Here is a 144,179-nt window from a genome sequence, read left to right on the forward strand (position 1 = left end):
GAGATTAGACAATACAAAAAGCAAAATTCTTTCCTGAATAAATGAGTATCTGTGGCACTAAGTTTATCTACTAATGGACTAAAAAATGAACTGCCAAACATGCATTTAAATTATATTAAATACACTTTCTGTTTCCAACTTAGGTTGATCAGCAGCTTTTGTTCTGTTAGAATCCTTCAAAGAGAGAAGCTCAAACAGGAAAAAGAAGGCATATATAAAACAGTAAACACTGACCTCCTGAGGTTCCTACAACATAAAAATATTCAAGTAGAAAATCTACATCACTTAGCAGCGGCTATGTCTGTAGTTGAGCACACCAACAGCACTTTAGTGTGTAAGGAGCAGATGAAGTAAGCCGTGCTTTAAGCATGCCAAGAGGCAGAAACACTGGAATGTAACAAAGACAAACTCACAATTTCAGAGACACTCAGTCAACATTCAAAACTACTAAGACTATACCACAAGAATGAAGTTGCTTATACATATATATATATATATCCCATGATGTATTAGAATAAATGCTAAATCAGAGCTTACCTCAAAAGAACTTAAATGGCTTCTGCAAATTCTTATGCTATACTAAGTATCTGAAATATAAATTAGGAACACAATACCTCATGGGGAGGAGGGGGGAATAAAAAAAAAAAAACCCCAACCCAATCTCAGGTTGCCAGTTATATTTAGTTAATTTATTCTCTATTTTAAAATTAAATTTCCTTTTAATTAAAAAACAGGTTAAGTGGTTATCAAATGAGCATATTCTTATGTGATTCTTATGTGACATATCTGCCTAACTGAAATCAATTTTTAATCAACCAGGTGACAATATTGCTTTTTCAGTCAACATATAATTACAGGTCCAAATAATTTTATTGAAGGTTGTTTTTGTGTTTGTTTAAAAGCGTTTAGAGAAGAATTTTGCCATTTTCTTTCAATTTAAAATATTACCTATTCTAGAATATTAAAATATCTCCCATATTAAATTGTGAAAAGCATTTAAAAAACAAACTAGAGAATATCACTAGAATTTAAGGATAAAACAGCTACCCCAATTAGGTTTTAAAGACTAACTAGGTAGGAAGCAAATTTTGAGCTCCCAGTGAAGTAATGGTAGTAGAAAGAGAAAAATGCTACATCCCCTTTGGATCCAACTTATAATTAAAAAAAAAAAAAAATTATTTTTGGGTAAGAAAATAGCATTTAATTTTAGGCTCTACAGACTGAAATTTGCAAAGCCAAAGTACAGGAAAGAAGATGAAAGAACATGTTAAAAAAAAAATACACACACACACACACACAACAAAAACCTTTCTGCATGCTACCATGCATTTGAAATTTTTTAAAACGGTATTTATAAATTCACACACATACAGCTCAAACTTCAGTGCAATGGCTGTATCATTCAACACCTTTAGAAGAATAGAACCATGCAAAGAGGAGCAACTGCTTATAAAAATGGTTATTCAGTATTTATTCTGCAATGCAAAGGTGACAAACTAAAATATAAAAAGGTTGTTATGGCTTAACATTTTTGTTGCAGATTAAATATGCAGCATTGAAAAATGGAAAGGTGTGGCTTCATCTCTGACCAGCAGAGTTAAAAAGAAAAATCTCTCCATTTTCCTTCATCATCATGGGATACACTGTTCAGGCAATCCAAATTAATAAAGACTTGAAACTTTTATGGAGACAAGATCAAGTGTACCAGTTAGGATTTCACATTCACAGTATATAAGAAAATACACATGGAAGGAAAAGTAAAGGGTTAACTTAACAAGGATTTATTCACAGGAATACATGTAAGTAGAGAAAAATAACAGAAAAGCTAAACAAATGAAATGAAGAGGATCCAAATCAACTTTCACTCTGTAGCTTTTTACTTGCACCCTGTGTGCATATATCTAGGGCACAGAGGGCCACCAACATGCGCCAATACAGTGTAGGAACCCTGCATTACATCCATTAACTTAAACATATCCTTAAGATCATGCTTTGAACAACAACAACAAAAAAAAGCTTAGAAGGCATTATGCTGAGTGGGAATAAACATTGAAATATAGCAATCATGTCTTCAACTTCTACAATTGTCTTTATGTGCCAACTAACATTTATGTAGCCTCTTACAGATCTTTTACCATGTAATTGACGTTTTGAAATTTGATGAAATCACTAGTAGTATATAACCATGCAGAAAGCACATCACACTGACAGCACAGAGGCAAAGATTTTGCACAGGTATATCAGCTTTCCACATTGTGCAGGTTACACACAATACAATATCAATCTTATTCCTAACAGATCCTAAAAAGGTATTTTCAAGGCCTAGCTGTAAACTACAGTACTTTATATATCTATATTCTTAATAAAAATAAAATCCACAAATCTTAAAAAGGAATTTTAAATGCAGGGCTATATTGAATTGGTAAACTGCAACACAAACTGGCGCAACAGAGGTAAATGAATACCAATCTCACTCTACGTGATGCAAGCATGCTACTTACTTTCCCACTAATTTACTTTCAATCACTATGAGCCAGAATGCATGCCTGAACCTTAAACTGCACTTTAAAATTAACGTCTTGGCCTAGAAATTAAATCTAATGAAGTACAACCATCAAATTATATCCACTACATTAATGTTTTAATGCAAAATCAAGAGTTCTATCTTTTGTTTGATATGTCCAACCCCATTTATTCCTCCCTCCCTGCCCACCCCACAAAGTTAAAAGGAGTGACTCATTTGGCATTTCACAGGGTGCTTCATTGTTTAAATTAGATTTTTTATTTCCAACTTTTTTTTGGGGTACCTTAAATTGTAACTTCCAAGAACCTGCTTCTAGTATGGGTCGGCAAGCTGATTTTAATTCTATTAGCTTCATTTGTGTAGTTCTTTATCAGCATGCAAAAACAAGGCCCCATCGCATGGGAAAATTTATAAAAACCTTTAAATAATAATAAAAAAAGCTTCTTTACTGTTTGTAACCCCCATTCTTAGGTTTCCTTTATTGTGCGCTGTATAAATTTTCCTCTTTTATCCCTATGCATCATTTATATGGTTCTTGTTTTGGTACAATTCCCCATAATATTCCAGAATGTACTGTTTTGTGAGTAGACTGAATAGGTTTTGTTTTTTTTTGCTTCTTCACATCCAGTGCGGAGTTGTAATTGAAGACAGATTTCCACCCACAAAGGCTCCAGATGTTAAAACGTTTCCCAACATCGACAATACAGTGACGGCAACACCTCCCTCCCGCCCCTCCCAGTAGGGTTGGGATTGTACTGTATTCCCTACTGGTTTACCCTTCCCCCCTGTAAAGGGTAACATTTTCCCTGGGTGCAGAGGCTCCCTCATAGTCTCCAAGACTGAAGGACCTGTAAGAAAACAGTTTTATAGTTTAACAATTGTTTCTCTTTTGAAGTCAGTGGACCACAAAATTAATCAAGTAATGATGCGATCTCTACCTAAAGAAAATGAGAAATTGGACAAATTGCCTAATGATAACCATGTTGCTTCCTTCTCCTATAGTCTCAACTGTCACCTGCATCAGATACAAAAAAGGGACACCAAGCTGGGGACAACCATAGAGAGGTGCGTAGCATTTTATAAATACAAAACATCCCTTATTGCCAGTATTCCCAATATAAAGCAAACAAAAATGCAATCTATATTAAAAAAAAAAACAAAAAAAAAACAAAACCCAAAAGCTCAAAGAGCATTACTTATTTTTGGTTGTCTGATGTTTTCGCATAGGAGGTATTAAAGGTGTCCACTACACTCAGCAAATATAAAAAAGTAAATTTTAACACTTTTTAAAAATATATTTTCATAGATTTTAGAGAGGGAGAGACAGAAACATCAATGATGAGAGAGAATCATTAATTGGATGCCTCCCTCACACTTTCACTAGGGATCAAGCCTGCCACTTGGGCATGTGCCCCAACTGGGAATTGAACCTGGACCTCCTGGTTCATAGGTCCACGCCCAACCACTAAGCCACGCCGGTAAGGCAACCTTGACTTCTTGATGCTACTAATTAATAATTCTTCTGACCCTACTTCACTCTGTCATTTTCTATACTCTCAGAACCCTTGATTTTCCTGGTAAGGACTTTTTCAGTGGTAACATTTTTAACGATGAAAGAGACACCAAGAAATATAGATAGATTACTGGGAAATTGTAACTAGTATCTGACAGTGGAACTTTCACAACAAAACTCTACGAACCACTCATGCCAAACCTTGGACATTTATGAAAGTTCATGTGAATTCACAAAGGTGACTAGCCCATCTGTGGAGAAGTACAAGCAACCCCTTTATTCTACCTCTGAAAAAACGGTAGAATAAAAAAAAAAAAAAAAAAAAGGCAGGAAAATATACTGATTGACTTTTATCTCTAATTAGAAAACTAAGAATTACTACATACTTTGTCTTAGAACATGGTCACCACAGTTAATTCATAATTGGTGATATGATAGAGACAACAGAAGGTAATAAATTTGGAAGTGCTTAAGACTTAGCTCACAGTTGAATCTTTTGGCCCTTGATGCTGAAAGTCATTCTCATCTATTGCATTCTCATGATTTAACATTAAGTGAATCCACAAGCACTTTTCCAAAATGCTAAGGCCATAAAACAACTATTAGGCCTCAAGACCCCCAGGGACAACACACACAAAGGACTCTGAGACATTCTAGAGGCTGCGAGTCTAGTCTATTTCTACTGTCTTCTAGGTTAATTAGACAAACTGGATGTTGGAATCTTTCCAGGTTTAAAACCTAGCTCAGAGTAAACAAGCAAGCAAGCAAATAAAACTCCAACATAAAAGGTAATTCAATTTGCTACACAACTGGCCTTCAGTAAAACATGTCTCAGTTTTTATCTAAAACCTAAAGTATAAACCCTGGTTCACTGTACCTGTACTGGCCCATGTTCCTAACGTTTGTTGAACCAACTTAGTGTGTTAGGTAACATACCCAATTTTGGCATCAGATATTATAACCGCATTTAATCCTCAAAAGAACTCAATGAAGGCACTGAGGCCAAGACACCAGAACTGTTAGTTCGACTTTTAAGTATGGAAAATCTCAAGGAACAAGGGTCCAAGTGGACTTACTCTCTACCACCCCAAATCAAAACAATCTTCCATTGCCCATTTAAAAACAGTGCTAGGCCCATTGGTAGGTGTTCAATAAAAATGTACATTGAGCCCGGCTGGTGTGGCTCAACAGTTAAGTGTTGACCCAGGAACCAAGAGGTCACCAGCTCGATTCCTGGTCAGGGCATATGCCTGGTTTGTGGGCTTGATCCCTACCTAGTAGGAGGGTGTGCAGGAGGCAGTTGATCGATGGTATTTCTCTCTCATCAATGTTTCTATCTCTATATCCCTCCCCTTTCTCTCAAAAAAATCAATAAAAACATATTTTAAAAAATGTATGTTGAAGATTGAATACTAAATATTCTTAGATACTGAGACAAAACCCACTTCCAGTCTACTTGGGTTTTCCCTAAAGTTCACTACATAATAAGTCTTTGATATATCAGAAATTCATGCTTTAAAAGTAAACCACTTGTATTCTGGTGATCTCTTACAGGGCAAAAAAGGCAACAGTTAAAGCAATGTTAAGTATTCTAACTAGCATGCCAGCTTGGATTTCTTTCTATCTAGGATTCAAAGTGGAACCATGCATTTTATCTTGCTTGATGGTTCTCTAAAATATTCTACTTAAGTAATTTAAAGTTTAAGTTTAATATAGCATGAGACTATTTTATCCAACTCTGTAGAAAACAAATAGCTCTATTCTATTCAGTAGTTTTAGATAATAGTCCTAAGTTTCTTCATCCTGAAAAATTCTAAGCTACTTACAACTTACCCCTAATTATGGGACTGCAGCTCAAGTGCATGAGGTTAAACACCATAAAAAGCTGCAAGACGCTCTTTTAAGGGAGGCGGAAACTGGTCAGAGAAACGCCTCCAATTTTCATCTCCAACTTGATTTTTAAATCCATGAAGGATCTGCAAAGAGTGAAAAAAAATCATTAATTTATCAATAACAAAAGATAAAACTCAGATCTGCATAGCTTCAGAAATAAAAAACTAGTGATTTTATTATTTTAAAATTTTATCCATTTTAAAGTAATAATTCTCAAACTTTGTTGGATTCTACAACATTCTATGTCTTGCCTAAAAGCACCTCACTGAACATGCTAAACATTTTTTGAAAAGTTTAGAATTTAACAAGTGTCACAGTAATAGATACTAAGCAATCTCTGATATAATACTTATGAAAAACATAAAGCATAGAATTCACTCAAAGGAATAAAATTTCTACGCTATACTAAGTTTTGTCAAGTTGGAAATATACAAAGCTTTGCGTTCCTGGCTTTAAGTATATATAGTTCACTAATTTTATTATTAGGTGATTCAAACATGGAACAGCATTTTACTTCTTTTTTTTTATTTGTTATGGTTGAGTGCTGACTAGAGTTAATCAAACGGGAGGCACTACTAAAACAAAGAACTATATGGGTTTAATCCCCATGGAGACCACTTAGATTTACTTCATTCAAGTTTGTATTATACTCTAAATCTCAGCCAGCCATCCTTGAAAATATATGTTAATTTGCATAGGTGTGATAATTGGACCACAGGTATCAGTGGTACTGCTTGAAAACAACTTTTTTATTGAGAACAAAGGTTTAGGTTGTATAGTCTACCAATATTGATTTGAGGAGTCTAGTTTCATATGAAATATAAAAATAATTAAAAAAACAATAATTTCCAACTTGGACTGTAACAATTCCAAGATACGTATCATAAAGTCTTTTTAGTTACCTTACAGAACATGTCTCTCAGATCATCTTTTGGGTTAATCCATGATGCAACGGCATCACAAAAAAATATAAAATCCTGTAACAAGCAAGAAATACATTTTAGATTGATATTATATTTGTCAAACACACGAAAAAAGATATATAAACTACAGAATATGATTGATATAATTCTAGCCAAAATTAAAAAAAAATCAACTACAATCATAAAAATTGTAAGTGAATTGCTTAATGGTTGTCCTTATTACTCTACCATGAACGAGTCTTTCCTCATTCAGTTTATATTGCAATTTAATGCCCTTTTATGTTTTATTTTACATCACAAAACACATCTAATAAATGTTTAATATCAGCAATGAACTGAAAGTACCAAATGAACATCAATTAAAAAAGCTTCATTAAAGAATTATATAAATGAAGTAATAATACAATTCTAAGTAGCCTAAAAATAATTTAAAGTTAGTTAAAAGCATACAACAAATAAGCTTAATCTGAAGCACAGAAATGAATAGATCTAAATTTTAAGACTAATCTTCATATAGAAACTGAAATGACCCAAAGTTAGAAAAAAACTAATTATGTAACTACAAATAACACCTCACCCAACCCATCCCAACCCCCCCCCCCAAAAAAAACACCCCAATGCTTAGACAATTTAAAAGATAATCAGATTATTCTGACTATAAGAACAAGGTGACAACAAGCAAAGCCTTTAAATATTTAACTAAAGTTTTTTAAAATATAGATTATCAAACTGAAAACACTCAAGATACAACATTCAAGATGTAGCTGGTGTCCTGACATGTTCACTACTTTAAATTATCAAAGTGTGATGTTGGAAACTTAAATATATATACACACATCTAGAATTTGTGATTAAAAATTTAAACATAAGAAAACTTAAGATTTTCTTTTAACTATATACAAATACGTATGTAAAAAGTAGAAATTTCTACCAATTCTTAAGTTGGTAGTGATTCATGACCATATACATATGTGTTACTTAAAAAAAAAAAAAGTAGCTAAAATTCCAGTGGGAAAATGTTCCTTTTAAGCATAGTAGACGTCATATGATACCTCTAAAGCACATTTAAGGTGACACAAAGTTCGTAAATAATGAACAAAAAAACCCCCAACTTACTGCCAGGAGGTTATTTTGCAAGTAGGGACCATCTCTAAAGACAGTAAGTTATTGTTTTACAAATGTGAAATTAGTCAAGATTTTTTCCAGTTCTAGTTTGTAAGTTTTCAATGCCTGTCACCCACATTAATCTGGATTTTATAAGCTGGTAATGTAATGCATGTTTATAAACCCGAATTAAACAGCGGAGTACTTAATACAGGACAGAAAATATTAAAAAATGTTTAAAATATCCATCTCTTGGAAGAGAATGGTCATTTTCTTGAAAACCCTGCTTATACTTTTACCCTTTATAATTTATCTGTTGAGGAACCTGGGACCTTTAACTGGGAGTGCCACGGCTTGCATTTTATTGATTTCCTATACATGGTGTCAATCAACACGTCTGTATTTTGTGTGTCTTGCAAATTTGCAGTTGGATTCAGAGATCTGGTCAGATTCATGCTTGATACTATTGCCAAATAATTTTTTTTAAAAATACTAAAACTGTCTAAACATAATAAGAATTAAGACAGGAAACAAAATAAGGATAAATAAACCATAAGCTCTCAAAATTAAAGTAGTTTCAATGGCTGATTCACTATTCTATTTTACTCACTACTGAGTTTGTCAGTTTGATTCTAAGTAACAGAAAGAGTATTCCACTATTGGGTCACTCTCTTAAGTATAAATATCCTCAAACTCAACAAATTGATATTCAGGGATGGGAGACATATACAAAGTAAATAAATGAGGTCTAAATGTGAATGAACAAAGCTTTGGCTTTATTCAGTACAAGAACGAAATTGCATTCGCCCAATCTGCTACTACTATATTTCATGACAAAATATTTAGAACATTGAAAGTTAAGAACAAATTCTTAGGAATGTCTTACTTGAATTACTCCACTGGGATTCACACTGATCATAGTACAAATTCCACGAAATGCTGAATCCTTTTCCTCATTGTCCCTTATGTTTCTCAGAGAGGTGCACCTATTAAATTATAGAATTGAGTTTAGCATTTAAGTAAGAAGCAGGTTCAATTACAATACTAATGAACAGTATTTAATGGAATAAGCAACACCATATAATGTTTAAATTAAAAGCGTTTTCATAAAGCTTGAAGTTTCTCACACTTCCTGTATGTGGGCCCATCTAATTTCAAATAATAAAAGCCATAAAATTCAAATTTTCATATTAATAGATTACATCTATAAAATGGACAATTGATTTTAATCTCTCATTTAAATTATTAATGAGCTTGAGCCAAGAGTAAATTACCAATTTAAAAAAGACTGCGTTATGACTTGTATTCCATTAAACACTAAAATGACTGAATCGAAAGATTATCAATTGAAAGAAGCAGAACATAGGATATACTGCCACAATATAAACTATTATTTTAGAACTTATGGTGTTTAACTTTTACATTAATAAGCAAATAAGATTTTATACATAAATTTAAACATGTATTTCTTAATGCAATCCAAGTTTTCAAATTAATTATAAAAAAAAACATAATGCAAAAACCTAAATTTATAGAATTTGCATGCATCTTTATTTTACTGGTGGATATTTAAATGCTTTTTATGTGTAATCAAGCTTAACACAGCAAGCATGTGACAATCTTATCCCATGCATCAATTAGTCGTTAGCCACAACATAAAATAAATATACATGACGATGCTGCTGAAAACCTCACAAACCTGATAGGACAAGATTAGTCACATGGTTGGCAATGATTAAGGATTGTGATTTTTGTAACCAACTGAAAATATATCTAAAAGTGAGATAGAAAGAGAAAGAAAGAGTGAAGAAAAATGAATTAAAAAAAAAGATTGAATAATACACACCAGGGTCTTATAAACTGCTGTAGCATGGGGGCCACCTCTTGAGGACAAACGTAACCAAGACGACCAATTGTTATTGCTAAGGTAACGCAATCACGGTTATACACCACCAAACGCCAACCAAGACATGAGCAAATGAGGGGGAAGGAGAAAAAATAAAGAAAAAACAACAAATAACTCAGAAACAGAAACCAACAGAATTTGTGTATGATAATAAACATAAGATTTCACCAGTGCTGTTTACTACCACCCCCTAAAATAAGGGGCAGCAACATATATGGCATACTCTTGAAAAAGGAAAAACAAAAGGAAAAAACTTTAAAGATTGAGAGAACACCAAAAACCATGATGAATTGCTTTTCTCGCTCAATGAAGTGTCAATATATCATACTTTCTGTTAATAAAAAGATGAGCGATTATTTGATTTAGAAATTCTTCAGTTAAAGCCAGTTGAAATTTCAGAATTTAATAATGAAATCTATGTTTTTTTCCCAATAATTAGTAAATGAGAATGATTACATTTCTGAATTGTCTACTCAAACACACTTCTCAGTTAAAACAGTTAAAATTTCCTTCTCACTTCTCCACATCTCTTTTTATAAGTGATTTCCATTTTTGAAAATTATCTAGAAATTTAATCCAAATTTTGGTTAAATTTTTTGTTTGTTAACATTTCCAAAACAAACCAGTGGACCATTTGTTGCCTGCTATCAAAATCAACTGTCAAATTTTAGATATTATGGTACACACTGAATGGATTGAAAAATTGCTGTGCTATGTCAAATCCCATTCTGAAAACTCTCTAATGGTGATTAACAACTCAGGCAATAGTCCACTAATTTCATACCATATTGACATAAAGGAAATTCAGACAGTCCACTGTAATGACATGTGATATGTGGACCAACGGAACAAATATTCTGTCTTTGCTATAAAAGGCATAGCACAAAGTAGATAAACACTGTACTGATTACATGCTAATATTCTATGCAAAATGGGAATTAATCAAACATATATTCACCATCAAAATTCAGGAAGTTCTTATATTTAAAAGGGCTAAAACAAGTGCAACTCAGAACTGTATTCTGCAATTCAAAGATACATACATATAAATACATTTATACACAACGTGAAAAAAAAACCACACAAACAGAAAACAAACCATGAAGTGCTTTAATGGTGTTCTCTCAAAAACTTACAGGTTAACCTTTCATAAAAAAAGGGTGAGGGGTAAAGAAAAATGTTTAAGGATTACTTGAAGCAAACTACACAGATAATACTAAAATCCAGCAGATTCATATGAAGCAAGAGAAAGAAAACCTATGTTCAAAAGACACAAACTATGCAACATTCTCATTAAACAGGCAAGTATGAACAATCCAATGAAACATGCGATAAAGCAGATGATGGTCCATTGAGAAAGTTCAGTGTAGGATATACTAATTTGGAAAAAAAGCAAGTAACTGCATACACTAAGGCAGTGGTCGGCAAACTCATTAGTCAACAGAGCCAAATATCAACAGTACGACGATTGAAATTTCTTTTGAGAGCCAAATTTTTTAAACTCAAACTTCTTCTAACACCACTTCTTCAAAATAGACTCGCCTAGGCCGTGGTATTTTGTGGAAGAGCCACACTCAAGGGGCCAAAGAGCCGCATGTGGAAGAGCCACACTCAAGGGGCCAAAGAGCCGCATGTGGCTTGCGAGCCGCAGTTTGCCGAACACGGCACCAAGGAATTGGCTTTACAAAGTATTAAGATAATGGTAATTAAGTTGCTAAAATCTATAGACTTTAGACATTGACAATTGATTTTACTTAATAATTACTTCTTTTTTGGGGTAAGGAAATAAAACATTTTCTGCAGCCACTTGTATTAAGAGTAATCCAGTGAATGCCAAGTGTGTTTCTTAATCACATCAATTTGCAAAGTATTACCGACTACCTTGATTTACTTAGGGTAGAATCATACTTAGAATATAATCTTACAGATAAAGCCAATTTGTTAAAGGAATTCACCAGCTGATATCCCACAAAGAAACTTTAACATACATTACACTCAACATTTACGCATTCACATTTAAAAATAAAGTTTCTTTAGGTTTAATAATAATTTTATAATGGCAAGTGTTCTAAATCTGAATGTCATGTATAGGTACTGCATTCTAAAGAGACAAAAACCAGACAGGATTTCATAACCATCCTACACAAAGACTTTTACTTTTTAGCAAGAAAATCTGATCTGCTTTATGATATAAACAGTACCCATACAGACAAACAGCCATATAACTGTTTCATAATTAAAAGATTTCCTTCCATACCAATAAACATATCAATTTTAATTACATTAGGCCAAAATAAACTTTCTATAATCAAAAAACATAAAATTAAAATGGCCTTGAAAACAATTATTATTTAAAAAGCCTTATTTCAATCTTTGTCCAGTATTTTGTTAAGACCTTCACTGACTATGAATATATTACTAGAATTATCTTAGTATATAAAGAAAGAGATGTGCCTGATTGAAAGCAAAATTTATATCTTGTATCATTAGCAAAAATCGAAGAAGGTGGAAGGAAATCACCCTGAAATGTGTTCTATAGTATGGTATGGAAGGTACTCTTTAATGTAAACATGCTCTCTAAATGCAAAAGAGAAACAAGCCTCCTGAATGAAAATCCCACAAAGTACTGCCTAAGTTTTCAATTTGAAGGAAAAGTATATACAAAATAGAAAATACATACGTATACACCATTATAAACTAATTAGCCACTACAATGCAATCTAGCTTTGGCCATATTTTTACAGATTAAAAAAAAAAATCATTACTTCCAGCTCCCAGTTGCTCTCTGAATTAATATAAAAGTAAAATTTCTATTGTTCCATCATTATTTTAGCTGGGGTCCATTTTGGGAAGTATTAAGACATTAGAATAGGGGGAAAGGTGATTTTTTTTTAAGTTTCTGAAGATTGGTTATGGAATGCAGCTAAAAACAGTACATTCCATTACTGAGAATCCAAAACAGCTGTTAATAAGCTGGGTTTCTAAAGCTAACTTTGGTTTCTCTATGCATCTTAAATTTAAAGTTAAAAGGCAAGTAATTTTCTCTTCACCAAAACAGTTCAGTCATATGGTACCTGTATTCTCTAACAACGTCTTTGGTGTGTTGGGTCTGTTAATGATTTCTACAAGCTGGTGCAACACCATAGGAATATAAGGCTGCATCTCTATACCTAGATCATCCCCAAAAGAGAAAAACAAAAGAAAAATTTCAATGTTAAAATACCAACTTTGCTCCCTTTTTTAACTGTGACATAAGCTATTATTAATATGTAAAACTAATTTAAATTTAAAAACAAAACATGAAAAAGGCAATTACAAAAATATTAAGACATCTAAAAATTTTCACTTTTAAAGAAGAAGAAAAAAATCTTACCCATTTGAATGGAGATTTCTCCAATTGCCCATGTGGCATTATTGCAGACTGAAATGAACTCTGGATTTAGGTTGGTTCCCAATATTGGCATGAAATCAGCTAGAAAAAAAATATTTTAAAATGTATACTTAACAGCATTGTATTATGCTTTAAAGAAAACCTACTAGGTAGAAACTGAAATGCAGGCAAGAAATAGCAGTATTTTAAAGGTGTTGGTAAATATTTATCTTAAGAAACTGAAAGAAGCAATATCAGAACTTTCATATGAAATAGATCAGGAAACATAAGATTTGGAATATCTCAGGTTTCACTAAAAAGAGTTGGCATAGTACTCTTGTCATCAGACTGAGAAAACTCAAAGGGAAGGGAAGCATGATACATTAGAACTTTTTTCAAAGCTAGTTTATCTCATGCACAATTTAAAAAAAAAATCAGTGATTTTGGTTTTTAAAATAACTTTTACCCTAGTGCTCATACTGTGGTCTCTCAATATCATTTTGCACTTAAAAGGAATGAAGGTCTTAGAGAAATGTTTCACTGCAGGTTAAGGGCAGGAAATGTACCAAACAAACCTGTACTAGTTTATTATACCACAAAGGACATAGGAGCCAACTTAAGCTACCAATGCTTACAGGTAGGACAATTTGGGTACACTCAAAAAACAAACACAAACAAAACTGAAACATAACATAGATACCTGTGGAGGATGCTGGGAATCAGTTCATTATTTTGAAAACTAGCAAATAAAGAGAATCAAGCAATGATCCTGCCTCTCCTATAGAATGTGTACTTCAGGGAAATAATTTATTGATGTAGAAAATGTCTTTGCATATGTATTCTCACTACTAAATGAAGAATTAGAATATAATTTTTAAAAATCAGTGGATTTATAACCAGGGTTTCTCAATTTTAACAACACTGATAATTTGGGCCAGATATTCTGTTGTGTGTGGGTCTGTCGCGTGCCTTGTAGGACTTTGGGCAACATCCTTTGCCCTCTATGCACTATACACCAGCAACACCCCCCCAGGGTTAAACAAAATGTTCTGCGGGAGCCCTAGCCTGTGGACTGAAGGGTCCCAGATTAGATTCTGGTCAAGGGCACATGCCAGAGTTGCAGGCTCAATCCCTAGTAGGGGGCATGCAGGAGGCAGCCAATCAAAGATTCTCTCTCATCATTGATGTTTCTCTCCCTTTCCCTCCTTCTCTGAAATCAGTAAAAAAATATTTGTACCAGAAAAAAAAAAAAGTTCTGCAGGAGGGGGGCAGCACACAGAATTGCCCTGGTTGGGTATCAGTAATCTAGAAAATAATCATCATTATTGGTAACATAAAAAAAGAGAGAACTAGACACTGTGTACCCCCTAAAGAAGGGACACACGATCTGTAAAAGTCTTACAAAGAAACGAAATCCTTTCATACAAGTTTAATATCATAAAAACTAAGTTAGATGGTAAATATTTGTAAGAACAAGCTTCACACAAAACAAGAATTCAATACACTTTCATTTAGTTAGGCTTGAACGTCATGATTTTAAAAAATATATCATAATTAATGTTATTACTCAAAAGTCCAGAATACAGTTATTTTTCACAAAAGTACAACTGGGAATTGGGTGAAGAAACTTCCAGTCTATAAGAAATAAGTTCTGGGGATGTAATGTATGACATGATAACTATAGTGAATAATTCTGTAGTGTATATTTTAAAGTTGCTAAGAGAGCAGATTTTAAAAGTTCTTATCACAAGGAAAAACAATCTTTTTAACTATGCAAGGTGACAGATTTTAACTAAACTTGTTGTGGTAATCATTTTGTAATATATACATAAAGTGTACAACATATCAAATCATGTTGTAATACCCTAAACTTATAGAATGTTATGTATCAACTATATCTCAAAAAAACTGGAAAAGAAAAAAACCCAAAGCACAACTGTATGACATGAAAAAACCTTTTAGGTCAATGTTTTAAACCAAGGTTTATTAAATCATGCATAAACAACTATCATCCAAAAGGATGGGATATAGAAATGATGAAAAAAAAAATAAGTAACCAAAATCCCATTTAACTCATGGATTTGACAGCAATTCAGGTTACATTATTCAATAAACCCCTTGTTATCTTCACAGAAGACTAAGACAAATGCTATGGTATTAAAACAGAAGCAAATAATTATTTACTTTTTAAGTAAATTGCTTGAAAGTATTCTATGATATCTGAAGACGTATGCTGCTTTATCATGAGAAAACCTAATAACAGGCTGCTGATGTAATGGTGAGTTCAAGGGGAACAAAGAACAGGAGTTCCTGCCCTAACCGGTTTGGCTCAGTGGATAGAGCGTCGGCCTGGGGACTCAAGGGTCCCAGGTTCGATTCCGGCCAAGGGCATGTACCTTGGTTGCGGGCACATCCCCAGTAGGAGGTGTGCAGGAGGCAGCTGATCGATGTTTCTAACTCTCTTTCCCTCTTCCTTCCTCTCTGTAAAAAGTCAATAAAATATATTAAAAAAAAAAAAAAAAGGAGTTCCTGTCTTTCCTACTTCAATCAGAGAAGCTTTAGCCAGTCAAACGTACATTTATAAATGTTGGGATTCCATGAAATTACATTTTAATAATAAAAAACATAGCTGATGTTAAAATCACATCATAGCAGTAAAAAATAATCCTACCTATACAAGGCTTAACATGCTGAAAGCAAGCTTTTGTCAGATCACCTAACAGGGCGAAGGAACTCTGTCGAACTTCTGGCATTTTATCCTGTAAGAAATAAGCAGAAATTAACCCAAATGTGATACAGAGAACCAGGTTTCAACTCATTTTAATTTAACAGGTCTCACCTGCATGCACTGATACATTAGTGTTAGAATGTTACTTCGGGCCACTAGCTGTTCGATGTTGCCTCCAAGTCCTTCAGCCAGGCCACTGAGTAAATCAAGAGCCACTATCATAAAATCTTTATCTGGAGCCTCATATTGATCTGGTTGAGCATTGTTCAACTGAAATCAGACACAATGACACAATTTTTTGAAAACTTAGAATCAATTATTGAAAAATTTCATTTGTATACATTATACCTATCTTTAGAAAAATGTTTATGATACCAAGAAAAAGATACAATTTTTTTAAAAAAAATACCATGGCTTGTGCAAGAGTCTTCTGTACTAGGTTTACACAACGCTGATACACAGGTTCACAGTATGGAAGGAAGCCAGACTGCAGGGCTGTGGCAACTGAAGATAGGCACTAGAAAGAATAAAGTATGAGTGTAAAATTTATGGGTATAGTTAACATTATGATAAATGCTTGAAAATACACCAATTCAGATCCAGGTTATTTCTGAGCTTGCTCTACTAGTCTTTTCAAACCTCTCACCTGGATGCCACTCATTTTTGTTAAGTTTGCCAGCCGGAGGTTTCCTCAGGAAAAAAAAAAATGAAAGGAAGTTCCTAGCCCTGGCCTTTGTGGCTCAGTTGGTTGGGTGTTGTCCTGTGCACCTTTGATTCTGGTCAGGGCACATGTGGGCATGCAGGTGGCAGATGATCAATGTTACACTCTCACATAAATGTTTCTCTCTCCCCCTCGCTCTCTCTCAAAATCAATTATAAAACAAAGTTTCTATAATGAATGTCATCTGTCAAGAACAGATTAAGTTTATGTATTCCTATTTTTTTTCTCAAATGTTAGAGATATATTTACTTATCCTCCCATTCTTGTCAATCATGTAGGTGGACTTTACTGGGCACATTCTGAGCCCCTGCTTGAAAATAAATATATATATTTATTTAGCCATAATAACTCTTCTTGTGTTGCTGGACCCAGAATTAGTTATTGCTCTTGGTCCCAGAAGTTTATACTTCTTGGCGAGGGACAATCCATGGAAGAAGTGTGACCCGTGAAATGATAGGGGGAACAAGAATGACAATGACGGAATTGGCTCTACCAATATCAAGTCATTTAGGTTTAAGTTACCACATTTGATAGTGTGCCGAGTTATTTAAATATATAAAATTTCTTTTTGATCAAAAAGTATTTAGTATACATAGAATAAAACTTCAAACTAGACAGAAAGGGTAGAAAGTAAAGTCTCTCTTTATTAGCATCAAGTCCCAATGCTATGTCATATATACATGTGAGTATATGCATCTAATATAATAGATATGTATAAAAAAATTAAACTGTAGTTGACCTTTGAACTATGCAGGGTTTAGGGGCGCCAACCTCAACTTTTGACTCCCTTCAAACTTAAGTTGTCCCTTGGTATCCTCAGGATATTGGTTCCAGGATACCCCCTTGGACACCAAAATCCCATATAAAACAAGGTAGATCAATGCATCTAGTCAGCCCTCCACATCCAGGGACTTCCAAAAGGGGATAAAAAACAGTATAGGCTTTTATGGGGAAAAATATGCATATAACCAGACCTATGCAGTTCAAACTGGCATTACTCAAGTATCATCTGTGTATTAATTATGGTATAGCTATATATCTATATTAAGAAATGATTAGATAGAAGTATATGATATGGGAAGATCTCCATTAAAATTTATTATTAATTAAGAGCAGGTTAGAGCCCTGGTTGGCATGGCTCAGTGATTAGAGCATCACTTGGAAACTAACGGGTTGCGGGCTTGATTCCCATTCAAGGGCACGTACCTGGGTTTCAGGTTTGACCCTAGCCCCAGTTGGGGCACATGCAGGAGGCAACCAATCAATGTCACACTGCTATTTCTCTCTCCCTCTCCTTCCCTTCTACTCTCTGAAAATCAATGGAAAAAATATCATCGGGTGAGAATTAACAACAACAAAAGAAGAGCAGGTTAGAAAACACATAATTTAACAGTATTTCTTAGTATAGATGCACCATAATTAAAGTAATGAAAAATTACATATTTATCCAGCATTTTAACAGAAATAGTTCAGGTTGTAAAATTTTTAAACACCATTACCACATATACCTATTTAGATTTGGACATTTTTTTTTTGATAAAACACAGATTAACTAAATGTTACCAGTTTAGCATACCTCAAGTAAAGGGAAGAGATCTTTATCTTCATCCTTTAACATGTTCCATTTCTGGATCAGTGGAGGCATTAGCATCTGAATATATTCCTATTTACAATAATGAAAAACACATAAAGCTCCACTGTCATAAATTAACAAGTCCATTTTGAGTCTATGAAAATTAAAATGCATTTAGAGTAATTGTGTAAAATAATTACAGAATGTAAGACTCTTTGCACCTTTAAAATGTTTATTTCTTGCCTATCTTTTTAATTTATATGACTTTGTTCTAGTTTTAAGTCATCTTTTATCCTTTTTGAAACAAAATATATACAAATATACCATACATAAAAATTAGTTGATCACAATCAGGAATGATTCATGTAAGTTTTACTCTTCAGTGACTGAATTTTTTAATTCTGGCGCTTGTGACATGTAATATGGCTCTAGTTGTACAGTATGTTAGAAATGACAGGTTTACCTCTTGGGGCATTTGCAGAAAAAGATTCGTAAGCATTTAAGTGTCTTTACTTAAACTGAAGAATTCATAAAACCAAGTAAATAAATGTAGTAATAATATAAACAAGGGGCCCTGATTCTAAAGGTTCTGATCTAAGACATTCAGAAAAACACCCCTTCAAACAGAACAAAACCAACCAATATCAAAGTAAACCCACAAACCAAGTGTCTTGCATCAAGTTTTAAGTATAACTTATAAACACAGATAATTTCTTAAGAATTGGCATACAGCAATCATAAACAAAATCTATTCCTCAGCAGGGAATTTTGAGCTATATTAAAATTCTAATACCACAAATCCAATCCCATACTCTTCTACTCTGAACACTAGTAGAGCCAGTTTGGCTCCTTAGCCATATTTCTTCTGTATCAATCACTATTTAGCATTTATAACCTATCACCCCAATCTCTAATTGTTTTATCTAGTGTATTCCCCATACTTGTAAGTTCTGACGAGAAAACAAAAATGTCTAGACGTGATACTATAAAGCTACAGTGTTTATGAAGTGGTAGATACAATAATACTTTAAATTTTACAGGGTATAAAACCTTTATCCCTTTTCCTTTATAGTCAGTCTACAAAGTATTTTGCATTCATGTGAGATGCTGCTGTAATTTCCAAACCAAGCACATATTTATTTTCATAATAGTTAATTACAGACACTTACTGGTTTGTTTAAATGATGTCCTACTGAATCTGCTAATGTTCCTATGGCATCATAAAGAATGAGCAAGTTCTTATGCTGGTATTTGCTAAATGCGAAGACCAAGGTATCAAGTATATAAGCAAGGTAAGGAACAAGTTCTGTGCAAGCCTCCTCTTCTAGGGTAGCAAAGGCACTGTAATTAAAGAGAAAGAGAATATTAGTGTTGGGAAAAGGAATAGTTTAACAGCTACTCAAGTAGGTACACTAAGTGACAGATGACAGGTTGCTGTGGGACTTTCTGTGGAGTTATGGTAGTTGACCTATAGACTAATGTGAATCTGCTCTAACTTTGCTATTGCTTCAAGAGTACATTTACCAGCACCACTCCAGATACCCACGGGAATTAGGCTGTAAGGTAATTCTACTGTTGTCATAGCCAGTGAGGGGGAAAAAAAGTTTAAGAAACAGCAAAGGCTGATGTCTAGTCAGTCACATTTGTATTTACAAAATCATAAGGTGTAAGCTACAGATAATAATAAAAACTGCATTAATGGTTTAATACCAACATTTCATACAAGGTTGAAAATTAGTTTCTCATTGACATACCCACCCCTTTCCCACACAATGGACATTTTGTTATGAATCTGACCTACCTGCAGGCAGCTTCTTGTACTCTCTTGTTGCTATCCAGGATACGCTTTAGCAATTCTGTCATTAATGGCTTCAGGTACGTGTCTGGGGGCTGGCTGACTACCCAATGTGCATAGCGGCTCAGAGTCCAGCACGTTATGGAACGTACAAGAGCCTTTTTATCAGAGAGGCACTGAATAAGGTGAGGAATGAGCTCAGGCAAGTATGGAATCATGCCTTGCATACAACCTAGAAAAAAAAACCACCAAAACTTTCAGAAAATGCTAAAATATGGTTAAAAAGCCCTTTCAGTAAATATTAAACTGACACACGCATCCATGAAAAATATTCACATCACCTCCACTGTAACAAATATACTGTAATAATCTGTTCTAAAATTATTAAATACTGAAATGAGACCTAACTGCTCTTAAGTATCTTCCAACAGAGTAACGAAAGCTCATTTTACTTCTGCTACACCAATTATGACTTTTAGAACTGCCTTTAAAATGCTTCAAGTTCTTCTAAATAGATGTTTACAGCTAAGGACAGAATAATAACCCTTTACAGAGAATGATGACACTCTTGACTTAAAATATTTTTTACACTTATTTATGGAACAAAGTTGTTTTTCTAACAACGGGAAGGCTTCTGACATCAGAGTCCTTGTCCTCTCATTCTATTTCCTTTATGATAACAAAAGCATTTGCAAAATATTTGGCTGGGGTTAGAAGCAAGCTGATGGCTGTTTAGTTAATAACTGTTAACCAGTCCAAAGTAAACACTTTCTAAGATGGCTTTTGGATTCAAATATCCTATTCAAGGTTAATGTGGATTATAGTATTCTCTACCCTACATCAGGAAAACAAGAGCAAAGCATATAAATTTGAGTCAATAAATAGTCTTTGCTTATAGGGTAACAATTTCTTAAAAGGAGTCGAGGGCATTGGCGTTTGATATTTCAAATGTGACTTAAGACTTACCTTCAGCAATTGCTCCTAAAACCAAGATGCCTGATTCTTTAACAACCCATTCATGATGAAAAAGTAATTCTTTCAAAAGGGGCAAAATATGTGGCAAAAGCTCATCACGATACACATTTGCAAGAACATCTAGGGCAGCAGCAGAACATTTCCCTGAGGAAATATTTAATTCAAAAATGTTACATTAAGCTCTATTATTAAACATATAGTCATACATATGTAAAATGAGTATTTGTTGCTATACACTTTATTCATACCTTTACAGAGTTTCAAAGAATTCAGTTAAATTGGAGGCAGTATGTCACATGAAAAACTTCTTTAACAAGAATATGTTTTTATGACCAAGAATCAGCAAACTAACTATAAATTGGAACAAAAGTTGCCCACATGATACATAAAATATGCTAGAAAAGATTCTTTATAGGCTAAGAAAAAAATATTGACCATCAGACTATATAACAACGCAGATTTCATTTAACACAATAATTTAGAAAAGAACTAAAGTATAATTAAGCATCCAAATTTTCCCCAATGTGAACTAGGCAAAATAAATGGTTAATTACAAAGTATTAGACAATGGTAATATCCATTTTTTTAAAAAAGCTTGTTATATTGACAAGAAGCAATAACTTACTCATCAATAAGGGTCTTAAGTTATACTGTATGGTAGAGCCATACAAATAATTGTGCTGCCATGAAACAGATGAAATCTAAAGGTATAGAATGTTGTATGATGCTAGAGGCCCGGTACATGACATTTGTGCATTCAGAAGGTCCCTCAGTCTGGCCTGTGCCCTTTTGCAGTCCAGGAGCCCTCGGGGAATGGCCGTCAGTTGGATACCCTTGTACCCTTGTGCTGCCGCGGAGGTGGGAGAGGCTCCCACCACCGCTAGTGTGCTCACCAGCCGTGAGACTGGCTTCTGGCTGAGCAACGCTCCCCCGGTGGGAGCGCACTGACCACCAGGGGGTGGCTCCTGCGTAGAGCGCCTGCCCCTGGTGTTCAATGCGCGCCATAGAGATCAGTCATTCTGCCATTGGGTAGATTTGCATATTAGCCTTTTATTATATAGGATGGTAACAGTGGCCTGGTGCACGGATTCATGCACGTTGAAAGGAAATTAATTAGAAGATGGCCAGCAGGGTGGGACTGGGCGAGATGAGCCGAACATGCCCTGGAGCCAACCTCCTGTGGTCCCTCTTGGGCCGGCTGCAACTGAGTTGGCACCGCAGCTCAAAAGGCGTCTGCGGCCCTAACCAGTTTGGCTCAGTGGATAGAGTGTCGGCCTGCAGACTGAAAGGTCCCAGGTTCGATTCCGGTCAAGGGCATGTACCTTGGTTGCAGGCACATCCCCAGTAGGGGGTGTACAGGAGGCAGCTGATCGATGTTTCTCTCACATCGATGTTTCTAACTCTCTATCCCTCTCCCTTCACCTCTGTAAAAAATCAATAAAATATATTTAAAAAAAGGCGTCTGTGGAGTGAGTGGGGTCCCTCCAGCAGGTGGGGTCCCTCAGCCTGGCCTGTGGGGATCGGGCTGAAACCGGCTCACTGACATCTCCCGAGGGGTCCCGGAGTGTGAGAGGACACTCTGCAAAGTTGCTGTCATACAGGGTGTGGAACCCAAACGTTAAGTGTGCAGTAAACCAGATCCGGGGCCAACAGTGCTCTATTAACAACATAACCCATGGCTGAAGGTGGAATTGCGCAGCCCTGTGAGGAATTGGGCTCCCTCCTCTCTGGTTTCATGGTGTTTCAACCAAAAACTGCCGCTGCCAAGTCACTGCAGCTTGGCAGCTGTTGCGTTGAGCGTCTGCACCCTGGTGGTCAGTGTGTGTCATAGCGACCAGTCGGACAGTAGGAGGGACACTTAGCATATTAGGCTTTTATATATATAGATATGGAAAAGAACCAGCAGAGTACACATAATCTGATTTCACTTTTGTAAAGTTAGCCTTCTTTCCAAAAAGAGATATACTTCTGGAAGGATATGGAGATGGGTGAGATGTAAAGAGGAAGTGTCCCCCCACCATCAAGTGTACATTATTACTTTTGAAGAGTTATCTATATTATAATGTTAATCCACCCCGCCTCAACATAAAAGCATAAAAGCAAGGATACAGTGGGAGGTAACTTGTGAAAGTGAGATTTGGCTTCTAATACTAGATGTGTCATCAGTACTATGTTGCCCACGGGCAAATTTGTTGGTGCTGCAAGGGTTCAGGAAGCCCCAGTTCGGGATGCCATTAATGCTGGGGTTCTTGTTCCAGCATTAAGAAGGGTTCAGCAATCTGGATAAAGGCTGTGTGTAACTGAAGTAAGAGTCCAGAGACGAAAGATAATTTTGAAAGGCATTGGAGGCCAGAGGAGCCTAGCTGAAGGAGCTAAGTTCTCCTTGTCTCAGGACCCCTTGCTTTTTATTAACACAAATTGTCCTAAGGCAAGGTGGAGATACACTTCAAAGGGTAGGGTTTCTGTCTACAGAGTCCATTGTAAGAATGGGGAATAGCCTATGGCTGTTCAGGTGTTTGGCCAACAGGAGGCAATAACATGTAGATTAAGATGCCCTGAGCTGTCTGGCAGAAAACAATCATCCTATTCAGGTTTGGGGGAAATGCCTTTAGCCTTTCCAACAGGTGACTACATATGTTACTCAGCCCTTGTTGAGTCCCCAAGTTCCATCAACCTTTTGATGAAACTCTTGCAATTATGACATGCTGGAACTGGCTTCCGTCACAAGTTTCTCTTTTTGTAGTTTCCTTACCTACGGAAGGCTGCGAGAAAGATTAAATGTGATATGCATGCTAAGTCCTCGGCCTAGTGCTAGGTACGTTAGGCATTCTAACTGAGAGTTATAGGAAACTAAATGGGCAACAGAGGAATTAGCATTATTTAACCAAATAAATTACATAGTCCAGGCTGATGATTCATGTCCTTAACCACTTCATAGTTACTAGAAATCTAAACACTCTGAATTATAGGCGTGGTTCTCAACTGGGGCAGTTTTATTTCCCAGAGGAAATATGGCAATGCCTGGAGACATTTGTTGGTTATCACAATTGTGTGTGAGTGTGTGTGTGTATGTGTGTTTGTGTGTGTGTGTGTGCGCGCGCACATGCATGTGCTGCTGGCATCTACTGAGTAGAGGTCAGGGATGCTGGTAAACATCCTATTATGTGCAGAAACCCCCACAACAAAGTCACATGACCCAGAATGTCATTAGTGCTGAGGTTGAGTAATCCTGAACTAAAGCAGTGGAGTTTTAAAAACAAGTAAGCAAGCAAGCAAAACACAGGTATCTAGGTTCCTCCCAACAGTTTTTAATTTGAGTGTGGTCTAAAATGCCCACAAATGATGTGGATTTGCAGCTAAGGATGAAAAGGAACAGAAATTTAAAAAGGATATTTTGTAGGTTTCACTATGACAAAACAATTTATATTTTAGAATTATCAATGATAATCAGCCAATTCTCATGCAAATTAGTACAAAAATAAGTTTATGTAAGGAAAACAAAGTTTATGGCCAAAGTTTATGGTTCCTATTTTTTTTTTTTTTTTTTTTTTAAAATATATTTTATTGATTTGTTACAGAGAGGAAGGAAGAGGGATAGAGAGTTAGAAACATCGATGGGAGAGAAACATCGATCAGCTGCCTCCTGCACACCTCCCACTGGGGATGTGCCCGCAACCAAGGTACATGCCCTGACCGGAATCGAACCCGGGACCCTTCAGTCCGCAGGCCGACGCTCCATCCACTGAGCCAAACCGGTTTCGGCTATGGTTCCTATTTTTTAAAAAAATATATTTAAAGTAAGGGAGAGGAAGAGAGAGATAGAAACATCAATGACTGGGGATCGAACCCGCAACCCAGGCATGTGCCCTGACCGGAAATTGAACCGTGAACTCCTGGCTCATAGGTCGAAGTTCAACCACTGAGCCACACTGGCTGGGCCTTACTGAAAACATACACTTTACAGAAGCGTTCACAGCATCACTACAACAGCCAAAAGGGGGAAACAACCAAATGTCCATCAACTGAGAAATGGATAAATAAGATGTAGTAAATCCATATAATGAGTTATTTTTCTGCATGCTACAACATGGATGAATCATACAACACCACATATCGTGTGGCTCCATTTACAGAAAAGGTCCAGAACAGGCAAATTCATATACACAGAATATAGACTAGTAGTTGCTTAGGGCTGAGGGACTCGGAGAAGATGGAAATGACTGCTAATGAGAATGGGGTTTCTTTCTGGAGTGATGAAAATGTCCCAAAATTTACTGTGGTGATGGTTGCACAAGTCTGAATACATTAAAACTGCATTGCAAGGAAACCAAGATGGCGGCATAAGGTATACACCTGTACGTGCTGCCTTTCACAACCACACCAAAACTAAACCAAAAGACAAAACGTCTATCACCCAGAACCACGGGAAAGCTGGCTGAGTGGAAGTTCTACAACTAGAAAGAAAGAGAAAAGAGCACTGAGACATGCACAAGTGCAGAAAAGCTGAGGTACGGAGGTGTGCAAATCAGGCTGGTGGCTGGCGACTGGGTGCACTGTTTTTTTCAACCCGAAGGGAGACACAAGCTCCCGATTACTCTGAACTCCAGTTTCTGGCGAGACTCTGGGGACCCAGACCCCTACGGGGAGAAGCTAGACTGTCTGCCTTCGGGTCGGAAAGTGAGGGTGGCTTTCTTGCAGAGGTGCGCGCAGGAATAATTGTTTACTGCACTGGGGTGTGGGACGCGGAAACTCGGAGACGCAGAGAAGACTGGCTGGTAGCCATCGCTGTTTGACACGCTCTAGCCTAGTGATTCCCTGAGACCCCACCCTGCACAATTTACAAACCCACCCAAGCTCTGCGCAGCGGCTTTTGCATATAAATGGCCTGCCCAATCGCAGCTTAACTTAACAAAATGCAGCTCTGGTCAGACAGTTCCAAAACCTCCAAAACCCCAAGCAAAGAGGAGAAATCTGTAGTTCTCGCTGTAGCTCCTGCTGGGTGGCTTCAGACAGTAGCTGACCTGCACCCCATTGGAGATCCAGAAGCCAGTGTACCTAGTGATCAGTGTGAGACGACACAAGATTTCAACTCCTCACATCCATAAGTGACACATTCAAGAGGCAGACTCGGTGAGCACCAAAGTGCCACTGAAAAAAGTCCTGCTCCATAAGGGTGTCTCCAGCGCAGCAGTTCTTCCATTATAGACACAGCGGGTCCTCACAGCCAATTGGCCTGGAGGTCAATTCCTCCCAGTGTACTGACAGCAATCAAGGCTTAACTACACCAAGACTTTGCACTCAGCCCACAAAGGGGTGCACCAAGAGTGTCCACCTCAGGTGACAGGGGAGGCTGAACCACTGGGCCCTATAGGTCACCTACCACAGAAAACCACCCCATCAACACAGGGAAGCAACCAAAATGCGGAGGCAAAGAAACATGTCACGAATGAAAGAAATGGAGGAAAGCAAACTACTGGACATAGAGTTCAAAACCGCATTTATAAGGTTACTAAAGAATCTTCTAAAAACCTCTGAGAAACTTAGTGAGACCTTAAGGATCTTAATGAGAATGCCAAAAAAATGGAAAAAGACCAGTCAGAAATTAAGCACACACTGTCTGAAATAAAGAATGTCGAAATTCAACAGTAGACCAAAGGACCCCAAGAATCAAACCAAAGATTTGAGATATGAGGAAACAAAGAACACCCAACCAGAAAAACAAAAAGAAAAAAAGAATCCAAAAATATGAAGATAGTGTAAGGAGCCTCTGGGACAACTTTAAGCGTACCAACATCCGAATTATTGGGGTGCCAGAAGAAGAGAGAGAGCAAAATATTGAAAACCTATTAGAAGAAATAATGACAGAAAACTTTCCCTACCTGGTGAAAGAAACAGACTTACAAGTCCAGGAAGCGCAGAGAACCCCAAACAAGAGGAATCCAAAGAGGACCACACCAAGACACATCATAATTAAAATGCCAAGGGCAAAAGACAAAGAGAGAATATTAAAAGCAGCAAGGGAAAAACAGTTACCTACAAGGGAGCACCCATATGATTGTCAGCTGATTTCTCAACCGAAACTACGCAGGCCAGACGGGAGTGGCAAGAAATATTCAAAGTGATGAATAGCAAGAACCTACAACCAAGATTACTCTACCCAGCAAAGTTATCATTCAGATTTGAAGGTCAGATAAAGAGCTTCACAGACAAGAAAAAGCTAAAGGAGTTCATCACCATCAAACCAGGATTACATGAAATGCTGAAGGGTATTCTTTAAGAAAAGGAAGAAGAAAAAGGTAAAGATAAAAATTATGAACAACAAAATGACAACAAATACATGCCTATCAACAAGTGAATCTAAAAATAAAAAATCTGATTAACAGAATGGACTGATGAATATAATAGAATCAGGGACACAGAAAGGGAGTGGACTGACAATTCTCGGGGGGAAAGGGGTGTAGAGGGTACGGGAAGAGACTGGACAAAAACCTTACACCTATGGATGAAGACAGTGGCAGGGGGTAAGGGGTAGGGTGGGGAATCAGGTGGAGGGGAGCTATGGGGGAAAAAAGAGGAACATCTGTAATAATCTGAACAATATAGATTGAAAAAAAAATAAAAAAACTGAATTGCACTGTTTAATGGGTGAATTGTATGGTATGTAAATTATTCCTCAATAAAGTTGTTAACAAAGCAGGCAACTGTGCTTTTCCCTCTCCAACTTACTTAGATTCCAGTCAGAAATTGTGTCGTCGTCATCAATTTCATCGTCATCATCGTCTTCCTCTTCAATGCCATCTTCATCATGCTGCTGGGCCACTGTCCTTGATCGATGAAAACGTGGCCTTATATCCTGTTCACTGTCAGGAATTGTTTCATCTTCTTCAACATCACCCTGTGAGTTTTTTTTAAAGGGAAAATTCTGGTGATAATCATTATCCTATATAATAAAGAGATATTATGCAAATTGACCATCACACCCTCACAAGATGGCTGCCTATGACCAGGGCAGCAGGGGTGAGGGACAACCAAATAACCGAACAAGCAGGCTGCGTGGGGTGACCAGGCCAGCAGGGGGGGGGCAGTGAGGGGTGATCAGGCAGGCCGGGGCGGGGGGGGGGGGGGGGAAGGGGCAGGTAAGGGCCACCAGGCAGGTGAGCGATTAGGAGCCAGTGGTCCAGGATTGTGAGAGGGATGTCCGACTGCTGGGGCTCGGGCTTAAACTGGCAGTCGGACATCCCCTGATGGGTCCCGGATTGGAGAGGGTGCAGGCTGGGTTGAAGGGACCCCTCCCCTCCGTGCACAAATTTCACGCACGGGGCCTCTAGTAGATTAATAATATGCACATGAGTGAAAGAACCAGAATACCAAGAGATGGGTCATGCATAGGATTCTGAAGTGCACCCCTTCCTTGTGAAGGGAGGAATAGACTATTACATAACACTTGTTAGGTATCAGGTACTTTCAATCACATTATATTGCCTCCCATCAGGCTGGTATACTCTAGAGTACCTGAATCCCATACAGATAATATTTAAGGCATTTTTATGTTTCTATCTTTGAACTCTGTAGCATAATATATATATAACAGAAGCCTATTTACATAGAGTTTATTCTAAATAAATATTCTATTAGTTCAATTCAAAGATTTACTAAGTCAATAAAAATAATATTCCCCATTCACCAAAAAACAGTTTTCTTACCTTAAGTAGGATAATATCTATATCTGAGTACTTCATGCCATTCACTAACACAGGAATCAACCTATAAGAAAACAAATTCATGAAACAAAGAACTAAAGATGAATAAAACTATGAAGAAGTCTTAATAAACGTTTGTATGCCAATAATACCAATGATAAGCCCTGGCCAGGAAGCTCAGTTGGTTAGCTCATCGTCCTGATATGCCAAGGTTGCAAGTTCAATCCCTGGTTAGGGCACATAAAAGAAGCAACCAAAGAATGCTTAAGTGGAACAATAAATCCATGCTTTTGTCTTAGAGCATATTTTGTGCTGTCTGCCCTTCTCAAATGAGTATTCCTAATAGTTGTAGTCCTTTTACAATTCATGTACAGGATCTGCTAGATAGAATCTTAGAGGAGGTTAAGATTAATAGTGCTTAGAAATAAATATAAAAACAACTAGAAGCCCGGTGCACGAAATTCGTGCATGGGGGTGTGTCCCTCAGCCCAGCCTGCACCCTCTTCAATCTGGGACCCCTCAAGGGATGTCCGCTGCCCGTTTAGGCCCGTTCCCAAAACGGGCAGTCAGACATCCCTCTCACAATCCAGGACTGCTGGCTCCCAACTGCTCGCCTGCCTGCCTTCCTGATTGCCCCTAACCGCTTCTGCCTGCCAGCCTGATCACCCCCTAACCACTCCCCTGACAGCCTGATTGATGCCTAACTGCTCCCCTGCAGGCCTGGTCACCCCTAACTGCCCTCCCCTGCAGGCCTGGTCACCCCTAAGTGCCCTCCCCTGAAGGTCTGGTCCCCCCCCCAACTGCTCTCCCCTGCAGGCCTCGGTCCCCCCCAACTGCCCTTCCCTGCAGACCCAGTCACCCCCAACTTCCCTCCTCTGCCGGCCGGTCACCCCTAACTGCTCTCCCCAGCAGGCTTGATCGCCCCCAACTGCCTTCCCTTGCAGGCCTGACTCCTCCCAACTGCCCTCCCCTGCTGGCCATCTTGTGACCACATGGGGTTAGGATCTTTGATCACATGGGGGCAGCCATCTTGTGTGTTGGAGTGATGGTCAATGTGCACATTATTCTTTAATAGATAGGATAGAGGCCTGGTGCATGGGTGGGGGCCAGCTGGTTTGCCCGAAGGGTGTCCTGGATCAGGGTGGGGGTTCCCTTGGGGTGTGGGGCCTGTGGTGGTTTTTATGCTGGCCACGCCTCCCCGGCGACCCAAGCAGATGCCCTGGTATCTGGGATTTATTTATCTTCTACAATTGAAACTTTGTAGCCTGGAGTGGAGCCAAGCCTTCTGCTCCCTCCGTGGTGGCAGCCATTTCTGTTGGGATTTATGTATCTTCTATAATTGAAACTTTGTAGCCTCAAGTGGAGGCCAAAGCAGGCCAGGGTTGCAGAAGCTTGGCTTTCTCCATCGCCGCGGGCAACCCTAGCCTCCTGCTCTCTCCAGCTCCGTGGCTGCCGCCATTTCTGTTGGGCTTTTCTTATCTTTTAAATATATTTATTGATTTTAGAGAGGAAAGGAGAGGGAGAGAGATAGAAACATCAATGATGAGAGAGAATCACTGATCGGCCGCCCCCTGCACATCCCCTACCGGGGATTGAGCCTGCATCCCAGGCACGCGCCCTTGGCTGGAATCAAACCCGGGACCCTTCAGTCCGCAGGCTGATGCTCTATCCACTGAGCCAAACCAGGTAGGGCTTATCTTCTATAATTGAAACTTTGTAGCATTTAGTGAGGCCTGGGCCGGCAAGGGCAGGCAGAAAGCTTAGCTTCCTCCATTGCCAGGGAAACCCAAGCCTCCCTCCTGCTCTCTGTGGCTGCTGCCACCTTGGTTGGGTTTATTTGCATATTCCCTCCTGATTGGCTGGTGGGCATAGCGGAGGTACGGTCAATTTGCATATTACCATTTTATTAGATAGGATAGTAATTTCTTCCCTAAGAATTTATCCCAAATATACCAACTAACATTCCCTTTATTTTTTTTTGTAGATTTTTTTAATTAAGGCATTATATGTGTACATATCTTACCATTGCCCCCCCACCCCACTCCCATATATGCCCTCACCCCCCAATGTTTTTATTAGATAGGATAGCAATTTCTTCCCTAAGAATTTATCCCAAATATACCAACAAACATCCCTTTAAGAAAAAAAAAAAATTCACTTGAGGATGTTTCCATTAATTTTTTTAGAGATGGGGCGGGGTGGGGGGGGGGGGGGCGAGGAGAAAAATTGATCCGTTACCTCCTATACACACCGAGTGGGGAATGATCGAACCTGAAACCATTTCGTATACACAATGCTCCAACCAACTGAGCCACCCGGTGGGGCTCACAATGCATTATTTCAACTAAAAATAAAAGCAGCCGTACATATTTATGCTGACTTTAGTTGTAATGTAAATATCTGTGTTTTCCGATGGTCTTAGGCGACCCTGCTAGCGGTTGAGAACCGCTGCTGTAGAGCCTAAGACCATCGGAAAACACAGATAATTTACATTACGATTCATAACAGTAGCAAAATTACAGTTATGAAGTAGCAATGAAAATAATTTTATGGCCCTAACCGGTTTGGCTCAGTGGATAGAGCGTCGGCCTGCGGACTGAAGGGTCCAGGGTTCAATTCTGGTCAAGGGCATGTACCTTGGTTGCGGGCACATCCCTAGTGAGAGGTGTGCAGGAGGCAGCTAATCGATGTTTCTCTCCCATCGATGTTTCTAACTCTCTATCCTTCTCCCTTCCTCTCTGTAAAAAAATCAATAAAATATATTTAAAAAAAAAAAGAAAAAAGAAAAAAAGAAAGTAATTTTATGGTTGGGGGTCACCAGAACATGAGGAACTGTATTAAAAGGGTCGTGGCATTAGGAAGGTTGAGAACCACTGCTCTAGTGGGGTGTAAATCTGTGTAACTTCACTAGAGAACAATTTAGAATATTTATGAAGAATCCCGAAATGTTCAGTCCTTTGATCTTGGCAAAAATCATTTCTAGGAATTTTATGTGAAAGAAATAACCACTTATGAACAAAGAAAGATGCTTACTACAGGATTATTTGGTTAAAAAAAAGAAAGGAGCAAACAAATAGTCAACAACTGAAGAAAAGTCAATCATATATATGTGGTATGCACACTATGATGGAATAGTTCTCAAAGTTTAAAGACTAATGACCTGGAGGAAAAGTACACAATATTCAAGAAATGAAATGAGCAAACCACAAAACTGTAAAATCAGAATTTTAAGCACTAACTACAGCAAGATGCTACATTAAGTGTTTTACATATTATCAAATGTAATTTGTCTTGAACTAGCCTGAATATATGATATTTGGTATATGGTAACAACACATCAAAAATACTAACAGTGATTACTCAGGGTGATGAAAATCTAAAACATTTTAAGTTTTCTGCATTTTAATTTTCTTCCATGAGACTGTATTGCTTACTTTTCAAAAGATAGCAAGCAATACTTTTAAATATCTGATTTTAATGCAGATTAAGTCATTGTATGGTACATCTATAACCAATACATGTTTTGTTAACTATATCTCAATAAAACTGGAAAAAACAAACTCAACCCTGATCAAACAGCATTCATTGGGTTAAAACAGTCTTAACAATAGGTTAACCAAAAATTTCATAACATCACAACTAGTGGGAAATCATTTTCTTTGGTAAAAACCCCACCAGAGTCTATGGTCAAATTACAAGGATTAAAAAAAAAAAGAAGAAAAAAAAAAGACAACTGTGCCATGAATTACCCAAAATTAAGTATGACTTAGAATAAACCATGCTCACGTGATTTTAAAGAAATGTAGTGGCTTTCTGAAAAATCTCTTTACTAATACCAACAATAAAATTAAGTTTGACTTCTTTAGAACTTAACTCCCCAATGATAGAAGAATTCAACCAAAAATACAAAAGTGAGGAATCACTGTTAAATTTAAGAATAAGGTAAAATTCATAAGAAGGAACACTTACTTAGGAAGGTGTCTTACAAGTACATCTTTGCATATTGGTTGCTCAGCCAAAGTTAGCCAAAACTCACAGGCTTCTAAAGCCACATTTTCATCTTGATCTTGGGTCCTCTGTAGCATGTACTGTAAACAAAGGAGCCTTAATATTAATTAGTTAAAACCATACAATTAAAATAAACCTCTATTACAGCAAGTTAATAGTCCTTTGCTATGGCCCGTTTCAATATAGGGTTTACATTTTTTAAAAAAGCTTCCTAGTTAATTTTAAAATGCAATCAAACTTAAGAACTGCTGCTTTTGCATGTTTCCTAATGAAAAGTGTTCAATGCATGTATTATTAGCTGCTTCTGTATGGATGTATTTTGTTTTATGAAACCACTGAGATTTTTAAATATGTATTAATAATCAAACATTAAGTCTTTGTAGAAACAGCAAAATAAAAACCTCCATTAAACCTTTCTTCAAATGAAGAATCTTTTTATAACATATCTATTCAATTTGTTTCTTGTAAGTATATACTTCATGTATTTAAAGATATATATATGTATATGTAATACAATTACAAAAGTAATTTTAAATTTGGAAAGTGACATTTCTTAGTGCAACTATAATTTGTAGTTTCCAACAAAATAGGTTTATCATGTGCTTTGAATATACCAGGCCAAATTCACTCTTACTTGGAAGAACACTGCTCCCAAATCTATCCAAAGGCATACTGTCTAAATCTCTTTAAAAAATCCTTATATGCAAAAACAAAATAAACGTAAGAGTCACACATTATTTCCCAAATGTACCTGGGACTTGGAATTGGGGTTATGTGATGAATTCTTCATATACATCCTCTGCCTGATTGAAACATCTCACATGGCAAAATATGGCAATACAACAGTTGTGGCAGGCCAACCCCTGTTACATTCCATATCATATCCTACTACTATGCAGAGTATTGCTGAAGAAACAACTGCAGCGTTATAAATTAGACTCTCAGCCCTGATATGGTCCTAGCAAATGATAAAATGTCTTTCTTAACTTTCTGGTTAACTCCCAACTCTCTCCTTAAACTTTCAACTAACTCCAGCTGATTCTTCTACTTTATGGAGGAATAGGCTCCTCAGAAAAACTGTCATTTATTCCCATATTATACTGCTACATCTGCTTATCTCTATAATTATCTTTCCTAATGTTTTAGAAAAGGAGTTGCTGCACATCATGGGTGCTAGCCTTCTAAAAAGTCTTAGACCCCATCCTTTAAAAAAGAGATCTTCTCTCTCTGTACCATATGGAACTCTGAAAGTGAAAAGGGAGGAACTAGATGCACAATATTTAATTCATTTGCAAATTATTTTGTTTTAGAAATAATTGCATCTTATTATTTATTCCTTCCTTTAAATATGGCTCAACTGTGATCAATAAATTTCCTAGTAAAATTATTTAAATCACATTTTAAAATCTAAATAGTTTAGATTTTAGTTTATAACAGTGATGTATTTTCTACTCAGAAATCTCTTTGTTAACATAAATCACAAGTTGAACAGATCAACTTTACCAGTAATGGGTAGAAAACTCTTAATGACACAAGAATTCACCACTTAATCTACCACATTTTATTGAGCATTTAGCCTAACTCATACCTAGTAAACACAAATAATCTAAACATTTCCTAGTTATACTGGTTAAAAGCTATCTACTACTATAAATAATTTTTTCTCTTTGAAACATCTTAATAAAAGAAATCAGTAAAATAATAGCAATCAATCTTAAAACATCTTAAATCTCATGAAAGAAAAATCACCATAAAGATAATTTATAATTTTAAGAAAATCATTTACTAATTTTGTAGTCTTCCTCCAAAATGTATTAAATAATATTAGAAAACAGTGGTTTCACATTATATATTTTGTGCCTAAGATTTTTCTTGAGGGAAAGATGATGAAAGAACATTTAAACTGCCTGTGTTACCTACCTCAACTATATTATGCATGTGAGGAAGCAGGCGATCCATTCGAACTTCAAGTAACATCACAAGTGCCCGGCACACATTTTTCCGTACCTCTGGTTCTTCATCCCCAGCCAATGCAAAGAGGTTCTATTACACAAGAAATATTTTTTTCTAATTAAGTATTCCAATACATTAGAAAGGTTTATAAATAACTAGTGACCCGGTGCACAAAATTCGTGCACATTGAAAGGGGATTAATTAGAGAAAATAATTTAATATTGCTATTTGCCTTTTCTCTATAATAGAAGTGTCAGAGATGAAAGAAAATTAGTAAAATGTATATGAAAACCTTCCTCCTGTCAGAGTCTGGGGCTCGCCACGGGACCCAGAGTCAAGCCCCCACCCACCCACATGCACCTCAATATCGTGTGAGACCCAGACCCAGCCGGCACCCCCACCCCTTGGGCTAGATCCAGACCTGGCCAGTCCCTCCCTTGTCAAACCCTGTCAGGCAGGGGGTGTAGCCTCAGGTCCCCTGGCCCGGCACCAGGATGGGGTGTGTGGCCTGAGGTCCCCCAGACCGGGGCCAGGGGAGTGCCTTTAGGTGCTCTGTCAAGCCCCACCAGGTGGGGGACACGGTCTGAGATCCCGTCAAGCCCCGCTGGGTGGGGGGAGGGCGCAGCCTCAGGTCCCCCGTCAAGCCCCGCTGGGTGGGGGTACGGCCTGAGTTCCCCCGACCCAGCACTGGGGATGCACCTTGAGGTCCCCTGTCAAGCCCAGCCAGGCAGGGGGGAGCAGCCTCAGGTCCCTTGGCCCAGTGCTGGGGCAGGGGGCACAGCCTAGGGTCCCCTGGCCTGGCGCTGGGGCAGGGGGAGCAACCTGAGGTCCCCTAGCCCAGCACCAGGACGGGAAGCGCACCTTGAGGTTCCCTGTCAAGCCCCGCCGGGTGGGAGAGGGCGTAGCCTCAGGTCCCTGCTGATTGCTTGTTAAGGCTCCTTATGGGAACTTGGCCTCAGCTGTAGGTGTAGCCATCTTTGTGATGCAGTGATGGTCAATTAGCACATTCCCTCTTTATTAGATAGGATAACCAGTAATCTGCAAGTTGGTAACATTTAAAAACCCTAAGAAAATATAGTACTAATAATGACTGAATTAATTGGCCTACAATATCCTCCTATATAATAAAAGCATAATATGCAAATCGACCTGACGGTGGAACGACCAGTCGCTATGATGCGCACTGACCACCAGGGGGGCAGACACTCAACCCAGGAGCTGCCCCTAGCCTGCTGCTGGCCAACCTCTCAGACCCTCCCCTCAGTCGGCAGGCTCCGATTGCCCAATGGAGAATGGGGAACTGGGGGTGGGTGGCGGCAAATGCGGGTGGCACCAGGCCAAGGCAGGTGCGACTGGGGCCCCGATTGCCCCGCTGGTCGCCCCACACACAGAGCCAATCTTCCCTGGCAGCTGGGGAAGATCATCCTGGATCGCAGGCCAGGCCTAAGGACCCTACCTGTGCACGAAATTCGTGTTAGATTATAAAATAAGACAAATGGGCCTCTAGTTAGATTATAAAATAAGACAAATGTAAAACGACAATTGCAAAAAATCATAATTTTGGTAAATGATCTAAAAACCATTCTTTCTGAGAGAGTATGATTGGTTGTGTTTTGAGGTTAAGTTTTAATTTGTGAGAATAAAACGATGTCATTAGGACACAGGGGCACTCATCCAGTTGATCCAGAAATAAGCATTAAAATAGAATTTGATTTACCCTTGAAAATTACTGTCTGTCAAGAGATTTAGTCCTACCAACTCTGATTCTTAAGGTGTTTAACAGGTACAGGTTTTATAAAAGCATCAGTAATTGGGAAATTTTATACACACACACTCACACCAAGTTTCTAAAAATTAATCCTAAACTGCCATTGTTCACCAGGTCAACTACCGAAAAAATAATAAAAGCAATCAATCTCACACTGTTCTTAACAAGTTTCTCTACAAGGTTAAAAAAAAAGAGTCTCAATGAAGACGGTTTAGTCATCGCAACTACAGGATGTTTATGTAACTTTACAGATAAAGATACAAAAGTTTAGATGTTAAGTCACTTGCTAGCCAGTGAGGGGATATGAATTTGTTTTTTATGAAATAATAAGTCCACATTCATTATACTACACCAACAACCTCCACTAGAACAAGTTGTCTCTTAAGAGGGTGCAAACAGGGATGTGAGAAGAAAAAATAATAAACTTTTCCTATCTCACTTCTGAGATTCTACTTTATGTACAAACACACACATATTTAAAAACACTAAAAAGATCATGAAAATAAATAAGTAAAATCCAATGTGCCCGCCCCACTGTCTTTTCCCAGGAAATCACAAAAACATCTCCAAATAGATGAACCTAAAACCTCATTTCAAGAAAGGGGCAAGACAATGGAGAAGTTCAAATATCAAATATGGTAGTATGTGAAGTACTGTTTCTAGCATTTAAAAAACTTTGATTTCCCCAAGACCCTGATGCTTCCAAAACTCTGTAGCTCCATTTTTAATAGTATATATTTTGTAAGGTCAGAGAAGAATACTGTTTTTCCAATAGGTGCTCCTTCATCCTATCCTATATAATGAGAGGAATATGCTAATTATCCGTTACGCCATGAAGCATAACGATGGACCACGTAATAACTGGATCATGGATCTGCAGGAGGGTGGGGCAGCGAACTACAAGCAGGCAGCAGAGAGCTAAAGGACGAGGCAGAGCAGCAAGCTATGGGGGGGTCTGTGGGGAGAGCTACAGGAGGGCGGCAGTGACCTACTGGTGCATGGATTCGAGCGCAGGGCTACTAGTATGTTAGATTACATCCTTCATTAAATTTGATGTTGTTTTACTTAATATGAATACACAGCTTTGGCAAGGCAGGTTATAGGCACATATTACTAACCAATAACTTTCCATCAATAATGTCAAACTTAGCAGACATGACATCAGCCCCTGATGAAAACACTGATAATGGAAGAAAACAACGCATTTATTCATTTAGTAAATAGTTACTGAGGGACTACTATGTGTCAGGCACCTCCTCTGGAGGGTTACTGCTCATGTAGGATGGAAAACCAGTTGACTCTTCTACAGCTATCAAGTAGCAGAGAAGTGTTAATATGGCATAAACACGAATAGAAAATATTTAAAATGTTGGGAAATGTTCTTGAATTTTTATTTTTAGATAGAATTTATTTATTTTATTTATTTTTTAATTTTATTTTTATTTTTTTAAATAAATCTTTATTGTTCAGATTATTACAGGTATTCCTTTTTTCCCCCATAGCTCCCCTCCACCTGATTCCCCACCCCACGCCCTTAACCCCCGCCACTGTCTTCATACATAGGTGTAAGATTTTTGTCCAATCTCTTCCCGCACCCCTCACACCCCCTTCCCCCACCCCTCACACCCCCTTCCCCCTGAGAATTGTCAGTCCACTCCCTTTCTATGTCCCTGATTCTATTATATTCACCAGTCCATTCTGTTCTTCAGATTTTTTATTCACTTGATTTTTAGATTCACTTGTTGGTAGGTATGTATTTGATGTCATTTTCTTGTTCATAATTTTTATCTTTACCTTTTTCTTCTTCTTCCTCTTCTTAAAGAACACCCTTCAGCATTTCATGTAATCCTGGTTTGGTGGTGATGAACTCCTTTAGCTTTTTCTTGTCCGTGAAGCTCTTTATCTGACCTTCAACTCTGAATGATAGCTTTGCTGGGTAGAGTAATCTTGGTTGTAGGTTCTTGCTATTCATCACTTTGAATATTTCTTGCCACTCCCTTCTGGCCTGCATAGTTTCTGCTGAGAAATCAGCTGACAGTCGTATGGGTACTCCCTTGTAGGTAACTAACCGTTTTTCTCTTGCTGCTTTCAAGATTCTCTCTTTGTCTTTTGCCCTTGGCATTTTAATTATGATGTGTCTTGGTGTGGTCCTCTTTGGATTCCTCTTGTTTGGGGTTCTGTGCGCTTCCTGGACTTGTAAGTCTATTTCTTTCACCAGGTGGGGGAAGTTTTCGGTCATTATTTCTTCTAATAGGTTTTCAATATTTTGCTCTCTCTCTTCTTCTGGCACCCCAATAATTCGGATGTTGGTACGCTTAAAGTTGTCCCAGAGGCTCCTGACACTATCTTCATATTTTTGGATTCGTTTTTCTTTTTGTTTTTCTGGTTGGGTGTTCTTTGTTTCCTCATATCTCAAATCTTTGGTTTGATTCTTGGGGTCCTTTGGTCTACTGTTGAATTTCGACATTCTTTATTTCAGACAGTGTATGCTTAATTTCTGACTGGTCTTTTTCCATTTTTTTGGCATTCTCATTAAGATCCTTAAGGTCTCACTAAGTTTCTCAGAGGTTTTTAGAAGATTCTTGAGTAACCTTATAAATGTGGTTCTGAACTCTATGTTGTCCAGTAGTTTGCTTTCCTCCATTTCTTTCATTCGTGACATGTTTCTTTGTCTCCGCATTTTGCTGCTTCCCTGTGTTGATGGAGTGGCTTTGTGTGGTAGGTGACCTATTGGGGCCGGTAGCTCAGCCTTTTCAATCACCTGAGGTGGACGCTCTTGGTACACCCCTTTGTGGGCTGAGTGCAAAGTCTTGGTGTAGTTAAGCCTTGATTGCTGTCAGTACACTGGGAGGAATTGACCTCCAGGCCAATTGGCTGTGAGGACCTGCTGTGTCTATGATGGAAGAACTGCTGCGCTGGAGACACGCTTATGGTGCAGGACTTGTTTCAGTTGGGCTTTGGTGCTCACTGAGTCTGCCTCTTGAATGTGTCACTTATGGATGTGAGGAGTTGAAATCTGGTGTCTCACACTGACCACTAGGTTTTAGATAGAATTTAATTCCTTTTATTCTAAATTCTATTTCTGTATAAGATGCTGGTATGTCTATCACAGTTCCCTTAAGCTGTTCAAGAGTACTAAGAGGAAATATCATTGTAATTACAATTTCTAAAAGTAGTAACAATAGTAGTTAACAAGTAGAGTGCTTACTCTGTGGCAGGCACTGTTCCTATTTACAGCATATATATATAATAATCGAACAAGGTATGTCTATTATTAGCCTCATTTTACAGATGATGAAATGGAAAATACCAATTCATTAAGGTGTCCAAGGTTAACCACTACTAAACTGTAGACCTGGGAGTTGAACCCAGGTAGTCTTACTCCAGACTTCTAATATTATCCAATAACCTCTAAATCAAACTAGACTGAAAATACCTTGAGGCATAAAATTTATTTCTATATCCCTAGCACTAAGCACAGTGCCTGAATCATAGTAAGTACTAAGCAAATGAGAAAAGCAAAACAAGATTTTCCCTCTCCAATAATTTTCCAACAAAAATGTGGCCTCTGAAAGATTTAAAAAAAAAAAAAAAAAGCTCAGAAAAAATAAACTAATTTATTTGTTGAAAATAAAAGTTAAGTTTGTAGGGAACTTAAACAATCCTTTCACAATGGAAACCAATAGAAAACAGAAGTACAGCAGGTCCTCAAATAACATTTCATTATAACATTGATGAGACATGGTAGGAATTTAACTCTTGTTTATATCAATCAGTCCTATAGTGAAATTGGTTTCATAACACTTGATTGGCTTAAAGCCACAGAACATACTGATGACGTAAAGTGAAGACTTCGTGTACTGTTCTTTTAGCTTGTGCCTTCAGATTCTTTATCAAGTTAAGTTTATTCAACCTCACCATATTGCAAATGACTTGGGAAATTTAATTTCCATATGCAACTGAACAGTATGTTGAAGCAGAAATTTTTATGCTGAAGATATTAAGCATACCATAATCAGTATTTACATCATGATACAAGTGGAAAAATCAGTAACAGAGGAAAAGTTTATAGTTATAAAAAATATATGCAATGAAGATTATCTAACCTTCTCAAAACCAAAGGGGAGGATAAATCTTACCTCAATAAAAGAATCAATGTGCAACATCAGAGCTTGAGTTCTACTGATGATAAACTGATTGACACAAGCAACAGCGTGAGATCTAGAAACAAAATTTAAGATTTAGCATATGCTCATTGCATCAGTTTTCTATTTGCAAAAATCTTAAACATTCCTCTATAAAAATATTACAATGTATGTACAGCAATACACATACACACACTCTAAAAATGAGTAAAATTTGTTATTGACACAGAAAGAATATATGTATTAAGTGAAAAATGCAGGTTGCAGAGCAATATATTATTACTCCTATAAAAGTGAAAAGTGTCTGAAAGAACATGTGCACATTTTTAATAGTAGATAACTAAAAAATGGAAGTCTAGATGGGTGCATAATGGGAATTTTATTTACCTACAGACTTAAAAATAAGCATTCCTTTGAAATAAAAAACTTGGAAGAGTACAGTCTATTTGTTGTGACATAACCAATTCAATGCCACAGCAATTCTTAATGGCACTATCTAAAATCATTCTTAGCTCACAGGTCATGGTCATGGTTGGATTTGGCCCCCAACTCAGTTTGTGAACTGGCCTAGATATTACTCCATAATGTGGCTACTCCCTACCCCTAACTTCATTTCTTATTATGCTACAATTTTTTTTCTCCTGTCACTCTAAAAGGCCTCTTCCCAACTCCAGAGCCTTTGTACTTGCTGTTCCCCCATCTCTCCCTTGATTTTGCAAAAATTTACTACTTTACTTGGTGCAAGGTCTGTACAAATGTTACCTTTTCAGAAAACCTTCTATACAAAATACTTCCGAATCACTGTCTAACCCCTTTTTCTCACTTTCCATAGTATTTATCATGAAATTGTATTATCAATTATTACCGTCCTGTAGGCCTCTTCTAATAACCCAACAGAAAAAAGACAGAAGAGAAAATCACCACATACAGCCAACAAACATAAGAGGTTCAACATGATTAGTGACAGAAAAGCTATTTTGAAATGTCACTTTATATCTATTTGATTGGCAAAAATTAAAATGTGTGACAATACCAAAAGCTGAATATGTATACCCAGGAAATCCCTATGTCTCAGAAATTCCTTCTCAAGATTTTATGTCTTCTCTAAGAGAAACTCTTGCCAATAGACAAAAGGAGACAAGCATATAAATGTTTCAGTAGCACTACCCACAAAAGCATTGTCATGCAAAGGAGTAACATACAGTAGTCGAAACAAATGACCTATAGTGACACAATATGGATGAATCTTAGCAACATATTAAATTTAAGGCACCAAAGATTAAATTCATATAATACCTTTTATAAAATTGAAAACCAAGATCAATAAAACTATTTTCTAAAATTCTAAGAATAGGATCAAGTTGGGATTAGATATAGGTTGTTTTCAAGGTCTTTGCTTTTATTATAGTTGAGTTTGAGTGATTATTAAAAATAACTAATAAATAACTAAAGATCGAATGCAAATGGGAAATGATGAGAATGTGTCATAAGCTATGAAACGTAACCCAATTTGTGCACCTCTAATATGACTAAAAAAATAAAATGGCTCTGATTTTTAAATTGCTTAGTCATGTGATGGATAAAACTGTATTTGTTTGCCTCATTCCATATTCTCAAAGTCTAATAGTTACTGCAAGAGGGAAATACACGCACAGTAAATACCAGTTAAACTGTATCAATAAAGTATTAAATAATTTTGTGGAATGAAACTACATAAAGATGAAAGATATGTTCAGTGCACAGAAAAAACACACAACAGATATCATTTACTCAAATATACATTAAAATCAAATATTTTAACAGTATATTCAACAGTATCTCAAATGGGCAGTAATGAACATTGACTGAATGAAAACATTTCTGTATTGCTAAACTCTACCTTGTTAAGTTTTAAACACATGTATTATAATTACAAAATACATTTTTATATCCAGTAATGGTGTAGCTATTATCAGGAATATGTTTTTTTGGTTTTTCTGTTTTAATTGCTGAGAACTGGTCACAAAAAAGTAAATTTCTTAGAAGTAGGTGAAATCACACTTTCACACCTCAGTGGAAATGTTAAATGGGGGATACTTCCTAGGGAATATGAATTTCTCTATCTAATTTCCTATGCCAGGAAGAGTAAAATTTTATTTTGAAAATACTTATTTGCATGACATTACCCACAAATAAGCATCTATTAAGTTTCCACTATGAGTTTAACACTAAGTACTGCTTAAGAGGACAAGTAAAATTAAACCGAGGTAAAAACGTAAGAACTAAATAAAGAATTTAAGCAAGAAAAAGATTCCTAATTTACCCTCCGGTCACACTGTTGAAACCACAATCCTTTGAAACACAGCTTGGAATCTTGATGTAAGCCCCAATGGGCATCTGAACCAATAGTTAAAAACCTATACACTAACGTTCATTCAGTTGTATATCCCTGAATCCTCCAGAAACTATGTAATTTCTACTTTACAAAGTAATATATTTGATTATTCTACATAAAAGCATGATGTACTGACAACTTTAAAAAAACACAAAAATCAAATGACAATCAGAAGAGCAATGACTTTTCCATAGAAACAATAAGCAAAGTTCAAGTTAGAAAAAGCATATATAATTGAAGGGGAAGAAAGTACAGCAGGCTGGAGAACTTTTGGTGAAATTACAAAGTCTTATACACTTCAATGTAATAAAGGCATCATGATAATTATAGCATGATAGGACAACTGATAACAAAACCAAAGGCTTATTTAATATCCTAAATATAATGATATTTCAAAACTAGATGCTAGGCAGTTTCAAGGAATTACATATATAGAGAAAAAACCAAAACAGACCAGGTTAACTTCAGAACCAGCCAACCATGTCCGCTATGTGATTTCAGAGTGCACTAAAAAAATCTTTCCACCATAAGGATTAAAATGTGTTGTTTTTTTAAATAAGCAGGTTATAAGCCCCTTAAACTAAAATCTATATATATAAAAGCCTAATATGCAAAGTGTCCCCTTGGGAGTTCAATCGCTTGCTGACCACCAGGGGGTTGCATGGAACGAAGGAAGGCCCCGGCTGGCAGCTGGCAGCTGCTAGGGACCCTACCTGTGCACGAATTTTGTGCACTGGGCCTCTAGTTACTTAATAATTTAGATGTCATACTTGAGGAACTTTTATTACACAGCTGCAAATAAAGGTACTTGTACTTGGCAAAACTCATAAATTAAAAAATACAAAAAAAACCCAACAACAAACACTGCCCAAACACACTGAGTTTTAACCTTTCACAAGGAACCTTAAAAGCATAACTGTTAACCATTACAAATGTAATTAAACATGTAGAAGTGTCATATTCAATGACAATTTCATCAGAAAAAGTATTTTATGGGCTTTATTTTTAAAGGAATAAACTTCAGTTATCAAAATTCACCTTTGTGGAATATCTAATATATTTTGCTAGTTACAAAAATAATAAATAATGCAAAAATAAGAAAGTGGTAAGAATTATACCAGAGTTTACAAATTAATTTAATATTAGCTATATACCTTATTTTTGGACTACTGTGCTTGAAGAACTGTAAAAATTTTGGAATCATGATGTTAAGAGGACGATCTAAAACATCACTATCTAAAATCTCAGCAGAATCTTCACATATCTTCTGAAGGGCACCAAATGCTCCCTATAAAAGACATTTAAATTATTAGAATTAAAAATTGAAGTCATTTCAAAAGTAAATTGAGGAATATTGACTAATTTGTATGAATTGTTTTCAGTTCACATAAAATGCTTCCTCAAAAAAATCTGTAAATTTAATCAATTCTATGACAAATTATACCATTAAGTTATCTAAAAATCTCGGTTTATATATAATGGTACATTTTTATTTTACCATTAAATAACTTAGAAGAAGAAGATATTTTGGTTGGCAGAGACTATAATATCTAATTCAAAACCCTAATTTCTGAAATATTCTTATTAAGTCAACATTACTTTTTCTCTTTTAAGTACTATAAGTTTGTAAAACTCTATACTTACATATAAATATAACTAACCATTGTACCACTTCCCTTTTTTGAAGCATAAAAGAGGTCTTAATATCATTAAAAAGTTACTTACATGTAAGACATTTATTGGGTAATGGTGACAAAATCTGTTAGAAGGACAGGCAATTCAAATTGGCAACTATTTCTCTCTAGTCATTTTTACACCAAATGGGCTAACTTAGAGCTCTTGCACACAATATGTAACCTATTAGTTCATCCACTTACATGCTTTACTGCTTTTAATTCCATTAGCAGCTCCCAGGAACTTACTCTCCACAGTACAATTAATTTATGAATACTGTCTCTTTGAAGTATGACTTTTGTAGTTAGCTACTTCACAATTTCAAGACTATTGCAGCTAAAACTTTTTTTTTATTCTTGGAAAGTGCTTGCTTAAAATTTTGATCTTTTTAATATTACTGTTATACCAAAGCACTATTTAACCTGTTTAAAAATACAATTGCCTTTTTTTATCTTCACCTGAGGATTTATTTTTTAATGACTTGAGAGAGAGAGGAAAGGGGAGGGGAGGGGGAGAGAGAGAGAGAGAGAGAGAGAGAGAAAGAGGGAGAGGGAGAGGGAGAGGGAGGGAGGGGGAGAAACAGTTCAGTTGCCTCCCATACATGCTCTGACTGGGAATCTAACCCACAACCTTTTGGCGTATGGGACAACACTCAACCAACTGAGCTACCAGCTGGGTGTACTATTTAACTTTTAATAAACTGTTACCTGATGGCTAAATATTATTCAGTTTTCCTGTAATGTTATCAGTGTATTTCTAAGGCGTTACTTGAAAATACATACATACATACGTATATATATGAGAATGCAAGTTTTTTTTTTTTTTTCTTAGTCTTTTATAAAGACTGTTTGCTAACTATCCTTCTCCGTTCCCCAAGTCAGATCTGGCAACAAAGTGCCCCATCACAAGACTTCCTGCTTTTTAATGTTAGGTTATTCCTGTGCCTTCCCTGCCCTGCCTCCAAGCCATGCTCTTGTTTGAGAGGAAGGAGGGGTCACTGCCTTATGCAAAACACCTATAATGGTTTCCATTTAAAACAGATTGCTACCTAAACCGGAGCCCAGTTAATGAGAGAGTCTTAAAGTACTCATTAACAGTGAGAAACTGTAGAGGAAATTCAGACTCACTCACCTTCCCAAATGAAAAGGTTGCTACTGATCTGATTAGTGGCGAAAAATGAGATATTACAATCAATGCATGATTAAAACTAGACTAGACATGTCATACAATAAGAGGCACAAAAACAATTTAGAGAAGCTGAAAAAATACTCATGGTCTGGGAATTTAGTCAATATTAAGTCTATCTTCAAAAAATACCAACTCAACTGATTAAGCTAGACAATAGCTATATATTATAGATATATACAGATAACCAAGGAAAGTTTTCAAATACCAAAACAGGAGATATTTCTTTGTAGGAAATATAGTAAAGATGTTTTAAAACTTAGTCTTTATAGAAAACAGTAAGAAATGATCACTAATGTAAAACACAAAGGTAACTTTAGGTTTTTAAGTTCTGAAGTATTTCCAGAGAAAAAATTTCAAAGGTTTCTTAGTATACAATAGCACAAGAAAAATAGTATGATAAAGCAAATATTTTTACCTCACAAGTGTTGTAATCTTCAGAATCCAATAAGCTACAGAGTTTTGGTAAGAGGTCAGGCCAATTCTGCAATTCTCCCTTGGAGGCTATGGTTGTAATCAAAATACCTTGAAAGAAAACACACACTTTTAGGAAATCTGATTGCATTATATTAGGTACCGTCATGTCAATAACTGCATACAAACATGTGCAACACCCCCCACCCACTTACTAAATGCCCCAAATCAGCCTAACACTTGCAAACCATCTAAATAACATTCATCAAGGATCCCCATACCACCACAGCATAAATCAGATCTGTTTCTAACCTGTTTTTTTTTTTTTTAACACTCTACCCTTTTTCATTTTTAAGAAGTATCTGTACAGAAGACTACAACTTGCTCCTCTCCAAGAATAGTTCCGCTAATTAAAATCACTCCTATTTTATACAAATTACAAAAGAATGAAACATGTACAAAAATGTTAGTATCATGTATTACTGGGTGAGGAGTATGAGTCTGTTACATTCAAATAAAAATATATCAAGAAGCTAATAACAACTCTCCAGCTTAACCTAGGATCACAGCCATGGAGGGACGTAGGTATGGAGAAAATAGAAAGTTTCCCACTTACTGGATCAAGGATGAATCACTGGCAAGGTGATCTGGGAGAACTGAGTGGCACACACTGACAATGCCACTGTGACTGGATTATTTCAACTGTGTAGTGCAGCTCAGTTGTGATAGTTACACACATATGTAACAAAGTTTTGTGTTAACACAAACAAAAAGTTTGTGTTAATCTTTTTCTCTGCCTTAGTAATTTTATATTACTAACAAAAAGTTATATACTTGCCAATTATAGATCCTTTTATCTAATAAGAGTATAAACTCTGAGGCAAATTATAGGTACTCTAAGCTTCAAAATACTAATTTGTAAAATTTTTTTTAATAATGCTCTTTTTGCCGAAACCAGTTTGGCTCAGTGGATAGAGCGTCGGCCTGCGGACTGAAGGGTCCCGGGTTCGATTCCGGTCAAGGGCATGTACCTTGGTTGCGGGCACATCCCCAGTGGGAGGTGTGCAGGAGGCAGCTGATCAATGTTTCTCTCTCATCGATGTTTCTAGCTTTCTATCCCTCTCCTTTCCTCTCTGTAAAATACCAATAAAATATATTTTTTTAAAAAAATAAATAATGCTCTTTTTAAGTTATTTTGAGAATTCAGTGAGATATGCATACAAAATGCTTATTATACAGTAAATGCTTAATGATTACTACTAAATAGCAAATTCCACTGTTTGTGTGTATGAATTCTCTTTGAATTTCCTACCATTAGTCTTGAGAAGGCTGTTCCCAATGGTAAAGAGCTACAAAATGTAAAGTTGTTGGTCAATATTTATTCTTAACTAAAAAATTTTAAATTATGTGGTAAGGGTTAATATATGGATAGCATTTTAAAGGTATCAGCCTTACTATAATAGATGTGTAGTAAGACAAAAAAACAGCAAGACTTAATAGTAGGTCTGTACCTTCTGCCAATTATTCTTTCCCAAAGTTAAAATATAAAAGAACTGAGAAAAAGAGAAAGCTCTAGAGCTGCCTAAATGAAACCAAGCTGTCTTAAAACAAGCAATGATAAAAAATAAACTTAACACCCTGGCACTAATAGACCGCTAACATCCATTATTTCTGCTAGGAGAGATTGAAGAATGCTGACAGACTAACAAATTCAAATTTATCTGGCTCCATATAATCTTAACCACTACTGAAAAGTGTTCTAATGCCTAATATAGTTGCAAAAAGTGAGAAATTTTAATTTTCTGTGTACAAAAAGATGGGAGTAAAAATTGGTGTGCTCAGCAATACCTATTAAATTTTAAATGTTTAAACAACACACTTTGACCCAGTAAATGCCACTTCTATGCACTAATTCTATAGAAAATCTCCCACAAGTGTATAAACACATTAAAGGATAGTGACTGAAATAATAAAATCACAAACCAACTCAAAGAAAAGGCAGTGGTCCTAAATTATTATCACTTATTAATGCCTAATTTTCACCAACTTTGACTAAGCAACTACCAGGGAACCTTGGGTCTCAATGGACAAGAGAGCTTTTACTGTAATCATAAACATATCCAAAGCATTTAAGAGTAGCAATGAAAAATTTCCCCATCACAATTTAACTTGAAACGGATGAAATTCCTATGAAAACGGTGTATCATATTAAAAAACAACCCAGTTAACAAGATAAGCAAAATTTTAACAACATAACTTACCTACGGTGGCTCTAATCAGAGGAGAGGAGTCACCAATATTGTTTAGACATTCGCATTTAATAAAGTCTGTTACGCCATTTGGGAAGTTCTGAAAATGAGCTTTCACATTATTCTTCAAAATGAGACCACTCAATGATCGTGTGGGTTCATCTGTAGTAAAATAACAGTACTGAGTTTTAAAGTCATTTTCATTTTAAAATGTTATCAAGAACAGTAACTTTAAAAATATATGCATTCAACAACTGATTGCAATATTTCAATAATTTTGCTATAACCAGAAAAAAAATATCATAAATGATTTCAAAAGATTAGCTCCATGATTTTATAGTTCAGAGTTTCTCAACCTTGGCACTATTGACATTTTGGGCCAAATAATTCTTTGTTGTGGGGTGCTGTTCTGTGCACTGTAAGATGGTCAGCGTTATCACTGGCCATAGATGCCAGTATCATTTCTCCAAGTTGTGACAACTGAAAATGTTTCCAGTTAATGTCAAATTCTGGGGGAAATTGAGGGAGAGGAATTGCACTGGGTTGAGAACCATTAATTTAGTTTAAGAGTTAATTTAGTTTATATATGACCACTGTACTAAAGCTTTATTGAAACCTGATATAAACATCAAATTACAGATCTGAAAGTATTAGTTACTAAAAATATCCCATTAAAAATCAAGTGGACAAAGAATATATGGGGTCACCTTCACATACAAATAACTGCCGTTCATTTATACCAAGTTTTTCACTTGCCTCTGAGCTAAAAAAAAAAAAGGGAGGGGAGTAAAACAAGTTTAAAATTTCCAGAAGTATCTTAAAAACATAATTTACTTTTTAAAAAAACATTTAATCCATAGGTTTAAATGTTCAAGAAGCAATTTAATACCTGTAGACTATAACTGATGTTACCAATTAGCATCACCATCAACAATACTAGCAATAGTTAACATCTTCTGAATGTTTATCAAGTACTAACCACTGCTAAGTGCTTTGCAAGGAGTTTGCATTTAATCATCACAACCTCATGAGATGGTAATTATTCCCACTGCACAAATGAAGAAACTGAGGCCTTTGCCAAAGTCACACAGAGCTAAGTGGGGAAGCCAAAACATCAACCTCAGGGGTCTGGCTCCAGAGCCTACACTTGATGCATTGCATAGTTTCATCCTCCTCAAAGGGCTAGAAGACATGAAGAGCTGGTATGTTGAACAGAATATGCTTTACAGCACTACTATTTCACATACCTTATTAAAAAATAAAATACCCAAGCTTGTTCTAATTAGTAGTACGCTCCTAAAATCTGACTGGCACTGAAATTGTCAAGGGTAAAACACATAGAGAGGCAAAAAGATAGCAAAGTTTCTTTGCATGTAAATCCCATTCAGGTCACCACAGCAATATAGCCAGAGATTTTATATCACCGTTTAAAATCTTCTTTCCAATATTTAACCCAAAGTGGTGATGCAATTATATTGGGAGGATAGAGTTGAGGGTAGGATGAGAAAAGAGCTGTAGTCTCATCATCCATAGTAAGGTGGTCAATGCATGTTTAAAATGACAAAGTCTTGAGAGTAGAATAAACATTTTTTATAAAGTCAATGTGGAGGTCAACACTGATAGAAACAGTTATAAGATTTGAAAATGAACTGAAAATGTTGACTATGAGAAGCAAAAATCAGGAGTGAGAAGTTGGACAGGAAACTTTCCTTTTTCTGTTAAAGTCTGTGCTGTTTGATTTTTAAACCTATACATTACTTTGTGAAAAATAAAAAGAAATTCAAAAAATAAGAGAAGAATAAAATCTTTATAGTTTCAATTATAACTCATTCCAATAAGTAGATTAAAATGAAAGAAAAGCCTGCCCAGTGTGGCTCACTGGTTGAGTGTTGACCCATGAACCAAGAGGTCACTGGTTCGGTCAGGACACATGTCCAGGTTGCGGGCTCTATCTCCAGTAGGGGGCATGCAGAAGAAGCCAATAGATGATGTTTCTCTCTCACCAACGTATTTATCTCTCTCTCTCTTAAAACAAAATGAAACAAAGAATCAATAAAAACGTATTTAAAAAAAAACACAAACCAAACACTTCTAACTTCTTTTCAAAATTTAAAACTGTCATGAATAGCCAAATATTTAACTTCCTCAAGCAACAAACTTTTTTTTTTGTCTTAGGTTAGCCCATTAGTTCAGTCACATAATTTTATTTTAAATGGCATGTGTATTTATTTACAAGAAATACAGTATGTTGTTTTGTTTTGCTGTTAATCCTCACCCACGGATATTTTTCTATTGATTTTTAGAAAGAGTGGAAGGGAGGGAGAGAAACTTCAGTGTGAGAGACATTGATTGGCTGCCTCCTGCACATGCCCTAACCAAGGTTGGGGATTCAAGCCTGCAGCTGAGGTATGTGCTCTTGACTGCAATCGAACCCGGGACCCTTCAATCCACAGCCCGATGCTTTGCCCACTGAGCCAAACCAACTAGGACCACTACATTGTTTTTACAATAAAGGTTACAAGATGAAGGGTTTCAGTATGTAACAAAGTGAAATGATTTAAAATTTTTATTTTAAATATTTTATATTAAAATATTTTTAATTAAAATGAAAAATATCCTCTGTCCAAAATCCATTTAATAAAGCCACCAAGTAACCATTGTCTTTTATAAAAAAAAAAAAAAAAGTAAGACTTTACACTTCACTGGGCCTCATTTTGCTCATTTGTAAAGTGAGGGAATTACTAGTAGATGAGCTCTTTCTGATGTCTCTTCCAGATTTAAACTTTTACTCCACCATTCAGTGTAAACACACACACAGATACATCAACTACCTTGATCTGTTCTTCCACTTATCCATGCATTCATTGGTTGACTCTTTGTATGTGCCCTGACAGGGAATCAAACCCGTACCTTGGTGTATTGGGATGATGATCAGTCTAACCAACTGAGCTACACCGCCAGGGCAAGAAATACCTTTTAGTTAGTGTCTGGAAAACCTGAATAAAATCCTTTCCAACATTTTGTGGTTTTGTAACTAATAGGTCTTTTTGAAGGCAGTTACACCAACTTCTCTTGCTTTTGTCTGCTTTCTCAAATACTTCTGATGTACCTTTATACACCAAGAATGCTTTGAGAAAGAGTATAATATTTTAACCATCTTAATATTTGGAATTTAGGATGAGGACATAACAGAGTAGAAAGCTTGGTGAAATAAGCTTAAAATTTTCAAGTGAATCACATTAGAAATATTCATTTACTAAATAAGTTCTTTTAAAAACAAATAGCACTGCCCTAGCTGGTTTGGCTCAATGGATAAGAGTGTCGGCCTGAGGACAAAGGGGTCCTGGGTTCGATTCCGGTAAAGGGAATAAATATGCCTGGGTTGCGGCTCGATCCTCAGTGGGGGGCATGCAGGAGGCAGCTGATCAATGAGTCTCTCTCATCATTGATGTTTCTATCTCTCCCTCTCTCTCTGAAATTAAAAAAAAAAAAGAAAGAAAAGCCCAATATAAAGGCTTAGGAAAAAACATAACAAAAACAAATAGCATTGATTTAATTACCAACTACTGTAGTATACCGGGAAAATATAGTTTATTAAGAAACAATGGAGGGGGACCAAGATGACGGCATAGGTAAACACCTAAACTGCTGCCTCGCACAATTTCAAAACTACAACTAAAAGACAAAACGTCTATCACCCAGAACCACGGGAAAGCTGGCTGAGTGGAAGTTCTACAACTAGAAGGAAAGAGAAAAGAGCATTGAGACGTGCACAAGCACTGAAAAGCTGAGGTACGGAGGCGCGCGAATCGGGTTGGCAGCGGGCGACTGGGTGTGCGGCTTTTTTCAACCCGAAGGGAGACAAGCTCCCGATTACTCTGAACTCCAGTTTCTGGGGAGACGCGGGGGACCCAAACTGCTACGGAGAGAAGCTGGTCTGCCATCGGGTCAGAAAGTGAGGGTGGCTTTCTTGCAGAGGTGCGCACAGCAATCACTGTTTACTGTGTTGGGGCACGGGACGCGGGGACTTGGAAACGCAGAGACAGCTGACTGGCTGGCAGCCATCGCTGTTTGCCACACCCTAGCCGAGTGACTCCCTGAGACCCCACCCCGCACAATCTACAAACCCACCCAAGTTCCATGCAGCAGCTTTTGCATATAAATGGTCTGCCTGATCGCAGCTTAACCTAACAAACTGCAGCTCTGGTCAAACAGTTCCAAAACCGCCAAACCCCACGCAAAGAGAAATCTGTAGTTCTCGCTGTAGCTCCTGCTGGGTGGCCTCAGACAGTAGCTGACCTGCACCCCATTGGAGATCCAGAAGCCAGTGTACCTAGTGGTCAGTGTGAGACGACACCAGATTTCAACTACTCACATCCGTAAGTGACACACAAGAGGGAGACTCAGTGAGCACCAAAGCCCCAGTGAAGCAAGTCCTGCCCCATAAGCGTGTCTCCAGCACAGCAGTTCTTCCATTATAGAAACAGCGGGTCCTCACAGCCAACTGGCCTGGAGGTCAATTCCTCCCAGTGTACCAACAGCAATCAAGGCTTAACTACACCAAGACTTTGCACTCAGCCCACAAAGGGGTGCACCAAGAGTGTCCACCTCAGGTGATAGGCTGAACCACTTGTCACCTACCACAGAAAACCACTCCATCAACACAGGGAAGCAACAAAATGCGGAGGCAAAGAAACATGTCACGAATGAAAGAAATGGAGGAAAGCAAACTACTGGACATAAGAGTACAAAACCACATTTATAAGGTTACTCAAGAATCTTCTAAAAACCGCCGAGAAACTTGATGAGACCTCCGAGGAGCTTAGTGAGACCTTTGAGGAGCTTAGTGAGACCTTCAAGGACCTTAATGAGAATGCCAAAAAAATGGAAAAGGACCAGTCAGAAATTAAGCACACAGTCTGAAATAAAGAATATACAGAAATTCAACTGTAGATCAAAGGACCCCAAGAATCAAACCAAAGATCTGAGATATGAGGAAACAAAAAACACCCAACCAGAAAAACAAAAAGAAAAAAAGAATCCAAAAATATAAAGATAGTGTAAGGAGCCTCTGGGACAACTTTAAGCGTACCAACATCCGAATTATTGGGGTGCCAGAAGAAGAGAGAGAGCAAAATATTGAAAACCTATTAGAAGAAATAATGACAGAAAACTTTCCCTACCTGGTGAAAGAAATAGACTTTACAAGTCCAGGAAGCGCACAGAACCCCAAACAAGAGGAATCCAAAGAGGACCACACCAAGACACATCATAATTAAAATGCCAAGGGCAAAAGACAAAGAGAGAATATTAAAAGCAGCAAGAGAAAAACAGTTAGTTACCTACAAAGGAGTACCCATACAACTGTCAGCTGATTTCTCAACAGAAACTATGCAGGCCAGAAGGGAGTGGCAAGAAATATTCAAAGTGATGAACAGCAAGAACCTACAACCAAGATTACTCTACCCAGCAAAGCTATCATTCAGAATTGAAGGTCAGATAAAGAGCTTCACAGACAAGAAAAAGCTAAAGGAGTTCATCACCACCAAACCAGGATTCTATGAAATGCTGAAGGGTATTCTTTAAGAAGAGGAAGAAGAAAAAAGTAAAGATAAAAATTATGAACAACAAATTGACAACAAATACATACCTACCAACGTGAATCTAAAAATCAAGTGAATAAAAAATCTGATGAACAGAATGGACTGATGAATATAATAGAATCAGGGACATAGAAAGGGAGTGGACTGACAATTCTCAGGGGGAAGGGGGTGTGAGGGAAGAGATTGGACAAAAATCTTATACCTATGGATGAAGACAGTGGTGGGGGGTAAGGGCATGGGGTGGGGTGGGGAATCAGGTGGAGGGGAGCTATGGAGGGAAAAAAAAGAGGAACACCTGTAATAATCTGAACAATAAAGATTTATTTTAAAAAATAATAAAAAAGAAACAATGTATCCAATGGGGGGGGGGGGGAAGAGACATATCTAATACTTTAAACAATAAAGAAATTAAAAATAAACCAACAAAAACAATGTATCACCCTGGCCAGTTGTGCTAAGTGGTTAGAGCATTAGCTTGCAGACCAAACAGGGTTTGATTCCCAGTCAAGGGCATGTACCTGGGCTGCAGGCCTGATGTGTCTCACATCTATGTCTCTCTCTCTCCCTCCCTCTCCCCCCCCCACTTCTACTCTCTCTAAAAATCAATGGTAAAAATATCCTTAGGTAAGGATTAACCAAAAAAAAAAAATCATAAGTACACTTGAATTTAGGTTAAAGATATGCTGATGGAATTTCTAGTTTCTTAAAAAGTAGGTTTAGAAAGTTTGAAGCTTCTATTACATTCCTCAATCACCAATTAAAACCCCTACAATTTAGAATATTATTCAAAAATAAAAATAATTCACTCTACTGTATGTGGATTATTAAAATCTGAATATAATTTATTAGTGAGATTTTACTAGGTCATTAACTGACTAGAGCGTGGAGCTCAAACCTTGGTCTGGTAGTCTAACACAGGCATTTTATAGCTGAAAAAAGAGGTAAATGTGTCCGAGTCTGAGACTTATTTCCTAACTCCAAATGCAGTGCTTTTACTAATTGCACTACGACTTCTGAAACACTAATCACTGAACAGGATATTACAGTACTTTCATTTACAGGTCAATAAATATCTGATTGCTCTCTGTATCTGACAATGTTCCAAGAAGGGAATATTCAATTCAAAGAACTCTATGAACATCTCTCACTACAAGGTAAGCTCCATAAGGGCAAAGATTCTTGTTTATTTTGCTCACTTCTATTGCCTCTGAGCCTACAAGATACCTGGCAAAAAAGTATATTAAAAAAAAAAAAATCAAACGACTGTCATTTAAAAATCACACAAATTTTCAGGCTATAAATTGTCACAGAAGTAATTTAAGATTTATAGAAAAATAGTTAAAAAACTAATGTATAATGTTATAAGTTTTTAAAAAGTTACAAGTATCTATAAGATGTTCCCATTTTTTTTTCATTAAACTTTAAAATAGTGGTGTATAGCCATCTAAAAGAGGGTAGAGAGGGCAGAATTAATCAAGCGATTAATTACTTATCTCTGGTGATGGAATTATAAGTGATTTTTCATTTTGGTTATATGTACTTTCAACTGTTTTCTACAAGCACACATATATTAGTAAATCCTGTATTCATTCTGTGTATTAAGAGGAATACAGAATAAATCTTTATGCCATTCTTGTACAAGGATTGAAGCAAAATCCCAAAGTAGACTTTGCAACACTCTTCTCATTTGCAAAGAATGAGGGAATTTATCAAAAAACAATTCAATTAACAAGTGAATGCTTACTAAAAAGCATCTAAATGCTTAAGAGTAGTAGTATAGTAACTCAAATCTCTTTGCTTATTTCACATCTCTAAAGCAGGTGGTTACTACAAAAGGAAATCCTTTGAAATGAATAATTCCCAGTATATTTTAACAGGCCCTACAGACATTTTTCGTAGTTATTAACATAGATTCTACTTACCTTCAGATTTTAATTTTGTCAGAACAAAAATCAGGTAGTTGTTAAAATCTGGATATTGATTGAGTTGTTCCAGTTTCTAGAACAAACAGTAGTTAAGGAAACTTCTCAATGTAATCTAAGAAAAAAAATTGAATATTTTTAATGTAAAATCAAGAATTCCTTTTTGTGGTATTTTTAGCCTTGCATGTTTTTTTAAAGAATCAAGTTATCTTATTAAAACCACCAATATGCTACTCTAAGAACACACTAGTGGTTGTGTTAAACAAATCTCTTAGAGGTGTTTTTTGACTGAAATATTAAACTTAATATTTTATGTCAATTATACCCAATACAACATAAGTCAAGTTCCATCTTCGGCATGCTCAAAATCGCAAAATTATTTTTCAAAATAGAATTTCTTTGAACTTTAAAAATCCCAACCAAAAATATTTTTAACTTTAAAAGGGCTTTTATTACTCATTTGTTCTTCAGAGTTCAAACATTAAATGCCATTTATGCACAAGCCTACATATCCAATTTTATTACATAAAGTCAGTATTATGAAATTACTACACTGCCATAGTGCTATAATTGTTTACCACCTCCAGGATCTAACATTTTCAGTGGTACAAATACGCAGGTATTTTATCCTGTTGGCAGTCAACAATGACATAATACTGTTTGTCTTCAAGCCCTCTTAATCTCTATTATGCTTTTTACTAACACCCTTAATTGTGTTTTAATAGACAGAAATATTCATGTTTTTACTCAATGGACCTAACTTTATTAAAAAATTAAATACATGATACAAACTCAAGGTACACTGTATTACCTATTTATTACATACTGGAATACCCTCAATATTTAGTGGTCAAAATGTAAACTAACTAGCAAAATCACTATCTAGAAAAATTCCAACGTGTGACTACTTTATTTGTCCAAGAAAAACCCACTGACTTCGTTTTTTAGTGAATGGCCAAGACTAAGAGCATATTGATAGGCCAGTAATTTTTCATAAATATTTCCTGACAAGGTTTACTTTCTTACAAATGCCACTATCTATACATACTATCATTACAATGATCTTTCAAAAAGCTCTCAAGCCTATACAAAAATAAAAACAAAAACATTGATACATTCTTTCCTAAAGGGACACAAAAGAACAAATTCATCATTAGGCACTTTGAAAATAGAGTAGTGTGGATTTTTAAAACTGGTCGCCTCTATCTACTTAAATTTAACTTGTTCCTTACGAAGATGGATAGATGGCAAACAATGCTCCAGGTACACAGAATAAACTTTAAATTTGATTGTTAGCCCAAGTACAGTAGCAGGCATATAAAAGGTATTTAATAAATATGTATTAAAACAAGAAAATATGATATTCGGTGCTATATTAAAAATTACAATGTGGTTTAGGGCTTGGCTAACTTAAAAAAATTGTAAGTTAATGTTCAATTCATTAAATATCTTCTATCATTCTCAGAGTTATAACACAAATTGACTGAGCCATAATAGGGTTTAGGATACAAGCTCCAACAAACCCCAAAACTACTATTCTTCCCTTGGTATTAACAGTATTCAAACAAAATGGCTCTAAAAAAAAATTCAAGCAGACTTCCATTTTTATATGAGCAGCACAGCATCATTAACCAAGAAGCTAAGATTTGAAGTTACAGCAATGCAGTACTTCTTTGAAACTCATGGTCCTTTCTTTTTGATGTACACACACACACACACACACACATACACACATTTCCTTTACTGTTTTAAATTTAATTAAGCCCAAACTACACTAAAGGAGCTTACCAAATTCCATATTTAGTAAATTTTGCTGCTTATTAACAATAAACATCAAGAGACGTTTTTGCAAAAATAGCAGACAAGTGTTTTTGAATTAACGTCTTTGGTCTTAAAATAACAGAGATAAAAAAGGTTATTTATGATCAGGTGAGTGAAATTGTTTCCTTTATTGGCTCCAATTAGAATTCACCCGTTGTCCACAGTTTAGGGCACTACTGAAAGCACACATAGCAGGTTTTGCTTCTTCTCTAATCCTGTCTCTAAAACCGTAGCAATAGGACCGCTACACCAGCTAACTCCATAAAGGCTTGGATAATTGAACAGACATCCTTGAGCCAAAGATTTAAAAAGAAAATCTCATTTGGGAGCCAGCAACAGGTGTTAGTATGAACAGCCCAGGGACGAGGTCTGAAAGCCCCCACCTCTACGTCTCCAACCCTTTTAGGGCAAGGGCCTGGAAGTAACCCCAGGCCCCAAACGGCGGCAGTTCAAACCCCGCGCCAGCTCCACCCCATATCTGGCCGGACGCTCGGCGGGAGCCCCGCCGCTCAAGCAGCGCCCACCACCTGGCCTCTCGCTCAGCCTGCAGGCCCAACCGGGCCAGGCGCGTGGTGTGGGCTAGGCCAACGGGGTCCGCACCGGGCCATGCCGCCCGCGCTGCTCCCCACCCCCTCCTCAGGCCAGCGGTGGGCGGGCCGGGACGTGGCGGCCCGATAGGCGCACCGGTCGCAATCGTGGGCGGCGGCCCGGAGCCCCTGCCTCGCGCGGCCCGGAAGTCGGCGGCCCGGATCCGAGCACAAGGGCCGCGTGCGCGGGGCTCGGGCCGGGCAGCGGCGGTGGCGGGCGGGCCTCCTCCCGCAGGCGGGCGGAGGGATCTGGGGAGCGGGAGGAGGGGGAGGGGCGGCGGGAGCCACCCCGCGCCGGGAGCGGGCCCGGCGGGGCCAGCTGCGCGGGCGGCGGCGAGGCCTCGGGAAGGATACTTGTTGCACGGTTCTCTGGATGGTGGTGTCTGGGGACTGGGACTCCTTCAGCAGCTGCAGGATTTGCTGAAGTCCTTGCTCGTCAGGTTTCCACTCATACTCCATTTTGGTTTGCTGCAAATAAAGCCAGAGACAGGAAGAGACGGAGCAAATGTTACTACTCCCCATGCACAGGCCCGAGGGCTTCCCGCGCCGAGCAACCCCTTCCTCCCCGCCCGAACGACCCCTGCGCTCCCCAGACGCCTCGGACCTGTCTGGGCGCCCTGAAGGAAGTCTCCGACCGCGAAACCCGGGGGAACTGATCCTGGCAGTTCGGCCGCCAATATCTGCTGCTCCAGCCACCGCGGCCGCCGAGCGCAAGGAGCCGACCAGACTGAGTCACCGCGAATTTGCAATCTGGCCCCAGATCCGCTCATGGGAGCCCCTGGGTCCTAATGCCACGCAGTTTTCTTCAACCCTATCCAACTCGAGTTCCGTCAGATTATTAATGATTTAAGGGATAATTAGAAGTAAAATCCTTATCAACCCCCCCCCACGCGAAACACCTGAAGAGATCTAAATTTGGTTATTAGTCATTTTAAGTTAACATGGTGCAAAATGGATGACTGAAACAGGAAAACAACAACAACAACAACAAAAAACCCGGCTAATTCCCCTGACAGCTCAACAGTACTGAGCAGAAATAATAATGTTTACATTTCAATTTGATATACAAAACCAAATACTAATAGTCTCAAATATTAATGCATTGCAATCACAACTCACACCTCAATAAACACTAAATGTTGCATTTACATTTGCAGAACTTGATTTTTTAAATGCATATTTCCTAAAATAAAGTGCAAGTTTTGAAGTCTTATTACGTGAAATAAATTCCATCTGAAATAACCACTTTTCACAACTAAGGGTTTTGGGCTGAAGGAAAAACAAGAAAAATACTGAAATTTACAATTGATAGTGTTTAATTTTATTAAAGTGTTATTTCTTATATTTTCGTATTTGATTCTCTCATTGGGGAGGTATTTGCCTCATGTGGCAATCATGGGACAAAAAAAAGATCTGAGCAAATTAACCAAAAGATTAGGAGAATATAGGTTTCTCATACAAGTTGCATCTGTTATAATCAATTGAAACTATTGTATCAATGAAAGTTTCATTAAAAGTAAATGCTTAAAAACAAAACTTAAGTATAAAGCATGAATTATTTGTAAAAAACAAATTGAGTCTGCTGAAGGAGAGGATTTTTCATTTGGCCCTACAACTACGAGATGGTTTGACAGCTGAAATTAGTCCCTTCCTAGGAGTACCTTCCTAGTAGGGGTTAAAAAAACAGACTTTACTGCATCTCTCATTAGCATTATTTTCTTTTCTTTTAACCTTTTCCTCTCTCCTTCTTCACCCTTATTTTCTGCTTAATATCCTGTAATCCAGCTTTGCTCACCACCTTCTACAGACTTCCTAACAACCCAACCCCCCATAACTGCCGTATTTAAAACAAAAAAAGGATCATCAAAATATAATATCTATTAATAATATTGTAGTGTTTTTATTCCAGTCTTCATTTTGTATGTTTATATGTACGTTATATTTTAGAATGAGATTGTCCTGTTTCTTGCCCAACTTTATAATATTAAGTATTTAAAGTATTATAAAAAGTAGTATTCCATTGTATTGCTGTGCCATTATTTTAATAAACTTTTGATTGGTATAATATGTATATAAACCTGTATCTCAAGCATACTAGATGGATTTTTATGAAGTGAACACACCTGTGTAACCAATGCCCACATCAAGATAGATAATTATCTGTATCAAGGTTTCTCTTTGTACCCATTCTGTCATCAACCCACCCCAAAGTAATCTCTATTAATTTCTGTCATTATAGAGCTTTCCCCTTCCCTTTTTTCTTTTATACTTCAGAAACTTTTAAAATATTTTCACATCTTTCTCTAATTTCACACATACATATAGTTGTAGTTTTTTTAAAGAACATATTACATACTACAATATTAACTCTATAATTTTTTTAACACATAATATAGCAAGGCCATCATTACAAGTCAATGCATACAGATTTAACTCACATTTTAATAGATCACATTGGTCTTTGGAATCAATAGAAAATAATTTGTTCAATCATTTGTTGATTGGCTTCCGGGTTGCTTCTACTTTTTTGCCATTATGAAGAACACAGCAAAAAACATTCTTGTACTAACGTCCCTACAAAGAAGTGGCAACCCAGTGGAAGTATTAGGCCAAAAGTATGTGTACTTAAAAATTTCGAAGTTATTACCAGATTACTTTCTTATTTTTTTTAAAAATATTTTATTGATTTTTTACAGAGAGGAAGGGATAGGGATAGAGTTAGAAACATCGATGAGAGAGAAACATCGATCAGCTGCCTCCTGCACACCCGCCACTGGGGATGTGCCCTTGACCGGAATCGAACCCGGGACCCTTCAGTCCACAGGCCGATGCTCTATCCACTGAGCCAAACCGGTTTCGGCACCAGATTACTTTCTAAAAACAGTTATGCAATTCACACTCACCAGTAATATAATAAATGTTTCCCATATATTCAACAGCACATTCTTCTAATTTTGTGTGTGAATCTAATGGCTAAAAATTTAATTTCTCCTGATACTGGAATGGGGGTGGATGGGGAACCTAAAAGTCTGAGCCACAGTTATGAATTGGAGCTGCTATATGCACATCAACCTGTGGAGGTGACATTTGGATAGCTTATTTAACTCCTTAGTTTCCCTTTTGAACAAGAAACTAAAGCCGGGCTCAATACCAGCCAAGCCCGAAAGGCATCTTCACCATATCCATCCTGAGGATAACTGCCCCATAATATCATTACCGCCCTTCCTTCTTTATCCTTGCACTCAAATAAATAGAAGTCTTTTTCTTTTTAAACAACTTAGTATTAAGAACATTTAATATGATCAGCCTATGATGATGGGATAGGAGGACTGAGACAAACTATTCCCTCACACCTTACTCAAAGTTATCTGCATTAAAGGCTCTCAAAAATACTTGATTGGTAATATCTTGATAAGAGATCTCAGGCCACTTTGCACTTCCATACTTTTTGTTATTGTGGTAAAATATACTTAATTATAAAATTTTGCATTTTAACCATACAGTTCAGTGGTATTTAGTACATTCTCATTGTTGTGCAACTATTATCACCTCTATCTGTGGAACTTACCACATTTTAACAACCTTTAAAATGAGGAGATCACAGGGTTATTTAAATAATGTCTGAAGTACTTCAAGCTAACTAAGCACACCAGAACTATGAGGCAGAAATAATTTAAATAGTAAACTGTATCTATTTAATTAACTAGAATATCAAGATTAATACTAGATTTTCTTTAAATAATTATTCTTTCTGCATGTTGAAGACAGGTCTAAATGTTTCCAAAAAAGGGTAGTAGTACTTCAAATTTTTCTCTTTTAGAGTATTTAAATTATGCTGATAGGTACATAACATTCAATGGTGACCCCCCCCCCGCCCCCCAAAAAAGAAGATATTTCAATAAGCCAAGACAGTTTTTGAACTATCTAGATAGAAAAAGGTACCAGAATAAAAAGTATACTGCAAGAGGTAAGTTATTGTAAGGTATCATTTTGGGCTTTCAGAAGACTAAATCTTGAGAGTCCCAAACTATTTAAGAATTTAAATGTACATAAAAAAACTAAATTATCTAGAGTTGAGAACGATATGAAGTAACAATGCCATACTGGTTGATAAAAGTAAAAACATCTAGTTTCTTCCCTGTTGAAGGGGTGGTAAAATATAGTTTAAAAAGCAGGCAGGAGGTCTGGATTCAACCCACTAAGTTTAAATCCTAGTTCTTCCACCTAGTAGCTGTGAAAACTTAGACAGTTAATCCCCCTAAGCCTCAGTCCCCCAACTATAAAATGATAATATACCAACTCTGTAATAGGATTATAGGTACCCGCTTGGCATACAGTATGATTTAAAATACAGCAGTTTTAATTGTTACATCAATGGGTTCTAATGCCTACAAGATAAAATCTAACTTCTATTCATGAAAGAGGCTCTTTATGATCTGGTGCATAAAGAGTTGTCCCCTTCAGGAACAACTTTAGTCTCTTACCACTCAACCTCCAACTTTATGCTCCAGCAGCAACATCAACTGCACCTTTTATACCTCTGAGCATCTGAATAGGGACTGCTGATCTGGAATGTCCTCTTTAAATTTGACCAGTTGGCAAACTCCTTACTGTTCAGAGTTATGCTCATCTATTCAATTTCCAACTATTTATTAGGAGTCTTCCTTGGCACTATGATTGATACCAGATACTATTTATCTTCTCTGACATTATTCCAGGACCTCCCAAGAAGACTAAAGTGTTTTTTTCATTACAGATCTATACTTTATAGCTTTTTCCATCTTAGAAACTGTCATATTGGTTTATAATTATTTCTAGGTTTGTTTTATTTTTTTATTTTATTTTTATTTTTTTTTAAATAAATCTTTATTGTTCAGATTATTACAGGTGTTCCTCTTTTTTTCCCCCTAGCTCCCCTCCACCTGATTCCCCACCCCACCCCATGCCCTTACCCCCTGCCACTGTCTTCATTCATAGGTGTAAGCTTTTTGTCCAGTCTCTTCCCGCACCCCTCACACCCCCTCCCCTCTGAGAATTGTCAGTTCACTCCCTTTCTATGTCCCTGATTCTATTATATTCACCAGTCCATTCTGTTCTTCAGATTTTTTATTCACTTGATTTTTAGATTCACTTGTTGGTAGGTATGTATTTGATGTCATTTTGTTGTTCATAATTTTTATCTTTACCTTTTTCTTCTTCTTCCTCTTCTTAAAGAACACCCTTCAGCATTTCATGTAATCCTGGTTTGGTGGTGATAAACTCCTTTAGCTTTTTCTTGTCTGTGAAGCTCTTTATCTGACCTTCAACTCTGAATGATAGCTTTGCTGGGTAGAGTAATCTTGGTTGTAGGTTCTTGCTGTTCATCACTTTGAATATTTCTTGCCACTCCCTTCTGGCCTGCATAGTTTCTGCCGAGAAATCAGCTGACAGTCGTATGGGTGCTCCCTTGTAGGTAACTAACCGTTTTTCTCTTGCTGCTTTCAAGATTCTCTCTTTGTCTTTTGCCCTTGGCATTTTAATTATGATGTGTCTTGGTGTGGTCCTCTTTGGATTCCTCTTGTATGGGGTTCTGTGTGCTTCCTGAACTTGTAAGTCTATTTCTTTCACCAGGTAGGGAAAGTTTTCTGTCATTATTTCTTCTAATAGGTTTTCAATATTTTGCTCTTTCTCTTCTTCTGACACCCCAAAAATTCAGATGTTGGTACACTTAAAGTTGTCCCAGAGGCTCCTTACACTATCTTCATATTTTTAGATTTTTTCTTTTTGTTTTTCTGGTTGGGTGTTTTTTGTTTCCTCATATTTCAGATCTTTAGTTTGATTCTTGGGGTACGTTGATCTACAGTTGAGTTTCTGTATATTCTTTATTTCAGACAGTGTATGCTTAATTTCTGACTAGTCCTTTTCCATTTTTTTGGCATTCTCATTAAGGTCCTTGAAGGTCTCACTAAGCTCCTCGGAGGTCTCATCAAGTTTCTCGGCGGTTTTTAGAAGATTCTTGAGTAACCTTATAAATGTGGTTCTGAACTCTATGTCGTCCATTAGTTTGCTTTCCTCCATTTCTCTCATTCGTGACATGTTTCTTTGTCTCCCCATTTTGCTGCTTCCTTGTGTTGACGGAGTGGCTTTGTGTGGTAGGTGACCTATAGGGGCCAGTAGCTCAGCCTCCCCAATCACCTGAGGTGGACGCCTTTGGTACACCCCTTTGTGGGCTGAGTGCAAAGTCTTGGTGTAGTTAAGCCTTGATTGCTGTTGGTACACTGGGAGGAATTGACCTCCAGGCCAGTTGGCTGTGAGGACCCACTGTGTCCATAATGGAAGAACTGCTGCGCTGGAGACACGCTTATGGTGCAGGACTTGTTTCAGTGGGGCTTTGGTGCTCACTGAGTCTGCCTCTTGAATGTGTCACTTATGGATGTGAGGAGTTGAAATCTGGTGTCTCACACTGACCACTAGGTACACTGGCTTCTGGATCTCCAATGGGGTGCAGGTCAGCTACTGTCTGAGGCCACCCAGCAGGAGCTACAGCAAGAACTGCAGTTTTCTCCTCTTTGCTTGGGGTTTGGAGGTTTTGGAGCTGTCTGACCCGGGCTGCAAGTTTGCTAGGTTAAGCTGCGATAGGGCAGGCCATTCATATGCTAAAGCTGCTGCTTGGAGCTTGGGTGGGTTCGTAGATTGTGCTGGGTGGGGTCTCAGGGCGTCACTAGGCTAGGGCGTGGCAAACAGCGATGGCTGCCAGTAAGCCGGCTCTGGGTCTCCCACCGTGTCCCTGCATCCCGCGCCCCAGCACAATAAACAATTGTTCCTGCGCGCAGCCCTGCAAGCAAGCCTCCCTCACTTTCCGACGCCACGGCAGACAGTCCAGCTTCTCCCCGTAGGAGTTTGGGTCTCCCGAGTCTCCCCAGTAACGAGATCGGAGTAATTGGGAGCTTATCTCCCTTCGGGTTGAAAACAGCAGCGCTCCCAGTCACCTGTCGCCAGCCCGATTCGCGCGTCTCCGTACCTCAGCTTTTCAGCGCTTGTGCACCCCTCAATGCTGTTTGCTCTTTCCTTCTAGTTGTAGAACTTCCACTCAGCCAGCTTTCCCGTGGTTCTGGGTGATAGACATTTTGTCTTTTAGTTGTAGTTTTGAAATTGTTGTGCGAGGCAGCAGTTTAGGTGTTTACCTACGCCGCCATCTTGGATCTCCTCAATAATCTTTCTAGGTTTGTTTTAGCAATAGATTCTGTGTTCCTTGAAAGCAGTGACAGTGTCCTTTTGCCTTCTTTGCCTGGCAAAGTCTGACTCAAAAAATAGTTGATGAATAAAAACTATTATTACTGCCATGAATTGAACTAAGTAAATATTAAGTTGAGCAACTACCATCTGCTTAGTGAGCACTGAAAATTCTAAGATCTGTAAAATATCATTCTTGCCCTCACTAAGTTCTCATTTTAGTGAGAGAGACAGATGCACTGTCTATGAATGAAGTATGTGAATGAAGTGCAATAGGAAGAGAGAAGAAAGCAAATATATTCGGCCAGGGAAGAGAAAAGTGCTTTTCCCTCATCTGGTTCAGAGCTTTTTTTGCTTTTTAATTTTTTTTCTAATTTCAACTAAATTCAAACAACTATTTACTGAGAAGTCAGATGTTTTCAGCTATATGGTGAATCACTATCAATGTGATAAATGTTGCCATCAGTGACGTGATTTCCCATGATGGTGAACAACTCTTGATAGGTTCCAAACAAAATAAGGTACAGTCTCCCTTCAATAATTTTGTGCCTGGAAAACTCAGCATTTAATTAAAAATCCTAAAAAAAAAAATTCCATGTGCATATGTAAAATTGTGTTAGGCTCTAGGTTCTGACTATAGCTATAAATAGGTGTGTGTTTTTTTTTTCATCCATGTGGTCATCTAGTGGGACACTGAAAAGTCATGCAGTGCTTAAGACAATTATTACGGGTGAACATCTAACACCCTTTAGCCCCACACACTAAATGACAATAGCACCTCCAGTTAGTAGGAAAACACCCAGAGAGAAACATTGCCTCAATGCAGAAGGAGTATGGTAGGGAAAGCACAAGAGGCTGTGGGGACATTATGCTAACCCAGTTAGGAGGTCAGGAAAGAATTTCTCGAGAAAGTGACTTTTTACCTGCAATCTAACAGGAATTACCAAAATGTGAAAGTGAGAGGAAGGCAGGGGCCAGGAAGACCTCATAGGCCATGCTAGGAGGATGAGACTATCCTAAGGCTAACAGAAAAGTTGTGAAAGGGGTTATAAACTGATAAAATATATAATCAAATAACTAAAAATAAGGAAAATAAGCCCCAACCAGCTGCTCAGTTGGTTGGAGCAACATCTGTACATGAAAAAGGTTTCGGGTTCTATTCCCAGTAGGGATACATACGGGAGGCAACCAATCAATGTTTATCTCTCACATTGATGTTTCTCTCTCTCTCTCTCTCAAATCAATAAGATGAGGGTTAAAAAAATAAGGAAAATAATTATTCTTCCTAGGAAGTGGACATGGGGAAGAAGAGGTTCATCTAATTTTGTTTTGCATTACGTTAATTTTCATAATGAGCAAAATATTTTTATAATAAAAATTGTTTTCAAAAAAGAGGTTCAAAAAAAAAGAAGAGGAGGTTCATCTAATTCTGCTCTGTATTGTGTTAATTTTCATAATGAGCAAAAGTTTTTTGTAATAAAAATGGTTTTTAAAAAAACCATCAGGCTGCAATGTAGGAAATCACTGGAAGGGCAGGAGGAGCCACAGGAAGATCTAACTGTCCAATATGCATTTAAAATAGAGTTTTAGTTTGTTAGGTAGGGAAAAGACGATCATGTTTCAGAGCCAAAATACAACCAAAAGTTTAGATATTTAAATATTAGGGACTTAAATATATCTACTATTTTGTCAATTATAATGATAGCTAATATTTTTGAGTACTAGGCAATATTCTTAGTACTTAGATATGTTAACTAATTTATTCTTTGAAGTATTCCTAAGTATTTAGATATGTTATCTATTCCTTAGTTAAATTAGTAATTTAACTAATTTATTAATCAGTTACAAGTTAACTAATTAATATTAACTACACTTTACAGATAAGTAAATTGAGGCACAGAGAAATTACTTGCTCAGCATTATGCAGATAGTAAGTGACAAGAGTCATGATTCAAAAATCCAACTAATCTGGCACTAGAGTCCAGTCTCTAAGCTCCTGACATATTGCCTTTCAATTTCTGTAAACTGGTAAACTAATAATAAATAAAACCATTTGGCTGAAACCGGTTTGGCTCAGTGGATAGAGCGTCGGCCTGCGGACTGAAGGGTCCCAGGTTCGATTCCAGTCAAGGGCATGTACCTTGGTTGCGGGCACATCCCCAGTAGGGGGCGTGCAGGAGGCAGCTGATCGATGTTTCTCTCTCATCGATGTTTCTAGCTCTCTATCCCTCTCCCTTCCTCTCTGTGAAATATCAATAAAATATATTTAAAAAAACCAAACCATTTGTATGCTAATAACAAATATTTGACACCTTTGTAGTAAGCTAAAAAAGAAAAGTAAAAAAAAAATCACATTTCACTGTTGTAAAAATTATAATAGATCTTAAAAGCAGTATGTATAGCCAAAACCGGTTTGGCTCAGTGGATAGAGCGTCGGCCTGTGGACTGGAGGGTCCCAGGTTCGATTCCGGTCAAGGGCACGTAACTTGGTTGCGGGCACATCCCCAGTAGGGGGTGTGCAAGAGGCAGCTGATCGATGTTTCTCTCTCATCGATGTTTCTAACTCTCTATCCCTCTTCCTTCCTCTCTGTAAAAAATCAATAAAATATATTTAAAAAAAAAAAAAAAAAAAAAAAAAAAAAAAAAAAGCAGTATGTATATAATGTGAAAATATAATGAGATATTTCAAGAGCACTGAGTAAATGAGTTTAAATATTCTAAACCTAATCTTCACAACATCCCTTTGTTGTAAGTAGAGGCAAGTATTATCTTCATTTGACAAGCAGACAAATCAAAATACAGCCTAAGTGATTTGCTGAATCATTTGTTGACTATAAATCAGATCTGTAGACTTCCAAAGCACAAAAAGATGCTATAATAAACAAGAAAGAAAAATAATCAGGGACATCCAAAGGGCTAAAAAGAATATGATATATATTTAAAATTATTTAGTAGCCCAGTTGGTGTGGCTCAATAGTTGAGCATCGACCCATGAGCCAGGTCACGGTTTGATTCCTGGTCAGGGCACATGCCGGGTTTTGGGCTCAATCCCCAGTAGGGGGCATGTAGGAGGCAGCTGATCAATGATCCTCATCATTGATGTTTCTATCTCTCCCTCTCCCATCCTCTCTCTGAAATCAATAAAAACATATATATATATATATATATATATATATATATATATATATATATATTTAAAGTTATTTAGAAAAGATTTATGAGAATTTAAACCAAAGGTTAGGAAAGAAGGGAAAGTCTAAAGGCAAATGATTACTTACTTTTAAAATATGAGGTTTTTTAATGTCAAAGAATCAAAATGTTGACAGACTTGTTAAATTATAGCTTTCAGTGGAACTAGAAAGTCCTTTAAGAGGTTCTATGAAGTAATCAGAGGAAAAAGATAAAAAAGTGAAAAAAGCAAAACCAACTGTTGAGCCCAGGCTACTTGAGAAAATGAGCTCTACTAGATTTAGGGGCAGGGACTACCGTATACAGACCCCCTGATGTTATACGATGCTGGGAAGAAAGGAGTTTTTAAATTGTCCTTGATTGATTTATTAGGGTGAATTATCTAGATCACCACTAAGAGCTAAAATTATAATCCTCTAGCATTACAATTTATTGTCATCTAAGAGCTGAGAGATTAACAGAAAGAAAAAAAGGAATATCGGTACTAAGAAAAATGTAAATAAATGTATTCTCAGAATGCCCTTTCAGGAAGACTGTTGAAGATGATGACTAGACATGTGACTCAAATGCTAAAATTTACAAACAAACATTAAAAAAAAGAGACTTGTATCAAAGTCAGCAGGTGATAAGGAAAAGTTCATCTCAAAGGTCAACCCAATCTACAAGCAGGTACTTCCTAAACACTTCAGCTCATTTAATATTTACAATGGCACTAGGAGGTAGATATTAACTCTATTTTATATTAACTGAGGTTCAGAGAGGTGAAGTAGCTTGCTTAGCCAGTTTATGGCAGATTGGGCATTCAAAACCAAATCTGTGTGATTCCAAAGTCTGGAATGAGCCTAGTAGTAACAGCAACCCTGTTTATCATTTATGAAGTGCTTCTATGTGCGTTATTATACTAATTGCTTTAAATGCACAAACTCATTTAATTCCATGAGTAAGAACTATTATTATCTCCATTTTACAGAAAGAAACAAGCTTTAAAAAAGTTAAGTAATGTGTCCAAGGTCACAGAGATAGTAATGGACAAAGGCAGGACTCAAGTTATGATGCACCTGACACCAGATGCACCTGTGCTGCCATTATTCTCATTCTGCTTTCTCCATGTGTGTAAGCTTTAACAGAACTCTTGGGTAGACTTCTTGGGTAGACTTTCCTATTTATCCTATACTTTTCTTTTCCTTTCTATTCCATGCATCATCAAGAATTCAACAGCTCTTTTGGTGTCTGTTTTCTTAAGTTCAGGTATAAAAACTGCACTTTACCTTTAAGAGTTTAAGCTTTTTACTTTTTAAAAAATATATTTTTATTGATTTCAGAGAGGAAGGGAGAGGGAGAGAGAGAGAGAAACATCACTGGTGAGAGAGAATCATTGATTAGCTGCCTCCTGCACACACCCCCACTGGGAATCAAGCCTGCAACCCAGGCATGTTCCCTGACCAGGAATCAAACCTGTTACCTCCTGGTTCACAGGTCGATGCTCAACCATTAAGCCAGGCCAGCCAGGCTAAGCTTTTCATTTTTAATTAAAGTATAAGACTCATAGAGCAATTCTTCCTATATTTAACTTTTGATCACATCATTTTAATCATCAAAACATCAATTCTGGCCGAAACCAGTTTGGCTCAGTGGATAGAGCGTCAGCCTGCGGACTGAAGGGTCCCAGGTTCGATTCTGGTCAAGGGCACATACCTTGGTTGCAGGTACATCTCCAGTAGGGGGTGTGCAGGAGGCAGCTGATCGATGTTTCTCTCTCATCGATGTTTCTAACTCTCTATCCCTCTCCCTTCCTCTCTGTAAAATATCAATAAAATATATTTAAAAAAAAACACAAAAAAACATCAATTCTGTTGATTTCTACGACATTTTTAACTATCAGAATTGATTTTACTCTCCATGTATGTCAAGCTACTTAAACCACTGGTTCTCAACCCTGACTGCACACTATACTCACTGGGAAGAAAAAGGATGCCTGTTCCCTATGCCCCCCACTGATTCAATATAGGAGTGGGGCCTACGCACCTAAGCATGGGTAGCTTTAAACAACTCCCACAGAGTTATAATATAAAGCCAGCCTGAGATCCATTATATTAACTTAACAAATCTGGTCCTAGAAATTTTCACTAGTTCCTTACTCTAATGAGCAGCAGTGTTCTGGCTGCACTAGAAATGACAGAAAATAGGAGAAAGTGGAATACAATGCAGATTGTACTGACTAATATGAAAACACTAGAAAAATGTCTTTGATGAAAACCAAAACATTAGGACATACTGTTTAAAGTCACATCATAATTTGTATTACTTTGGTAAGGACTGCATGTTTTAGGAGCTATTAAGTGCAATATTCATTTACTTTGTAATTTACAGAGGCTGAATAAGGAGTTTCACGTACGTTCTTACAAATGGAAACTTGGAAAAAGTCAAAATATGGGAGAACCTGGGCATGTCTCTGACCAGGAATCACACAGGCAACCCTTCTGTACTCGGACTGATGCTCAAGCAACTGAGCCACACCAGCCAGGACAACGTCATTTTTTTTCAAACTCTTAGAAAAAATTGAAGAGGTAGGAACACATCCAAATTCATTTGTGCAGGCCAGCATTTCCGTGATACAATGGACACTAGAAGAACACCACAGACTAGTATCCTTGATATAGATGCAAAATTTCTCAACAAATTACTAGAAAACCAAATTCAACAGCACATTATAAAGATCACACACCATGACCAAGTGGGATTAATCTCTGGAATGCAAGAATGATTCAACATCTATAAACCAATCAATGTGACATATCACATTAATAGAATGAAAGATTCAAATCATATGTTCATCTCAATAGATGCAGAAAAAGTATTTCACAAAACTCTATTCATTCATGATAAAACCTCTCAACAAATTGTTATAGAAGGAACACATCTCAATACAATAAAGGCTACAGGACAAACCCCTAAGTAGTATCATACTCAATAGTGAAAGATTGAAACCTTTTTCTCTAAATCAGGAACAAGATAAGGGTGCCCATTCTCACCACTTCTACTCAAGCATTACAACTCCTAACTAAAGCATTAAAGCAAGAAAAAATAAATAAAAGGCATACACCTCAGAAATGAAGAAGTAAAATTGTCCCTATTTGCAAATGAAATGATCTCATACTTAGAAAATCCTAAATACTCTTCCGTAATACTAATAAATGAATTCAGTAAAGTTGCAGGGTACAAAAACCAGTTGTGTTTCTATATACTAATAACAACCTACCTGAAAAAAACACACACAATCACATTTACAACAGCATCAAAAAGAATACAATACATAGGAATAAAATTGACTATGGAGATAAAAGATCTGAAAACTAAAAACTGTAAGACATTGATGAAAGAAATTAAAGAAGACACAAATAGAAAGATGGATTAGAAGAATTAATATTAAAATATCTATATTACCCAAAGCCATCTTGATAATGTAACCCCTATCATGATTCCAATCGCATTTTTTACAAAAATAGAAAAAAATTTTCTAAAATTCGCATGGGACGCAAAAGACCCTGAATACATAAGCAATCCTGAAAAAGAAGAACAAAGGCAGAGGACTCACACTTCCTGTTTTCAAACTATATTATAAAACTATAGCAATAAAAACAGTATGGTACAGGCATAAAAAAAAAAAAAAAGACACATAGACAATGGAACAGAATTGAGAGCCCAGAAACAAACCCCTGCATATACAGTCAACTAATATTTTACAAAGGAGACAAGAATACTCAATGGGAAAAAGACAGTCTCTTCAATAAATGGTGCTGGAAAAACTGGATCTTCACATGCTAAAAAATGAAACTAGACCCCTTTTTATTTTTCTTGTTTAAAATATTACATATGTCTCCTTTTCCTCCGATTGACTCCCCCCCAAGCCTCTCCCACCCCTGAGGGCATGCCCCCACCACCCCAGTGGGTGTCCATTGGTTATGCTAATACACATGCATACAAGTCCTTTGGTTGATCTCTTACACCCCCTCCCCTGCCCCTTGTCTCTGATCTATTTTTGTTCATCAGTTTATGTTGACCATTATATTCCACAAATGACTGAGATCATGTGATATTTATCTTTCTCTGACTGGCTTATTTCGCTTAGCATAATGCTCTCCAGGTCCATCCATGCTGTTGGAAATGATAAAAGTTCCTTCTTTTTTATAGCAGTGTAGTATTCCATTGTGTAGATGTACCACAGTTTTCTAATCCACTCATCTGCTGATGGGCTGTTTCCAAATCTTTGCTATTATAAATTGTGCTGCTATGAACATGGGGGTGCATATATCCTTTCTGATTGGTGTTTCTGATTTCTTGGGACATATTCCCAGAAGTGGGATTACTGGGGTGAATGGGAGTTCCATTTTTAATTTTTTGAGGAATCTCCATACTGTTTTCCACAGTGGCTGCACCAGTCTGCATCCCCACCAACAGTGCACGAGGGTTCCTTTTTTTCCATATCCTCGCCAGCAGCTGTCGTTTGTTTTGTTGTTGATGATAGCTGTTCTGACAGGTGTGAGATGCTAACTCATTGTTTTGATTTGCACCTCTTGGATGATTAGTGACTTTGAGCATGTTTTCATATGTCTCTCAGCCTTCTGTATGTCCTCTTTCAAAAAGTGTCTATTTAGGTCTTCTGCCCATTTTTTGATTGGATTGTTTATTTTCCTTTTGTTAAGTTGTATGAGTTCTCTGTAAATTTTGGAGATTAAACTCTTATCCAAGATAGCATTGGCAAATATGTTCTCCCATGCAGTGGGCTTTCTTGTTGTTTTGTTGATGGTTTCTTTTGCTGTGCAGAAGCTTTTTATTTTGATGTAGTCCCATTTGTTTATTTTCTCCTTACTTTCCATTGCCCTAGGAGCTGTATTGGTAAAGCTACTGCTACGACATATGTCTGATATTTTGCTGCATGTGGAGTCTTCTAAGATTTTTATGGTTTCCCATCTTACATTTAAGTCCTTTAACCATTTTGAGTTTATTTTTGTGTATGGTGTAAGTTGGTGATCTAGTTTCATTTTTTTACATGTATCTGACCAATTTTCCCAGCACTATTTCCCAGCACCAATCGATACACATATCAATTATATCTCAAAGGTGAAAAGACATTTTAAAAATAAAGACAAAAGGAAGTTTTACTATCACTTCTCAAAAAAAAAAAAAAAAGAAGTTGAGTTTCAATGTATGTCTTTCTATTCCTGGTCCAATATTTCTTCTACTCCTAACTGTTCCTTTAATTCACAGATCGCTTAAAAGAGTAGCTTCTCTTAAAGTAACATTACGCTGTTTTAATATTTACTTGATGGTTTATGTGTGGACATAAATGCAAGATGAAGACAAATCTGTACGTTCTTTAGCAAGATTATGATAGCATTGGTAAAATACTGGTATTAAATGATTAAAAATATATAAGCACCAGGCAAGCTACTGATTGTAACTGTACTTACTACATTTACGAGCTGGTAAAAATGATCATGAAACAAATACAGTAGGCCCTCGGGTTACGTCGGAGATCCATTCCTACAGCGGTACGTAACGCGATTTTTGCCGTAAGTCGGAACCCACCTACATAAGGACCTACGTCACTCACATGGAGCACATACACAGCAGTAATGAAGTGACACAGTAAAAAAAAATTAAAAGAAGGATAACAATTCCTGACCTTTATTTGTGGTAAATAAATAAAAAACATAAAGCACATATGTACATACGTCGAAATGACAGAACTTATTTTTAATAAATAAATGGGAGATGGCAATGTAACCACGAAATGACGTATGTTGAGTCCGAAGTAACCTGAGGACTGCCTGTGACCAAATATTTTCCTGTGTAACACATTTGAAATTTTAAAGTACGTCAATAAAGGACATGACTGAATATCTTAGAATCTACATGTTGATAAAGTGAGACATGCCTGTAAAGTTGACAGGGTGCTAAACTGATAATTTTTTGAAAAATTAGATAACACATGGGAATAACCATTACAGATCATTTTGGTAACTAACAAGTATACTGTTTCATTGCAGTTAGATTGCACCTAAAGTTCTGAAGTGCAAAAGCCCTAGGAATTTCTAATTCATGTCCACATTCTCCTTCATTTTTAAAGTGTAATGTAGTAATTCAATACCTCACATTTTCAAGTGTAAAAAGATAAGAAACATAGTACTATGTTCACTGGCAAGGGAGGAATTGGAAAAGGGTCAGAGCAGCTTAGACAGTAAAGTAGAAAGGGGATAAATGGTTAAGTGGTCAGTAGGCTGATCAACATTAGCTTTAATCTAATCTTTCCTTTGTGCATTGAAATCTCACCCACACATAACAGGGGTACATCTTCAGATTTCTGTTGCGGGAAGACAGAAAGCAGAAGAAACTTACAAAAGAAAATCAAGTTTTACAATTTTAGAACCTGAGCTGAATATTTATTACACTACTTATTGCTGGTAAGCAGGAAAACACAATAGAGGAAGCATGGGTTGCAATGTTATATATACACCTGAGTTCAAATTCCAGTTCTCTTCATTTATATTTTAGGAAAGTAGCTTAACATTCTGCACCACAGTTTAGTCATTTGTGAAATGGGATTGATGAAAAGATTAAATCAGAATACAGAGTGCTGCAATAATAGGTACTTAATGTTTATTCCCTTCACACTTCACTCCCCACCACTGAAATTATCATTAAAACCCAGATTTACTGATGACAGTTTGTACAATCAGATAGAGTTAAGATGAAGAATAAATTATCTATCCTATATAATAAAAGGGTAATATGCAAATCGACCGGCTGAACGACTGGTTGCTATGATGCATACTGACCACCAGGGGGCAGACACTCAACGAAGGAGCTGCCCCCTGGTGGTCAGTGTGCTCCCATAGGCAGCAGTGGCAGGAGCCTCTCCCACCTCCGCAGCAGCGCTAAGGATGTCTGACTGTGGCTTAGGCCTGCTCCCTAAGCTGTCAGTCGGACATCCCCTGAGGGCTCCCAGACTGCTATAGGGCGCAGGCTGGGCTGAGGGACTCCCCCGTCCCCCGTGCACGAATGTTGTGCACCGGGCCTCTAGTATCTATATAAAAGCCTAAGCGATTGACCAACTATTCGACCATCTAGTATAGGTGTCCTCAAACTACGACCTGCGGGCCACATGCGACCCGCTGAGGACATTTATCCAGCCTGCCAGGTGCTGCTGCCTGTCCTGCTTAGCAGCCGACTCGTCCCGGACCCACAGTGCGCATAGAAATTTGTTTATAGTTTTTTTAAACTATAGTCTGGCCCTCAAACGGTCTGAGGGACAGTGAACTGGCCCCCTGTTTAAAAAGTTTGAGGACCCCTGATCTAGTAGCTATGATGCACAATGACCACCAGGGGGCAGACACTCAATGCAGGAGCGGGAACCACAGGCATGGAAACACAGAACAGGCATGATGAATGTCAGAGGGAAGGGAGGGAGGGGGAAGGGCAGGAAGAGATTAACCAAAGGTCTTATATGCATACTAGAGGCTCGGTGCACGGATTTGTGCACCGGTGGGGTCCCTCGGCCTGGCCTGCACCTCTTGCAATCCGGGACTCCTTGGGGGATGTCGGAAAGTCGGTTTCAGCCCGATCCCCACAGGCTAGGCCAAGGGAACCCACCGGTGCACGAATCTGGTGCATAATCAAAGAATATGTTACAAAATGGGCTGTTTGATCTGTCATTTAAATAAGGTGATATTCTAAAGGATTAGATTAAAAGAGGAATAGGAGGAACAAAGAAAATAATCAGAAATCAAGTGGTAAATATTAAATCAGATATGAATGTAACAATCTATAAACATTTTTTAAGTGTGAAAACTAAGTAGTTGACTGAGGGTAGTCCTCATAAAAAAGATAGGAAAAGCATACCATAAAGTAAATTCTCTGTAGTCCACAAATGGGAAAAAGCAGGAAATAATGTTCTTTGACAGATGATACTATACAACTAACAATTTAGTATAAAAACAGCATATATTCTGTTCATGTTCAAGTCTGTTTTTCTATTACTATGACAAAGAAACAATGAGACTCAACCAAGATCAAGACATAAAAAAAATTAACAAAAACCTAAAATGAAATGTGAGATGGTAACGAAATCTGAGATTATGCTGGACCTGAAGGATAACACTAATCTACTATACACGCTAAGAAGGTGTTCAGTTTATAAGAATACGTCTCTTTACCGGCAAGTGTGTCTCAGTGGTTGAGTATCGATCTATGAACCAGAAGGTCAGGGTTCGATTCCTGGTCAGGGCACATGCCCAGGTTGTGGGCTCAATCCCCGGTGGGGGAGTGCAGGAGGCAGCTGATGAATGTTCTGCTCTCACATCAATGTTTCTCTCTACCTCTCCCTGCCTCTCTCTCTAAAAATCAATAAAAAAATCCTTTAAAAACACAAAAAAAGATACTGAGTTATCAGCCAATTGACTATCATGTTCTTATCACCATCCATCCCCCCATCCTGTAAAATTAGAATTTATCAATTTAAAGTATAACTGCATTTAGAAAATAGCAATCATAATACCTCACCTTCAGAATGAAAATAGAATTAGACAACATCAATCCAATCCTCTTAAAGTAAATGGGGATTTCCATCTTTTTTACAGCTAAGTAGTATTCCATGGTGTAAATGTACCACAGCTATTTTTTTAAATGTATATTTTTATTGATTTTAGAGAGGAAGGGGAAGGGAGGAGAGAAACATCAGTGATGAGAGAGAATCATGGGTTGGCTGCCTCCTGCACTCCTCACAATGGGGATTGAGCCCGAAACCCAGGATTCCCTGATCAAGAATCAAACTGAATGGTGATCTCCTGGTTCATAGGTCGATGCTCAACCATTGAGCCACACTGGCCAGCTGTACCACAGCTTTTTTATCCACTCATCTACTGATGGGCACTTGGACTGTTTCTAGATCGTGACTATTGTAAATAACACTGCAAATGCATATCTACTTTCCAATTAGTTTTGGGTTTCTTTGGATATATTCCCATAAGTGGAGCTGCTGGGTCCTAAGGCAGTTCCATGTTTAATTTTTTAAGGTAACTCTATACTGATTTCTACAGTGGCTGTACCAATCTGCACGCCCACAACAGTGCATGAAGTTTCTCTTTTCTCCACAACCTCACCAACACTTGTTGATTTATTGATGATAGCCATTCTAACAGGTATGAGGTGATAGCTCATTGTGGTGTTAATTTGCATTTCTTTGATGATTCGTGATGTTGAGCATCCTTTCATCTGTCTATTGGCTATCTGTAGGTCCTTTTTGGAAAAGTGTCTATTCAGGTCCTTTGCCCATTTTTTAATTGGATTGTTTTTTTGGTGCTGAGTTTTATAAGCTCCTTATAAATTTTGGATATTGAGCCCTTATCAGATGTATTGGTGAATACGTGCTCCCATTCAGTGGGTCATCTTTTCATTTTGTTGATTGTTTCCTTTGCTGTGCAAAAACTTTTTAGCTTGATGTAGTCCCATTTGTTTATTTTTTCCTTTGTTTTCCTTGCCCGAGAAGATATATCAGAAAAAAGATTACTACAAGAAATGTGTAAGATTTTACTGCCTATGTTTTCTTCTAGGATTTTTATGGTTTTGATTCTAACGTTTAAATCTTTAATCCATTTTGAGTCTATTTTTGTGTGTTGTGTAAAAGTATGGTCTAGTTTTATTTTGTGTGTGTACCTACCCAATTTTCCCAACACCAATAATTAAATAGACTATTATTGTATGTTTTTGCCTCCTTTGTCAAGTATTAATTGACTATAAAGGTGTGGGTTTATTTCTGGACTCTCTATTCTGTTGCATTGATCTATATATCTGTTTTTATGCCAGTACCATGCCATAAATTCAGTAAAAAATAAATTAAAAAATAAAATAAATGGGGAAATCAAGACCTAGAAATCAACATTACAAAATAACTGAGAAGAATCTAATTTCCAAGTTTAAAAACGTAGAACATCCAGTTCTATATTATGAGGTTCTCCCCCACACACACACCTTTTTTTGTATAGTGCACTGATTTTCTGATAGTTATCTAGCAGTAAACACAAATGCCTTTTCTAAAAGGAACTGGGTAGCCTACAGCTCATGTTAAGTGATGGGTCTAAAGGCAAGGTAGATGCTTCAGGACCACATTTCCTAAACATAACTGATTAAACCAGGATTATACACCGGACCCTCCATATGACAAATCCTGGCGCAAAAAGATTAGCTAAATCAATTAGATTTCCTTTCTAGGAAATATGAACAGGATGTATTAGGATCATTTACCACTTACCAGTCCTCAAAGCAGAAGCTAAAAAGTCATGATGTAGTAGGCAGGTGGCCATCATTAGATTCCATGCACAAGACAAAATTTAAAAGGGCAGAAATTCTAAGCAGAGAGGAGAATGGATCAGCACAGAGAAAAGCAAGGAAGCTCTAAAATTACATGGTCCACCAGAATTAGAGTAACAGCTCCTGGGTGCTGCCTTGCTTCCTAATAGCTATTTCCACAAATGACTTAAAATAAACCTACCTATTTCTTTTAAGACAAACTGAATGAGTTGCTGTTCCTTGGTACCAAAAAAACTAAATTGGAATAGAAATATCAAAACTACTTAAATATATAATTATGTGATTATATATATATATTAAAACAAAACTAGTAGCCCTGCGCACGAATCTGTGCACCAATAGCTCGCTGCTGCCCTCCAGTAGCCTGCTGCCCCGCCCTTCCTGTTGCTCCCCCACCCCCCATTCCCATGCCCCCTCTCATAGCTTGCTGCCCTGCCCCCTCCTATAGCTCTCTGCCACCTGCCTATAGCCAGTAGCTCGCTGCCACCCTCCTGTAGCTTTCTGCCCGCTGTCCCGCCCTCCTGTAGCTCCTTCCGCCCCTCCGCCACCCCCTCATAGCTTGCTGCCCTGCCCCCTCCTGTAGCTCTCTGCCGCCCCACCCTCCTGCTGATCCGTGATCCGGTCATTATGCAGTCGGTCGTTACACTTCACAACATAACAACCACTTGCATATTACATCTTTATTATATAGGACTAGAGGCCTGATGTACAAAGATTCGTGCAAGAATGGGCCTTTCTTCCCCTGGCCGCCAGCACCCCCTTCGCTCTGGCCAGAGCCGCCTTTTCGCTCCAGCAGGAGCCGCCTTTCCGCCTTCCCACGCTGCCCAGAGGCCCGGAGCAGCTGGGGTGGTGCGGAACGCCTGTGTCGTCACCATGGCGACGACGCAAGCGTCCCGCCCCACCCCCGGCCGCTTGGCTCCTGCGTATGCAAATTAACCTGCCATGTTTGTTGGGTTAATTTACATACTCACTCCTGATTGGCTGGTGGGCATCACAAATGTACGTTCAATTAGCATGTTACTCTTTTATTAGTGTAGATTCCCAAAATGTATTTGCTTTAAGTGAAAGGAACAGAACGTTTTAGGGTGTTCTCTAGAAACTGTGGGGTTGGTACAATGCAGGCTGATGAATATCGTGGAAATTAATTTCCTTAAATTGAACAGCAGAGTAAATTTGAGAGCTGACATAGAAGTCTCTGAGAGATACTAAGTATATAATGAATATACCCAGATGAATATAGAGAATAAACGGAGTAGAAAGAATGGAGAAAAACCAAGAATAAAGCCAGTTACCAGTTCAGGTGGCACCCTCTTTACAGACAACAGAATTCTTTATTCATCTACTTCTACTGCTCCTCTCCCTTTCCCTTTCCAAATTTTACTATTTTGGTTCTAAGCATTTGCAGTCTCTGCCCCTGCTGCCACCAAGGGAGAAAATACTCACAATATTCATTTTATTAATCCTTTATAATAGCGGGAGATGTAGGAACATTGGCAATTTATCCTCACTACGGTGCCAGCTTTCAGGTAATTTTATTTCCCCAAGACTCAGATAGTCCACATCTCAAAAGGCCTACAACATCTCATATCATTCATATGCAGGTGGCACCACTATTTATATATATGGTGGACAAACATATTCTTTATTTGAATAAATATAAAAGGGAGCTCCTAGCATATTATGACAATACAAAGTTAGATAATAAAACAAGATATAATACATTAATAACTTTATCTGGAAAACTATTTTAGAACCAGTAGATAACACATGAAAAAAATTCATAAGAGGAAATACAACAGTAAACAAACATGAAAAAATGCTGAAACTTACTAGTAATAAATGTAATAATGAAGTAATATTGTCAGACTAATTAGCAAAGATAATTTTATAACAATAATATACTACTCTGCTAAAGATATGATGAATCAACTTCAACAAATTATTGATAGTAATATAAACTAATACAACCTATTGGAAATCAACCAGCAATCTATATTGACATATGCATTTCTATATCCTTTATTCTAATGATTACACTTCTTAAACTGTATCCTAAGAGTCCTAAATAAAGAAAAAAAGTGTTATCTCAAAGATTTTATCCCAAGATTATTTCTAATACAACAATAAACATAAGTGTAAAAAACACAACATTCAACTATTGGGCTATTATAAAGCAGCCATTAAAAAAACAATTAATTTATAATGACATGGAAAATGTTTATGATTAGAAAGTGAAAAAAATTATTTAAAAAGTTTTATGTGAGATAACAACTACAAATAAATAAAAATTATGTATAAAATAAAGACAGAATTATTAAATGAAAAAGACTGGAAGGAATTAATAAAAAGCTAGCAGTGTGTTAGAGTGTTAGGATTATGGGTCCTTTTGTCTTTAATATTGTAAATATGTTACCTTTGTAAGAAAAAGAAACAATAAACATCTTCAACAGTATAACTGTTTGAAGTCATAAGTAGGGTAGAGAATTTATTATATTATGGTAAAAATGCTTGCTATTCACAATGACAGAATCATCAAAAAGTTTAAATTACTGTACTTTTTACTGTACTTTTACAGACAGTAAGAAGATATGAAATATAGTTAACTTTGGGGTTTTTTTTTGGTCAAAGTGCTTACATGTTATATACTTAAAGGTTTAAGTTTTAGTTATAGAAAACTGATGTACTTGTAGCAACTTCTGCCCAGATTATACCATTAAAATGAGTGGACAATGATATGAAGATAATTTTGAAAATAAAGAAAAATCTTTATAGTAATGGAAAAAAAACTGACTCAAAGCAGAAGAATTATACCAGAGAAGTTATTTTATAATCCCAAGAACCTAGTGTCACGAGAAAGGCGGTCCTAAAAATTAAAGAATAGAAGTTTCACTTTTGCTCAGATAATGGGAATTATTAGGTTCTACACTTACGATTAATTTTCTTCATTATGATTTTAATACTCTGTTAAGTATGAAAATAATTTTTTTTTTTCAAAAACAAGCAAGTTTATTTGGAAAGTCATAGAGGTAGAAGAAGTGAGCCACAGAAGAAATGGGCTCAGGAAACAAGTTACAGAAGCAAAAGAAGGGCCCTTGGAGCTTAGAAGAAAGAGAGAAGCAAGGAAACCATGCCTGGGTGAAGGGGTAGGGAAAGGTGAGGTCATGCAGGAGAGAGAGAGAGAGAGAGAGACAGACAGAGACAGAGAGAGACAGACACACAGACACACATTGGAAATAATTTTTAATAATGTTATCATAACAAATTACTGTTAAGACATTTAAATGTTTAAACAAAATACCAAGTACAGACATACAGACACAGTACGACTATTACAAAATTTAAAATAATACCACAATTTTCTTTAATATAAAAAATATTTCTAAGTTAGTACAACTATTTTGAAAAATTGTTTGGCAACATCTATTATATAACTAAACATATAACCTTAAAATTTTTTCAAGCATCTCCTATTAACTTCCTAATTTTTCAAAACATTGATGCATTAGTTCAGAAATATAATTTAAGAAAAAAAATCATTAAATAGCTCAGTTAAATTATATGTTGGACTAGAAAAAATAATCTCACAAAAATGTAACAGCCAACAGCATATTAAAATAAATTTTAGCTTATAAAAGAGGGTCTATAATTATTCCACAACGGTTCTTCTGTAGTAAGAAGTTATATAGATTTAATAATCATAACTATAAATATTTAAAGCAAAAATTACTAATGTATAAGAAAATTCTGACTGTAAAAGTAAATGCACATACTACAAATAATTTCTTATTTAGCATATACTAAACTAAAAAGGTTAGAGTTCTAGTACTTTTCGTTTTGTTAATTATTTGTATCATACTGTTTTACCTTTTATTTTAAGAAAATACTTCATAAATCATTTAACATTAAGACTTTTATAAAACAGTAAATGAAAACTTTGTAAGGTAAAAAATTATGTTAGAATTCATTGGGTTCTTCTAAATATATTTTTCTCACTAAGGAAGCTAATTTAATAACTAAGAATAGTGGAAGAAAATATATCCTTACAAATTATCTTAACTTGAAACAAGTGGTATACTTTGTGTGCCTATTCCACCTATGAGGTAGATACCATCTATGATTATACAATTACTAGTGGCCCAGTGCATGAAATTTGTGCAGGAGGGGGGGGGTTCCCTCAGCCCAGCCTGCACCCTCTCCAATCGGACATCCCTCTCGCAATCTGGGACCACTGGCTCCTAACTGCTCACCTACCTGCCTGCCTGATCGCCCCTAACTGCCTCTGCCTGCTGGCCCTCCCCTGCAGGCCTGATCTCGCCCCCAAATGCCCTCTCCTGCTGGCCTAGTTGCCCCCAACAGCCCTCCCCTGCTGGCCTGATCTCGCCTCCAATGGCCCTCCACTGCCGACCTAATCTCGCCCCTAACTGCTCTCCCCTGCCGGCCTGATCGCTCCTGACTGCCTCTGCCTGCCTGATTATCCCTAACTGCCCTCCCCTGCCAGCCTGATTTCGCCCCCAACTGCCCTCCCCTGCCAGCCTGGTTGCCCCCAACAGCCCTCCCCTGCTGGCCTGATCTCGCCTCCAATGGCCCTCCACTGCCAACCTGATCTCGCCCCTAACTGCCTCTGCCTGCCTGATCATCCCTAACTGCCCTCCCCTGCCAGCCTGATCTCGCCCCCAACTGCCCTCCCCTGCTGGCCTGATCTCACCTGCAACTTTCCTCCCCTGCCAACCTGATCTTGCCCCCAACGGTCCTCCGCTGCTGGCCTGATCTCATCCCTAACTGCTCTCCCCTGCCAGCCTGATCGCCCCTAAATGCCTCTACCTGCCTGATCACCCCTAACTTCCCTCCCCTGCCGGCCTGATCTTGCCCCCAACTGCCCTCCCTACAGGCCTGATCTCACCCCCAACTGCCCTCCCCTGCTGGCCTGATCTTTCCCCCAATGGCCCTCCCCTGCTGGCCTGATCTCACCCCCAACTGCCCTCTCTGCCTCGGCCCCCACCACAATGGCTTTGTCCGGAAAGAAGTCAGATGTCTGGAAGATGGCCGGTCAACTCGGTCTAATTAGCATATTACCCTTTTATTAGTATAGATAATGGTAGTCATAGTAGTCTAATGAACTGCCTCAAAGCACACACTATTTCCAGGACACTGAATTGATTCTTAGAAAAATAAATGAATTCATTTATTATAAAATAAATTTTCCTAAACATTTTTCTGGAGTTGGAGACCCAGAAAGCAAATCTTTGTCTAAAGTCACATGAAATGATATTTCAATTAAAAATTTTCATACAGCCCTAACCGGTTTGGCTCTGTGGATAGAGCGTCAGCCTGTGGACTCAGGGGTCCCGAGTTCGATTCCGGTCAAGGGCATGTACCTTGGTTGCGGGCACATCCCCAGTGGGAGGTGTGCAGGAGGCAGCTGATTGATGTTTCTCTCTCATTGATGTTTCTAACTCTCTCTCCCTCTCCCTTCCTCTCTGTAAAAAATCAATAAAATATATTTTAAAAAAATTTTTCATACAGTAACTAATTCATATTATAGACAGTTAAAAAATACAGTTTCTAGTCAACTTGTCATCATACATTCTTAAAGGAGTAGCATGCATATTCTAGAAGGAAGAAACTCCAGAAATTAAATCAATAAGCAAACATTTTTTAGGCATTTGTATATGCAGAATTTTATAGCTAGAAAACTACAAATACAATAAAAGTCTGAAATGAGAGGGATGAACTAGGAAATTTCTAAGATCTCTTTATGCTATTAAATTCAATAATTCAGTATGTGGTTAGGCATTTGATAAATCTGACTCAAAAGCATTTGAGATGTATAATGATAATTTTACCTGAAATCGCAATTTTGCCCTAGCTGCTGAGCAATTTTTTTTTTTTGGTTAATCCTCACCTGAGGCTATTTTTTCCACTGATTTTCAGAGAGAGTAGAAGGGAGCGGGAATGATGAGATAGAGAGAGGAGAGAGAGCAACATCGATGTAGGAGAGACACATTGATTGGTTGTCTCCCAAACTCGCTGACTGGGCCCACATTCTAACCACTGAGTCACACCGGACAGGACTGTTGAGCAATTTTTAAGCTCTACTAGAATCTAACTGATGTGTGAATGTGTAGATTCTGTTTTATAAATAAAAATTGCTTTCTGTGCACCTGATCAGTAAGTACCAACATCAAAAGCCTTTAACCCCTTAAGGTATAAGGTTAAAATAAAGCTAGAGTTTTTTAGTCTTTTCCTTTATATGCCTCAACTGTTTACTAAGCTTCCCCATCAAATTCCTACATTAAATCTTAAACAACTATACCATTCTCGATTCTGAGCTTACAAGATTCCAGAAAAACCTCTTACCTTTACAGTTGCTCCAATGTTTCATTTTTGATTAATGGGGAGGAGGGGGGGTGCCGGTGGCCAGGGGAAGGATGTTATCTGGGGAGGCAATGCAGACATTTGAAGTCATGGCATTGTAACTTCATAGGGCTTTAGGACAAAATGCCTCTGACCACAAGTCTTTAAGTCTCCTGTGCCATGAAGAGTCAAAATAAAATCAGTATAAAAGAAGTGTCAGAGATCTGGGACTTTTTCTTCTCTGCACGAAGAATAGCTAGCTGGGCAATCTGTACCAATAACTTATACTCATTTGGTTCATTTCCTCATCTATAAAGCAACTAAAGACCATGGTCCTTTCAGCTTCTAGAAATAAAACATTTACTTAACTGTAAATAACGAATCTGGTCATATTCCATAAAAGCCAGCCTTACTTTCCCCCCCTTTATACTTGCTACTGAAATTCTCCAAGCCTTCAGGAAAACTTGTATCCAATTCCATTGTTCACCTGTAGTTCTGGGACTACTAAGTTACCTAAGTGAAAGCTACATGTCACTTGATTCTTTTAGCAAATACTTAGGCTCCTGTTAAAAGGCACAGCACTGTGCCAGGCTTAGGTCACTTCTTACGGAAGTCACATTCAATATTAAGAACAATCTTTAATTGAAAATGTTAGAAACATTTTCATCATAACTTGGGATTCTATCCAAAAGAAGTCTTCACCCATTATCCCCTTAAAACTGTGTTTAACAGAAAACTGTAAAATATCATTGAACTAAAAATGATTTCAATGATTCGCTGTTTAATGTTCTTTTCCTAAATTAAGTTTATTTCTGATTTTCACAATATTTTATGATAAAGATTTGACAAGCAGCATTTTATGAAACAAACTCTTTTTGAAACAGATCAGGACTCTTTAGATTACCATACATATACTGCCAACTAAATTCTACCACAAGAGAATTAATCCAAGTATTTTATTTTACCTTCCTAAACAATTAGCACCAATAACTCAAAACACATATCATTAAAGCCAAAGTCTAGTAAATTCTACATTTAAAGTTTAAATATTTTCACTTTTTTGCTCTTCCTTCTGTCCTGATGCCCATCAGGTGACATATTAAACCCTGATTCGTCATTACAAAAAGTTATAATCCAGTTCTAGACATTTAAAGCCATCTTTTTGATGTATCATTGTCTCTGATCTATAAATTGGACTTATTTGTCCTCTTCAAACAAGGAATTTCAGATTTTTCCCATACACTACATGGGTGGCACTATATAGAGCTTAAGTGTGCAAACTATGGAGTTATTGCGCTTGACTTTGAGTTCTTGCTATGCCATTTATTAGTCATGGAAAGAATAATTAACCTATGATGTATAAAATGAGGTAAATGGTATCTCTATCTCATGGGGTTGTTCTGAGGATAAAATGGCAAAGATTCCACTAATAAAAAACTATGTTCTCTGTTGAAAAAGACAACTAAATTTAATATAAAACCCTGCACTGGAGGAAAAAAATGTTATAAATAAGGTAACTGGGACAAGTGACAAAACTGTAATATAAATTGTGAAAAACTGTATTTCCTGATTTTGACAACTACATGTGATTTCAGAAAAGAATGTCCTGGCTCTTAAGATACACGCGTTAAAGTATTAAGGGGTAAAGGGGCAAAATACATGCAACCTACTATCAAATGATCAAAAAATTTTGTGTGTGTGGGTGGTGGCGGGAGAGAATGTGGCAAAATGTTAAAAGTTGGTGAATCCATTTAAACTGTAAATTGCAGTTCTCTGAATTACTCTCAGAATTTTTTTCTAAGTTTAAAATTATTTAGGATATATTGCCCTGGTTGGTGTGGCTCAATTGGCTGGAGCATCGTCCTGAACACTGAAAGGTTGTGGGTTTGATTCCCAGTTGGGGCTAGTTCGGGAGGCAGCGATTGATATTTCTCTCTCACATCGATGTCCCCCCCCTCAAAAAAAACAATAAACGTATTCTTTGGTAAGAATTTAAAAACTAACAATAAAATTATTTAAGATATCTTTAAAAAACTAGCTTTGACCCTATTCACCATCCACTACTACTTAATTTCTCCACTTAGTTCCATTTACAGAAACATGTTGAAATTGTGGACAGTCACCATCTCCCTTTCTTTACCCTCCCTCCCTCCCTTCCTGTCTTCCTTCCTTCCTCCCTCTCTTCCTCCCTCCCTCCCCCCTTTCCTCCCCCTCCCTCTCTCTCTCCCTCCCTCCCTCCCCCCTTTCCTCCCCCTCCCTCTCTCTCTCCCTCCCTCCCTTCCCCCCTTTCCTCCCCCTCCCTCTCTCTCCTTTCCCCCCTTTCCTTCCCCTCCCTCCCTCCCTTCCTGTCTTCCTTTCTTCCTCCCTCTCTCCCTCCCTCCCTCCCCCCTTTCCTCCCCCTCCCTCTCTATCTCCCTCCCTCCCTTCCCCCCTTTCCTTCCCCTCTCTCCCTCCCTTCCCTTTCCCTCCCTCCCTCCCTGGTAGTTCTCTTGTAATGTTATGCTTGTTCCCACCTAAGAGACTTTACTTTTGCATATTCTTTCTTCAGATATTCATATTGTTCACTCCTTCTCTACATTCAGATTGCTGGCCAAATAATGGTATTTCAGAAAGGCAATGGTTCTCTTCTCTCCCCACCCCCCCATTACTCTCTACTTTTTCTCATTGCTTTATTTAGAACCTATTTCTTTTTCCCCTTCTCTTCACTAAAAAAAAAAATTATCATGTGAATATAAGCTCCCTTCAAATACCTCTCCTAATCCTAGACTCCTCCCTGGAGGTAATTCAAGCTCCCTTCAAGTTATTCTAATATCCATTCAATGAATAGCCATATAGAGCTGTTTTTGTATTTAAATACATGTTTCTGTAGAAATAAAACGTTTTCTTTCTGTTCTATAAAAAATCATTCAAAATATGTCTTAGCTTTGCTACTCATTATATATAGCTCTATTTCATTACTAACTGCAGTACAGGTTATTGATGAACACTTACCCTTTTTACAATTTTGCACCATTACAAGTAATTCATTCATATGACAAATATTTACAGGCACTATGTTCTAGTTGCTGCAGATACAGCAATAAATGAAACAACGATCTTTGCCCTCTTGGGAGCACATATTCGTGGAGAAAGACAATAAACAGAATATATAGGGCAGACTGCTCTGCAAAGTGCCAGACAGTAAATATTTTAGGCTTTGCAGATGTGGCATATATTCTTGGTTTTTGTTTTATAACCCTTTAAAAATGTAAAAACCATTCTTAGCTCAAAACAGGTCACAGGGCAATGGAGCACTAGACTGATGACTTGACTATAAGTATGTTAGAAGGCAGTATGTGCTAAATAAAAATAAGGAATCCAGAATAAGGAAGATGGGAGAGGGTAAGATGCAGTATTAGAATGGGTATTTAGGGAAGGTGAAATCTCAGCAAAGACCAGTGAGCCAAGTAGATATTTGGGAGAAATATATTTCCAACAGCTGAACCACCTAAAGCAAAGGCCCTAAAGTAGGAGCATGACTGATATGTTTATGATCTAACAAGGCGGCCTATGGGCAAGGAGGGAAAGTAGTAGCAGAAAATGAGGTCAGGGAGTTAAGGTGAAAAGGGAGTGTGTTGGGCACATTATGGAGAGCCTTGTAGGCCACTGTAAGGACTAGGTTTTCTCTGAAAGGGGGAGTCATTGCAGGACTTTGAATAGAGAAGCAACAGAGACTGTCTTACTTGTAAAAGACTTGGTCTGGCTCCTATATTGAGAAAAGACTGTCGGGAGGGGTTAGGGTAGCATGGAGATACCAAATAGTAACCTATTTAAGTAATCCAAGGAGATGACAGTAGTGGTTTGAACCAGTGTGGCAATAGTGGAGTGAGACATAGTAAAATTCTGGATTATGATGATATATAAAAAAACACATGTTGTCCTGAAAGAATGGATTTGAAGAGTCAAAGAAAAAGCAAAATCAAGAATAACTCTAAGATTTTAGCCTGAGCTATTGGGAGGATAGAGTTGCCACTAACATACAGAAATGGGGAAATCTATGGGGAGGAAGTTTAGGAGTTTTGGACATGATGAGTTTGATGTCAATTATTACACACTAGAAGCCCAGGGCACAAAATTCGTGCACGGGTAGGGTCCCTAGCGGCTGCCGGCTGGGGCCTTCATTCGTTACGCGCTGCCCCCTGGTGGTCAGCACATGTCATAGCAAGTAATTGAACTCACGACTGTTAAACTTCCAAGGGGACACTTTGCATATTAGGCTTTTATATATATAGATTAGGTAGAGATGTTGAATAGGCAGTTAGACATATGAGACCAAAGTTAGGGAGAGGGGCTAAAAATCTAAATTGGGCATTGCTAGTATTTAAATGGTATTTAAATTTTTAAAAATTATTATTGATTTTACAGAGAGGAAGAGAGAGAGAAACATCGACTAGCTGCCTCCTACACAAACCTCAACAGGGGATTGAATCCACAACCAGGGTATGTGCCCTGACTGGGAATGGAACCCACCACTTTTCAGTGTAAGGGACTGGACAATGCTCCAACCAACTGGTATTTAAAGCCATGCGGCTGAATGAGATTATCAATGGAGTGAGTATAGATAGGAAAATAAAATACCAACAGCCCTGGCCCATGTGGCTCAGTTGGTTGGAGCGTGGTCCAGTTCACTAAAAGGTGGTGCGTTTGATTCCTGGTCAGGGCACATATCTAGGTTGCCAGTTTGATCCCTGGTTGGAGCGTATGCCGGAGGCAACCGATCAATGTTTCACTCTCACATTTATGTTTCTCTCTCTCTCCCTCTCCCTTCCTCTCTAAAAATCATGACCTCAGGTGAGGATTAAACAAACAAGGGCTGACCCTGGGGCCTTCAAACATTAAGAGGTTTGTGAGAAGGAAGGCAAAAGAGAACTATAAGGAACCCGCAGTGAAGTAGGAGGTAATCAGGGTTGTGTGTTAACCTGGAAAGCAAAGAAGAAAGGAAACATAAGGGAACAAATAGGTGTCAAATGTTGTGGATAGATCAAGTAAGATGAACAGAATCAATGGTGTATGGTATGTGGCAACATAGTAGTTCCTGGAGAACCTGAGAACCTGTTTCAGTGGGAATGGTGCAGACAAAGGCCTGATTGGAAGTGGATTTAATAAAACATGGAAAGAGAAAATTTGACAATAAGAAATATAGACATCTCTTTTGAGGAATAATGCAGGAAAAGGAAACAAACAAAATATTGGGAAACTGATGGTAAAGAGTGAATCAGGTATGTTTTGTTTTTATAAAGGGGGGAAAAATAATAGCATGTCTGTTGCTGCCAGAAATCAAATAAATTTAAAAAATTATGTGCAAGGACAGAAGCTGAAAAAATGTTCTTAAGCAAATGAGAAAGGATGGGATCTAATACAAAAGCAGACTCGGGGATATGAATAGTTAATCTAAGGTAACAAGCAGGAAGATAGCATGCATGGACCAGATTCTGGTAGTACACAGGGTAATGGGAGTTTGTGGAAATTTTCTGATTGCTTCAATTTTCTTAGCAAAGTAGGAACCAATGTCATGAGCTTAAAGTGAGGATGGGAAAAGAGATACTGGATATTTGAAGAAGATATAAAATAGTCAGTTAGGAAAGTGAACAGACTAGGAAAATAAAGTACAATCAAGAGCAGCATTAAGGACGCACTTGAGGTAAGTGGTCATGTGTGGTGTGTGCTTGCTTCCTGCCACATTGAGTTACATAGGGGCAGGTGCAAAGAAGGCAGAATTGGTTTAACCAGGGCTGTGGATCTTTTTTTTTTTTTTTTTTTTTTAAATATATTTTATTGATTTTTTACAGAGAGGAAGAGAGAGGGATAGAAAGTTAGAAACATCGATGAGAGAGAGACATCGATCAGCTGCCTCCTGCACGCCCCCTACTGGGGATGTGCCCGCAACCCAGGTACGTGCCCTTGACCGGAATCGAACCTGGGACCCTTCAGTCCGCAGGCTGACTCTCTATCCACTGAGCCAAACCGGTTAGGGCCAGGGCTGTGGATCTTATTAAAGAAGCAAAAAGCATGGGGGTGGATCCAAAGAAGAGCTAAAAATGATTAATCATGGAATTTAAGAGAAGTAAGAAAGGGAGTGAAAATATCAAGAGATGAGTGCCAGGAAACTAGTAATAGGATGAATAGACTGGAGATTCCATTGGGGTCAAAAGATGGTTGGGGCTGAGATACTGACTAGAAGGAGTGAACCACAAAAATAGGAAGTAGGTCACAAAGTAGAACTCATGAAATGGTAACTATGGAGGGACTGCAGTTATTAGCTATGCAAGAGGGTATCACTATGGGAGTGATGGGAAGAGATATGTAGATGGGAAGAACACTGAAGAAAAGGTCTAGGAAATGAGACCAGGATACTGGAAATACCAGTTATGTATACTCTTTTCAGTTGTAATATAAAGATTGAGGTGGTATTGGAAAGAGATGCAATGAGCATGGAGCTAAAAAAAATTTTGAGAAACGAGGTTAATAGTTAATAGAGGGGTAATCTGCTGACATAACACAAAACTGAGTGAGGATTGCTAGGGGAAAGATTTTTTTTTTTTTTTTTTTTTTTTTTTTTTTTTTTTTTTTTTTTTTTTAAATAAATCTTTATTCAGATTATTACAATTATTTCTCCTTTTTCCCCCCATAGCTCCCCTCCACCCCTTTCCCACCCCACCTTCTGCCCTTACCTCCCCCCCACTGTCCTCATCCATAGGTGTATGATTTTTGTCCATTCTCTTCATGAACCCCCCCATACCCCTTTCCCCCTGAGAATTATCAGCCCACTCCCTTTCTATGCCCCTGATTCTATTATATTCACCAGATTATTCTGCTCCTCAGGTTTTTAATTCACTTGATTTTTAGGTTGGCTTGTTGATAGATATGTATTTGTTGTTCATAATTTTTTCTCTTTACTTTTTTCTTCTTCCTCTTTAAGAATACCTTTCAGCATTTCATATAGTACTGGTTTGGTGGTGATGAACTCCTTCAGCTTTTTCTTATCTGTGAAGCTCTTTATCTGCCCTTCAATTCTGAATGATAGCTTTGCTGGGTAGAGTAATCTTGGTTGTAGGTTCTTGCTATTCATCACATTGAAAATTTCTTGCCACTCCCGTCTGGCCTGCATAGTTTCTGTTGAGAAGTCAGCTGACAATCGTATGGGTGCTCCCTTGTAGGTAATTAACTGTTTTTCTCTTGCTGCTTTTAATATTCTCTCTTTGTCTTTTGCTCTTGGCATTTTAATTATGATGTGTCTTGGTGTGGTCCTCTTTGGATTCCTTTTGTTTGGGGTTCTGTGGGCTTCCTGGACTTGTAAGTCTATTTCTTTCACCAGGTGGGGGAAGTTTTCGGTCATTATTTCTTCAAATAGGTTTTCAGTATCTTGCTCTCTCTCTTCTTCTGGCACCCCCATAATTCTGATGTTGGTACGCTTGAAGTTGTCCCAGAGTCTTCTTACATTATCTTCAACTTTTTGGATTTTTTTTTTTGCTTTTTGCTTTTTCGGTTGAGTGTTTTTTGCTTCTTTGTATTTCAATTCTTTGACTTGATTCTTGTGTTCCTCTATTCTGTTTCTGGGTCTCTGTATAATATTTTTTATTTCAGTCAGTGTATGTTTAATTTCTAGTTGGTCCTTTTTTATATCTTCGAGGGTCTCGTTGTATTTATCGGCCTTTTCTAGGATATTCTTAAAAAGTCTTATAACGGTGGTTTTGAATTCTATATCCAGTCGTTTGTTTTCCTCCATTTCTTTCGTTTGTGATCTGATTCTTTGACCCCGCATTTTCACTGAATCCCTGAGTTGGTAAGGTAGATATTTGTGCTAGGTTTCCAATATGGCCCAGTGGGTCTGCTTCCCCAGTTAACCTGAGGTGGACACTCTTGGTGCACCCCTTTGTGGACTGTGTGTACAGCCTTGTTGTAATTAAGTCTTTATTGTTGTTGGTATCACTGGGAAGAATTGACCTCCGGGCCAGTTGGCTGTAAGGATCAGCTGTGTCTATGCTGGGAGAAGCCCGGTGCTGGAGACAGCCTTATAGGATTAGACTTGCCAAATTGCAATAGCCTCTGTGCTCAGCTTGGATGGGGTGGAGTCTCAGTCTTGGCTTCCTGTCAGCCCCGTCCCTGCGCGCATGTGCGCTTTCAGTCCTCCGCCTTCCCCAGCTCGAGTCTCCGCCTGAGAGTCCAGACTCCCCCCACAAGAGCGTGGGTCCCCAGGGGCTCGCCTGGAACTGGGGTTCACTGCAGTCAGAACTGGGGCTCGGTGCAGTCAGAATCCTCTGACTCCCCTCCACTAGGGAAAGCCTGTGGCAACCCCCGCAGCCTTTGTGCGCACCGGCGCGGCGCGTGTGCGCACTTTCAGTCCTCCGCCTTCCCCGGCTCCTGAGTCTCCGCCCGAGAGTCCAGACTCCCCCTACAAGAGCGTGGGTCCCCAGGGGCTCGCCTGGAACCGGGGTTCACTGCAGTCAGAACTGGGGCTCAGTCAGGATCCTGTGACTCCCTTTCACTAGGGAAAGCCTATGGCTACCTCCGCAGCCTTTGTGCGCACTGGCCCGTGTGCGCCTTCAGACTTCTGCCTTTCCCAGCTCGCGGTCCGAGGCTTCCTTCCCCCTTCCGCCAGAGGAAGTCAGCCAAGCTCTCAGCCGCCCTTCCTCTCTGCGCGCACAAAGCCCCTTTGCCGTACCTCCAATTCTCTGTGAGCTTTTCTCCTTCCTTCTAGTTGTAGAATTTTCACTCAGCCTGCTTTCCTGTGGTTCTGGATGGTGTCCGTTCTGTCTTTTAGTTGTAGTTTTGAAATTGTTGTGCGAGGCAGCAGTTTAGGTGTTTACCTATGCCGCCATCTTGGTTTCTCCTAGGGGAAAGATTTTTAGGGAGAAGGATGACAGACACCTTTCCCACCTGTAGGAACAGTGACAAGGAGAAGTATGGGAAAAATAAATAAAACAGCTAAACTGCACAGTGCAAAACATCAGGTTTCTATAAGAGCAAGAAAGTGAAGGGGATGTTTAAGCATAGGTTGAGACTGGATTTTGCAGACGATGGACTGTAAATTCCAGTAAAAGAATTATGAAGAGTTGGGAAGGGGTTAACAACAACAAAAAAAGGCAGACAAATATAGACCCATTCATGAACTGGAGTGCAGGAGATGAAAGGTGACTGTAAGTCTGGAGGTTCTGTTGCTACTGACAAAGACATATTGAACACAACTGACTCCTGATATATCCCTGTTTTCTAAGAAACGGAAATTGCAGGGTCAAAATATTTTTACTTTAAAATTGAAATGGCTGTACTGATTTAGTCAATGTACGAATTTCCCTACAACCTTGTATATCCCTATTAATGGTATAGAACAATATTTCATGTTTATTGGCTATTTCCTCTTCTGTGAATTTGCCCATTTATAAAACTGAATTGTGTTTTCTGTTCTTATTGCTTTACAGTGCTTAAAAATAACCTATTTTCTATTTTTATTCTGCTCTTACTGATTCACACAAATCAATGTGGTAAATTCCTTTCAAATCTTTCAATGGCTTGTACTAGGGCAACACAAGTCAAATCTGGTCATTCCATTAGTTTCAATAAAGTCTATGACTGGACTACTTTTGCACTAAAATGGCGGAGCCAGTAGGGTCCACAAAACAGAAAACACTGTTTGGTTCTTTACAGAAGTTTGCAGACTTCTCTATACCTTTTAGGGCCTCTCAACTGCTTTGAGCTTCAAGAACACAACAGGTCCTTAGCTTTACTGACATACTTTGAAGTGCTACGCTAGCCCCTGAAATGCCTGCACCATTTCTCCTACTCTGCATGAAATCTATCACTAGCCCTCCTGGGTGTCCCAATAGATTTTTATAAAAAAGCTGTAACTATACTTTTTTGTTTACATTTCATTCTCTCCATTAGTATTTAACTCTCTTGAGGACAAGGGACAATCCCAGCACTAATAAATGGTTAGTGAATGAATAAATGACACACGAAGTCCTTCATAATTTGCTTTCTCATTATTTTCCTGTTATCCTACCAAAATAAACTCTATTTTTACTTCATTGAGTATGTTTCAAAAACATTATTAAAAATGGCAGCATAATGACCTATTCCTAATAATTTATATGCATCTATTTAGTATGTTCATGATTTGCTGAAAAATTTTCCTCCCTAATTCCTTCTTTAGTAAAGACAAAAAGCAATGGAATCTTGGCCCTTCTGGGATCAACATTTTCATCTATGGCAGTAACTTCTGCACCTAAGGTTTAAGGGGCTCCACTGATAATTATTGTACTAAAGGATTCTGAGTACGTCAAAGCCAATTATAAAAATGCAACTCAAATGTTTTTTGCTTTAGTTTTCAGTATAAAATTAATCTCCCATACCTTGTGGGTAGCCTTATTCTCCTTATCTGGGACATCTCTAATTTTTTGTTTGTTTGTTTATCTCTATTATAACGACTTTAGTTTACCTTGTCAGGGGTCTTACTAAGTATTTTTCAGTTTAGTTATTTAATGGATCTTTGTCGTTCCTCTTAACTTCCAAATTTGATGGATTTCTTTTTTCCTCCCCTATTTGTGTTAAGGTCATTACTAAGAGTATTTCATTCACAAAAGCTTGCTGCATGCAGTTTAGAAACCAGCTTTATAAATTTGTTACCAATTACATCTCATCCAGGTAGATCTTTTCTTTCGTTTTCTAAAATGTATATGGATAATTAAGTCCTGTCTGGTTTAACCAATTTACCCATTCATTACTTCAGCTCATTTTCACTATTTTAGTAATGTGGTCTATGATCTATAGTTACTAGTAGATCACTGTTATAATGAATTATAATATTCATTATAAGATTCTGTATTCATTCAATGTATATGTATTCATTATAAGAATCTGAATATGTAATTACATATTTACATAAAATTTTATAAATAAAAGAGTATGAGCTTTGTAATTAGGCAAGTCTAAATTCAGATCCAGCCTTGAACATTCTAAGACCTTGGGCAAATTACTTACCGATCTATACTTCAGTTATTCCATCATCAGTAAAATGGAAGTAATTCCCATAGGGTAACACAGGGCTATGATATAAGCATAATATATGTATGCTAAACGCCACAAATAATGCCCAGTATATTATATGGAAAAAATGTTAATTCACTCCCTCCTCCCTCCCATCTCAAGCAATAAGAGCAATAAATGCTGTACTCCTCAAATTATTTTAAGCCCATTATTAAATTCCCTTTGATTCTCTCAGCTTTCTTTTGCTGATAAACCAAAATTTGGAGGGAGGGGGGGTACAATATCTTTTTGGCAACAATATATATTCAAATATCAATTCCAGGAAGAAATATTCATAATTTATACCCTGGGCAATAAAAATAACTCACTGCTGTGCTCCTCTGCAGTTTACATTTGATAATTTTTTTTTCATTACATATGTCATTTGGTTCAGCTGCCTTTACAACCACATTTCTTTTCTTAAAAATAGTTTTTGCAGAATCCAACATGGTTAAATGCAAGCAATTCTTCTACATATAGTACGTTTACATTTCAATGCAGTTCATTTACAATATTTATAAAAATTAAGTTCATGTATTGGCTTTAACATTATATATATATATATATATATATATATATGTCATAAAACAATGAATACAATAACAAGTCTTACAATGAGAATATTTACAACTGGAATGTCTTGTATTTTTACCAAAATCTTATTCTGTTCACAATATATAATGGTAATAAGTTTGATTACTTTCAAAGATTTTTATAGGTTGAAATATCAGTGGGCAGAATTTAGTAATTCCCTGAATACATAGGACGAAGACGTGATGAAAACATATCAAGCCTGATCGGCCTAATGGGGGCTTTTAGGAAAAAGCAAATAGAGCACTAATAGTTCATTAGGCTCACATTAAATGAGATGAAGTAAAAACCATACTGCCAAACTGTTATGTACTTATGCATTACATATGCCAAGGAGTTAAAAAGAAAATCTGCACCTTCAAACTATTATTTCCCTTTTGCATTTGCAAGTTTTCAACTTGGTGGAGTCATTCTCTAAGAATGGGGTGCAGGGCAGAATAAAAGTGGAAAAGAGAATCGATTCCCAAAGCATCTCCCCTGCTTCACTAAGTATAACTCATTTACCATTCTGATATGAAAGCTTTGATATAATAGGAAAACTTAAAATCCAAAAGGAACTTATCCTAAAAATGAGCACATCGGGCCAGCCATTTTGCAACCTTACATTTCAGAATATCTATTACACGATACAACTTGTATATTAAAAACATCTTTTCTTTAGGGTGAAAAAAAAAGTACCATTTATGCATTCACCTTTGAAGTCATCACTGTTTCAAAGCAGGATTGGTATTAAGCTTCTTAATACAACTGTCAAAATCAATTTGTGGGTAGCCTCCCACTTTAAATTTTTACATTTATATCTGCTGATGGATCAAATGATTAGTAATTAAGATAACGGACAAAATGTAAGCAATCTTTGCAACATCCAGTCGATTTTTAAAATCTGTAAACAAATAACAGGCGCTCAAGTTTAAAGCAAGAAAGCCATGCCCCAAACTGGTTGGTTGTGGTGACCGGTCTGCTCCTCGGCAGCTGTCCCCTGTTGCGTGTTCGCGTGGGAGAAGTACAAAAGGGTAGAAGGGCAAACAACAAACCCACGCAAAACCCACACAGTTATAAACAGTAACATGATGTGCACACGTCGTGAAGCTGGGAGGCCCCAGGGGAAAGGCCCGCCTGCAGAAAGCGATCAGCTGGCTGAGCGAGGAGGCGCCGGTGTCTGCGGGCCGGACTCCCGGGCAGAGGGCCGGGAGGGGACAAAGACCGGCCACAGGGCAGCGCTGGGCAGTGTCCAGGACCGGCGGGAAGTGGCCGTCCCGGGGCAGAGCCTGCGGTACTCGGGGTCCTCCAACGCCGCCCTTTCATTGGTGGCGGCAAACACTCCACGGAGCAGACCCTCTCCAGCTCACCGCCCTAAGAGGCCCCAGGCCGTGACCTTGAACACCTGAGGAGCCGCAGCCGCCCTGCCCGGTCCCGCAGGGCGCCGGGCGGCAGCTGTTGGGCTTGGAACCGCGCAGCCGCCGCTGCCGGCTCCAAACGGCCGGGCGGGCGGGGGCTGGGGGCGGCGAGCCGGCCCTCTCCCCGCGGCAGTCCGCCAGCCTCGGAACTGCAGCCTCCGCTCCCGCCCTCCCTCGGTCCGCCGCGCACCGCGTCACCTACCCGGTCCCACACCATCCCAGAGGCCTCCGGCGCTCGGGCCCTCACCGCAGCGGCGCAGCTCCCGCCCGGGGCCAGAAATGGCTGCGGAACAAAGGGAGCCTGACTCCGGCGAGCGCCGTCCGATTGGCCGAGGGGCGGGGCCACCGCGGGAACTTTCGGCGGCGGTCGCCTTGGCAACGGCGGCCCCCGCCTGACGGCCTGCGACGTGCACCCAGTGGCGCGCGGCAGAGGTTTCTGAACCCGCGCCGCCGCCTCGGGCTTGGGCCCCTCCGTGAGGCCGCGTCTTAAAGGCCCTGTGAGCGTGGTTGACGAGGGCTGCCCGGGGCCCTCCTCGCACCCTGACCCTCGTCCTCCCTAACTTCTGCCCCAGTACAACCTCCAGAGTGACGGCCTGCCCTGGAGCCTGTTTCACGCGGCACACGCCGCGCACGCCGCCTTGGTACAGTCCCAACATCGCTAGTAAAAAGCAGAACCGGCCTCAGTAGGAAGGCGGACTGCTGCCTGCTAATATTGCATGGTAGGCTTTTGCGGTATGCTGTTGCTGACATATCAACTGCTGTGTAAGTGACACTAAAGGATTTATAAAAGGAAGTTTTACGTCTCCAGGTGTGTATTCATATAAAACTGTAGTTTCTTGCTCTTAGAAATAACAAGCCCCTTTCCCCGTAACCAATCACCATGAGAAATGAAAATATCTCCAGAAAATAATTCAAAAAGGGAGAGGTAGACTTTTTATAATCATAATAATGGAAATGAATAGATAAATATCAGTTTCCTTGCCCCACGTTACTCATATATAAATTTACTATATATGAATATTTTAAATTTGCATAGATAATAATTATTTCCTAAGGTGATGATGCCTGTGATAATTTTCTTCCCAGCAGTTTTGACTGTCCTACTTGCAAGTGCTGTATATATGTTATGAAACTGTGTAGCTGTTGTTGCCTTCCAGGCATATTTTAGATAAAATTATAGTACCAATACTAGAAACTTTAAAAAAAATTTATACTGAGATAGCCTATTTGTTAATAAAGTTGTTCATTTTTATTTGCAACAGCAGTTATTTTAAAATACAACTAATTTAAGGCTCACATCCGAGTCACGGCACCTTGAATATAAAGATTTAAAACAACAAAGTAATTTATTTAATGTAAAATTTAAGTATAAAAGGGCCATTTTATAAGGAAACTGAACATAGCAAGAAAAAGTATTTCAAATAACTAAAATACTCATGAATTCAACATTTTCTAATGTTAATTTGATAGCAGGTAGATACAGTAGTGTATGGCAAAAAGAGCCCTCCCCACCCCCGAAAAGGAATAGATTACTAAGAAAAACAACTATGTAAACCTTCCTAAACTGTAGGTTAGTATAACTGCAGGAAATTTATATCTATCCAGATAACAACTGTACTTATTTCTACATTTAAAAAGTTCATCTTGAAATAGGGAGCTTTGATCTGTATAAATCAGGGGATGTATGGTGTCTGCATTCTACTTTGCTAAAGAAAAATAATAGGAATAGCCGAAACCGGTTTGGCTCAGTGGATAGAACGTCAGCCTGCGGACTGAAAGGTCCCGGGTTCGATTCCGGTCAAGGGCATGTACCTTGGTTGCGGGCACATCCCCAGTAGGAGGTGTGCAGGAGGCAGCTGATTGATGTTTCTCTCTCATCGATGTTTCTAACTCTCTATCCCTCTCCCTTCTTCTCTGTAAAAAATCAATAAAATATATATTAAAAAAAAAGAAAAATAATAGGAATACTTTCCAAATGTAAAGGATTAGCAAATAATGACAAATGTAAGGAACTATTGACTAAGCATATTAATAAGGAATTCACCTGATTAATAGTTTGGAAATAATTGAAATGAATCGAAAACAAGTAAAGTATTATTTTGAATATGTAAGAAGATTTATTGGCCAAAATCTTTTGAAAGAAAAAAATATTATCAGATGTGAAATTGAGATTAGTCAAATCAAATATCCATTCTTTTTATAAAACTTAAATAAGTGAATTGAAATTTTAATATAAAATAGTTATGCATTAAATAAAGAGATGCTTAGACATGTAGCCTGTTTGTCTCCATACTCTCAGTTAAATTAAAAATACATATTTTAAACAGTAAATCTTCTTACCAATAATAAGGATTTATTAACACAGCAGCTTTTCAATTTTACTTTTCCCGTTACTTGTTTTCTCTTTGCACAGTTTGCACATAAAATAGCAGCCACCCAGGAAAGTTTTCCCTTTATACCCACATATAATACAGTAATGCTCATATGGTAAAACTTTGAAGAATTGCTGGTATTTTTAAATGATATGCACTGAAATTAAAAATAGTAAATAAACTTTGGTTTTCATCTCAAAACTTACTACAGATATCCATTATTTTGAACTTCTGTATTAAATATTTTTTCTTAGGTGAAAAAATTGACCAAGATTTTAGAATGCTAGAAATTACAAAATAGCATTAAGGGAGAAAATATACCTATAAGTTTTCACCTTGGAAGGAAAATATGCTTGCTCTGTCAGATGTAACATTGTCAAAACAAGTATGGAGTTAGAGGACAGAGGACTTATATGCAGATGCTGTCTTTTCCACTTATGAACACCTTTCTTATTTTAAACAGGATTAAGTACAATAAGTATATTAAAAGCTCAGTAGTAGAGCACCTGGGAGCTAGTTAGAGGGCAATGAAAGTATTATTATATATTAATAAATAAAAGAACAGATGTTTGGGGAGGAATGATTATTGAAAAAAAAATAGGTCTGAAAATCCAAAAATTGTTAAGTAAATATCTTTAAAGGCAATTAATGAGTATATAGAAATTCAGTGAGAGAAGTGAAACAATCTTTTAGATGCAGGCAAACTTCTCAAATAGAATATTTCTGAGAAGTGTTTCCATTTATACTTCTGGAAAAATATGGGAATTCTTGTTATATTCTTTAACATTAGACAGTTTAAGGAATTGCCTTCCATCAAACATCTTCAGATTGGCATCAAGGAAAAAAACATTTTTGTCAATTAGTATTTGACAAAGGAGGCAAAAATATACAATGGGGTAAAGATAGTGTATTTAATAAATGGTTTTTGGGAAAATTGGATAGATAACATGGAAAATAATGAAACTAGACCATCTTTTTACACCATACACAAGAATAAACTAAAAATGGATTAAAGACTTAAATGTTAGACTTAAAACCATAAAAGTCCTAGAAGAAAACATAGGCAGTAAAATCTTGCACATTTCTCATAGAACATTTTTTTCTGAGGCAAGGGAAACAAAAGAAAAAATAAAGGGTCTATATCAAATTAAAAAGTCTTTGCACATCAAAGGAAACCATCAACAAAGTGAAAAGACAACCCACTGAATGGGAGAATACTTTACATTCTCAAATGGTACATCTGATAAGTTGTTAATACCCAAAATTTATTTATTTATTTTAAATATATTTTATTGATTTTTTTACAGAGAGGAAGGGAGAGGGATAGAGAGTTAGAAACATCAATGAGAGAGAAACATCGATCAGCTGCCTCCTGCACACCCCCTACTGGGGATGTGCCTGCAACCAAGGTACATGCCCTTGACCAGAATTGAACCTGGGACCCTTCAGTCCGCAGGCCGACGCTCTATCCACTGAGCCAAACCAGTTAGGGCAATACCCAAAATGTATAAAGAACTTATAAAACTCAACACACACACACACAAAAACAACAACAACCCAATCAGATTAAAAAATGGGCAAAGGACCTTAATAGACACTTCTTCAAAGAGGACATACTGATGGCCAATAGATGTATGAAAGGATGCTCAACATCACTAATCATCAGAGAAATGCAAATTAAAACCACAATGAGATGTCATTTCACACCTATCAGAATGACTATCATCAATAAAACAACAAACAATAAGTACTGATGAAGATGTGGAGAAAAGGGAACCCTCTTGCACTGCTGGTGGGAATGCAGACTGTTGCAGCCACTGTGGAAAGCAGTATGGAGTTATCTCAAAAAATTAAAAATGGAACTGCCTTATGACCCAGTGATTACACTTCTGGGAATATATCCGAAGAAACCTGAAACACTAATTTGAAAGAACATATGCACCTCTGTGTTCATTGCAGTGTTACTTAAAATAGCCAAGATTTGACAGTAGCCCATATGTCCATCAGTAGGTGAGTGGATAAAAAAGCAGTTGTATATTTACACAATGGAATACTACTCAGCCACGAAAAGGAAGGAAATCTTACCCTTTGTCACAGAATATATGGACCTAAAAAGCATTATGCTATGTAAAATAAGCCAGTCAGAGAAAGACAAGTACCATATGATTTCATTCATATGTACAATTTACTGAATAAAATAAACTAAGAAAATAGAGTCATAGAAAAGAGAGCAGGCAGACAGCTGTCAGAGGGGAGGAGGTTGTTGGACTGGGTAAAAATGGTGAAGGGATTAAGCAGAAAAAACACACAAGCAAATAACAATTCATAGACAGAGACAACAGTTTGGTGATTAACAAGAGGGAATAGGGATGGGGGAGGTAAAAGAAGGTATAGAGGTGATAAATGGTGATGGAAGATTTGACTTGGAGTGGTGAACACACAATACAATATACAGATGATTTACTATATAATTGTATACCTCAAAATTATATAATTTTACTAACCAATGTCACCACAATACCTTTGATAAAAATGAAAAATAATAAAAATTAAATTTAGGTTTCATTCCACTTACCTATTAGGAGTCAGTGTTCTGATTTTATTGTAACCCATGGGGAATTACATGAAATTGATTCAAGTAAACTTTCATATAATTTTTCATGTTTTGTATGTCATGAAAAGTCCTTAGAAAATGAATTTACAAATGAATCCACAGCTTTTATGGAACAAAGACATTGTGTTCAGAAAGATTTATATTTTTAAACACATTCTGTAACAGCAAAACTTACAGATTAAATATATACATGTATCTTTTAAAATAAATCATCCCTGGGGAGAGAAAGTACGAAAGGTTTTTCTAACTTTTAATTTTGGCACCAGAAATTCTCAGGTTATAATATTCCAGTATCCAGTGCATCCCATTTAATCAACAGGGCTTTTTGCTATAAAGATATTTATCCATAAATTTTAAAGCAAAGATTTCCTTATGAAGTTTTCCCTTGGGACTCTGAAGTTACGTGTATGCTGGACTGCCTCCTTTTTCCTCTCCCTTTGCATTTTTAGTTCCATTTTCAACTGTGTTTCTCAGCTGTTACTGTATTTTGTCCTTTGTGTTCATTGTTGTTCTTCCTTTAAGAGCCACTAGGTTGGCAGTTTGTCAAAAGACCAATTTGTGATTTTGTATGTTATGCTTTTCCTAGCACTCCTGTTAGAGAAGATTTAAAGAATTCTAAAATGAGGGCTGTCTCTCCTCTAGTTGGTCTGAAGTGAAAGTGGAAAATTGGGTTTGCTTTGCCTAGACCAGTGGTCGGCAAACTGTGGCTCGTGAGCCACATGCGGCTCTTCGGCCCCTTGAGTGTGGCTCTTCCACAAAATACCACGTGCAGACGCACACATACAGTGCTATTGAAACTTCGTGGCCCATGCGCAGAAGTCGGTTTTCAGCTCCCAAAAGAAATTTCAATCGTTGTACTGTTGATATTTGGCTCCGTTGACTAATGAGTTTGCCGACCACTGGCCTAGACTGGTAATGATTGTACAGTCAGAGAAATGAATTTTAAGGCATGAAAGCTCTGCATCCATTTCACAGGACTTGTGTTGCTTGTGGGGAAAAACAGCTCATGGTCCCTGAGGACTAAACAGAAGGGAAGCTTTCTAGTCTTGGAATCGGATTTTTCTGAGAAGATGTATATTCATATAAATTAGAAAAAAAAACATTAGGGAATTTTATTATGAAGAACATGTAAGTTGATAAGACAGCTAAAAAATCAATACAAAGGAAAATTTCAGCAATAGCTGTAGATGAACTATTAATTTTTATCTCTTAACACCTTTACTTTTCATCACTAACCCATTTGTCCTATGCTGGTTGTTAATATTTTTGCTCAAATAATTTGTGTTTCTTCCTCAGAAATATGTTGCAGTATACGGAGTGCATAATTACATTGTTACAGATGGGTATAATACTGGAATTTGGATTGCTGAGGGGCAGGATGCCATCACATTGCTATATTGATAATTTACCATGATTCTGGTATATCTTAAGTTGTTTTGGTTCAAACGATTAGTTCTTATAAAGTACTAATCCTTTTATTTTTTTCTCTCACCTCAAGATTTGAGGAGATGAAATAAAGGCCCATATTACAAGTACAACAGAAATATATATAGATATAGATATAGGTATATAGTTTACTGATCTGTGTCCATAGAATATTCTTTTATAGGAAACTATAATACTCTTTGCAACAGACTTTAAAATAGAAGGGCATAGGGGTGAAAGAAACAAGGTGAAACTATCTCTAAGTCTTACAGGTCAATTTTAACTAAAGAAACTACATATTTTACTAGTTAAGTTAATGGAAAATTTTATTTTTTTATTATTAATTTCTTTATTGATTAAGGTATCACATATTTGTCCTCATCCCCCCATTCCCATCCCAAACCCCTCCCCACACATGCCCCCACCCCCCTGTTGTCCGTGACCACTGGTTAGGCTTATATGCATGCATACAAGTCCTTTGGTTGATCTCTCCCCCTTACCCCCACCCTCCCCTACCTTCCCTCTGAGGTTTGACAGTCTGATCGATGCTTCCCTGTCTCTGGGTCTGTTTTTGTTCGTCAGTTTATGTTGCTCATTATTTCCCCTAGATGAGTGAGATCATGTGGTACTAGAAATACACTTATAAGAACCGAAAATGAGACAGGCAATAATGGTTATGCTGAGAGGCAAATGAATCAGTCTGTAGTGAGTTTCTTTCTGGGCCAACAGTTCTTTTGAGTCCCAATTTCAATGTCAAACAGTTCCTTATGTGTACATGTCAGCAATGATATTTCAGTTCTGGATGGTGGACAAATGGTGGTAATGCAGGTCTGACCCTCTCTGGTTTGGTCCTGGGCAACCTGCTGCGACGCCCAGCTGCTGACTGCTAGTATGGCAAGGCGTCGTCAGCGTCTTCCATCTCTGGACTGTTTCTCTTCTGTCTTCATGGCTGGAGCATTCCTGTCAATTCCTCTCTGTTGCAGGAATCCACATGGTCTTGGAGGTATTTTCTGAAAATATACAAACATATTCTCGACCAAAAGTTAATAAAGGAATCTTTTCTATAAATTTGACTTGGGATCCTTTTTCATTTTTTGCCCAAACAATTTTCCTTTGGCTTGTTTTGACACCATGTGTGTTTTTCATGGGTGTCTTGCTGTTAGCATTACAAATGAAAGTTAATTTTCTAAAGTAAAAATTTTCTAGATGTAATTTACTTACAGGATATTTTTCCTTACATAATATTCTTCTATTCCCCCTTTTTTATTTAAATATTAGGAGGCTTTTGGAAATTTTATAATGTAGTCTTGATAGCTTTTAAATTTTAATTTTTTGCACTAAAATATGACTGCTTTAGGTTCATTACATGTTACGCAATTTTACCATGAGATGAACTACCAATAAAAATTTTAGTTAACACTTTAGGAACAGCTTTTTGTCCAGTACCATTAATTTTTCTAGAATATTCGCTTATTTCACTTAGCCAATTTAAATTAGTCTGAGAACTTGACTACTATTTTACTGTCAAATTTAATACTCTAACAACAATCTTATTTTACCCTGTAAATACTAGTGGAAAGGATTATTTGCCTTCTTGAGTAGGCCCTGAGCATTCCTGGTGCTAGGTTGGATTTAGATATCAAAAACCCACTTCCCCACACCATGGGTATAAGACAACTCAAACAAGTCTTGTTGCAGTGAGAGGGCAGCTGCTGTCGGCCAAGTCTCTGTTACCTGGGTCCTGATTTGAGCTGGGCATGGGAAGCGAAGCAGCCATGGGGGCAGGAGACCTCCCTCAGAAGGGGTGAGGGTTCAGGCCCCTGCAAAGTTGGGGGGTGAGGGTCTGTGCCCCACCTCTGTTGACCCCCAAGTTCTCTCCTGATGGCCCCTCTACAACTGTGCCTGTCTTAGGTTGTTCCTTCCCTGAGGAATCTTACCCATCTCTGGCTAACCAGCCATTCTCCGGGACCAAGCAGGGTGATGTGAGGTTCAGTTCTGTCTCCTTGGTAGCCTATGCCCCCGTGGCCTCCACTCCCAGCACCTGCCTTGGGCTCCCCTCGCCTGCTGGCGGGGCCCCGGCACTAATCACATATCTTGGGGAACCCAGGTTTCTTCTCCAGGGAGGGCCCAGCTCACCCCACTGGGCGAGAGACAGATCCATGGTACCAGCCACCACAAGGCTTCAACCTCAGCATGAACAGAAAGCACAGGCAACAGCTGTGGGCAATTGGATTGTGAGAAGAGGGTCCCTCTTGGCCAAAAGGGCAAGAAGGGCCAATATAGAATGCTCAGGTGCCTTCCCAGGGGGCCCTCTACACAGTGGAAGGGATTAAATCCTTTCATGTCCTTTTTAAATTGCTGCCAGACATTCAAAGAATTAGTTTGTAAGTTTGTTTGGGATAATTGTACATTATGCTGTTGTAATTCTAAAATATCAAGAGATGTGTTACCTTTGTCTCCAAGCACCAAAAAGATGATTTTTTATTGATTCCCAAGTGTGCGAGGTACTATTATAGGTAATGGGGGTAGTACAAATCTGGGAAAAATTATAATGACATTGTAGAATAATATCATGTAAGGATATTGCTCTAGGCCATGGCAATTCCATTTCAAACTGGTTGTCAATTTCTTTTTGTATAGACAAGGTCTTAGTTACATTTTCTGCACCTCTCTAGCAAGTAGTGATAGTCCCTTCCTTTCTGGTGTCCACGCAAGCCAGAAACCTCTCTTTAATTTTACACACACAGGAGCAGTGGTTTGATTTTGTGTCATACAAAAGGGAAGCTGGGTGGCGACCCCTGTGTAATTATACTTCCTTGCCCCACCCATGGTCCTCCTGGATGACCAAGGTGTTTGGTATTATTGGTGACTACGTTAGGCGGGGGATCAGCCCACATAAGGGCTCTTACCCATGAAGGGTCAGGAACATAAGTACAAAATACTTCCCCATTTTCCCCAGGTAATATTACCGTACAGCTGATGACTGCTAGCATGGCAAGAAAGACGTTCTTGGGGTTCTGGTTACCTCACAATTTCTTTTCTATTTTTATTTTTATTTTTTTATTATTTTTATTATTTTTTTACATATGTGTCCTTATTCCCCCATTACCTCCCTACCCCCCACTCATGCCCCACCCCTCTGTTGTCTGTGTCCATTGATTAGGCTCATATGCATGCACACAAGTCCCTTGGTTGATCTCTCCCCCTTACTCCCACCGACCCCCTCCTTCCCTGAAGTTTGAGGTTCTGATCGATGTTTCTCAGTCTCTGGATCTGTTCTTGTTCATCAGTTTATGTTGTTCATTATATTCCACAAATGAATGAGATCATGTGATATTTATTTTTCTCTGCCTGGCTTATTTCACTTAGCATAATGCTCTCCATCTCCATTGATGTTGTTGCAAATGGTAGGAACTCCTTTTTTACCGCAGCATAGTATTTCATTGTGTAGATGTACCACAGTTTTTTAATCCACTCATCTGCTGATGGGCATTCAGGCTGTTTCCAAATCTTAGCTATGGTGAATTGTGCTGCTATGAATATAGGGGTGCATATATCCTTTCTGATTCGTGTTTCTAATTTCTTGGGATATATTCCTAGAAGTGGGATCACTGGGTCAAATGGGAGTTCCATTTTCAGTTTTTTGAGGAAACTCCATACTGTTCTCCACAGTGACTGCACCAGTCTGCATTCCCACCAGCAGTGCAAAAGAGTTCCTTTTTCTCCACATCCTCGCCAACACTTGTTGTTTGTTGATCTGTTGATGATAGCCATTCTGACAGGTGTAAGGTGGTACCGCATTGTTGTTTTGATTTGCATCTCTCTCATGATTAGTGACTTTGAGCAGGTTTTCATATGTCTCTTGGCCTTCCTTCTGTCTTCTTTCGAAAGTGTCTATTTAGATCAGTAGCCCATTTTTTGATTGGGTTGTTTATCTTCTTTTTGTTAAGTTGTATGAGTTCTCTGTAAATGTTGGAGATTAAACCCTTATTGTTGATATCATTGGCAAATATGTTCTCCCATGCAGTGGGCTTTCTTGTTGTTTTATTGATGGTTTCCTTTGCTGTGCAAAAGCTTTTTATTTTGATGTAGTCCCATTTGTTTATTTTCTCTTTAGTTTCCATTGCCCTAGGAGCAGTATCAGTGAAGAAGTTCCTTCGGCATATGTCTGAGATTTTTCTGCCTGTGTTTTCTTCTAGTATTTTTATGGTTTCCCATCTTATGTTTAAGTCCTTTATCCATTTTGAGTTTATTTTTGTGTAGGGTGAAAGTTGGTGATCTAGTTTCATATTTTTGCATGTATGTGTCCAATTTTCTCAACACCATTTGTTGAATAGATTGTCTTGACTCCATTGTATGTTCATGCGTCCTTTGTCAAATATTAATTGGGCATAGTGGTTTTTGTCGATTTCTGGGTTCTCTATTCTATTCCATTGGTCTATATGTCTGTTCTTGTGCCAGTACCAGGCAGTTTTGAGAACAGTGGCTTTGTAATACAGCTTGATATCTGGTATTGAGATCCCCCCTACTTTGTTCTTCTTTCTCAGGATTGCTGCAGCTATTTGGGGTCTTTTTTTTATTCCAGATGAATTTTTTGAAGGTTCGTTCTAGGTCTGTGAAATATGCCGTTGGTATTTTAATGGGAAGTGCATTGAATTTATAGATTGCTTTGGGTAGTATGGACATTTTAATGATGTTGATTCTACCAATCCATGAACATGGTATGTTCTTCCATCTATTTATGTCTTCCTATATCTGTTTTTTTCAGTGTCGTGTAGTTTTCCATGTATAGGTCTTTTACCTCCTTAGTTAAGTTTATTACTAGGTATCTTAATTTTTTTGGCACGATGGTAAATGGGATTGCTTTTTTAGTCTCTCTTTCTGTAAGTTCATTATTGGTGTATAGAAATGCCATAGATTTCTTGGCGTTAATTTTGTATCCTGCTACATTGCCGAATTCATTTATTAAGTCTAATAATTTTTTGATGGAGTCTTTAGGGTTTTCTATGTACAGTATCATGTCATCTGCAAATAAGGACACTTTTACTTCTTCTTTTCCAATTTGGATGCCTTTTATTTCTTCTTCTCGTCTGATCACAATGGCTAGTACTTCCAGCACTATGTTGAACAGGAGTGGTGAGAGTGGGCATTCCTGTCTTGTTCCTGTTCTTAGGGGAAATGGTTTTAGTTTTTGCCCATTGAGTATGATGTTGGCTGTAGGTTTGTCATATATGGCTTTTATTATGTTGAGGTATTATCCTTCTATTCCCACCTTGCTGAAAGTTTTTATCAAGAAAGGGTGTTGGATTTTGTCAAATGCTTTTTTTGCATCAATTGATATGACTATATGATTTTTATCTCTCAATTTGTTTATGTGATGTATCACGTTTATTGATTTGCAAATATTGTACCATCCTTGCATCCCCGGGATAAATCCTACTTGGTCATGGTGTATGATCTTTCTGATATACTGCTGGATTCAATTTGCTAGAATTTTGTTGAGGATTTTGGCATCTATGTTCTGGAGGGATATTGGCCTGTAATTCTCTTTCATTGTGTTATCTTTATCTGGTTTTGGTATTAGGGTGATGCTGGCTTTATAGAAGGAGCTTGGAAGTGTTCCTTCCTCTTGAATTTTCTTGAATAGTCTGAGGAGGATAGGTTTTAGTTCTTCCTTGAATGTTTGGTAAAACTCCCCTGTGAAGCCGTCTGGCCGCGGGCTTTTGTTTGCTGGAAGCTTTTTTTTTTTTTTTGATTTTTTTTATTAAGGTATTATATGTGTACATATCTTACCATTGCCCCCCCCACCCCACTCCCATACATGCCTCACCCCCCAATGTTTTGCATCCGTTGGTTACTCTTATATACATGCATATAAGTCCTTCAGTTGATCTCTTATTTCCCCCACCTCTCCCTAAACTTACTGCTGTAATTTGACAGTCTGTTTGATGCTTTACTGCCTCTGTATCTATCTTTTTGTTCATCAGTTTATAATGTTTTTCATTATCCCCAAATGAGTGAGATCATGTGGTATTTTTCTTTCATTGACTGGCTTATTTCACTTAGCATAATGTTCTCTAATTCCATCCAGGAGCCTACAAATGGTAGTAATACCTTCTTTTTTATGGCAGCATAGTATTCCATTGTGTAGATGTACCATAGTTTTCTGATCCAGTCATCTGCTGATGGGCACTTAGGCTGTTTCCAAATCTTAGCTATGGTAAATTATGCTGCTATGAACATAGGGGTGCATATATCCTTTCTGATTGGTGTTTCTAGTTTCTTAGGATATATTCCCAGGAGTGGGATTACTGGGTCAAATGGGAGTTCCATTTTCAGTTTTTTGAGGAAACTCCATACTGTTCTCCACAGTGACTGCACCAGTCTGCATTCCCACCAGCAGTGCACGAGGGTTCCTTTTTCTCCGCATCCTCGCCAACACTTGTCGTTTGTTGACAGGTGTGAGATGGTATTGCATTGTCGTTTTGATTTGCATCTCTCGGATAATTAGTGACTTTGAGCATGTTTTCATGTGTCTCTTGGCCTTCCTTCTGTCTTCTTTCGAAAAGATTCTATTTAGGTCTGTTGCCCATTTTTTTATTGGATCATTTATTTTCCTTTTATTAAGTTGTATAAGCTGCCTGTAGATGTTGGAGATTAAACCTTTATCAGTGATAACATTGGCAAATATGTTCTCCCATACAGTGGGGTTTCTTGTTGTTTTGTTGATGGTTTCTTTTGCTGTGCAAAAGCTTTTTATTTTGATGTAGTCCCATTTGTTTATTTTCTCTTTGGCTTCCATTGCCCTAGGGGCAGTATCAGTGAAAAAGTTCTTTTGGCATATGTCTGAGATTTTGCTGCCTGTGGATTCCTCCAGTATTTTTATGGTTTCCCGTCTTATATTTAAGTCCTGTACCCATTTTGAGTTTATTTTTGTGTATGGTGTAAGTTGGTGATCTAGTTTCATTTTTTTTGCATGTATCTGTCCAATTTTCCCAACACCATTTATTAAAGAGACTGTCTTGACTCCATTGTATGCTCATGCCTCCTTTGTCAAATATTAAATGCGCATATTGGTTTGGGTCGATATCTGGATTCTCTATTCTGTTCCATTGATCTATATGTCTGTTCTTTTGCCAGTACCAGGCTGTTTTGAGGACAGTGGCTTTGTAATACAGCTTGAAATCTGGTATTGAGATTGCTGGAAGCTTTTTGATGACTGCTTCAATTTCTTCCATAGTTATCAGCCTATTGAGATTTTTAGAATCTTCCTGAGTAAGTTTTTGAAGGTTTTATTTTTCTAGGAATGTGTCCATTTCCTCTAGGTTGTCTAGTTTGTTAGAATAGAGTTGTTCATAGCATTTTTTAACAATCCTTTGTATTTCTGTGGGGTCTGTTGTTATTTCACCTCTTTCATTTCTGATTTTGTTTATTTGGGTCCTCTCTCTTTGCTTCTTGGTGAGCCTGGCTAGAGGTTCATCAATCTTGTTTATCCTTTTGAAGAACCAGCTCTTGGTTTCATTGATATATATATATATATTTTTTGGTCTCTATGTCATTCATTTCTGCTCTGATCTTTATTATTTCCTTCCTTCTGCTCACTGTGGGCTTTTCTTGTTGCTCTCTTTCTAATTCTTTGAGTTGTTGAGTTAGATGATTTATTACCATTTTTTCTTGTTTTTGAGGTAGGCCTGTAGAGCTATAAACTTCCCTCTCAGGACTGCTTTCATTGTGTCCCATAGGATTTGCAATGTTGTGTTTTTATTGTCATTAGTCTCCAGGATGTTTTTGATTTCTTCTTTGATCTCATTGATAACCCAATCATTGTTTAGTAGCATGCTATTCAGCTTCCAAGTGTTTGAATTTTTTGGAATGTTTTTATTATAGTTTATTTCTAATATTATAACATTGTGGTCTGAGAAAATGCTTGATATGATTTCAATCTTTTTGAATTTGGGGAGACTTTGCTTGTGACCCAATATGTGGTTTATTTTTGAAAATGTCCCATGTGCACTTGAGAAGAACCTATATTCCGTGGCTTTGGGGTGAAATGCTCTGAAGATGTCAATTAGGTCCATCTGATTTAGTGTGTCATTTAGAATTGCTGTTTCTTTGCTGATTTTTTGTCTAGAGGATTTATCCAGTGACGTCAGTGGTGTATTAAAGTCTCCTACTATGATGGTATTGTTGTCGATCTCTCCCTTGATATCTTCCAGGAGATTTTTTTATGTATTTGGGTGCTCCTGCATTGGGTGCATATAAGTGTACCAGAGTTATATCTTCTTGTTGAATTGCTCCCTTTAGTATTAAATAGTGGCTTTCCTTATCTCTTATTATGGCCTTTACTTTGAGGTCTATTTTATCAGATATAAGTATCGCAACCCCAACTTTTTTCTCATTTCCATTTGCCTGAAAAATGTTTTTCCATCCCTTTGCTCTCAGTCTGTGTGAATCCTTTGCTCTGATGTGGGTCTCTTGTAGACAGCAAATATATGGGTCATGTTTTCTTATCCATTCAGCTACCCTATGTCTTTTGATTGGTGCATTTAATCCATTTACGTTTAATGTTATTATTGACAAGTACATGTTTGTTGTCATATTTTTCCTTAGTGTTTGTGTTTCTTTTTGCCTTTCTCTTTCTTCTTTTTACAGCAGTCCCTTTAGCATTTCTTGCATTGCTGGCTTGGTAGTGATAAACTCTCTTAGCCCTTTTTTTGTCTGTGAAGCTTCTGATTCCACCTTCAATTTTGAATGATAGCCTTGCCGGGTATAGTATTCTTGGATTCAGTCCCTTGGTTTGCATCACTTTGTATATTTCATTCCATTCCCTTCTGGCCTGGTGTGTTTCTGTTGAGAAATCAGTTGATATTCTGATAGGAGACCCCTCGTAGGTAACTTTCTGTCTCTCTCTCTGGCAGCCTTTAAGATTCTTACTTTGTCATTGGTGTTCACCAATCTAATTATGATGTGTCTTGGTGTCAGTCTTTTGGGGTTCAACTTGTTTGGGACTCTATGTACTTCTTGGACTTGCATAATTTTTTTCTTGCCAATATCAGGGAAGTTTTCTGTCATTATTTCTTCAAACAGGTTTTCTATTCCTTGCTTCTCTTCCTCTCCTTCTGGTATCCCTATTAAGCGAATGTTGTTTCGTTTTGTGTTGTCCCAAAGCTCCCTTAGGCTCTCCTCTTGCTTTTTAAATCTTCTTTCCAGTTGCTGCTGTGTTTGTGTGTTTTTTCCTACCTTGTCTTCTAATTTGCTGATGCGGTCCTCAGCCTCTTCTAGTCTACTGTTTAGGCCTTCCATTGTGTTCTTTATTGCAGCTATGTCGTTCTTCATCTCCTCTTGGTTTCTTTTCATGTTGGTGACATTCTCATTCAGCTCCTTATAGTTCTCATTGAATTGTGTGTATTTGTCATCCATCCGTTTAAACATCCTTATAACCATTACTCTGAATTCTATCTCTGATAAGTTGCTAGCCTCGAATTCATTTAAATCCCTTTCTGGTGGTTCCTCTTTTTCTTTCCTTTGGGGATTGCTTTTTTGTCTTCCCATGTTTTCCTGTAATGTTTTAATTGTAGATCGAATTGCTTTGCTACCCAGGTTTTTTTGGGGGATGGTGCTACTGGCGTAATCTCTCAGTTCTCCTGGGCTTGTTAATCTAGTGTAACTCCCTACTTGAGCTATTTGGGTTCTCTTGATGTAGGCCTGCGAGCTTGAGAGGCACAACTGCGGTGTCTAGAAGTCAGCCGCGTGGAGGGGAGTGTCCCAATTTTTGCTGTCTTGCACCCTTAATTGAAATCACATGTGCCCAGCAGGGACTCACAGTGGCACGCAGGAACCGTCTGTTGGGGTGATGGGGCTCAGGGGGCCTGCTCTCTGGAAAGGCGTGACTGTGGTGCCCAGAGTTCTGCAGTATTGGGGTGGGCAGACCCAGCTTTTGCTGTTGCACCTGTGGTGGATAGGCGCTTACTCCCAGTGGCAGCTCACAGGAGCACCCGTGGTACGTTTGCCAGCGAGGCACACTGAAGGACTCTGAAGGGCCCTGGCAGTGTAGCCGCGCAATTGAGGCGCCTGTGGACCGGTATCTAGGATGAGTGAATTCAAAACTTCTAATGCTGGCGGGGAGTGTGCCCCCACTTGTTTAAGATCACACTGAGGGAGAGATCACAGTGGCTCCCACTGGCGCCCTGTGGGTAGATGGGCTCAGGGTGCCTGCCTGTTGGAACTTTGCCTCTGTGGAGGTGCACTTGCCGGGCACAGAGTTCTGATGCACTCTGAGGGGTTCTGGCACCGCAGTTGAGCCACTGGGGTGAATGTGGGCAGTTATCCAGGAAGAGGGAATTCAGAATTTCTACTGCGGGGCTGCGCACCCTTGTCTGTGCAGAATCACACCCCCGGGGACTCTTAGTGGCTCCCAAACGCTGCCTAAGGAGTGGAGTGCCCTGCGCAGCTGGAAACGTGTGAATCCGGCTGGAAATGCACGAATCCAGATACTCGAGAATCCGGAGTTCTGCTGCTGGGGAGGGGGAGGTTGCACTTACTGCTGCCGAGCGGTGCACCTTTGGAGGTGGAGGTCCCAGGGTCCGCGGGTCTGCAGTTGGGGTAGCAGGATTTTGGCTGGAGTGGCTGCTGGGTCGCGGGGCAGTTCCAAGGCCTGTCTGGTTGGTGGTGTTGATGAGTTCCAAAAAAAGGCCATTCTCCCCTTCAAGATGGCGTGGGCTCCGTCTAATGGAAAATTTTCAATTTAAAAGAAAGAACTAAGTGAGCAGATAACTCAAGGCTGTATTATTGAAACCATAGAGATGGACAGGGCTAGAGAGATGAAAGGTTTAAATTTATTTGGATAAAAGTTGTGTTACTTTATTTATTTATTATATTTTTAAATATATTTTTAGTGATTTCAGAGATGAAGGGAGAGGGATAGAGAGACGGAAACATCAATGATGAGAGAGAATCATTGATCAGCTGCCTCCTGCACGCCCCACACTGGGGATCGAGCCTGAAATCCGGGCACGTGCCCTGATGGGGAATTGAACCATGACCTCCCAGTGCATAGGTTGGCGCTCAACCACTGAGCCATGCCAATTGGGCAAAAGTTGTGCTACTTTAAATTTTGCAGCAGGGGCCGGGGGTTACAGAGTCGGGGGTGGTGGGTGGAGAAGAAGGGAAGAAAACCAGATCCTGACCAGCTAAGGCAAAAATAATAATAACTTATTGAAGGTAGACTGGCATATTTCTCAAAGAACAGCCTATCTATGGACCAGCAATGTCAGATTCTCTGCTTGCCTCTTGTATCTATAGACCATCTTTTCCATAGAGAACACAGCTATCTGGTATACCCAAGGTTTACATTTTATGCCTTCAAGCATTAGGGGCCAATTCTCCACCTTCTTTCCTATCTAAGACCCAAATTCCTGGGAATGGATGTTACTGGCCCTGCTTGAGTGAGGTGCCCAACTTGGAATACAAGTGGTTAACTGTGGCAGGAACGAAGGGTCACATTTGGATAGGACTGCCCTGCTGTGACTGCATGGTATTGGGAAGAGGAAAGAGAGAGGGAGGAGCGATTTCTAGAATAAGCAGAAGGCTAGAGAGACTACCTCAGAGATTCCCAATGTTCATCTCTAACTCATATGATTCTTGGGATTTAATTAGAAGAGATGATTTGATGTTCAAGTGCAAAATCCCATAAGCTACCCTTATATTCTCATATGATAGCCATACCTGAATGTTTATATAGGTTTATTCTAACTACTTAGATATAAAAAGAGTCCTTTATTAATATAAATTTTATAATTTTTTTCTAATAAATTATTCATTTTGAATTGCAGCTAGAAAGCATTAATAAATCTAATGCAGTTTCCTCATTTTACTGAAGAGGAACATAAGAGGGTAAAAACTTGACCAAGGTCACATGGTATAAATAAGTGAAAAACATCTGGGCTGGAGGCCAAGTGTTACTTCTTAGCTAGTGCTAATATCTTGATTTTATTATTTTCTTAGAAATAGTTTATATTTTGCTAAAACAGTTTAAGGATTATGGGTTTTTATTTGTACAGTATCTTAATACAAGTATATATTAATTCCTGATCTCACTGTGTCCAGTGGCAAGACTTAACAGTAGGCCAGAACTTTAGCTCAGAAATTGAGAAATGTCAGTTCCACAGAGTGCACTCTCCTTAGTGAAAGGCCACTTCTGCAACAGAGATGACTTGCAAATAGATCTGTAGGAAAAGCCAGGATTTAGGATGCAACTTTGGATTCTATCAGCTCCAAGACAGTACTGTAACTCTAGATCACAATTTAATATTACAATGATGATCCAACCAGTAAGGATTTCAAAGCAGCAAGTAAGAGCCCCATGCATAGGGGACAGACAATAAACATGTAAACAAATAAACAAAAAAATGTCAGATCGTGAGAACTGTCACAAACAGTATAAAATGAGAGATGTGATAAAGGGTGATGGGAGACTACTCAAGATTAGGAGTCAGGGAAATTCTCTGATAATCAATGGAAAACTATAAAATAACCACATATCAATAACTTCAATAATAAAACCAAATAGTAATATCAATAAAAGGCCCAAATTTTATTTGATAAAATTGAGCATCCAATCTGAAATACCTTAAAAGCAAGATGCAAGATTGCTCTCTCTTGACATCTAAAAGGAAAAACTAAGAATTTAAACTTCAATTTAATGGGGTGACATTGGTTCACAAAACCATACTGGTTTCAAGTGTACAACTCAACAAAAACATTTTCTGCATGCTGCATCGCGTGCCCATTGCCCAAAGCAAAGTCTCTTTCTGTCCATTTTATCACCCCTTTGCCCATCTTCACCTCACCCCCACACCCTCTTTCTCTCGCGCTCTCACCACACTGTTGTCTGTGTCTATATGTTATATATATACTATTGTCCCGGTGCACAGATTTGTGCACATTGAAAGGAAATTAATTAGAAGAACTATTTTAATATCACTATTAGCCCTTTCTCTATAATAGAAGTGTCAACCAAATTCATGATTGACAATGACAGATCGAAACACACACTTGCTATTGGCACCAGCAAGAGCTTTATATGTACTGCACATGCGCAAGTTAACTTAGCCTTTTATATATATAGAATAAACTTGCTTAATTAGACCTGCTTTCTGATTTAGCTAAACTTTTTCCAGCCCAGTGAAGCACCCCAACTTCTCTTTCAGATAATTGTTAGCAACACAACAATAAATCAACACGAAGCAGATTATTATTGTAGATCATGCAGGGAGAACAAAGGGTAAAATATTTAACTGCAGCAGTGTTTGACTACATTCTGCGCAGTGAGAAAACCTGAAGTCATTTTCAAGTTCCACCATTTCTTACTTCTTTCCAGTCGGGTAGAGTTTCTAAACTTTCTAAATCTCTGTTTTCCGGCTAATGAAAAGAAAATAGAATTCTACCAAGTCTGCTATCTACCTACTCCAGGACTTCTGTGAGGATCAAATCAGATGAGGCATGTGAAAATGCTTCACAAACATTTGGTTAAACTGTAAAATGTTTGCACCTGGCTATAAAGTAAGCTGTGTTCCTGGGCTGAAGAAACTGCAAGAAGGCTAGTTGTCACTAGGGAGAGGAAGCTGGGTGCTGCTACGTGATGTCATTACCTGGCGCCCACAGCCACTGTTTCTGGGTTGGGTTGGGCTGTGGACCGCATTTTACGCCACAGGGTCTTGGCAGTGTTGGCTGTGATTTGGTGGGGTGTTGCTCCGGGGTGGTGGCGAGGCCTGTGCCCCACTTGGGGGAAGCCAAGTGTTGGTTTGTCAGCACCAGGCCGTTTATTTTTAAATGGCCAGTGCATGTCATGGCAGTTCCTGCATTGAGTGTCTGCCCCCTGGTGGTCAGTGCGCATCATAGCTACCGGTCAGATGGACGGACACTTAGCCTTTTATATATAGACTAGAGGCCCGGTGCACGAAATTTGTGCACGGGGGAGGGGGGGTCTGTACCTCAACCCAGCCTGCACCCTCTCCAATCTGGGACCCTTGGGGGATGCCCGACTACCTACTTAGGCCCAATCCAGGACTGCTGGCTCCCAACCGCTCACCTGCCTGCCTGCCTGATTGCCTCTTACCGCTTCTGCCTGCCTGCCTGATCACCCCCTAACCACTCCCCTGCCAGCCTGATCTAAGCCTAACTGCTCCCTTGCCGGCCTGATTGCCCCTAACTGCCCTCCCCTGCCAGCCTGGTCGCCCCTAACTGCTCTCCCCTGCAGGCCTGGTCCCCCCAACTGCCCTCCCCTACCTACCTGGTTATCCATAACTGCCCTCCCCTGCTGGCTTGGTCGCCCCTAACTGCTCTCCCCTGCAGGCCTTGTCCCCCCCAACTGCCCTCTCCTGAAGGCCTGGGTCCCCCCATCTGTCCTCTCCTGCAGGCCTGGTCCCCCCCCACCCCCCCCACCACTGTCCTCCCTTACAGGCCTGGTCTCCCCCAACTGCCCTCCTCTGCCGGCCCGGTCACCCCTAACTGCCCTCCCCTGCAGGCCATCTTTTGGTGGCCATCTTGTGTGTTGGAGTGACGGTCAATTTGCATATTACTCTTTTATTAGATAGGATATGTGTGTGTGTGCGCGCGCGTGCATGTGTGTATGTTTGCTTAATCCCTTCATGTTCTTTCATCCAATCCCCCAACCTCCCTCCCCTCTGACACCTGTCAGTCTGTTCCATGTAGTATGCAGATGATGTTTTGTTGAGTTGTACACTTGAAACCTGTATGATTTTGTGATCCAATGTTATCCCAATAAATTCAATAAAAAATGGAAAAATAAGACTTTAAATTGAAAGTTGATTTTGTAAGTGGTAGAACTAATCTAACAACATTTCTCTTTAAAAAATGAAGAAAGTAAAGGTGCTCTTTGTCACCATTATTTTCCAATATAATGCTGAAAATTATTTTTATCTCAGTAGACTCTCTCCCAAAATGAGAACTAAATACTGGGGCATGAAGGGGTGGGGAGATCGAGGGAGGATGAAACAAAAAATGTTATTTGGAGAAATAGAAGACCCAAATTAAGTAATTTCTACTCTTAACAAACCTATTTGGGATGTTAAAAGCATTCAGTGAAATGAGAAAATACAAGATAAATCTGTGAACATGCATAGCTTTCCTAAATATCAATAAAAATCAGCTAGAAAAGTTAACTAAAAAGATCTTATTCACAATGTCAGTAAATTATAAAATATGTAGAAATTTGGAATCTTCAAGGCACACAAAGTAAACTATAAGAAATTTTAATGAAAGAATTAGTAAAAGTGAATGCAGAGATGTAGCATGATTGTGAATAGTAAAGATATTTCCCAAATTAATATATAATTTTAGCATATTCCCATTGAAAACCAGAGAATACTTTATAGAGCTCAAAATAATGATTCAAAAACTGTTTTGGCATAATTATAAGATTGTACTCTATGGAAAAGAAAAAGAACAGTGAGGAGGAACTATCTTTGCTAGATACTAGAATTTTAAAGAAATGAATAGAGCATGTTTTCATATGTCTCTTGGCCTCTTTTGAAAGTGTTTAGGTCCATTGCCCATTTTTTTGATTGGATTGTTTATCTTCCTTTTGTTAAATTGTATGAGTTCCCTGTAAATTTTGGAGATTAAACCCTTATCTGAAATATCATTGGCAAATATATTCTCTCATGCAGTGAGCTTTTTGTTGTTTTGTTGATAGTTTCTTTTGCTGTACAGAAGCTTTTTATTTTGATGTAGTCCCATTTGTTTATTTTCTCCTTACTTTCCATTGCCCTAGGAACTGTATCGGTAAAGATATTGCTACGACATATGTCTGATATTTTGCTGCCTGTGGATTCCTCTAAGATTTTTATGGTTTCCCGTCTTACATTTAAGTCCTTTATTCATTTTGAGTTTATTTTTGTGTGTGGTGTAAGTTGGTGGTCTAGTTTCAGTTTTTTGCATGTATCTGTCCAATTTTCCCAACACCATTTATTGAAGAGACTGTCTTGACTCCATTGTATGCTCTTTCCTCCTTTGTCAAATATTAATTGAGCATAGTGCCTTGGGTAGATTTCTAGGTTCCCTGTTCTGTTCCATTGGTCAATATGTCTGTTCTTGTGTCAGAACTAGGCAGTTTTGAGAACAGTGGCTTTGTAATATAGCTTGATATCTGGTATTGAGATCCCTCCAACTTTGTTCTTCTTTCTCAGGATTGCTGTGGCTATTTGGGGTCTTTAAGATACATATGAAAACATGCTCAAAGTCACTAAACATCTGAGAGATGCAAATCAAAACAACAATGAGGTACCATCTCATACCTGTCAGAATGACTGTCATCAACAAATCAACAAATGACAAGTGCTGTGGAGAAAAAGGAACCGTCATGCACTGTTGGTGGGAATGCAGACTGGTGCAGCCATTGTGGAGAACAGTATGGAGTTTCCTCAAAAAATTATTAATGGAACTCCCATTTGACCCAATAATTCCACTTCTAGGAATATATCCCAAGAAATCAAATACCAGTCATAAAGGATATACACACCCCTGTGTTCATAGCAGTACAATTTATAATAGCTAAGATTTGAAAATGGCCTAAGTGCCCATCAGCAAATGAGTGGATTAAAAACTGTGGTACATCTACACAATGGAATACTACGCTGCTGTAAAAAAGAAGGAACTCCTACCATTTGCAACAGCATGGATGGACCTGGAGAGCATTATGCTAAGCAAAATAAGCCTGTCAGGGAAAGATAAATATCACATGATCTCACTCATTTGTGAAATATAATGAACAACATAAACTGATGAACAAAAGTAGATCCAGAGACAGAGAAACATCGAACAGACTGTCAAATCTCAGAGGGAAGGCAGGGAGGGTGGTGGGAGGGGGTAGAGATAAACCAAAGTACTTGTATGCATGCATATAAGCATATCCAATGAACACAGACATGGGGGTGGGGGTGAGGGCATGTGCTGGGGGTGGTAACAGGGGAAAAGGAGACATATGTAATACCTTAATCATAAAGAACAACAACAACAAAAAAAGAAAATGAATAGAAATGACCTGGCCTTAGTTCAAAAATGAAGATAATCAAAAGGAATAGAAAACCTAGTTAACATGTAATTTTAATATATGAACTCAGTTCACCCAAATGATGGAGAAAAGAGTCATGATGTAAGAAGTAATAAGAAAACCAGATATTAATATGAAGAAAAATCAGCTTTGAATTTCACCTCACATTACATTGTTATCCCTCTGCAAGAGGCTGCCCATCAAGACTTACTATTTTTGAAAGCTGGCATTAAATCAGTTAAATATTGCCAGCTGTTTTTTTTTTTTTTTTTTTTTTTTTTTATAGAGGTGGAGTCATCAATTCATCTTTGGAGAAGACTTCCTTTTGTTTTGGGAAAATCACCAGAATAGATCTTCTTAATTGCACTTGTTGCTTTTGGAGGAAGTGGAAATCTCCAGTAAGCTGACAAGCTTATTTTAGAAATATTCTAGTAAATTGGGTTTATTGTCTAGCATATGTCCTTTTGGAATAAGAGAGGAAAAATATACTCTGTGTCTTGGTTTGTTCAGGTTCTTATAACAAACAACAACCAGACTGCATAGCTTATAAACAAAAATTTCTCACAGTTCTGGAAGCTGAAAGTCCAAGATCAGGGTGCCAACATGACTCAGTGAAGACCCTGTTCTGGGTGCCAGACTTCTCACTGAATCTTCACAGAGTGGAAGGGGCTGGAGATATCTTCAGAGCCTCTTTAATAAGGCACGAATCCCATTCACAAGGGCCCCACCTTCATAGCTTAAGCACCTTCTCAAAGAGCCCACTTTCTCACACCATCACATTGGGCATCAGGATTTCAACATAGGAATTTCAGGGGCATGCAAGAAAATATGAGCTAGGCTGAACTGTCCTTGCAAAGTCATGCTTATTTATATTTTGGGGTGGGGGGTGGGGGGATAGATTGTGTTTTTATCCAGCTAATTGCTTATGGGAGATTGTCATACTGAATCATGCTAAGAGGGTTGTGTATGCCTGATCTCTTTATGCTGGAGATAAAAAGTGTGAAAGGTGCCCTAACTGGTTTTGCTCAGTGGATAGAGTGTCAGCTTGTGGACTGAAAGGTCCCAGGTTCGATTCCGGTCAAGAGCATGTATCTTGGTTGCAGGCACATCCCCAGTTGGAGGTGTACAGGAAGCGGCTGATCAATGTTTCTCTCTCATCTATGTTTCTACCTCTCTATCCCTCTCCTTTCCTCTCTGTAAAAAATCAATAAAATATATTGAAAAAAGAAGTGTGAAAGGAATCAGTAGGACTGGACTTGGTATAGTAATCCCTGGATGGAACCATTGGTGCCTTTCACATGGTGCTATTTAACACAGAATAACTCATACCTGGGAAATGTACCTTTATCATTGACTTGATTGAGCCATGGGAGCTAGTTACATTCTGTGTGGGTAGGTATTCCCACTCTCAGTTGTTTGTTTAATTTGTTTAACTCAATCTTCGCAATAGCCATATGAGACAGGGCATGGACTTGGAGAGGACAGATCTCTCTCTGAATGTCTCTGCCTCTCTCCATCTCTTTCTCCTATGTGCGTGCACACACACACACACACACAGACACACACACGAGTACATACACATTTCCACTCCCCCTCTTACCACGGGGGCTCTTAGGTGTTCTTAGGGCCAGTATTCCAGAGTGTGGGGATGCCTGCAGATTTTTCTGTTGGTGGGGGTAAGCTGGCCACTGCCACATTGAGTATCCTTCTAGCAGTAGTTGTAACCTACACTGTATTATTATTTCATCTTCAAAACTGCAGTACATTTTTGTTAACTCTTTTATTCTTGTCTTCTCTGTGCCTTGGAGAATTAAGGGAGAAATCATTGTCTATGCTGGGAAGAAATTGGTTGGGTAGAGTAGTAATCTGGAGAAGCTGTTTATCAGATAGTGGGAGTGACCAGCTGGACTCCGATAGTGATGGTATATGATTATTAGGAATGATTTACAGGTGTGTGTAATAGGTCTGTGGGAGGGAAATTCTGAGGAAGAATGGGTTTCTTACAGCCTGTGGAATGCAGGTTCATGGTTTTCTTAATTTGGCTAACTAAAGGAAATGGGACCTTATTATGTAATTCTAGGTTTGCGTGGTCTGTATACTACTGAGGCCAATTCACTTGTTTCTTCATTTATTCATCTATTCCACAACTATTTTTTGGTTGTCCACTATGTACTGGGACTGGGCCAGGCATGTAGATACAATGATGACTAACAGAGTCTCTGCCTTTTAGGAGAGAACTCTGGTAAGTTAAATATCAACAAATCAAATTATAAGAAAAGAAAAATGGAAGAGGAAACAGAGAAATGAAAAAAATAGAAGATGGATATATATGACTGTATAAAATGTTATATATCTATAAAATGAAGATCAATAAAGCGAAAAAAGAAAACATATTGAAGGACTTACCTGTACTATATATGACAGAGGAGCTAACGAAATTATAAAACGTCAGCCTTTAGTCAAAGCTAAAGCCTAACACCAAATCCACAAAGAACAAAAGGACACTTAACAGCATTCAAACAAGAGGAAACTTAAAGATATCCTTTCAATAGCAAATAAATTTGCATTAAAACAATAAGGTAGCCCTGGCTGGTTTGGCTCAGTGGATAGAGCGTCAGCCTCCGGACTGAGGGGTCCTGGGTTCGATTATGGTCGGGGGCACATGCTTGGGTGTGGGCTTGATCCCCAGTGTGGGGCATGCAGGAGGCAGGCAATCAATGATTCTCTCTCATCATTGATGTTTCTATCTCTCTCTCCCTCTCCCTTCCTCTCTGAAATCAATAAAAATACATATTTAAGAAAAAACAAACAAAAAAACAACAATAAGGTAAACTTCTCCACTTAATAAATTTAAAAGCATAAGAAAAATCATAAAACTATAAACAAGGCTGTTGAAAAATAAGTGTTAATCTTGTTGGTATAAATTGATGGAATAGAATAATTCTTTTAAAAAGTGACTTAGCATTTACTATTGAGAACATAAAAATATAAATGCCACTCGGAAAATTATAGGACATTGAAAAAAGAGATAGAGGAAGACATAAACAAATGGAAGAACATACCGTATTCATGGATTGGTAGAATCAACATCATTAAAATGTCCATACTACCCAAAGCAATTTATAGATTCAATGCAATCCCCATTAACATACCAACAGCATATTTCACAGACCTAGGACAAACTCTCCAAAAATTCATCTGGAATAAAAAAAGACCCCAAATAGCCACAGCAATCCTGAGAAAGAAGAACAAAGTTGGAGGGATCTCAATACCAGACATCAAGCTATATTACAAAGCCACTGTTCTCAAAACTGCCTGGTACTGGCACAAGAACAGACATATAGACCAGTGGAACAGAACAGAGAACCCAGATATCGACCCAAGCCATTATGCTCAATTAATATTTGACAAAGGAGACAAGAGCATACAATGGAGTCAAGACAGTCTCTTCAATAAATGGTGCTGGGAAAATTGGTCAGATACATGCAAAAACATGAAACTAGACCACCAACTTACACCATACACATAATAAACTCAAAAAGGACTTAAATATAAGACGGGAAACAATAAAAATCTTAGAAAACTCAATAGGCAGCAAAATATCGACATATGTTGTAGCAATATCTTTACCGATACAGCTCCTAGGGCAATGGAAAGTAAGGAGAAAATAAACAAATGGGACTACATCAAAATAAAAAGCTTCTGTACAGCAAAAGAAACTATCAACAAAACAACAAGAAAGCCCACTGCATGGGAGAACATATTTGCCAATGATATCAACGTTAAGGGTTTAATCTCCAAAATTTACAGGGAACTCATACAACTTAACAAAAGGAAGATAAATTTAAAAAAAGGGCAAAGGACCTACTAGTAAGTAGACACTTTTCGAAAGAGGACATACGGAAGGCCGAGAGACATATGAAAACATGCTCAAAGTCACTAATTATCCGAGAGATGCAAATCAAAACAACAGTGAGGTACCATCTCACACCTGTCAGAATGGCTATCATCAACAAATCAACAAAGGACAAGTTCTGGAGAGGATGCGGAGAAAAAGAAACCCTCCTGCACTGCTTTCCACTGGTGCAGCCATTGTGGAAAACAGTATGGAGATTCCTCAAAAAATTAAAAATGGAACTCCCATTTGCCCTAGTAATCCCACTTCTGGAATACTAGTATATCCCAAGAAACCAGAAACACCAATCAGAAAGGACATATGCACCCCTATGTTCATAGCAGCACAATTTATAATAGCAAAGATTTGGAAACGGCCTAAGTGCCCATCAGCAGATGAGTGGATTAAAAAACTGTGGTACATCTACACAATGGAATACACTGCTATAAAAAAGAATGAACTTTTACCATTTGCAACAGCATGGATGGACCTGGAGAGCATTATGCTAAGTGAAATAAGCCAATCAGAGAAAGATAAATATCACATGATCTCAGTCATTTGTGGTATATAATGAACAACATAAACTGATGAACAAAAATAGATCCAGAGACTAAGAAACTGATCAGACTGTCCAACCTCAGAGAGAAGGCAGAGGAGGGGAGGTGCGGGTAAGAGATCAACCAAAGGACTTGTATGCGTGCATATTAGTATAACCAATGGATACAGACACTGGGTGGTGGGGGCTTGTTCTGGAGGGCGAGAGTGGCGGGAGCGGGGGTTCAATTGGGGAAAAAGGAGACATATGTAATACTTTAAACAATAATACTTTAAACAATAAAGTATTACATATGTAATACTTTAAACAATAATATATGCTTTTTACAATTGAAGATTCATCCTAAGATAATATTTCACTATTAATAGTAGTTACCACCTAGAATACCTACCTCATGCCAGGCATTTTTCTAAGTGCTTTACATACAATTAACTCATTTAAGCAGCTATATGAAGTAGGTACTGTTATTATCCCCATTTTACAGAGGAGGAAACTGAGGGACACCAAGGTTAAATAAATTGCTTAAGATCACATAGTTGGCTAATGGCAGAGCTGAGATTTGAAACTCCTGGGTCTGGATTCATAATCACTGCACCATGCTCCTTCAATGGAAGAAAAAAATATATACAATTATGTTTGTAGTATCATCACTCGTAACATAAAAAATTGGGGGTGGGGGTGGGGGTGGGAATTACATGTTCTACAAAGGGAATGATTAAATATAATACATTTATTCAATAAATAATTATTCAACCAGAGTTGTTCAGAACTTTTGTCTTCCCAGGGTGCAATGGTATGGGCCACGAACTTCACAAAAGTATTACTTGTCCTTTTGCAAGCCTTCTCTTCTTTTGAGCCACTTGTAAGGATCAGAATACCCTGTTCCAATTGGGCACGTCATTATTTTCTGCTGCAGTAGTCTAGGTACATATATTATGTCATTAAGTGGACTGAGTAGAGCTGGAGTGAGAGTTCTTTAGTATAAATTACCACCTTTTCTGGATACTTTAGCCGCATTTAATGAACTCATACATTTTTCTGGCCTCATATTCTCACTGTTAATTACCTTACCCAAGGAAAGCTGTTTCTTATCATAACTATGTTAACATAGTTTTCAACATATTTCTTACTTTAAATAGTTGTTAAGATCTAAGTAGAGTTTTGTGTTGTAAATGTCAGGAAAAGAATTTCAAAATATTAAAAAGCAACATTGACCAGCCAACGTGGCTCAGTGGTTAAGCGTCAACCTATGAACCAGGAGGTCAATGTTTGATTCCTGGTCAGGACACATGCCCAGGTTGTGGGTTCGGTCCCGGTGTGGGGCGTGCAAGAGGCAGCTGATCAATGATTCTCTCTCATCATGGTTGTTTCTATCTCTCTCTCCCTCCTTCCTCTAATCAATAAAAAATATGTATTTTTTAAAAAGCAATATTTATGCATAAACAAGTTGAAATAAAAACAAATTATAGCCAAAACCGGTTTGGCTCATTGGAAGAGCGTCAGCCTGCGGACTGAAGGGTCCCAGGTTCGATTCCGGTCAAGGGCATGTAACTTGGTTGCGGGCACATCCCCAGTAGGAGGTGTGCAAGAGGCAGCTGATCGATGTTTCTTACTATCTATCACTCTTCCTTCCTCTCTGTAAAAAATCAATAAAATATATTAAAAAAAAACAAATTATGTATTTTGGCATGTTTCTTCATATATTCTTTTATAGTTTTATTTTTTTACAAGAAGACTTTTTATTTATTTTTTTCCTCAGTCTATGAAAATTTATTGGATTTAATGTCTGAAAAAGAGACTCCTCCCCCCCCCCATGTATCACACATGACTGATGGATACACTTATAAGTCAAAGTTTCATGGTTAAGTCAGGATTATGAACAATTTCCAATGAACTACCAATGACTCCCTCCTTTTCTCCCATACAAGAAAGCATATTGGATTGCAATGAGTGAGTGATATTATTTTTTCTTTTTATATATTATTTTATTAATTACAAAAATATATTCCAATTTGTTAGATGTCTACTATGTGCCAGGAACATATGTTAAGTTCTCTGCATAATTTATTGCTTTTAATCATCTCAGTAGCCATGTAAAGTAGGTATTATTTATTATTACCATTTCACAGATGAGAGTACAGAAGCTTGGAGAAGTTGAGTAAAGTGCCTCAGGTCACACAATTCATAAATGGAGAAGTCAGGACTTAAACTCAGATTTGTCTGAACCCAGAGATCAAGCTATTAATCATACTGATACTATCTTTTCCAAAAATACATTTAGAGTTACTTTCTCTAATGTTTAGTTCTATGAAGAAGTTCTAACTCTGTGGTTACAAATAACATTATGACTAATTGTCTTGGAAATGAAGGGAGTATCTTAAAACTAGAAAGGGCTTACACTATTGGCTAAGAAAAAAGGTCAAGTTACGAAGTTCTTTGAAAAAAGTCTTGTTTTGTTGATGCAATAAGGAAGAAAAACCAAGTAAGGAAATGTAAAAATGGAATTTGGAAAACCCTCGCCACAAATTTACATATGTTTTATAAATATATTTCCTAAAATGAAATGTTGTGTACAATAAGTATAAATGCCAGTAGGGAATGAAAATTTGAAATGATCTAAATATGTCCTAATTTCAACTGCAACTCTTCTTCCAGAAGCATCTCTTTTCCTTCTTCTGTTGATCAACATATAAAGTACAGCTGTATACACAGAAATCTCACTGACACCAAAGACTTTGCCATCTAACTCAAAGGCTGGCACCTGTTCTGGAATGGTAAATTTAATATTTTTTGATACCATGAGTAGCTTCCAATATTTCTCTTACTTTTTTGTCATTTCTAATATTTTTTGACTTAAGGATAAAAAAGTTGCTTACACACGTAGGAAAATGATTATTCTGAAGCCATGTAACAAGTAGCCTCCATAACTGGTTTTAAACCTGTTCTGTCAAGCAGTAACTTGCCTTGTTAAACACTTTTACAAGCCAATTACTCTTTCAGTTTCTCACTTCTGAAAGTCACCAATCAGTGCCAGACTCACTCCAGTGTCATGCCTCTGAATGGTATCCAACCAACAATAGTCTCATCTGAGTGATCATGCTTCTCTAGAAGATATCGGCCCACTATGCTTCTGAGAGTACACCAGTTTCTAAACCTTATGCTTCCTCAAAACCTTATATAAGACTAGTGGCCTGGTGCACAAAATTCGTGCACGGGGGGGGGGGGTGTCCCTCAGCCTGGCCTGCACCCTCTCCAATCTGGGACCCCTTGAAGGATGTCCTACTGCTGGTTTATAGGGAATGAGCCTAAACCGGCAGTCAGACATCCCTCTCGCAATTCGGGACTGCTGGCTCCTAACCGCTCACCTGCCTGCCTGCCTGATTGCCCCTAACCACTCTGCATGCTGGCCTACTTGCCCCAACTGCCCCCCGCCACCGGCCTGCTCGCCCCCAACTGCCCCCGTGCCAGTGTGCTTGCCCCCAATTGCCCCCCCTGCTGGCCTGCTCACCCCCACCTTGCCTCCCTACTGGCCTGCTTGCCCCCAACTGTCCCCCTGCTGGCCTTCTCACTCCAAACTGCCCCCCCCCCCCGCTGTCCTGATCATTCCCAGCTAACCCCCACTGATAGCCTGCTTGCCCCCAACTGGCCCCCCTGCTGGTTTGCTCACCCCCAACTGCCCCCCTCCCCCCGCCAGCCTGATCACCTTCAACAGCCCCCCTCCCCCACACTGGCCTGATAACCCACAACTGCTGTCCCATCCTGGCCTGATCACTCACAACTGCCCTCCCCTCTTAGCCTCTAACCGCCTCTACCTTGGCCCCGCCACCATGGCTTTGTCCAGAAGAACGTCTGATTAGCATATTACCCTTTTATTAGTATAGATAGAGGCCTGGTGCATGGTGGGGGCTGGCTGGTTTGAAGGGTGTCCTGGATCAGGGTGGGGGTTCCTTTGGGGCATGGGGCAGCCTGGGCAAGGGGCCTGTGGTGGTTTGCAGGCTGACCATGCCCCCATGGGGTGAGGGTACCCACTGAGGGGGCGTGGCCAGCCTGAGTGAAAGGGCTGAGGGCTGTTTTCAAGCTGGCCACACCCCCTTCATGGTGGGGGTTCCTGCTGGGGTGCCTGGCCAGCCTGGGTGAGGGGCTGATGGCTGTTTGCAGGCTGGCCAAGCCCCCCAGTGGGGACCCTCACCTCATGGGGGCATGGCCAGCCTGGGTAAGGGGCTGAGGGCCGTTTTCAGGCTGGCCATGTCCCCCAGAGATCCAGGCTCCCAGCCCCTCCTTTTTTTTTTTCTCCAGCCACTCCTTGAGCGGCGGCCAGAGTGGGCGGGAAGCTTGGCCTCCTCCGTCGCCGGGGGCAACCCAAGCCTCCTGCTTGCTCCAGCTCCGTGACCGCTGACATCTTTGTCGGGTTAATTTGCATACTGGCTCCTGATTGGCTGGTGGGCGTAGAGGAGGGACAATTTGCATGTTTCTCTTTTATTAGTGTAGATTGGCAGTTTGTTCTGTTTGAAAAGATTGTGTCTGACCAGCATCTCTTACTATAACTAGCAACATGTTAGTTTTGTCTTTTTATTTCAGATGTTGAATGATGGTCTCATTGAATAATTTTGGAGGTTCCACTGAGATTGTTTTGAAGATCCTCATTTGGCAGCATTCCTGGGGACCCTCAGACCAACAGGTACATTCACTGGGCACCTTGTGCCAAAATTCTATTTACTCCTTAGATATGTCATCAAGATGATCACAACAATAATCTGATCTCTGATTAGTTTCACTGAGTTCATATTGCTGAATTTATTTTGTTATTCTGGGATTTGTAACCAATAGGACTTTATTTTGGCCTAGATCTTTGTATAGAGCAACCATTTTCTTTCGGTTTAGAGGTACACCAGTTGGTAAATAATTAGACCTAGGTCTTTGTATAAGATCATTAGACCTTTTGTTTTGGAGGTATGCCATTTAGAAATGTTTTTTACAATTAACTTGTTTATTCTCCTGCTGCTTGCCTTGCTTTTGCCGCTATTTGTCTATATGTTGAAAATCTATTTCATGAGTTTTGTTTTGTCCTGGGTTGTTCTGTTTCTTTTGAATATATAAGAGAGTGTTGTGTGGGGAACAAATGAAAGCATAGCCTGACAAATTTTCAACTCAATGCAAGACAGCCTTGAGGACTAATGGCTGGAGGTCTGTTAGACCAGCAATTAGTTTATGAAAAAAAAAAAAAAAAAGGTTTGTCAAACTTTGTATTTTATAAAGTACTCTATAAAACCTTCATGAGGATAACCTCTTTCTTGTTAATTTGTGAAAAAAAAAGCACCTCATTTTGTTTTTTGTCTATACTCAAGTGTCAAGGACTGCCAGGTTGTTGACTGTATGGCCCCTTCTTGTCTTTGCTTGGTTGGGGAATACAGAGATCCCTTCAAAATCCCATATACAGACTGACTGTAGTGGCCTCTCATGCTTGTGTGTTGTGGGTTTGTCTATGTCAAAGTCTCCTCTTCCTCCTAGAACAGCTTCCATTTCCTTTAAGAAGCGTCGTCATAATAACCTTTGCACTTTTTGTGATAAATGGCAAAATAATTTTTTTCACTTAAAATAATAATGTCATGTTTGAAATGTCCAAATCTTTAAGTTAATACTATCATTAGAGGAACTCTAAAAATATCAAGAGACAAAATACCCAATCATGAACAGTCAGCTTCTTTTGTTATATTTATAGTAGAGGCCCGGCGCATGAAATTCATGCACGGGTACAGTCCCTAGGCCTGGCCTGTGATCAGGGCCATCTTCCCTGGCTGCTGGCAGCCGGCCCCACCCCCTGCCGCCACCCACCTCCAGTTCCCTGTTCCCCATCGGATGATTGGAGCCCGCTGGCTGGGGGAGAGGGACTGAGAGTTTGGCCACTCCCGCCTGCTCTGCCAGCCCCTCCTCCCGCCACTGGTTGCCCTCTCTATGTGGGGCGACCAGAGGGGCGGGGGCCTTGGCCTGGTACCACCTGAGTCTGCCACCACCCACCCCCGGTTCCCCGTTCCCTGTGTTGAGCATCTGCCTCCCGGTGGTCAGTGCGCATCATAGCGACCAGTTGTTCTGGTGTCCAGTTGATTTGCATGTTATGCTTTTACATATATAGATTTTTAAATTGATTTCAGAGAGGAAGGGAGAGGGAGAGAGAGACAGAAACATCAATGATGAGAGAGAATCATTGATCGGCTGCCTCCTGCACACCCCGCCCCCCCAACCCCACTGGATATCAAGCCCACAACCCAGGGCATGTGCCCTGACTGGGAATGGAACCTTGATCTCCTCTTTCATAGGTTGATGCTCAATCACTGAGCCACTCCAGCCTGGCAGCTTCTTTAATTGATATTTCAGCTATTAGTCAGCTGATGTAATTGATATTCTAAGGCTTCAAAAAAATTCTAATTCAAGATAGTCTCCTCTATTGGGTAAGGGTAATAGAGTTGCTGGAATAAGAGTGTTTCACCAATGAATTTTAATATGAGCAGAAAATATCAGTACTTCATAATTAGTTAAATGACTAGTAAAAATGTGCTGAGTGTTTTTCATTAACAATAAGTAGTTACTACATATGATAAGATCAGATTTAAAGTACAAGATTATAGTACAAGATCTGAAGATGTTTTACCTTAATTTAGTTATGGCACATAATTGTTCTGAGGCAACAAAGCTAAACTTTGGCTACTGAATAAAAGAATCAGCTTTAATAGGCTGTAGGTCTTAGCTATGTGCCATGTTGATGAATTAAGACCTTTCCAAATGGCCTAACTTTCTCATGTTTGCACACATAAAAAAGAAAAGTTTATATAATTCAGGAAGACTTTCAAGAGCTCTGTTCTAATCAACCTGCCAACATCCATGGAATCTTAGGAAAAGACCGATTTTCGCTTAGCAAAGTTAACAGGTAACCACAAGAACCAGTTTTAAACCCATCCAATTGATAAAGTATAACTTGCTCCAGGAAGCTCCTCATGAAAGTCACCCAATTGGGGCAGATTCACTCCAATTTACACACCTCTGAGTACATGCTAACCAACAAAAGTTTCACCTGAGTAACCATGGACTACAGATGATGCCAACCTACTTACAACCCTGAAAATTTGTCAACTCCTGGCACTCCATGCTTCCCCCAAAGACCCCATATTAGGTCAGTAGTTTGTTCTGCTTGGAGAGCTGTGCCTGACCAGCATAGTCTCCCCATCCCACCCCCTCACTCCCCCACTATAGTAAGGAGCAAATTCAGCTATGTCACTGAGTGGTAGTTTAATCATCCTTTGACAAACCCCACTGATTATTTTATTGTTCACCTCTTCTTGTTTAATAGTGTTAATAGTGATTGTAATTATGATAATGATAATTTTAATCTCCATCTACCATACTATGCACTGTGCTAAGGGCTTTAAAAGCATTATCTCAATAATTGAGGACTGTCAGTAATATCTGGCCACCAGGACTTTTTAGATTTTTCATGTAGCACTCAGACCGGAAGAAGTTATTAGCCCTGGCTTAATAGTGTGCCAGTTATTTGCTTGTTTGCTTTCAAATCCACTTCTCACCCTTTTCCTGATCCACTCAGTATCATAGGGGGGCTGACTCCTACAGACTGTTTCTAGGCTCTTTTGTCAGCTGGCTTCCAGCTCATATCTGCTAGTGGAAATTAGTAGTGAAAGATGAAAGGCAGGGAGGGAGGGAGAAGGCAGGGTATCTTTCCCCTTTCTGCTTCTGGGGATGGCTCTGGCAATAGTTATGTTTCCTTCCCTTATTCCAGCCCCTTTGAGCACTCCTTCCTTCTTGGTGGTCATCACTTATATTATTCTGTTTGAAATACTTAGAGCACTTTTTGATTTCCTGGACCCTTATTGATACAATCATGAACAAACAGTGGTAGAAACTGTACCAGACAGACTTGAGAGACTTGAGATGTAGTCCCAAGCCTGCTTCTAAATCACTTGTGAACTGGAAACAATCACAGTTTGGAGCCTCAGTTTTGCTGTCTATTTAATGGGATTGTAAGAGGGTTTCCCTCTCCCCCCAACTAGAACCTTCTATATAACACTGGGCTTGGAAGAATTGGTTGAGCATTTATAAGAGGTACTAGAGGCCCGGTGCACGAAATTCATGCACTGGGGGGGGGGGTTGTCCTTCAGCCCAACTTGCACCCTCTCTAATCTGGGATCCCTTGGAAGATGTCTAACTGCTGTAAGATGTCTAAACCAGCAGTCGGACATCCCTCTCACAATCCGGGACTGCTGGCTCCTAACCACTCGCCTGCCTGGCTGCCTGATTGCCCCTAACCACTCTGCCTGACAGCCTGATAGCCCCCTAACTGCTCCCCTGCCAGCCTGATTGACACCTAACCACTCCCCTGCCGACATGATTGACACCTAACTGCTTCCCTGCCGGCCCAATCACTCCCAACTGCCCTCCCCTGCAGACCAGGTTCCCCACAACTTCTCTCTCCTGCAGGCCTGGTCACCCCCAACTGCCCTCCCCTGCCAGCCCAATCACCCCCAACTGCCCTCCCCTGTAGGCCTGGTCTCCCCCAACTGCCCTCCCCTACTGGCCATCTTGTGACAATATAGGGGCGGCCATCTTGTGATGACGTGGGGGGGGGGTCATCTTGTGGTGGCCATCTTGTGATGACGTGGGGGTGGCATCTTGTGGCAGCCATCTTGTGACGATGTGGGTGCGGCCATCTTGTGATGCGAGGGTGTGAGGGTCAATTTGCATATTATCTCTTTATTCTATAGGATAACTTTTCCCTTCTCCCATGTAACAGTGTTATTAAAGTCCTTGATTACATTACATAAAGGCCTTATATATAGCTGTTCTCTTAACCCAATGAAACATGAAAATACCCTTTTCTATAATCAGAGCAAACTACATAATTTGAGGGGCTCAGTGCAAAATGCAAATGCAGAGCCCTTGTTGAAAAAGCAGGAAAAAGTGCCATTAAAAATATTACAAACAAAATTTTTCCTTTAAAAATATTTTGTTACTTATAAAATATAACTGAGGTAATAGCAATGTGAGTAATAATATAACTTACAAAGTGCAAAAAATATTTTGGTGTCATTATTTTATATAATACAGTACTTATTAATGTGATATCTTGATTAATCATAATTTCATTAAAATAAATATATAATTTTAGCAATCATATTTTCAATTGATATAATTAAGAGAGACAATAGTTGCTCTTGGAAAGTGAAAGAGTGCACATAATTTTTTATAATTTTAAATTGTGACCAGAATCATTCTGCTGATGCAATTGTTATTGAAGTAGTTAAAAGTACTTTATAGGCTGTGACAACATTTGGGATAAATTTCTGATAAGTTGTTCTGAACTAAAAATTTTAGTACACATAGAGCTGATGGTTCTCATGGAACATTTGTCATACAAATCAGTTTTGTGTAAGTCAAAATTTAATTTTAAATGTAAATTTATACAATGGCATTTTAATGCTTCCTTTGACATTTCCTGTAACTTATGGAGGTTGTACAAGAGACCAAATGTGGCTTCATAATTTGTATAAAATTCAAAAAGCTGGTTTATGCATTCTGTCAATGCATCTTCAACTACAAGGAAAAATAATAATTTTAAAAGTATCTTCCTCATTAATAATTGGTTTATTGAAAGCGTCATATGAAAGTAGTGTAATTTTTTTGTCAAAGGTCACGATCTTTAAATTTATTTTTTATTTCTAAGTCTGTGGTTGTGTGCTTTGCAATGTTGAAGCAGTTTTCAAAACCTGAGTTTCTAAACTCTTTAAGGGATTGTGCTCACTCCCTGACACGCTTTTTTGCCGTGTCCATGTGTACACTTTTATTTTGTAATAACTCACTGACGGCGTTTACTTCCAGTGCCCTGGCAGTTTCTGTGCCGGCCTGGCCAGAGTTGACTTAAATGTGTACTTTCTCTAGGCTATGATGACCTTTATCTAGAAATATCTGACCACCTTGAAGAAATGGGAATATAGTATGAGTGCCTTCTCATAGACACAGGCAATGGTATGGTGATTACCAAAGGGAAATGGAAGGGGGGTGGTGTCACAGTTTAATTAACAGGGTAAAGGGGGATAAATTATATCAGAAGGACACTTGACTTTGTGTGGTGATCACACAATAAATATATAGATGATGTATTATAGAATTGTACACTTGAAACCTATAAATTTTATTAACCAATGTCACCCCAATAAATTTAATAAATTAAAAAAAATGATGAGGAGAAGTGAAAAGAGATAGACAAATTTTCTAAAAAATATAGTTGTGGCAAATAAGTTCCAGTATGAAAAAAGGTCAAAGGATCATGGATACCCAGTAGAAGAAAAGTTGGTTTTGAGTTAGGGATATCATGAATGTTTCAGTCCAGCTCTAAAGCTCTATGGTTTCTTGTTTCATTAGATGGCTCTTGGGTGAAAATTCAATAGATGGAGAGGCAAGAAGAAAGGGCAATCCCAGAAAGAAAGGTACAGGTGACCAATGAGAGTGGTCACCTGTGCCCTTCCTTTCCCTCTCCCCAGTCTCAAGTGTACAATTCTATAATACATCATCTATTATAGGTGACCAATGAGAGTGGTCACCTGTGCCCTTCCTGATATAATTTATCCCCCTTTACCCTGTTAATTAAACTGTGACACCACCCCCCTCCATTTCCCTTTGGTAATCACCATACCATTGCCTGTGTCTATGAGAAGGCACTCATACTATATTCCCATTTCTTCAAGGTGGTCAGATATTTCTAGATAAAGGTCATTATAGCCTAGAGAAAGTACACATTTAAGTCAACATAAACACATTCATCTCTACTTTTTATCCAAAAATGCACCTTTGGATAGATTTTGCTCCATATCTAAGCAAAGGAAGGGCACAGGTGACCACTCTCATTGGTCACCTGTACCTTTTGGTGACCAATGAGAGTGGTCACCTGTGCCCTTCCTTTCCCCCTCCCTGGCCATTTGTTCATGGCTTTTCTCATATGAATTAGTTTTACTAGTAAAACCAGGACTTGGACTTGGACCAAAACAACTTAACATTTTTAGAAATGTTTAATGATTTGGCAGAACCAATCAGTATGTTCTATGTAGAACATTTTGAAACAAAGAGAACATATTTTCTCTCCTAGAGTTGCAATATCTAGTTGCTAACAATTATTTATTTTTGGAAAAACGGGTCCTGTCTGTGAAAAAGGAAAAAAAAAAAAAAGAGCCCTCTTTAAAGATTCTGTTGTTTCGCAAAAATCTCAGTTGCTCCTTTCACAGCCCTAAAATTGGAATTGTTGGGTGAAATGGGGAAAAATTGTTCTCAGTTGTTCTAAATGGCTAAAGGGCACGATCCATTATAGTTCTGCCTTTACTTTTGCTATGTGACCTGTCAGGTTTGGAAGGGAATGAAATATGTTCTTGGATACTGTGGTAGGAGAAAGATATTACTGCATTTCATTGCACTTAAAATGCCATTGACTGTAAGATGTACAGTTATTTTTTGTGTGCTATGAAGAAAGGATAAAAAAAACCCTATTGATTAAACTGTGACACAATATAAGATTCATTCCAATTTCAGAGATGTTAAAAGTGAAAATGAATGTGTATTTTAGAAATGATGATATATGGCTCTGTTGTATATACCAAGTTCTTCTGTTCCTGATGTGACAAACATTATGTCAATTAATTCTTATAAAAACCTAGTGACATTTGCAGATGAGGAAAGTGGGGGAGAGTGTAGCTAAAGACACTGGCTAAGAACCACTGAGCCAGCATGACTCAGTGGTGGAGGTCGTGGTTCAATTCCTGTCAGGGTATTTGCTGGGGTTGCAGGTTCGATCCCCAGTGGGGGGTGTGCAGGAGGTCAATGATTTTGTATCATCATAGATGTTTCTGTCTCTCTCTCCCTCTCCCTTCCTCTCTGAAATCAATAAAAATATATTAAAAAATATCAAAGAACTAGTAAGAGGAACAAGTTTCTCATACCTTCTTCTTCTCAAACTTCTGGATCTTAATCTGCGACTCTCTAGTCAAGCTATGTCTTGACAAATTGTGACACTCCTGAGTATTTGCAGCAGGTGGTCTGTTTTCAATTTGGGCACTTTTCACTTATGGAACCCCTTACAGGGCCTTCATGGTGAGGCAAAGCCTCAACCTGCCCTAACTCACATGGGGTTGGCCATGAGGCCCATTGAAACTTGACTGGGGAGGGGGAAAGGAAGGGCACAGTTGGCCAGGAACTAAAAAAGTTAGCTGTTGACCAGCAGGTATCATCCATAAGCTGAAGCAAGTAATTCAGAACTGACATAGTAAAAAATCCTGCTCAGGTGGTCTCAGTGCTGAGACAGAACCAGGAGGGCTGGAGAAAGAAGACCCTCACGTTCATTACCTGACACTGGGAAACAGAAAGCATGGGCAGCTGGTTAGGTGGAGCACATATGTTGCACACAAAGTAGAGCAATAATCCAGTGAGAGCACCCAGCAGGGGAGCCTGAGGATCTGTGGAACAGGTCATCGATCCTCAGGTGATTTACTGCTAGTACTTATACAAATAAATAATAATACGATATATTAAGTGCTTACATTGTGACAAACAGTGAATTAGGTGCTTTATACGGCTTATCTCATTCAGTACTTGGTATCCCTATTTTTCAGATGAGGAAACTGAGACTTGAAAAAGTTACATGATTTGCCTCAAGTCCCACTGCTAGGCATTCTCACAGTCAAGATTTGAACCCCCATGGTCTGTCTTAGAAGCCATGCACATAGGAATTAGAATGTACTCATTTTATTTCTCCATTTGTTCACTTAAAAAAACAATAACAATCTGTGAGTTTCTTTAAGATACTATCTGTTTTTGCCTGGCCAGCATGGCTCAGTGGTTGAGTGTTGACCTATGAACCAGGAGGTCAAGGTTCGATTCTGGTCAAGGGCATATGCCTGGGTTTTGGGCTCAATCCCCAGTAGGGGGCATGCAGGAGGCAGCCGATCAATGATTCCCTCTCATCATTGATGTTTCTCTCTCTCTCTCTCTCTCTCTCTCTCTCTCTTCCTTCCTTTCTGAAATCAATAAAAATATATTTTAAAAAAGATACGATCTGCTTTTTATCTCTGTATTCCTATCTTTTAGCATAGTGGTGGGTACAAAATAAATGTTTGGCAAATGTTTATGGAAAGGATGATTGAATGACAAAACCTAAGGAGCAAATATTTAAGAAAACACACTGAAGATCTTCTTACAGTTTATGAATGAATGAAGTAACATGCTCAGCTCTGCTCTCGGCACATAATCACGCACTAAATGTCAGCTCTTATTATCATTATTGGAAATAAAAATACATTTAAAAGAACAGTTATCTTTGCATAGGAATGCATCATATACCTTAATTTTTTTCAAAATTCCTTTACCTTGCAAATTTTTTATACAATTTTATTTAGTTTTTTATTTTACTTTTAAAATTATCCTCACTCAAGGATATGTTTTTATTGATTTTTAGAGAGAGGAAGGGAGAGAGAAAGAGAGAAGGAAAGAAAGGAATATCAATGTGAGAGAGAAACATTGATCAGTTGCCTCCTGTATGTGCCCCAACGAGGGATTGAACCTGCAACTTGGGTATGTGCCCTGACTTGGAATTGAACGTGTGGCCCTTTAGTGCATGGGACGATGCTTCAAGCACCTGAGCTACAGTGGCCAGGGCTATGCAACTTTAGAAAGAGGTAAACATTTAGTTTCTATGCAGTATTTTAAATATGTAGGAGTTAAATATGAATTTTGAAAGCTTTCCCTTGAAATGGGAGAGATGTTTGCTTGAAAAATGAATATATTTAAGTAGAAAAGAGGGCTGCTTGCTATAAGTTCAAGTTAAGCAACCTGCAGTATAACAATGTGAAAATACAGATGACATTTAATGTAAAAGTGTTTCTTATCATATGCTTCCGGCCACCACAGTCTGAGGGCAAAAGCCAACCACCAGATTAGAGGAGTATTGTGATTTTAGTATACTGATATAAAACTCAAGTTTTCTCTTCTTCGGCTTCATAGTCAACCTATTCCCATTATTCTTGTTAAAAAGTATCTAAATTGACTTCACTTAAAATTTTTGTAAATAGAATATTTTACTATGGCGCCAGTTTATTTATGGCATCAGAATATCCTGATGTGGCTATCTGCTTTTAACTCCCCCCCCCCCCCCCACCTCCGGGAACTCAAACTAACTCATTAGCTATTGGCAGTGAATTTGAGAGCTAGGTACTGAGTCCCCACCATCTAGGAGCTTACAGTTTAGGCCAAGAGACAGATACATGAAACATGGACCACAGCACAAAGCCATGCACAGTGACAACTCACAATCTCATCTTTGAGATCCTCCAAAACTTGGGTAGTTATCTCTAGTATTGCTTATTTTTTGCGTGTTCATTGAAACATCTTGATTTGCTTCTAACATTGCAGTTAGTCCTCTGAAATTTATTCAAGCTTCTTACCTTATGTAGAGGCCAACATTTTCCTTGTGGTTTCAATAAGATGTTTTTAATGTGTTCATGTGTTCATTTTGCTTTGGAAAATGCACCATTCAGTTTTTCTTTAATAATAGCATTTTAATCATAGTCTCTTTTTCTAAAATCAAATTACTGTTATATTCCCCCCCCCCCTACTTTCTCCAGTCAGATAATTGAATGTAATGATGTTGTTTATCCACATATACTGTGTAAATTAATTTTTGGCCTGCTTTTTGAAATTATTTCAACAGGCTTTGTGGCCTATCAAGCTACCTAGATGCTACTATAATGGATGTTTTGGACTTAGACTTTAATATTTCTGAACATTATTATCTGTAAGTGGGAACAAAAATGTGGCAATTTGAAAAGTGCCAGAAATTTGCTTTAGTTGACCAAAGGTGGAAGATAAAGCCTGATGTGGGGGCAGTTTCTTTGTTTTGGGAGGATAACTTTGGTGAGTTGTCTTGTGGACATAAATTAAATATATGAGTTACATATTGCTGCTTAACAAATTATCCCCAATTTTGCAACAACACTAATTTATCATTTTATGACATTTTTGAGGGTCAGGAATTCAGGCACAGCTGAGCTGGGCGGCTCTGGCTTGGAGTCTCGTGAGTTTGCAGTTAAGATGTTGCCAGGCCGCTGTCTTCAGAAGGCCTGCCTGGGGCTGGAAGATCCACTTCCACGGTGGCTCACTCCTATGGCTGGCAAGTTGATGCTGGCTATTGGCAGGAGTCCTGAGTTCCTCACTGCTTGACTGTTTGGGCTCCTTTGATATCCTCCTGTCCGGGTGGCTAATCTCCCTAGAGTAAGTAATCCAAGAAGAAATGATGAAGTGGCAGTGTTTTTTACTACCCAGCCTTGAAAGTTACGCACTGTCCCTTCCACTGGATTCTACTGGCCACCCAGAACGACCCTGATACATCGTGGGAGGGGTCTACACAGAAGCATGAACGCTGGAGCAGAGAATCATTAGGGAACCATCTTGGAGACTGACTACCACATTAAGTAGTACTTTTTTTCTTTTCTTTTCTTGAAAGCCTTTTAACTATGGAGTAACTCAAATACAAATATATCTGGGATAAGGGATGTTTTTTTAAAATTTTTTTAAAATATATTTTTATTGACTTTGGAGAGAAAGGGAGAGGGAGAGAGAGATAGAAACATCAATGATGAGAGAGAATCATTAATCGGCTGCCTCCTGCACACCTCACACTGGGGATCAAGCCCGCAACTCAGGCATGTGCCCTGACCCGGATCAAACAGTGACCTCCTGGTTCATAGGTTGATGCTCAACCACTGAGCTAGCCTGCCAGGTGGTAAGGGATATTTTAATAATAATATTTTAAAAGACTGACTTGATTGGGGATCAGCATGCAACTCTGTAGAAATTAATTTGATGTCAAGTGATTTTTCTGGCTCCTCTGCTTGGAGAAACCACAAGAGGAAGTGAGAACCAAAAAATGAGATGCCCATGGTAGGGACTTCTGAAGGTAGGGTTAAACCTTAGGTTCTTTTCAGTTAAAATCTTAGAAACTTAAAGTTTCCTTAACTCACTTTTCTGGCAAAGTTCCCACAGAAGTTTCTGTGATTCTCTCAAGGGGATCTGGCTTCACATGTGCCCATGACCAGTCTATTGGAAGCAATCATCACAGGACACTGCTTTTTTCTCCCTCTTCCTACCAGCTTTGCAGGAGCCCTCCCTGCAGCTTCCACTTTGGGATTCTGGTGGGAAACCAGCCCTTTCTCCAACTCTCACGTCTCACTTCATTGCCAGGGCCCTCACTGCTTGACGGTTTGGGCTCCTGCAGAGCCTGTGCCCAGACCATTGCAAAGTCTTTCATGAAAACAGGTTCCTTTTGCTTCTGAGTAACTCTCCATGAAGAATGCATCTAGACAAGCAGCCGTTTTATTTTTTTAGGACTTTTTTTTTTTAATGTAACCGACTAACCTTCCATCTTGACTTATACTATACTATTTTTTTGAAAAATTTTTTGTTGTTAATCCTCACCAAAGGATATTTTTCCATTGATTTTTAGAGAGAGAGGAAGAGGGAGGAAAAGACAGAGAGAAACATAAATGTGAGAGAAACACATCCATTGGTTGCCTCCTGCACGAGCCCTAACCAGGGCCCGGGCCAGGGAGGAGCCTGCAACCAAGGTACGTGCCCTTGACCAGAATCGAACCCGGGACCCTTTGGTCCGCAGGCTGATGCTCTATCCACTTATCCACTAAGCAAAACCGGCCAGGGATATACTAATTTATAGGCAGCTACTTCTCCCATATGTTTACATAGGCTCTTGGTTTCTCTCCACACTGCCAAATGTCTTCCAAAACCATCAGCTGTCAGAGCTAAGGAGGTCTGCCAACACATGATGTGTGACATAGCACAAGGTTGTGATAAAGACTGATCTCAAGTATTAAAAATTCAAGCTGTCCTCTTCTGTCTAAGCTTTAGATAAGTGCTAATCATCTGCCCCCAGGTCATTTGACATTTGCCAGATCCTCTGCACTTGGAGCACTCTAGTGTGCTCTGGTGCCCACTTAGGGCACCATTTACAATTGTCTCTTGCACGCTGTCTAGATATTTTATGCAGAAGTGGTAAATAAACTGAGCCTCATGTCTTCACTCTGTTCATGAAGCCTCACGAAGCCAGAGCTGGGCGTTCTTGGCTGTTTCTCGGGTACTGTACACATTGCACGTCTCCTGGTGATTCTGCCTCCTAAGTATCTTTCACATCCATCTCTGTCTCCTCATTTCCACTGGAAATGACTTGGTTTAGGCCCTCACCAGGTTTTTCCTGGATCGCTCTAATAACATATAAACTGGTGTCTTTCTGTTTTAATTCATCCTCATTTCTGCTGCTGGAATAATCTTTCTAAGTACAAATGAAATCACAACTTTCTCCTGCTTAAAATCCCACCATGGATCTCCCATAGGTACTGGGATCAAATTCAAGTTATAAGACGGCTCACATATTTTTGCCTACCTCTCTGAACTCCTTTCCACCCTCCCTCTTCCTGTGCTTGTTGGCAGCCATTCAACTTGGAATTATTTTATATTTATATTGTTTAATGTCCTATGATTTTGCAAATATTATTTCTTCTACCTACATTTCCTTCAAGACATAAATCAGGTGTC

The 144,179-nt window shown here is 38.5% G+C and overlaps 1 protein-coding gene across 4 annotated transcripts; it reads right to left on the reverse strand.

The window, feature by feature from the left end:
• Positions 1-1,759: 1,759 nt before the first annotated feature.
• TNPO1 (transportin 1) lies at positions 1,760-98,903 on the reverse strand. Of its 4 annotated transcripts, none has more exons than XM_080682061.1 (25): positions 98,803-98,903; positions 58,783-58,896; positions 56,021-56,096; positions 48,508-48,657; positions 46,251-46,357; positions 44,128-44,261; positions 40,594-40,675; positions 34,654-34,776; positions 32,695-32,813; positions 28,729-28,789; positions 27,752-27,920; positions 21,017-21,169; positions 20,057-20,282; positions 19,425-19,596; positions 18,259-18,345; positions 16,371-16,478; positions 16,073-16,231; positions 15,905-15,992; positions 13,237-13,335; positions 12,938-13,033; positions 9,804-9,879; positions 8,844-8,943; positions 6,833-6,907; positions 5,871-6,013; positions 1,760-3,372 (listed from the first exon to the last, which is right to left on the reverse strand). In XM_080682061.1, exons 1-24 carry the CDS (start codon positions 98,815-98,817, stop codon positions 5,906-5,908), a joined length of 2,697 nt encoding a protein of 898 aa, XP_080538187.1. In that variant the 5' UTR covers positions 98,818-98,903; the 3' UTR covers positions 1,760-3,372; positions 5,871-5,905. The 4 variants fall into 4 exon arrangements, 3 of the variants coding, with proteins under 3 accessions (XP_080538187.1, XP_080538188.1, XP_080538189.1); XM_080682062.1 differs by lacking the exon at positions 98,803-98,903 and adding an exon at positions 59,033-59,174; XM_080682063.1 differs by having other exon boundaries at positions 2,762-3,372; positions 9,804-9,840; positions 98,803-98,888.
• Between the last annotated feature and the right edge of the window lie 45,276 nt (positions 98,904-144,179).

Source organism: Plecotus auritus (genome assembly GCF_963455305.1).
Source record: "Plecotus auritus genome assembly, chromosome: 7".
NCBI lineage: Eukaryota > Metazoa > Chordata > Mammalia > Chiroptera > Vespertilionidae > Plecotus > Plecotus auritus.

Excerpts from the sequence above, each read along its gene's own strand:
- TNPO1 (XM_080682061.1), bottom strand. Across the intron at positions 21,170-27,751 it reads AATTTCTGACTGGAATCTAA|GGAAATGTTCTGCTGCTGCC; the intron begins GTAAGTTGGAGA and ends ATATTTCCTCAG. Across the intron at positions 6,908-8,843 it reads ATCCCAGTGGAGTAATTCAA|GATTTTATATTTTTTTGTGA; the intron begins GTAAGACATTCC and ends TGCTTGTTACAG.